At 47.9% G+C, this 143,286-nt stretch overlaps 5 protein-coding genes across 15 annotated transcripts in view; 2 read left to right on the top strand and 3 right to left on the bottom strand.

Moving 5' to 3' along the window:
- Positions 1-24,093, bottom strand: part of LOC144940611 (tumor protein D53 homolog) — a 26,597-nt gene extending 2,504 nt beyond the window's left edge. Inside the window, exons 1-9 of one of the 6 annotated variants that reach the window (XM_078866860.1) lie at positions 23,860-24,093; positions 21,370-21,542; positions 16,670-16,812; positions 14,769-14,870; positions 12,125-12,169; positions 11,099-11,122; positions 5,240-5,278; positions 3,632-3,692; positions 1-2,701 (exon numbers count right to left, since the gene is read on the bottom strand). The exon at positions 1-2,701 is cut by the window's left edge and continues 2,504 nt beyond it. In XM_078866860.1, the coding sequence (XP_078722986.1) occupies positions 2,525-2,701; positions 3,632-3,692; positions 5,240-5,278; positions 11,099-11,122; positions 12,125-12,169; positions 14,769-14,870; positions 16,670-16,812; positions 21,370-21,542; positions 23,860-23,878 (783 nt within the window). In that variant the 5' untranslated portion in view covers positions 23,879-24,093 and the 3' untranslated portion in view covers positions 1-2,524. The remainder of the gene's footprint in view (positions 2,702-3,631; positions 3,693-5,239; positions 5,279-11,098; positions 11,123-12,124; positions 12,170-14,768; positions 14,871-16,669; positions 16,813-21,369; positions 21,543-23,859) is intronic. The other 5 variants (XM_078866861.1, XM_078866862.1, XM_078866865.1 and 2 more) reach the window with 5 other exon arrangements.
- A 6,145-nt stretch (positions 24,094-30,238) lies between these two features.
- LOC144940610 (zinc finger and BTB domain-containing protein 8A-like) lies at positions 30,239-48,322 on the top strand. The gene is made up of 9 exons (XM_078866859.1): positions 30,239-30,470; positions 32,952-33,222; positions 35,304-35,564; positions 37,226-37,481; positions 39,611-39,727; positions 41,294-41,647; positions 42,089-42,249; positions 42,337-42,438; positions 46,150-48,322. Exons 2-9 carry the CDS (start codon positions 33,106-33,108, stop codon positions 46,642-46,644), a joined length of 1,863 nt encoding a protein of 620 aa, XP_078722985.1. The 5' UTR covers positions 30,239-30,470; positions 32,952-33,105; the 3' UTR covers positions 46,645-48,322.
- Positions 48,323-62,798: 14,476 nt separating this feature from the next.
- On the top strand, positions 62,799-71,110 carry LOC144940609 (fatty acid-binding protein, heart-like). The gene is made up of 4 exons (XM_078866858.1): positions 62,799-62,884; positions 66,656-66,828; positions 69,503-69,607; positions 70,426-71,110. The coding sequence occupies exons 1-4, from the start codon at positions 62,812-62,814 to the stop codon at positions 70,477-70,479; spliced, it is 405 nt and encodes a 134-aa protein (XP_078722984.1). The 5' UTR covers positions 62,799-62,811; the 3' UTR covers positions 70,480-71,110.
- Positions 71,111-71,124: 14 nt separating this feature from the next.
- Positions 71,125-94,718, bottom strand: LOC144940608 (endoplasmic reticulum-Golgi intermediate compartment protein 3-like). The gene is made up of 13 exons (XM_078866857.1): positions 94,488-94,718; positions 92,042-92,112; positions 89,803-89,890; positions 87,955-88,074; positions 85,607-85,709; positions 84,801-84,966; positions 83,486-83,543; positions 82,218-82,249; positions 81,059-81,155; positions 74,683-74,747; positions 74,081-74,217; positions 73,777-73,832; positions 71,125-72,451 (listed from the first exon to the last, which is right to left on the bottom strand). Exons 1-13 carry the CDS (start codon positions 94,567-94,569, stop codon positions 72,372-72,374), a joined length of 1,155 nt encoding a protein of 384 aa, XP_078722983.1. The 5' UTR covers positions 94,570-94,718; the 3' UTR covers positions 71,125-72,371.
- A 3,975-nt stretch (positions 94,719-98,693) lies between these two features.
- Positions 98,694-141,259, bottom strand: LOC144940607 (serine/threonine-protein kinase Sgk1-like). 6 transcript variants are annotated; one of them, XM_078866853.1, is made up of 14 exons: positions 141,226-141,259; positions 132,943-133,018; positions 128,030-128,117; positions 125,391-125,437; positions 122,103-122,160; positions 121,081-121,164; positions 116,411-116,542; positions 113,837-113,949; positions 112,421-112,457; positions 110,365-110,451; positions 108,862-108,957; positions 105,943-106,098; positions 104,878-104,967; positions 98,694-103,172 (listed from the first exon to the last, which is right to left on the bottom strand). In XM_078866853.1, exons 3-14 carry the CDS (start codon positions 128,090-128,092, stop codon positions 103,002-103,004), a joined length of 1,134 nt encoding a protein of 377 aa, XP_078722979.1. In that variant the 5' UTR covers positions 128,093-128,117; positions 132,943-133,018; positions 141,226-141,259; the 3' UTR covers positions 98,694-103,001. The 6 variants fall into 6 exon arrangements, with proteins under 6 accessions (XP_078722979.1, XP_078722977.1, XP_078722976.1 ...); XM_078866851.1 differs by lacking the exon at positions 141,226-141,259 and adding an exon at positions 137,173-137,330; XM_078866850.1 differs by lacking the exon at positions 141,226-141,259 and adding an exon at positions 133,522-133,687.
- Positions 141,260-143,286: the final 2,027 nt, after the last annotated feature.

Here is a 143,286-nt window from a genome sequence, read left to right as displayed (position 1 = left end):
AGAGGAGCAAATTGGATGAGAGAACATTAGATGACGTTATTGATACGCTGAAGTATTGAGTAGGCTTGGGCAGGGCACATCGTGGCTGGCAGGATAAGTGGGCAGTCAAGGGAATGGAACGTGTCCGTGAAGACATCCACCAGTGAGATGGGATCACCAAATGATCCACTGGAAATGCATTTATCTTCTTTCGTGTCAAATTTGGATGGTAAATAACTAAAAGAACCAGAAGTAGGACCGATATCTAAGAGACAGAGCCTATGCCTATACACAACTAGTAGTTCACTCGCGTTGATTCAAGCAAGCAAGCCTGACTTTCTGATGAGACCCTATAAATTGAACCAATGCTGCTTAAATGTATGCATTCTAAGAAGGCCACGAGGCTGATTCGAGATATGAAACACCTTTTATGTTGACGTGGAGGGACATATATGGGAAGGAGGAATTTTGCCTGATAATCTTTTTTGTTAGAAATGTTCACCTTGTTGGTTAGGGAGTTAAAAATGTCGTTTTAGTTAGTTTAGGTTAGCTTAGTTAGGTACCTTTGAACGCATTTAGGGAACCAATTTTGACCGATGGGAAACATAAGTTTTCGATGTGGCATATATAAAGTCCTGGGGTTCTTTGACCATACCTCACCACAATGGTCAGTGGGGGTCAGTGAGGACGGGGAGCATCTACTTGGGAGCAAAGACGAAGAGTGCAACAACGTGGTTTGCTGGACTGCCCTTTGCTACCTACCACACCTGTATGCATGCATGTGAATGGTGGTCACCCATCCAAGCACTATTCCAGGCTCCATTCCGCTTTGCTTCCGAGCTCCAATGACATCGGGAACATTCCGGTTGACTTGACTGGAGAGCCCAGGAACAAGAAGATGCGAGATGACGTTGGGAAGGGAATAAAGAGAAATGTTGTAACCTGCAGTGTCGCGAGCGGGTGAGTGGCTGGTTAGGTTTATGTTTTTTGCTATGATTTCTATATATATATTCTATGATTTCAATATTCCACGAAACAAGGTGGTGAGATGTTAACCTCACCTGGTCTACAGGAGGCCGTGGGTTCGATCCCGACCCTGACCCCTGTATGTCTGTGTTTGCATGTTCTCCCTGAGGTCGCGTGGATTTCTCTCTGGGTCCTCCGTTTTTCCCTCCACATTTAGAATCAACGTGCGTTTAGAGTATTAGGCTACTATAGATTTTCATGCGATAAGCCACTTGGTTGAACTATCATTTGTGGCCAGGTTGCTGCTGAAAAAGAGCTACATAGCTCAGTGGGCCATACCTGGTAAAATAAATGATTGTTTTGCTCTGATGTCTATTAGTTTAATTGGTGTACTTTATTTTTATGTTTTTGCCTTTGTCAATTTGGCGACCCAGGTAAGTCACTCTTGCAAATGAGACTTTTCTCTTTATGGTCTAAACCTGGTTGAATAAAATAAACTTGACATTTGAATATCAGGGCAATTGCAGAGCTTGAATGATGTGGGCACATGTGGAAAGGACAGAGAGATAAGGGTGAGGTACAAGGCACTGGAATGGTGGGTAAACACAGTTGCTGAGCGCAGACCCAAATGCCCAAAACATCATGCGGAAAGAAATAAAGAGCACTATCAAGAGTTGTAATAGATACCAGTTAAGACTTTCTTGAATTGAGCACGGTTATTATTAAAGCTTGGAAAAAGAAAACGGGAAGGAATTCCAATGTGAAACCTCACGAGGGATGAAGCAGAAAGAGAAGTGTGGTGGATGGGTGGGCTGGTTTGGGTGGGTTTGGGTTGGTGTGGGTGGGGTTGGGTGGGTGGCCTGGTTTGGGTGGGTTGGTTGGTGTGGGTGGGTTGGTGTGGGTGGGTTTGGGTGGGTTGGTGGGTTGGTGTGGGTTGGTTGGTGTGGGTGGGTTGGTGTGGGTGGGTTGGTTTGGGTGGGTTGGTTGGTGTGGGTTTGTTGGTTGGTTGGTTTGGGTGGGTGGATAAGTGGGTGGGTTGGTTGGTTGCTTAGTTTGGGTGAGTTGTATGTCTGTATCTTGAACTTCTTTTGCACCGTTCATAGCCAACTGTGCTAATTGGAGGTGTGGGGGAAGGTTTGGGTGGGTTTGTTTGGGTGGGTGGTTAGTTAGTTGGTTTGGTTCGGTAGTTGGGTTGGTGGGTGTGTTATTATATGCTGATGAGTTTTTATGGGTGGGTAATTTTTGATGGGTGGGTTGGTTTGGGCAGGTAAATTGGGTGGGTAACAGAGTGGATGGGTGGGTGAGACACTGGATGAGTGAGAGGGTGAATCAGTGGCAGGTTAGGTTTGCGAGTGGGTGTGGTGTTGTGATCTACAGTGCGGTGGTTAAACCCTGTGTGGATGAAATAAAAGTCTTGTAGACAGAGTTTTCAACATGGTAGGAGGAATCAAAGAGTGAAGTTCACAGGATAGTGGTTTATGGATGGCGTTGGTTAACATTGGCATGCGAATACCTACACTGTGCTGGCAGTGGTTGTGTGTTCTACGCAGCAGTGAGAAAAGCTAGCCCAGATGGCCAGTTACAGTGGCACATTCTCCACTGTTCTATCAGTGGCACCAGGTCCCCCGGTTCCTCCTGGCACCACGGGGATCTTCACACCCTCCTCCTCCGCTTCCTCCGCCTCTTGAATTACATCACTGGCCCCAAGGCCCTCTGAGATGCTGCCACTGCGGCTTGTACTGCGGCTCACCCGAGCCTGTGTGTACAGGATGCGAGAGAGGAGACACGTTGAACATGAAACGTAATCAAGATCAAGATGTCATTGTAGCCAATGCCATTGCTACTACTATGGGCAAAATTACCAGAGTGAGAATCTGGACGATAAATTTGGCTTCTATCATTGTGTATAACGTATCAACCATTCCTTAGACAAATAAGATATTAATATAAACGGCAGATACCTTCCAGAACTACAAATACACAATACCCAGCCACAACACCGAAGACAGCCAACAACAGTACGGTTCCAGCCAGTCAGAGCCAATAAACCTCCATACTCCAAGTGTAGTACATTTTAGATTTTTAGATGTTATTCATTTCGGAAGGGCCCAATGACCTGAATACTAAGTCAAGCAGAAGACAAACTACAGCCTTGACAAACACCTTTGCGAACACACCCTTTTTAACATCTCACATTCTACTCAGACCAAATGGCTCACAGGACACGAGATACATGGGCAATAAACAATGTACAAGACAGACATTTGACATATGTTTGTCTGTTTACATATTAGTGCTATAATCCCAGGAACGTGGAGGAGCATGTACTCACACCAAAGACAAAGATCCCCCATATATAGCCTTGACAGACTGTTGGAGCAAGTGCTGTTAGCTAGAACCTATGAAGGCCGGCACGGCACACGAGTGGGTGGGTGGCCAACACCACGCCCCAGTGGCGATGTTTACGGGACACAACACTGGTACTCATTTGAGGCCGAGTCGACCTAGGGGAGGCCCAGGACGGGTGCAGATAATCGTCACTGGTCGTGACGGTGAGCGGGAATCGAACTCGGGCTGCCGGGTTCATAGCGCAGCGTGCTAACCGCTACACTCCCACGAACCGCTCCCCATAGATTACCAGTCATCGAATATCACCCTCTTGCACACACACCTTCCACAGACTCACCTTGATTGTTGACACCGTACTCTCCACCTTCTCCTCCAGTGACTTGAATGTTGGAGAGTTCCTAACAGAACACAGAGGAATTCAGTCAACACCCTGCGATATTGTCCCAGCCAGGTGGCTCAGTGGAAGGTCACAAGTTCAAATCCTGATTGGCAGGGCTGACTCTCTACCATGGCCTGACTGCCATTATTTCACCAGTGGTAATGTTTACACACTGCTAGAAATACTTATTTCAGGCTGAGTTGATCTCGGGGAGGTCCAGGACCGGTTAAGATGTCCGTCACTGATGTTGGCCGTGAATGGGAATCGAACTCTGGATGCCGGGTTTATAGTGTAGTGCCCTCACCACTACACTACCGTTCGCCACACACACATACAGTAAAACCTTGGATTGCGAGTAACTTGGTCTGCGAGTGTTTTTCAAGACGAGCAAAATGTTTTAATAAATATTAATTTGATAAACGAGCGATGTCTCGCAATACGAGTAGTACGTACAGTATACGCTTTGTCTGCCGAGCGTCACGTGATCACAACTGATCCGATGGTTATTCTCTCTCTCTCGCTGTGGGATTGTGGGTAATCGTCTCCCATGCTCAGTCTCAGTCGGCGTGCCTCATTCGTATAGTCAACATCCGTGCGAGCGTATACTGTTTACTATAGTGTTGTGACCACGTGTGTGTGCGTAAAGCATTTTCTTGATTTTGTGTCCAAGTGTAGTGACTGTTCTTTAGTAACTGTACTGCAAGTGAAAGTCGTCCTACACAATAACCCTCCTCTCCTCTCTCTCCTCTTCCTCACACCAGCCACGATTAAATGTAATTAATTTATTTGATTACTTAATATTACATTTAAATAATAAAAATATAAAAAGGTATTTTGTATTAATAATTTGTATATGAATACAGTATTTTTGAGTTGTGGAACGAATCATCTGAGTGTCCATTATTTATTATGGGGAAATTTGCTTTGATATACGAGTGCTTTGGATTACGAACACGTTTCCGGAACGAATTATGCTCGCAATCCAAGGTTTTACTGTATACATATGTAGGGTACTGCACATGGATCAGTGGAGATCGGTGGAAACAGGTGCAGGGAACTGTACGAGGGAAGGTTCGAGAAGGGAAATAGAGGATGGCAGAGTCTGCTGGAAGCATCTACCACCAGGGGAAAGTGCTGCAATTTACCAGGGTGTGGCCGAGCGGGTATATAAGGGGGAGTGAGGCCCGCAATCGGGGCGCTGGCTCATGGACAGAAGGACGACTGCATGTGGACGACATTGGGGCCGACTGTTGGAGATCAACATCGTGGAAACCATCGGGCCAACTGTTCAAGATCTACATGGTGGAAACCATCAAGAAGGACTCTTCGAGATTAACCCAGTGGAAACCCCTGGGGCTGCAGATAGTCATAGCCTTGTGAAACATGTTACTCGTACTCTCACCTTGTAAATACGTTATCGTGAAATCAATCATCAAGAAAATGGAACAATGGGAGGGAGCTTTACACATATATACACACATGCACCTTCATATACGCCTTCAAAATTATTAGGATGCAAGTACCAGGGCATGCGAGGGGGCATAGGGCCATGCGTGCGTGCTTTACCTGATAGCTGGCATGCTTATGGATGGCCGGATTGTGTAACTTAGCCACAGATAAGCATTGGGGGAGGAAGAGATAAACAGAATAAGTGTTGCAGGATGGGGAGTGGGGTGCAAAGCTAAGGAAGCAGAGATAATGAACATTATGGTGAAAATAATCGTTAACCTAAGTGTGGAGAAAATAAATAACAAAATAAATTATCAGACAATATGCCTCAGTTCCTGTATGCCAGGGGTGGGGAACGTCCAGCCCGCGGGCCATATGAGGCCCGCAAAATCATTTGGTCTGACCCTGCCAAGGCAACCGCACGACTCGAAATTCAATAAATCTAGGCGCTTTTTTCACAACGACATAAATTAAATTTTGTATGGCCCGCGAATGATGTTATAGATATCCAAATGGCCCTTGGCAGAAAAAAGGTTCCCCATCCCTGCTCTATGATAATGTTAACCCGACTACCAAAATTAATGGGTGCTGCATGTGAATGGAAGAGCAGCCGATATCATCGATGCTCTACCTGCGCGCAACCAGGGAAACTGGGCTGAGTTGGTTTGTCAACTTGAAAAACGTTTAGGCCCAGGAGATATTGAAAATACAGCTGAGGCGCATTGGCGTTTCGTCAGTGTGATAAGGCGATGGTCAACTACTTAGTGGGGCAGGGAGCGAGCTTATGTTTGTGCACCACGTGTTGGTGGCAGGAGGATGTCGTCTGCCGACGATGGGACATGCTGGTGATAGCAAGCGTGCGAGAACATTTCTTGTGAGCATATAGTAATTGATAATTGGTTTTCCCCCTTTTTTCTGGCAACAAAACAGGTGTTAAGAATTTTTTTTATTGTTTAATATTGATATTATTTTATTATTTCCCTTCTACGTGACTTTACCGAAAGAACCAAGAATAGGTGTTAAGATGTTAACACAACAAACTGAAACCTTTTACAAGGAATCATGTCTGCGTTAACCACAATGCTTGTGGTCGGAATGCAAACAAAAAACACTGATAATATATGCATTGTCCTTGAAATTGATTGGTCCACACCAAGACAGCTTTCTTTTGAGCCTCGTCTCAAACGGTGTTAGACCAGAGGACGCTAAAAGGCGGAAAATATTTGGTTTCACACTTTCTGGCAATAAAACAGGTGTTAAGATGTTAAAACACCAAACAAAAACCTTTTGCAAGGAATCATGTTGCATTAACCACAGATACTTGTGGTGAACATACAAACAAAAACATGCTCTGGTAATATATAATCATTGTCTTTGAACCTGATTGGTCCACACCAGAAACAGCTTCCTTAGAGCCAGCAAGAGAGTGCTTGAGTGTTGCTCATTTAAGCCGAGACGGCCTCCACCACCACGCCAGCCAAGGTGGCTGCCCTGACCTCCATCGTCATCTCCCAGATAGGAGGCCTATGAACCGAGATCAGGGACAGACTCTGGAAGGTAAACTGAACTACTGTTATTTGACTAAGTAAGGCCTACTGAGCTATGTAGCTCTTTTTCAGAAGCGACCTGGCCACAAATGATAGCTCAACAAAGTGGCTTATCATGTGGAAATGTATAGGGAACCAAATACTCGAAGGGCATGTTTCAAAACGTGGAGGGAAAAACTGGAGGGTCAGAAAAAAAAACCTACTGCGACCATGGGGAGAACATTTCAACTCCAAATATACAGCAGCAGGCGTCAGGGTCAGAATCGAACCCACGACCTCCTGCACACCAGGCGAGGGAGTTAACACTTCGCCACCGCAGCGCAATGCAAGATGAGCTATGGGAGGTCCATCACGATGTGGGTGTGTATTCATGTGTTTGTGTGTGTGTTTCATTTGGGGGAGCGGTAGTGTAGCGGTTAGCGCGCTGCGCTATGAACCTGGCGACCCGGGTTCGATTCCCGCTCACGGCCAACACCGGTGACGATTATCTGAACCGGTCCCGGGCCTCCCCTAGGTCGATTCAGCCTCAAATGACTACCTGGTGCGATGTGTAAACACCATCACTAGGGAGACAAAGGCGGCCAGACGTGGTGTTGGCTACCCACACCCTCGTGTACTGTGCTGGCCTTTATATGTGCTCGCTAACAGCACTTGCCCCTACAGTCTGTTAAGGCTATACGGGGGATCTTTATCTTTGTGTTTCATGTGTGGCATACTGCACACTATAGTAGTGTATAGTAGTTTGAGTAGTGTAGTGTACAGTAGTGTATAGTAAATATTGTAGTGTGATGTTATATAGTGTAGTATTTAGTGTAGTGTGTGATGAATAGTAGAAATTTTGCTGCAGCTCCTTGCGATAAAAATTCCCCTCCCTTTATTACTGCTAATCCTACTCCCTCCCTTTATCACTGCTAATCCTACATTATACACTAGCATCATATGACTTTGAGACCCCCCCCCCACCACCTACACATTCCACAGGGAGTGACTAATCCCATATCTGAATTTTCTATCAATATGATTAATTCCGCTGTTGATATGTAAACTCCTTTGTCAAGGCGCTCTCCTCCTCTAACCCAGCTTAAATATATGCTGCCAAGCTTGGCGGTGTTCATTTGGATGCTGTCTTTCCGACAGCTCTGTTTCTTCACCTGAGGACGGCTGCTTGTGTTGTGGATGAAACGTCGTGAGAATGTTTATTTTATTATGTTTTATTTTCATTCTTTTATTATTTCCCTTCTACGTGACTTTATCAAAAGAACCAAGAAGATGAATAGCAGAACATGCGAGTGTGAGGTGTCGTGTAGCGTGAGGGTGAATGTGGTGAGGTTGACCTGTGAGTAGGTGGTGAGTGTGAGCAGGGGATGTGTGTGCTCCGTCAGGTTTCATCAGTGCTCACTAACAGCACTTACCACAAAAGTCTGTTAAGGCTTTGTAGCAAGCTGAGTGTGTACGAATGGCAAGTAACCCCTCCACCTGGCACTAATCTTACCAAATACCGGTTAAGCAGCATTATCTTTACATGCGTAATGCTGTGCAGAAGCTACCTGGCCTATCACTCCATATTAAAGGAACATCTACGCCAGTTTGATATATTCAGGCTGGCCTGTCTATGATCTAGCCTTGGTTTAACCAGAGACTGGATTGTGTGAGGAGCTCCCAGATCCTTGAAATATCTGGACATTTCCATCAGTGAGCTCTTTTGGCTGGGTCATATAGCCCACATGCCTAGCCACCACATGCCAAATAAACTTTTCTTTGTCTGGATAGAGGGGCAAAATGAGCGAGGCAGGGGTTAGAGAAGAGATGGACTGATATGGTACAAAAAGATGTGGAGCTGATTGGACTTCCAGATGACTAGTACTAGCGGTGTCAAGATCGGCCTCTTTTGGGAGCAACTCGTGAAGGACGCTCCTGGTCAATTGGAGGCAGCCACCCTCCAAGCAGAACGAAGCACAGAGCAGTGACCCTCACAACAACGAGCGAAGTGCCGGGGGAGCACAGGTGTTGCATCTTCCAGTTTCCCCAGTCAGTCAATCAATGACACCTGGGCCTGTCCCATGACCTCCTGTTAGCAAGCTTTCGACAATTCACTAGGCCTCAAAGTGCACCTAGTTCTGTACAAGCTCTGTGGTAATGTTACTGTCACGTATTGGCGAACGACGGTTGTTATTGATATTAGAGTTGGTCGGTGTTGGTGCGTGTGTATGTTTCGTGTCTGTGTCAGAATTTTTGGGGTGAGTGTGCGTGCGCAGGTGTGTTAATTGGTATTCAAATCGGTGGGGTGCGGTGCGTGTGTACCTCTTTATCGTGCGTGTGCATTAGAGGTACGGAGCTGTAGCATATAGCGCCACACCGTGGTCACGTTGTGTAACTAACACAACTGTCAACGAATACGCGGTGGGGTTAAAGGAAACAACAACTCAACCGGCTTTCGAGTGAGAAGGCGAGTGTTTCAACTCGAGGGAGGTCAAGCAGATACCACGAGATGCTGTGGCACCAATAACGAACCCCATGGGGGCTTCGAATGCACGTTGAAATTATTTCGGAGCGTGCGTAGCCAACAAAGTAAACACAAAAAGCAGTTCTAAAGAAATTAGTTTGTCATCTAGATGATTTAAAAGTACATAGCTCCCTGTGGCTTCCTAATATTGGAAGAGCTTTCCAGACGGCCACAGAAGCGCGTCTGAAACCGCGCGATGCGGTGATCCATCTTTGTTCGATGGCTAGCCAAAAGCCGCTGCTGCGAGGATGACCGGAGTTCGCGTGATTGCTTATGCCCCTTTACAAGATCAGCAAGGCATTATGGTTCACTTGTGGCAGGCCCTTTGTAAAGTGGAAACCGGACAGGTTTTGACCTTCATTTTCTCATAATCAAGAGCAGAGAAATATGGGAAGGAGGCATATTGTCCGCTTATTAATTTTTATAGGGTGAAAAGGTGATGGAGAGAGATAGAGGGGGGTTGGATAAATGGAAATAAGCATAACATGAATGAGACATTCATCTCAAATGTGCAATTCATAACTTGAAAGCCTCGAGGCAAAAACATTTCCAGTTGTATTTGCGATAAACTGGTGGCATTATTTACAAGACTAAACATGCATACTGTAAAATTAATTACCTCAAGAGAATGAAAGTCATACACATGTGCATTGTGCATATAACGATTAGAGATACAGTAAACCCTCTCCATCCACGAGAGTTACGTTCTTGAAAACGCTTGCAAATGTAGAATGCGCAAATGCAAAAAGCTTTGTTCCAATGGGAAAACATGGGGTTACGTTCCTGGTACGAGTGAACATCAGGGGGGAAATGGTAAAGGTTATATAACAACCACTTTTTTTTATTTTCTTGCTGTGGTTTTCACACCTGATGATGATTGCTTGTGTTGCAATCGAAACGTCGTGAGAATTTAATTGTTTTATGTTTAATATTTCCCCTCTACGTGACTTTACCGAAAGAACCAAGAATAACAATCACTACAATACATAAATAATCCATTATTAAGAACAATGTGTATTTTAATTACCTTTGATGATGATGATTGTCGATTTGACGACGATGGAGGTGGTGGTGACGGTGAGGATTTCAGGAGCAAGACTCCTCGGAAGGTGTCGATGTTTAATAATATTCAGCTGTTATAATTTTACCACTGTGGGGAGTGCTAGCCACAACACTTTCCCCGATTACATTCGCGTTTGTTTTAATGTACCTGACAGTCGACTCGTGTATACCAGTCGACTGCAACTACATTACGTATAAAGTAAAAAGCAAAATAGCGAGTTCACAGCAGGATTACCGCGAGACTGAGGACTAAGCGGGCAGCCGATGGGGGCATGATTAATCTATGCGTGCACTTCCACAGTATCGGTAGTCTGTCGGCATTTCGAATAGGGAATCGGTATACATTTAGTAACTTGCGGAATATGCCAAACTCGTGAATCCAAAACCCACGCATAGCGAGGGTTTACTGTATATATTATACACGAGCAGTATATGTAGACACATGTAAGCAGTGGCATGGTGCAAGGCATCCTGTAAAACAAGTAAAAGTTTAAGGTGAAGTCCGGAAATTGCTTGTTGAGTCATGCCACTGTTGACGGAAGAGCATCCCACTGGAGGGGACTCTAGAACAGTGGTTCTTAATCTTCACTGCAGCCTGCACCCCTGTGGTTCTCAGAAAGGGCATCTCGCACCCCAGGGGATTCGTGAATCACTGCTCTAGAGGGTGCAAGGCCTACTCTTCCACGCTGACCAGACATCTTTGACTGAGAATGGAGGGCAAAAAATGTGCGACGCAGAGACTTCGGCCGGCCATCGTGCCGTTTTTACGTTCATGCATGTCAATCGGCGCATTCATTACCAACATTCCAATGCAAACTACGAGACTGGGGGTTCATGCAGGACACAGTCCCAATCAGGTCTTACCTGAAGGGCATGGCCCGAAAGATGCTGGTGGCATGTACGGAGGGCAAAACGACGTCAAAAAGTGGAGCAACGCACATGACAACACAGTGAGGGATAGTGCCGATGCAAGACCAGCAATCGGTGGGGATTTTTTAGTTGACATGGCTTCTGATCACAGACCCAAAAGCCCACAAAATATGTATCAAACGTAGGTAAAAGATAAAATAAAATAAATGAAAACAACTAAATTAAATCACGACGTTTCGGGCGCAACACAAGCGTCCTTCTTCAGGTGGGGACAACGTAGCGGAAGCACAACCGCTTAAGTGCGTCTCAGAGGTGGCTGTGACGAGGAGTTATATAATCGCGGGAGATGGAGGGAGGGGGGGCCATGGTGAGTGTGTGGGCGGGCTGTGGACTGTTCACAGTATGAGCTCCATGTGTTGCCTCCCAGCGCCCCCCCCCCCCGTGCTTCACAACGCTGCCTCCTAGTCCACAGCCTGCCCACACACTCACCATGGCCCCTCCCTCCATCCCTCGCAACTATATAATTACTCGTCACAGCCATCTGAGACACACTTAAGCGGTTGTGCTTTCGCTACGATGCCCCACCTGAAGAAGGACGCTTGTGTTGCGCCCGAAACGTCGTGATTTAATTTAGTTGTTACCTACGTGACTTTACCGAAAAAACCAAACAGTATGAATCCTTGCAGTCACGAAAGCTTCACATCTAGAATGTATCAAACGGCCAGTGATAAAAAGCACTGTGATAGTTGTAAGAAGAGTTAACGGAATTGAGCGAGGTTATAAGAGCTTGAGAAACAAGATAATGGGACAGAATTCCCAATTGGAGCAGTTAAGAGGTAAAGACAAAAGTGTTGTGACTTCTGTATGGCGAGCGAGTGAGTGGGTGAATGAGCGAGTGAATGGGTGGATGAGTGGGTGAAGGAGTGTCTGAGTGTCAGCCCAGATAACATCATGAGGCAAGGTGGGGATGACCCTACTGGGGCTGCAGTGCCTCAAATATTGCAAGAATTATTCACCCACTTTGAGTGGCTGGCTGGGGTGCCATCTGTTGAGGAGTTCCAGAGCCTAAGACCAGGAAAAGCGACAAGAAGAGATGATCTCCCAAGCAAACTGTTGAGAGGCGTTTGTGTACAGACTGCCCTATAGAACATCATTACAACAGTCTGGACGACTGGACAGGTTCCACAGGATTGGAAGGATGCCCTGGTGGTCCCCCTCTTTAAGAAAAGGGACTGCACAGATTGTAACAATGACAGGGAAAGGCCCTGGCAAGGATTATTCAACATCGTCTTGCCAGGCATACTGAGGAGAGGTTTGCAGAGCCCAAATGTGGTTTCAAGCTAGGGAGGTCCTGCACGGATGCCATATTCTCTGTCCGCCAGCTACAGTAGAGATGTAGGGAATACCAACAGAACCTATATCTCTGCTTTATTCACCTGATCAAGGCCTATGATAATATCAATAGGCCTGGCTCTGTGTTGTTGTTCGTGTTTTCGGATTCCCTGACTCTGCTCAGAATCATTATGGACCTTCATGATGGTGGGCAGGCCCGGGTAATGCTACATGGCTGGGAGTCAGAGTCATTTCCTGTTCACCTTGGAGTACGACAGGGATATCCTCTAGCACCTACATTATTTAACACATTTCTGGACCACGTAGTTTGAGAAGCTTTCCATGGCTGTACTAGAGGAATGTCCATCTGCTACAAATACAATGGGAGGCTGATTGATGACCAGGTGCGGTCGAGGGATGGCTCCCTCTTGGTCACCCATGTTATGTATGCTGATGATCTGGTGATTACTGCTCACTCAGAGGAGTTGGATACGCTGCTGCTGAATGTGGAACTTGTTACAAAGAGGTCGGGCCTTATCATTAGCCTTACTAAAACTAAGCATTTGCCTAAGTATATTGTGCCATCAAACACTCCACCCCCTAAACTTCCCATTGGTGATGGGGCAGTTGTGGAGAGGAGAGGCATTTGTAGATGGGCAGTATGCTTATGATAACAGAAGTCTCACTCGAAATCAGTCGGGTAGCATTATCTTTTCATTGGCCACGTAACGCTGCGTGGTAGCAAACAGGTCTGTCACTCCACATAAAGCTTCGGGCCTTCTCGGCCACAGTCATGCCGTCCCTTCTCTATGCTTGCCAAACATGGAACGTCTATGCCGGTTAGAAGCATTCAGGCTGGCCTACCTATGATACACCATGAGTGTAACTAGGCTGGATTGTGTGAAAAGTTCACAAATCCTTGAAAGATCTGGACACAGTCCCATCAGGCAAGGCTGCGTTAGCTGGTGCATGTAGCCCGCATGCCCAGCGACCTATGTCCAACCAACTTTTGTTTGGCTGGATAAACGGGGCTAAATGGGCACGGCACGGGCTAAAAAAGAGATGGACTGATGTGGTACAGGAGGATATGGAGCTGAGTGGGCTTGCTGATGACCGATACAAGCGGTGCCAAGATCGGCCTCTGTGGAGGAGGCATGTGAAGGAAGCTACTGGGCAATTGGAGGTAGTCATCCTCGATGCTCACAGGTGGTGCATCTGCCAGTCATCTCACTCAGTCAACCCATGGCACCTGGGTCTGTCCTATGACCTCCTGCCAGCGAGCCTTCATAATTTTGCGTGGCCTCAAAGTGCATATAGCCTGGCACAAGTCCAATGGTGATGTCACTGCCACTTCGTTGGGAATGGCGGTTGTTGTTGTGACATACGGTATTGTGGTTGAACACGATATGAATGACATGAAAGAGTTGGGTTGGTAGACCAAGACCTCTCAGCATGGGCGGAGGAATTAACAAGTGAAATTCAGGGAAATAGTAACCATGATAGGAGTGATAGAAGAGTGATATGGAGGTGACTGACCACCGGCGAGCAAGAAGCCAGAGTGAATCAGAATCCTTATTTAGACTGGAGCAATCCGATGAGCCATGAGGCTCGTTTTCACAGATGTCCAATTGGGGCAGGTGAGCAAGTTCCAACAGAAAATCAGTGAGTGCTGGATCATCAATCACCCCGCTAGTGGCCCAAAGTTTTCTTGTGTGGACTAATGCTAGTGGAAAAAAAACATGACTCTTCCAGAAGGCAGTGTTGGCTGATGGGATGTATAAAAACAAACCACTTAAAATGTTGTATAGGGACAGATATGTAAAATAGAAACATATTTTCTGCTTATTTATTTTGTTGCTTCCAATTCTCCACAATGATGACCGGAAACATGTTGTGATACTGGTAGGAACCTCCTGGTTACACCAGCACACAGGGGATTACTCTGGTAGGAACCTCCTGGTTACACCAGCCCACAGGGGATTATTCTGGTAGGAACCTCCTGGTTACACCAGCCCACAGGGGATTATTCTGGTAGGAACCTCCTGGTTACACCAGCACACAGGGGATTACTCTGGTAGGAACCTCCTGGTTACACCAGCCCACAGGGGATTCTGGGTGGGGAGGGGCTGGTCACCCCGTGGTGCCCTTAAACGTTTAACCTACTCACGCCGGCTTGTGCCCGCCCTCACAGTCGGCCATATTTGCGGAATATACCACGCCGCCGTTGACCCTGGCCATTGGCCGAGCAACCCAACGTTCCTACCAGCTCCCTCCGCAGGAAAGTGTTCCTCTCTGAGGAATTGGGGGGTGAGTGTCCGGCGAGCCGACTCACTTGACGTCACCAAGCCTGCGTGTGAGTGCCGAGCCCACAGTGGAAATGGCCGACGTGGTTTTCTGTCCGGCTGTGCTGAGTGTCTCCGATGTGCGCTTATACCTATGTCAACAAAAGGTGTAGGGCAACACAAAATGGGCAAACATAAGACAACACAAAAAAATATACTTAGCTAGCACAAGAGGCAAAGCTACGTGTTTGCTACGTGCGAGTGTACATGTGTGTATGAGCGTATGTGTATGTATGTGTTTGGGTGTATATGTGTATGCAAGTTACCCGCGCTTCGATACGTAGGCTTTAGCGACCAATATTATTCATAACAAAGGTTTTTTGGGTCAGATCGCGTAAGTATAAATGTGTCTTTAACCCGCCATCACCCGACACAGCCAACCAATAAGGTTTGTCAGGGAAACAAAACATGCCAATTAGTTACTACATCAGCCAATCACTTACAACTACTATTATGAAATGACTTGCAGTTTTAGTTATTTAATAATATATATTATTATTATTATTTGTTATAAGTTAATGATATCCCTCCTCTCTTTTTTTCAAGTAACAGTGTTAATATGTGTGTGAGTTTATCTAAATGGACGGATTTCACACGATTGGAAGGATGCCCTGGTGGTCCCCATTTTTATGAAGGACCACACTGAATGCAACAACTATCCGGGCATTCCCCTCCTAAGTGTGCCGGGAAAGGTCCTGGCAAGGGTTATTCTACATAGCCTTGCCAGACATGCTGAGGAGAGGCCTGCGGGGCCCCAATGTGGCTTTAGACCGAAGTGGTCCTACATTGACGCTATTTTATCTGTCAGTCTGCTACAGCAGAAACGTACAGAATGTCAACAGGACCTACATCTCTGCTTTATTGACCTGGTCAAGGCCTATAATACCATCAATAGGCCAGGGCTCTGGGTTATTCTTCATGCTTTCAGAGTCCCAGACCCTCTGTTCACAACCATTAAGGACCTTCATGATGGCGGGCAGGCCTGGGTAAAGTCAGGTGGCGGGGTGTCGGAGCCATTTTCTATTCACCTTGGGGTGGGACAGGGATGTCCTCTGGCACCGACACTATTTAACATCTTCTTTGGACACTTAGTTTGAGATGTACCAGTGGCATTTTCATCTGGTATATATACAATAGGAGGCTGATTTATGCCAGAGTGCGGTCAAGGGATGGCTCCCAATTGGTCAACCATTTTATGTATGTGGATAATCTGGTGATTGCTGCCAACTCTGAGGAGTTGAACCTGGAGCATGCTACTAAGAGATGAGACTTTACAATCAGCCTCACAAAAACAAAGCACCTGCCTGGGTATTTTATGCCGTAAAATACTCCTCTCCCTCAACTTGCTATGAGTGTTGGGTCTGATGTGGACAGAGTTGAGAAGTTTCCATACTTGAGCAATGTGCTTATGACCAGCTCCAGTTCTACAGCAGAGGTCTCACTCCAAATTAGTTGAGTGGCATTATATTTTCATCAGCTGCATAACACTGTGTGAAAACCACCTGATCTATGCTCCAGGTTTTCTCAACCAAAGGCATGGGCTAGAGAAGAGATGGAGTGATGTTACAGAAGAATGTGGAGCTGATTGCACGGCACAATAACCACGGTGACATCACTTAGTAGTGAACGGCGGTTGTTGTTGTTTTATTTGTATGTATATGTGTGTATGTATGTTTGTATACGTGTCATCATGACTGCTATGTATATGTGTGAGTAAATGTGTATGTATGTGTACGCATTATTACAGAATGTGTTTGCTATATACGTGTCAAATGACATCAAGGGATTAATTATGCAGCCAAAATATTTTGTTATATCAATACAATTGATCAAATAAATATTTTCACCGCCAGCCGGCACAGACAGCGGTGCATGAGCACACAAAGCTTACGCGGTGGAGGCTTGGACGTCCTGCATGAGGCCAGACACTGTCTGCCAGGACAGCGGTGTCATGCCCAACGATCGTTTGATGCTCCATACGCGCTGCTCTTTAGCCAATAGCACTTGGCGCAGAGTAGCCACCTCCTCTTCCACCTGCCCATGTAAAAAGGAGCACACGGGTTATCATATATGGTAAAATCTCGGTTGGCCAGAATTTGCACCGGACCACAATTTGCACTTAACTGACCAGGCTGTCTAATTATAACACATTTTATAGAATGTATTTTAATTTTTTTTACAAACAGTTGCTGAGGACAGGTCAAGAGGCCAAACACGTCAAGCGCCGAGCAACAAAGAGCACTATCCAAGTTGTAACAGGTAAGATACTCTTTGATTCTTTCGGTAAAGTCACGTCGGTAGAAAAAATATATTTATCACGACGTTTCGATCGCAACACAAGCGGTCGTCCTCAGGCGGGAAAAATAATCCAGCAGTTGAACTGCTGAACCAGGAAGAACACTGAGAGAGCTGTTACAACAAGAGGTTATATATGTGGCGAAGGGCAAGCAGGCGGGGTCTGAGCTGGAAAATAATTCCATCCCCGCACACAAGCACGTCAGTTGTGTTAATGGGGGAGATTAGGGGGAGAGATTAGCATGAAATGAGCTTTCATCGCTGCATAAGAGTATCGTCCCAGCATATGCGCACAACAGCAGTATTAATGGGAAATTAGCACTATGTTGATGGGAGAGATCAGCAAGTTAATGTCATGTCTATGTGTAACACAAGCTGCGGCGCTGCCAACTGCGCTGTGAGAGGCAAGCGCATCAACGCAAGAGAACCACCGCAACGGTGGTCGCGCCAGTGAGACACACAGCCCATCACACAGCCAAAACCATCGATACATCGAGGCTAAGGGAGTAGAGGTGGCCATGTTAGTGAGACTCCAGCCCCTTAATGCAGAGGCTCCCAACAGGGCAATGCAACTCAGAGAGTTGGAGATAACAGCCAGGTAAGAGTTTAACACATTTCTTCAATCGAGCAAGGTTCTAAAAACTTGGGGAAAAAGGGATGGGAGGGAATTCCAAAGTGGAGCAGATCAAGATAAGTGGCAGAAAGAGAAGTGTTTTTTTATCCGCAGTGTGGTGAATTTAGTTAGACGAGCCAGTGGGTGGGTCATTGAGTTCTGTTTAGGTCTGCAATATGGTGGTTGAACACAGGATGGATGAGACAAAGTCGAGTAGGCCAAGCCCTCTACATGGGTGGAGGAATCAACAAGTAAAGTTCACTGGAACAGCACTTTCTAAAAATGCAACCCCCACGGATATTCAAAGGTCTCCTTTATAGCTCTTTGTCAGAAGCGACCTGGCCACAAATGATAGCTCAAAGAATTGGCTTACCATGTGGACGTTTATCATAGCAAAATACTCTAAAAGCATGTTTCTAAATGTGCAGGGAAGAACCGGATGACCCGGAGAAAGAACCACGCAACCACAGGGAGAACATGCAAACTCCAATAAACAAAATATAATAATGAAGAGAAATCAGAGAAAATGTAAAAAAAAACAATGCACATATATAAATCGATATTAAATACATTTCCTGAAATGGCAGTTGGCTTGGTGTTTTAAAAACCATTCATAATAAAGTTACATAAAGTTAAGTTACAGACACACGAAAAAATGTTGGGGTGTTTATTGCACAAGTAAATAAACAGACAATGACATTATGGCAAATAATGTAATTACTGAAGAAAACACACTGTGGGAGACAAAACAGACCGTTGTGAAACGCTAAATGATGAAGATATCAGATTGATTACCATCAACTACTGTACGTAGTCTTTAATTCATAATGAAGCTTTTTGGGTAGAATCACATAATTATAAATGTGCCACGAACTCACCTACACCCAAAACAGCCAATAAGTAAGGTTTTTCACGTGAACAAAACGTGCCAATTAAATCTTGACTTAAAGCTTTCGTAACTGCAGGAATTCATATTCTTTGGGTCTTTTGGTAAAGTAACGTAGAACGAAAAAAAAAAGAACAATAAAATAATAAAAACAAAAATGAAAATAAAATGGATAAAAAAGAATACAAATATCACGACGTTTCCATCGCAACACAAGCAATCGCCATCAGGAGAAAAAAAGAGGGGGAAAGCTGCTAAGGCAGGCTGTTTTTAAAGGTTTGAAATGGGTGTAGCCCAAGAGTCAAGAACAAAGTGGGCGGGGCTAGTGATGTTAAAGCGAGAGATTAGCATGTCAATGTAAGGTCGGAGAGCTACCTCCACCACGAGGGTGCAGAGGTGGCCATTGTATTGTGAGAGATTAGCATGTCAATGAAAGGTAGGAGAGCTACCTCCACCACGAGGGTGCAGAGGTGGCCATTGTATTGTGAGAGATTAGCATGTCAATGTAAGGTCGGAGAGCTACCTCCACCACGAGGGTGCAGAGGTGGCCATTGTATTGTGAGAGATTAGCATGTCAATGTAAGGTCGGAGAGCTACCTCCACCACGAGGGTGCAGAGGTGGCCATTGTATTGTGAGAGATTAGCATGTCAATGTAAGGTCAGAGAGCTACCTCCACCACGAGGGTGCAGAGGTGGCCATTGCATTGTGAGAGATTAGCATGTCAATGTAAGGTCGCAGAGCTACCTCCACCACGAGGGTGCAGAGGTGGCCATTGTATTGTGAGAGATTAGCATGTCAATGTAAGGTCGGAGAGCTACCTCCACCACGAGGGTGCAGAGGTGGCCATTGCATTGTGAGAGATTAGCATGTCAATGAAAGGTCGTAGAGCCACCGCCACATCGACGACACGAGCGACGGCAGCTGTGCAGACATGATTCCTTGTAAAAGGTTTCAGTTTGGTGTTTTAACATCTTAACACCTGTTTTGTTGCCAGAAAAAAGGGGAAAACCTATTCTCAAAATAAAAATAGTTTTAGTTTTTACAATCAGCTTCATCAGGCGAATGGCAGAATTGTGAAGAAGTCTTATTTTTTCCCAGTCTTAAATAGAATAAGATGATTTCATCACTGTGCGCCTACAAGTATGAAGCACGCAGGGAGGTTAATTTTGCCCTTAATCATGGACCCAAAGCGTGCGGCGAGTGGTGAAGGTAAGAGTGGCGTTGTGTCTGTGGCCCGGAGAAAGAAGGGGAGGGGAGGCTCCTTCTAACCAACCCTTTCTCCATCACCTCATTGTTATCATCATCGTTAATATTAAAGGTATGTAAAGTCAATTTCATGTTTATTTATGCTTTATTATGTTGTTGTGTAATGTACTGTCTTTTAGTCGGTGTTTAGTTAATACACAGGCAAGTTAGTTATGCTATGACTAGCCGTGGCTGTGGTTCCCCTATTTCCCATAGGCCCTGTACTAAACCAACCATGGATTTGCCTACCATGGCATTTTTCAGAAACTTAACCTCTGCGGTTGGCAAGGGATTAATGTATGCGTGTTTTGTGTCATTATCTTGGTGTTGTGTACATGGCCCATGGTTTGGTGTGTTTTTATATAGAGTAAAGGTGTTGTGTGCAGGGCACGTGCTGTGTGTCGTTTGTAAGATACTAAATGGTTTGTGGTGTTATATTACAGCTACGTCTATCTTGGTCAAGACTAATGAGATAATCTGTTGTAATTGAGACAAATAATATATGTTTAACCCTTTTCATAGCTATAGCCTTAGTACTGCTTGGAAGCGTATTATTACGTAAGAACAGAATCAATCATGAAAGTACTTTTTTTTAAATAGACGTAGCTGTAATAGAACACCACAAACCAGTTATTATCTTGCAAACAATACACAGCTCGTGCCCTACACACCACACCCTTACTTTATAAAACAAACCAGACCATGAGCCATGTACACAAGACTACACTGAAATAAAAAAGCAAACAAAATGCGCTGTGTGTTGTTTGTAAGATACTAAATGGTTAGGGTGTTAAACAACACAAAACCACACCAACACGCACACTGGTTCCTGCACGCAACACAAACCCCGTGAATTCCACGCCTATTTATGTCATATTATTTGGGTCTTTCGGTAAAGTCACGTAGATAGGTTCAAAGAAAATAACAAAAAACTACGACGTTTCGATCGCAACACAAGCGGATATCTTCAGGAAAAGGGGGTTTAGCTTCCAAAGGCAAACAATTTATAAGGGTTTGAAATGGGCGTAGCCCAAATGTCAGCAGCCAATGGTAATGCAAGTGGTGGGCAGTCAAACCGACGGTGGTTGGTTTTCCACCAATCAATGGGCTGCCAGGTGAAAATTAGATTAGCATGTTAATGGCAGATCACAGAGCTGCAACTGAGGGGAAGTCGGTGCACAAAGTGGCTGTGTTGGTGTGAAGCTTGTGAAACGGGCGTAAAGCACAACTAACATCGGAATGTGGTAGGATGTGAACTTCATAGCCAGTTATGATTTAAACTGGTTGATAACGTCCTTCCAATGATTGCTCAGTTTGTACCCATCTTCTCGGTTGAAATTGTATCTGTATCTATATCTTTGTTGATAGCTAGTGAGTTTGCAAAGTACTTTCGTCTTAGAGAAATCAATTTCGTGTGAGCCCACCGCATTAAAACAACAATTTAGGTAATAATATTGATTAACATGCACCGTATAATTTAATATTAAGATAATCCATTCTAAATTATATTAACACCCCTGAGTGTGGGAGGCAGGCGACGACTTCGCTTACCTTGGCCAGCTCCAGCGTGAGCAGCTCTCGCTCCTCTTCGGTGAGCGTCGTGGTCGTCGCCACCTCGCCACCAGAGAGAGCATCGCCTCTGCCCTCATCACAGACCTGCGGCCCCCTCTCACCCTCCTTTCCTTCCGGAGAAACAAATTTATTCGGCGAGCCGAGACTCACATCTATGGAAAGGTCACATACACACACGCACGAACACACAGTCACATATCTGTGAGCACATTTATACACGTGCATGCCCAAGACTGGTCAGATGGTTCAATCAAAAGATGAACTACCAAACAAATTCTACTTTGGAGTTAATTCAGCCCAACTGGACAATTTTATTAATTTATTTTCAGTAACATGGAACCTTTCTTTCCAGTATCAAAGTATAAGAACAAGTTTTACTCTTTCTGGCAATAATACAGGTGTTAAGCTGTTCAAACAAAAGAAACCTTTTGCAAGGAATGATGTCTGCATTAACCACACATACCAGTGGTGAACATGCAAACAAAAACATGCTCTGATAATTATATATGCAAGGTCTTTGAAACTGATTGGTCTACATCAGAGACAAGAGCCTTCTTTAGGGCCTTGTATCAACCAGTGTTAGACCAGAGACCGTCAAAATGCGAAACCAAAAAGGCCCTTTGCCCTACGGATGTCAAGTTTCACGTTAACTTGTTTAATCAGTAAAATAAACTTACGATTAACCTGGGTCACCAAAATGACAAAAGTGGAAAACTTAAATTTGGAGCACAACATTGGATCAGAGCGAAGATAACCAATCAGTTCAAAAACAACCGCATGACGGAATAAATTGAAAACATTATAACACGACGCATAAATAAACGTCGAAATAAATTGGCTGCAACGAAAGTCGGCTTGGGAAATGTGGACTTACAAAACGAGTTCATAGGCTGATGTTACTCAATTGTGTCTCTTGTTTTTACATCTCATTACTGCTTATGGCGTCATTGTCATGATAATAAGAAGTCATCTTCTTGGTTCTTTCGGTAAAGTCACGTAGAAGGGAAATACTAAAATAATAAAAATAAAACATAATAAAATAATTCTCACGACGTTTCGGCCACAACGCAAGCAGCCGTCCTCAGGTGAAGACCAGGTCTGTCGGGGAGACAGCGTCTATTTTATTATTTCCCTTCTACGTGACTTTACCGAAAGAACCAAGAAGATGAATCCCTGCAGTCACGAAAGCTTTAAATCGAAATAAGAAGTCATTCGGAATTCTCGCAAGCTGCACATCAACCCGACCGATGTGAACGGACATCACAGAACTCCTCCATGGAAAAAAACTAATTACCTCATAGCCGCAATAGGGGGCACCAAAGATGGCATTTAATCAAACTTGCCATACCGTACTCTATACGTATTGCTTTCTTACGTGGAGCCATCGGCGACCGGATTGTTGGGACTATATAAAGATAACAATCATTTGTTTGTTTATATACGGCGGGATATGAGGAATTATATCACAAAACGCTGCACAATCCGTAAAATAAATGGGAATGCGCATTCTCGTGAGACGTGTTCAACCAAATCACGATTCAGTTACTGCCCTGCGCCTGGCCGCCCTCACTCCAGCGGACGACGCAGCGCAGAACATTATCACCACGGCACCCCAATCACCATACATCACCATCACCGCACATCACCATCATCATCACCACCACCATCATCATCATCACCACCACCACCACCATCATCATCATCACCACCACCACCACCACCATCATCATCATCATCACCACCACCATCATCATCATCATCACCACCACCATCATCATCATCACCACCACCACCACCATCATCATCACCATCATCACCACCACCATCATCATCACCACCACCACCATCATCATCATCACCACCACCATCGTCATCACCACCATCATCACCACCATCCCCGCACACCATCACCACACACCATCATCACCGCACATCACCACCATCATCACCGCACATCACCACCATCATCACCACCATCATCACCACCATCATCATCATCATCACCACCACCATCATCACCACCACCACCATCATCACCACCATCATCATCACCCCCACCATCATCACCCCCACCATCATCACCCCCACCATCATCACCACGCCACGTCCCACCACCACCCCGCCTTGGTCTCTCACCGCACCTCGCGTCACATCTTCACCACGCCGCGCTCGCCACCACCGATGTCTCTCTACAGAAGCAGTCGTAGTCGTGCCTCGTGTTACAATTTCACCTGTCAGGTGGTCACAGCCAGAATACTGCACAGGCAGCAGACGACCTGCTGCCTGTGACCACCTGGACGTGAGATTGTAGTTGCTGCTCTGCATCGACATCAGCAACCGGAAAAAATAAGAATCCCTTTTTTGCCAGTATCAAAGTATGGCAATGACACAGTTTGCGTGAGCATCTTAACACCTTTTTTATTGGCGGTATAAAGGTAAAACCCGATTCTTTATGTTTATATGAGGTACCTTGTTCGGCGGCTTCCATACCGGCAACTCTTCTCCGTCGCAGGTTAATCACCGCCTGTTTATATTGACTAACGATGTGTGTATATTCGTGCTGTTAAACTTTTAAGACAATTATCTCCACTCCGATCACCCAACGCAGCTGCTACGAGTACAGTAGCGTACAGTGCAGATGCAACGCGATGTACACATCCGCATAGCCGGCGATATGACGTCACCGCGCGCCATCCCACGACATACGTCATCGCGCACAAACCAGGCGACGTGACGTCATCACAAACACCTCGTGACGTCATTACGCACGCGCTTCAACAACGAAGTTGTCTTTTGATCTTATCCCATGGTCCGCGCGCTGTCTTGCACTCGGTGGTGGTCGCAGGTTCGATTTCCCGGCGCGGCAGCTGAGCCAATGGTGCAAGTTCCCTGCTGGACGTCTGCGAGAAAGAGCTTCACAGCTCATCGGATTCCTCCGGTTTAAATAAAGATTCTGATTGTAAATCTCACCCGCTGCCTCTGCGCCTGCCCCCCCTGTAACAACATTAGAAATGTGTCCACCGCAGGTAAGCCGATTGGCAGGAAGCGTGGCAATGGCCCAATTCCAACACGTATGGTCGGTGTGGAGGAGACCAAATAGCCTCTAGCGCTCCATCTAGCGGGAGGTCTTTGCAGTCCTTTAAAATACGAAGTTCTTTCCGGTGCATTACTGTACTTTGTTATTAAATCCTTTATATTAAGTTCACTTCCTTGCGCGCTTACGACCGTGCACATCTTTCGGTCGTTTTTTAACCCACTTCCCGTGATTCAATCGAGCTGACATTTTGCACACAGACTCGTTGTGCGTGACAATTTATTTTCGTGAAAAAAAATCCAAATTTTTCAACATTTTAGGAATTTTTTTTATATTTAATTACCAATTGCTTAATGGTGGCAGGCAATCATCTGACCCATAGGTGGCAGCCATCTCAAGCCAGAGGACGAGAGGACTCTAGCCGCCCGTTTCAAAGACCAATGTGGGCTGGGTTGTGGCCCATTGAACACGTACTGTAATTTATTGTCTTGCTCTTTGTACGAAACTGAAAACACAGCAAGGTCCTCCTGTCATGGAATGTAATGTAAACCAATCGAAAGCAAAAAACAATAAACGTGTGCCTATTTTAAAATCCTTTATATTAAGTTCACTTGCTTGCTTGCGCGCTTACGACCGTGCAAATCTTTCGGTCGTTTTTTAACCCACTTCCCGTAATCCAATCGAGCTGAAATTTTGCATACAGACTCGTTGTGCGTGACAATTTATTTTCGTGAATTTTTTTTTCCAAAATTTTACACTTTTTAGGATTTTTTTTTATATTTAATTACCAATTGCTTAATGGTGGCAGGCAATCATCTGACCCATAGGTGGCAGCTATCTCAAGCCAGAGGACGAGAGGACTTTAGCCGCCACGCATATAAAGGATTTATAGTGAAAAACTTTGTTTTTACGGGTTATTTTTTTTCCTCTAAAGCCCAAGCAGCGTTGCAGGTGCACCACGTGACGCCAAAGACCCTAAGGCCACGGGAAGAGGGAGTGTTGGGTGGGATCAATAATCATTAATAGTTATCTATTTAATAATTATTTTGTATGCAGGCTTTCCATGTACGGCAAGTTTTAGACAACCGCGGGATGGGTTCTGTTCTTGCAAATCTGCGCCATAGAATTCGCGAATGTTGAAGACGGTGTTGAGAGTATTTAGCTGATATAAATTTCCACATGATAAGCCACTTCATTGGGCCATCATTTGTGGCCAGGTCACTTATGCCAAAGAGATGTATTAGCTCAGTGGGCCTTACCTGGTAAAATAAAAAAATATCCATAAGAGTGTTTTTTGGGTTAGATCTCGTAAGTATAAATGTGTCGTTAAACCCCCCACCACCCGATACGGCCAATTAATTCAGGGTTGTCACGTAAACACAACTTGCCCAATTAGTTACTAGTTCAGCACATCGGTGTGTTGGAAAGTAAACCCACAACATTTACAATTCGAGTACGACATTTCGCTGCTGATTACAACCAGCTTCATCAGGCGATTATCCGGAATAAAAAAATGATGTTTTTTTCTATATGGAAAAAGGGGGGTTAAGTTCCCGTATCCGACTGAATAAGGGAGAAAATGAAAATGTTTCAGAACAATGCTGTACTGGTCACATAATTACAATCCATATACTTAAGTAAACTACAATAATACAAATATAATAGCGCAATCCAACTGAATAAAATAGATAAAATAAAACATAAACACATTTTCCCGTAAATTTGGAAGTTGAATTTACCTTGGATGATGGGAGTGCGATGGTGATGGTGTCGTTGGAGAGAAAGCCTATCCAACAACTCTAAAGTTTCCTCCGCTCACTTTGCACAAACGTTAACGGCACTTGAACAGTAATAGGCTTCAGCATGTGGATCGTGGGACAACTGATATAATGGCTTTGGTAATCACATGGACCACTGGGCTATGTAGTTCTTGTTCAGAAGCGATCTGGCTGCAAATCATAGCTCAGCAAAGTGGCTTATCACGTGGAAATTTATAGCAGCCGAATAATGTTGATTCTAAATGTGGAGGAAAAACTGGAAAACCCGGAGAAAAATACACACGGCCAAGGGGAGAGAGAAATGCAAACTCCAAATATACAGCAGGCGTCAGGGTCAGGATCGAACCCACCCGCTACTGTATACCAGGCGAGGTAGTCAACATCTTGCCACCGTGTCACCCTGTACTAGTATCCCTCGAGCATGATGCGATGTTGCCCAATTGCGAATGGTCGAAGAAAAAAGGCATGAAACTGGGAAAAAAGTATAAAATCTCGAAAAAGTCGAAAAATGTAGGTTTTTACTGTAAACAAATTTCACACAAGATATAGCTGATGACTGATATATAGTTAAAATAAAAAAACAATTGGATTCCTCTACAGAAACAAACGCTATATTCCACCTCCATTCCGTATGAATATAGTTAATGCCACCACCCTGTCCATATTGCATTATTGTGACGCCATCTACCGCCTAGCTTCTAAATATATCTTAAAATATATTTTTCCAAGACACAGGAATCCCTGCTATACAAAAGGGATGCGTTCCTGGGAAATTACTCTAACTTCCAATAGACATGTCGACATTTATGGAAAAAATTGAAGTGTGACTAGATTTCAGGAAGTGTACAAAAATGCACATGATAATCAGTTTATGTGTATTATAATTTATAATACACACTATTAATTAGTTCTAACTTACCAGAGATGGCTGAAGAACTTTGATAATCGAGGCTTATTGGGGTAAGCAGTAGTGGAGTTATGCAGACGAAGGGGCAGGATCTCCTGCCTCTTCATATGATGATGAAGCTGGAGCCACAGGAGCGTTCACCAGAGGAAGCTACTTCTCTTCTGGGCTCTTCTACAGACCTTCTGGTTCAATGGCGGACCATTTAAAAATCTGTTCAAAGACAGCTGGACAGCATTGTCTTCTGCTGGTACATCTCTTGTTAGCAGTGAATGCCACTGGTCAATGTCCTGTTAACTCGACAGCTGCGTCCTCTGGGTCATCCTCTCTGAAATTGTCTATTTGTGCTTCCCAATGAATTAAACCCTCAGATAATCTTTTTAAAGTTAATATTCGTGGTGGTGGTGAGATTGGTTCATCGGCCTCTTCCTCAAATCGTTGTTCCAGCTACATCAGATCCTTATTTGACAGGTCCTCATCACGTCTGACTCCTCCACATTGTCGAGGCCAGTCAGCTTCTTTTAGCCACTCCCACAATGTCACGTTGAATTTCTGGCACTGTCTCCTCGAATGCCTTGAAGTTGGTGACACAATTGAGCAGTATTTATCGCCACACACAATATTTGACACGTGTTTCCTGCTACGACTCCCCTAATGCTGCCAATGGCCGACAGGACATTGTAGCCACGCTTAAAGTCCCTTGCTGACCTTTTTCACCACACGTCATTTCCCTTATGAGCTGGGAGAAGGTGCGGTATAGAAAATAAGCCTTTAATATGGCGAGAACACCTTGATCCGTAGGTTGCAGCGATGACGTCGTGTTGGGTGGCAGAATAATCGCCTGAACATGTTCGGATAAGTCGTCAAGGTTGAATGACCTGGGACAGGGGTCGACAACCTGCGGCTCCGGAGCCGCATGCGGCTCCACAAAGACTGCTTCGTGCCGTTATTTTATTAAGGACCAGAGTCTCGTATTCACATTAATTCGACAAAAATGTAACTTCTTGTTATTTTGGTTGCCACGCCTTGACCTGGGGCATTGTCCAGGAGAAGCAATGCCGTGTGTGCCCATTTGGTTCGTCACAATATTCCTTAACAGTTGGGCAGAAATGCGAATTAAACCATTCTTGATAACACTTACCTTGTTTTGTTCGATCGCCAAATAACATGGAGATGTTCTTTAATATATATAAAAAAAACTATAATACTATAAAATAAATATTTTACCAGGTAAGGCCCTCTGAGCTATAGAGCTATCTTTCAGAAGCTGCCTCGCCACAAACCATAGCTCAACGAAGTAGCTGAACATGTGGAAATGTATAGCAGCCAAATACTCTCAATGCAAGTTTCTAAATGTGGAGGGAAAACCCCGAGGGCCCGGAGAAAAATCCACGCGACCACAGGGAGAACATAAAACTCCAAATATACAGCAGGCGTACCGGTCTGGAACGAACCTTGGTGTCTCCAAGTGGTAATCGAAAAAAGGGTTAAGCTTTAAATCAGAAGTTTTTCCACCCAGCAGAAGAGTGAAATGATCTTTGGCTGCTTATAAACCTGGAGCAGTCATCTCTTCTGCCCAAATAAAGTTCTTGCTGGCATCCGCTTCCAGTACAGCAAACATTCTAGAGATTTCCCTTCATTAACTTGAATAGTTCTCACTGAGATCGGCGGTCGGCCAAGCATTCTGGCAATTTCGACTACCTATTCACCTGTTTCAAGAAACTTTTAAACTTCTGATTTGACCTCTAGATTAATACCGCAGGCGGAGTATGGAGGGGCATGGGGGGCGATGCCCCGCCCAAAATTGACACCTTTATTAATTTACTTTCAGGAGTTTACGATTAAGATTAAAAAAAAATAATTAATTGTACGCACCCTCGATTCCTAATGTGAGGGACAAAGTGAACCCCTGCCCCCCTCCCCCAAATATAGAAGTCAAACTCCGTCTACAATTAATACTTCGCATTTTCTTTCTCTTGCCAGTTGCACGACAATAATTCACTGTGCGTTTGGAACTCATCTTTCTCAACCTGTTCGTCCTTTCTTTTTTTTGTAAACCATCACCTTCCGCAATTAAATGTTTATTCCTACCGCACACGGGCGAGACCATCACACGGCAGGGGGATTTAATTGCAGAATGGTGTGGTCCGTTTTGGGGGGGGGGTTTACCGCGCGCCTTCCAAAATCTTGATGCAGAAGATTCGTCCTGGTTACAGCCACAAATGTCACTTGCAACTTTGATTCTTGCGTATCGATAGTTAAATTGCAGTGTGCCATTTTTTTTGGGACTGTGTGCTGTCTATCTGTGTGGTCTGGGACTGCTTTTGTTGCTGTGTTGCCTTACCCAAACTTGCATTTAGTGTTTAAAAAAATCGGACTTATATACTGCACTTTATTTGCATGTATTTTTATTTCGTGACTTTCTTACCTTTTTCTCTATTTTGCACTGCGCTCGTTTTTTTTGTTTAATATTGTTTGTTGTTGCAACTTTCTTACCCGGCCCTCTTCGACATATAATGAAAAAGAGCTTCATTGCTCTTCTTGGTTCTTTCGGTAAAGTCACGTAGAAGGGAAGTAATAAATAATAAAGATAAAACATAATAAAATAATTCTCACGACGTTTCGGCCACAACGCGAGCAGCCGTCCTCAGGTGAAGACCAGGTCTGTCGGGGAGACAGCGTCTGAATGATTCAGTTTTATTTTTTTATGTTTTATGTTTTATTTTTTATTATTTTATTACTTCCCTTCTACGTGACTTTACCGAAATAACCAAGAAGATGAATCCCTGCAGTCACGAAAGCTTTAAATCGAAAAGCTTAATTGCTCATCGGATTCCCTCCAGTATCAATACACATTCTGATGGGCGATGACGTACGCGCCCACCTGGCGTCCCCTCCCCCACCCCCCCGGACGTCCTACGCGATGACGTCACCAACACCTTGCGACCCCCCCGCCCCCCGCCCCATCCATACGGCCGTCTCACAGGGTCCTCGTACGCGACGACGTCACCGCGTCGCAAAAGTTAAACCGCCGGAGTGTCCGTTTCCGACGTGATGACGTCACGCGCGTCCAACGCCCACCCACCCACCGGGACCGCCCTCCCGCCGCCCAACTTCCGGTCGGAGCCGGAAGTGAGCAGAGTCCGTGTTGGAAGTGGCGCGGGGGGAGCGCGGCGCGAAGGTGACGAGAGGGAGACGCGCGCCTCGGACTCCCCGCGCGCTCCCAGAGCCCCCCGCGGCCTCTCGGCGACTGCTCGTCGACTCCCCTCTTCAACGACGACTCCCTTCGCCTGCCGACCTCATCAGCCCTCATTTGCCACGGGCCCCCCACCCACCCCCCCCCAGCGCCGAGGGGGAACACGCGGTGAGTGAAGCCACCGATGGCGGTCTCAGTGTTGGGGGTGCAGCGGCGGCTTCGCGAGGCGAGCGAGGGGCGCGTGTGAGGGAGAAGCGAGAGGAGAGGGGGGGGGTGCGAGTGAGACTCAGGCGGCTTTGGGGGGGGGGCAGTCGGGCGAGGGCCCGCGTGGCCCCGTAATGGCCGCGGGTAGTGGCGGCTAGGGGTGGTGGGTAGGGGGGGGGTGCGGTGGGGGTGGTGGTGGGGGGGGGACCCTCCCCCGCATTCCTGGCGCTGACGTGGCCGAGGGCGCGACTCCCCCCCCTCCCAGCAGCAGCAGCCCCCTCCTCCCTCCCCGGGCGAGTGAGAGCACCGCCCCCCCCCAGTGAGGGGGGTGAGAGGAGGAGGAGGTGGGTTGGGGGGTGAGCGCCCCCCTCCCTCCCCCCGACTTCTCGGCATCGCCCCCCCCCTCCTCCTCCGTGGGCGAGGGAGCCGACTCGACTCCTCCTCGCATATGGGGGTCGCCTCCCCCCTACCCGCTACCACCACCACCACGCCACTGGGACGGCCCCTAAAGACTTGAGTAGTGTGAGAGTTGAAGCCGTGTGTGGTGTGATGCGAAGTGAGTTTGTGTGTTGAGTGGGATGAGGCCTGTGTGTGTGTGAACCTGCTTGTGGTATACTTTGTGTGAGACTGAGTGAAGCATAAGTTGTTGTGAGCCACTTGTACACAAAAGATTAGCCCCGTAGCCTTTAACTCGACCGTCGGGGACAAGTGCTGTTAGCGAGCACCTATGAAGGCCAGCACGGTACACGAAGGGGTCTGTGGCTCGCATCACGCCCGGCCGCCTTTGTCTCCATAGTGGCCAAGTTTAAACGCCGGGTACTCATTTGAAGCTGAGTAGACCTAGGGGAGGCCCAGTTCAGATAATCGTCACTGGTGTAGACCGTGAGTGGGAATCGAACTCTGATTGCCCACGGTAACCCCACTCACCCATTCACCATGAAGACCTTTTACTATCTCACATAGAGAGGGGCCTTGCGGATACACATCTTTGTCGGCTTTCGTGGCCAATATTATTCTGGCGAGGCTGGTTGTAATTGGAGGCGAAACGTTGTACTCGAATTGTAAATGTTCTTTGGTTTACTCTCCAACACACCGGTGTGCTGAACTGACGAATTGGCGTGTTTTTGTTTATGTGACTAAATTGGCTGTGTCGGGTGGTGGCGCGTTTAACGACAGACACATTTTTATTTACGCGATCTAACCCCCACAAAAACCCATCTACTAACGAAATATATTGCAGTTTACCAACGTTGGCTCAAGTAGTCCTGGCCCTGGTGATGAGACGTTGAATGTCAAGCCCATCCAGAATCTGTACTCACCGATTCCGTTGGGGGAAAATCAAACCGACGAAGAGAAAAACAAGTTTTTTTTCAACGGTTTTATTAACAACTTTTGTTTAATTCACCCTCGAGAAGTACTTCAATGATGCGGTGCCTGCTCGCACATCAAACGCTTACTTGAAATAATTGTTTATTTTATAGTGAATCTTCTACTCGTTGACACGGAGCAGGCGCGCCTGAGACACGCGGCTCCTGCTTCTTGTGCGAGGCGATTCCACATTTGAGGGACCGCGGCGTTTTTGACCTGCACAAAAATATATAATTAATGCGTCCATACTAAAATTGCAATTGCTTGAAAGGAGCCAATTGATGAATTGATGCCGATTTTGATACAGGCATGCATTGTCACAGGATCTGAGTACGTGTGCAACATTTTTAATTGATTGGTCAACAGGAAGTAGACTAAATTTTGATTACAAGATTTGACCAAGACAAACAGGAGTCGAGTTAAATAAAACCGTTGAAAATAACTCCTAAAAGGCTGCGTGGCTAATGGGATGTGACAAAAAATGTTTTATGTAGAGGGACGGATATGGGAAGAGAGTGTGATGAAGTTAATTAATCGTGTTACTTATTAGCCAACATGCACCATCAATCAATTAATTTGCCTCTCAACTCACAACCTACCCACGCTGCCCATGTGCCCATCATTCTATCGCTACTTACCATGGTTACTGTTCTGTGAACTTCACTCATTGATTCCTCACACTCACCGACTCACACTCTCACCCATTCAGCCACTCACATCCCCACTCAAACGCCACACTGCAGGTCACAACACTTTTCGTTCTTCCCTCACACTTCTTCACGTTGGAATTCCCTCAATGTGTTTTATTTTACCAAACTCTTAGAATAATTTTGCTCAATTCAGTAAACGTGGTAACTTACCTATTGCAAGTTAGGTAGTGATGTTGGTTGCTTTCCACTTGATATTTTGGACCTTTGGGCCTGTGCTCAGCAACTTTGTAAAAAGAAAGCATGCCACAGACCTGGAATCAATTCTAATTGTGCACTATACAGTAAATTACCTGATTGCTTTTTGAAGAATTATTTGTGGTTATGCTGTGTTTATACTGTGTCAATGTTGTTTCCAAAATGTCTGCAGTCCTCCAGTTGGTGGTGGAGGGTGTGCAAGATGATCTGCAACAGGAGGTGATGAGATTCTGGGACACCGCAAGATACTGGAGCATCACAGGACACACCTGTACATTACAGCAGGTGTCGGGGTGTTGTGGAAGTTGCTCGTGTGTGGGATTGAAATGGCTGAGGAGCCCGAATTGTGCTATCTGCGAGCGCTAGCCAGCGAGCTGAACCTGCAACGCAAGAACGGCACGCACTGCGATTGCCATGTCGTTGTACAAGGCAGTACCTTCAAGGTGAGTCCTTGCTTGCCACACTCACGACACCGCGCTCTCCAAACTCACCTTGTTGATGCACTTTTCTCAACAGTACAATACAGGAATCTCCCACTTATACGTAAGGGAAGCGTTCATGGGATATGCTACTTGACTCGAAATTACTTGAAGCGATTTCTAATACGCTATAGATATTATGTAAAATCTGGGGTTGCATTCCGAGCTGGCGTATCTGGAGAGAGAAAAAAATGCGTGACTACATTTCTTGAAGTATACAAAAAAATAGTAATAAGTTAATAACGTACATTTTAACAAATAATAAATATGCATAATTTGATCAAACCTACCAGAGATGGTTGAAGAGCTACGCCGATTTTGATCTTCAATCCAGACACTTAAAAGTCGTGACACACTTTCTAGAATTCCACAACTGCTATACGAGTTAGTTTAGTGGCAGTTAAAGGTGCCACATTTTGAGCACATTCTAGACTTCTTCCTGTATTAGCTCCCAATAATTCTCACCGAGGTCGTGGGTAGTCCTAGTATTCTGGCAATATCGACTGCCCTTTTCACCTGCTCCAAAATGCTTTAAAACTTCTAATTTAACCTCTCAATTAATACTTCTGCTTCTTCTTTGGCTGCTTCTCCTTTGCCTTTTCTTGCCAGTGGCACGATCACCATTGACTGCACATTTTGGAAACCATCTTACACAGCCCTTTGTACTTTTTTTAAAACCTTACACGATATTTCTACCTAAACCTCACGCTATATTTCTACCTAATGTACGCAACGACCACGCAAAATGGCAGGCTGGGAAACGGAGGCAGAGCACGTGGCGGAGGGATTTTCGTCAGTCCACACTACGCGCACGTGCGGTTACATCGCAAGAGAGTCCGTGTTTACCATGTGCGCTGCTAAAGTAAAAAAAATTGTGCAAATATTTTTGTTGCACACATTTGTTTTAAACAAAGCATATGCGAAACATTACACTTATAAGGACATGTGTTCCCTGATTGATCAGCAATGTATATGCAAAACAACACATACTGCGGCTACTTATAGCGGGGGTTGCCTGTACTTGATTGGGGTTGCAAAAACTTGGTCACATTCACCAATACCACAGTTCCTCAATGATAATTATGCAAGGCTGGTTATTCCACAGTTCCTCCCATCGCATTTAACAATGATATTCTTATCCATAGTAACACCATCTAATTGGCACAACAATCTTTTCTCACCTGTCAATTAATTACAATTACTAATCTCTCTAAGGACACATCAAAGCTTGGTTTTCCATTCTTTGCCAAAGTCGCCTGTAATTCCAAACAATTATCACTGTTGCCTTACAAAGCACAAATTTTTCCAAAGCTGGAATCCTGTTGTCATATCTGGGATGGAGCACCCAGTTTCTACTTCCCTGCATGTGGCCTGCACAGTGGCGAGGTGTTAACTACCTTGCCTGGTATACAGGAGATCGTGGGTTCGATCCCGACACCTGTATATTTGGAGTGCGCGTGTTCTCCCCGTGGTCGCGTGGATCTTTTTCGGGGTCCTCCGGTTTTTCCCTTCAAATTTAGAAACATTTTTCGGGTAATTTGGCTGCTATAAATTCCCACGTGATAAGCCACTTCGTTGAGCTTTCATTTGTGGCCACGTCACTTCTGAAAAGAGCTATATAGCTTAGTGGGCCTTGCGTGGTAAAATGCAGAATAGTTAAAATAATTTCATGTTAAGCAGTCGGATCGATTGATGACTCACTGATCCACTGCAGTCACTGGTGTCCCTTGCTCACCCGCCGTTATTTGCTTCCTTATGACTCTTTTATTGCTACTGCAATGATTGCTGTTCCCGTGAACACTTATTTGTCCATTCCTCCACCCATGTTGAGGACTCTTGTCTAACACACTGACCGCTTAATCTCGTCCAAGAATGATACGGAGGTAACTCAACATCACAGAATTACACTCCATGGACCCCTACCCATCTCCCTCTAAACCCTGCAACCCTGCGAGTACTGTTTGTTGCTGTTAGGCTTGAAGTAAAGCAAAATAAAACAGAAACATATCCCAGATGACATCTCTGTCTCTGTCCCGGTTTGACAGGCCCACCGCAACGTGCTGTTTGCGGCGAGTCCGCACGTCCGTGCGCTCCTGCGGGGCCAGGCAGAGCGCCCTGGCCAGGTCGTGGTCATCCACCTGGACATCGTGACGGCTGCTGGGTTCGCTGCCATCCTTGACTACATGTACTCGGGGCGTGTCATACTCTCCTCGCGCAACATGATCGAGGTGATGTCGGCCGCCAGCTACCTGCAGATGACCGAGCTAGTGCGTCTGTGCGACCACTACATCCGCACCTCCTTCAAGGTACGCGCGCACCGGTCTACACAGACGCGTAGGTACACAGGTACGCAAGCATGCGCGTGCATTTTCATGCACGGGTATGCACATGCGTATGTAGTCGTGGGCGTACTCAATTATACCCACATACAAATAGTCATTCACGCATACACTGGTATACCACGCTCCACCGTATAGCCTCCACCACACTAGCCAACCTCTTCTCGAGCTAGAGTTTAACCCCCTCTATCCTGCAAAAGAGAAACTCGGTGGGCATGCAGTTGCTGGGCATGCGAGCGACATGACCCAGCCAACGCAACCTTGCCCACTGGAGGACCTCACTGATGGGAATGTATCCAGATCTTTTAAGGATTTGTGAGCTGCTCACACAATCCAGACTGGTTAAACTCAGGATGGATCATAGGCCATCCAGCCTGATAGTTTCAAACTGGCGCAGATGATTTATTAGAGCTTCCACGTTTTCACAAGCAAAGAGAAGGCATAAGGGCATGATTATTGCTGAAGAAGACCCCAGAGTTTCGTGTAGGGCGATAGACCAGGTAGCCTCCACGCAGCGATATGCAGACAATGCCGCTTGGCTGATTCAGAGTGAGATCTTTGCTGCCAAACCGGAGTTTGTCATGAGCACACTACCCAGGTACATAAACTTCTCTACTCTTTCGACAACTGCCCCATCACTCATGGGGAGTTGAGGGGTGGAGTATTGGAGGATCCAAAATACCCAGGCAGGTGCTTAGTTTTGGTGGGGCTGATGGTAAAGCTCCACCTCTTAGTAGTACACTCCAGGTTCAGCAGTAGAACCTCCTACTCTTAGAGTGAGCAGCAACCATCTGATCATCAGAGTACATGTATGTATGTTGTACTTCTTTCACACCGTACGTAGCCAACCGTGCTAATCGGAGGTGCGAGGTAAGGACAACAAACTAAATAGAAAAAGCAGTTCATAACATGGTTGAACCAGCAGGGAGCTCAACAACAACAACAGCCATTCGCCACTAAGTGGCGGTGACATCACCACGACGCTTGTGCCAGGCCATGTGGACCTTGAGGCCATAAACACACACACGTACACACACAGCTAGCTTGCAGTTCACCAACATTGTGTCGATAAACCCGACTGCTGATGAGACGTTGAATATGAAAACGCATGTAAATACTGATCCAGAGTTTGCAAGTGTTAATCGAATGCTGCTGAATAATGGGAAGCAGGCATGTGTCTGCTTATTAATGTTTGACTACTCTTATTCAAATTGTACTAATGCTTATTCATGTTTTACTTATCACCCAAAATCCACCACCACCCAACATACTAATCACCCAACATTTACCACCATCAAGACATAAGCCTCATCGCTCCCAACACGCACGCACTGTCCATCTGGCAGTCTCTTTACCATTACAACTCCATATTTTTCTATCACTCTACAACTGTACCATGGTTACTTTACCTGTGAACTGTGCTCGTTGATTCAGCCACCAATGTTGAGGAATCTGTTTATCTGACTGACTGTTTTGTCTCATCCATGTTGTTTTTAACCACCAAACTGCAGAACTAACCCAGTCGCACACTCGCCCACTCGCCCACCGACATGCAGCTACCCACTCACTCACCCCAATGTATTTTGTCTCATTGTTCTCTGCCGCTCTTTATTGTTTTCGTCTCTCAGGACGGCAGTGTGCCGACGGAGCAGTCCCTTGGACTGTCGGTCGTTGCCCCGGTCTTGCCAAATGCCGAGCTGCCCGAGGGGGTCAGTGCCGATGGCGGGGCTGGCGCCGAGGGCGACGCTGAAGCCGTGGGGCCCGAGCCGGTGCCCGTCCCGCCCGTGCGCAAGGGCAGGGGGCGGCCACGCAAGTCACGGCACAGCGTGCGCGTCACCAAGCATACGCCCGCCCACTCCTCCGACAACGATGAGAGCGAGCACGGTACGGGGGGAACCTGGGGGAGGGAGGGAGGAGACGGCATGGACATCGCCAAATATGCCCGCCGACTCCTCTGACGAAGATGTGCTCAATCCACGCGCTCCCTCTCTGTCTCTTCTCGCCCCGCTTCACTGGAAAAACTTCCCCTCCACATTAAGCAGTTGCCTTCGCTCACTAGTTTCCGCTCCTCACTCAAAACTCACTTATTTTCCTGAGCTCACCCAACGACCCCTTAATCTACTGTTCCTTCATATTTTTATTATCTCATTATATGGCTATCACTCATTCCCCATTCATTGAATCCATTTATCATGTATTGTCATCAATTTACGCATCACAGATTCGCCCATTGCTAGCCCATTTATTTTATTGACCGTTTCTCCACCATTACGTTCACACATTGTACCATTTTGACTTCTCTGTAAAGTGCCGCCGTGGTTAAGGCACTCTATTAATTACGTCAAGATATGATGATGAGAGCGAGGAGAGGGAGGGCGTGACTAGATGACTCAGCTTGTGAGTTCGTGGATTGCTTCGGTGCCATCACATTTCACTTGTCTTGATGGCCACTCAGCCAGGTGACCATGTGGCTCTGTTGCTTATTTCCACTCCACGGTTGCCCCTGTGGAACTGTCTGTTTCCCCATCCACTTTTGTGGAAGGTGAGCAAATCAGCAATTTTGCACTGTGGTTCACAGTATGGGTTTAGTTGGGTCGCCAATGAGGTCTCTGTTAGTCACTTGTGCGTCCCTCCATTCTGTTTGCCATCAGTGTGAAGGTTGTTGGCTATACCCGGCATCTTGAGTAGCTAACCTGACAGGGTTGTGGGATATCAAGCGAGTATGGGGGGGACGGGGGTTGACTTGGCCCTTTCATGATTTGCGTCCTTGCTGCTGCTGCTTGGTGAATGTGGGGTGGTGTAGTGCCCGTCAGCACTGGGAGCTGCGATTTTGGCGCAGATTTCAGTACTCCGGCGACGGTATGCATTATACCGTGCTCAGTTTCACGTCCAAGATTTTGTACGTGCACTGTAATATTCAGCTGCGGAGTATACGAGGGAGAGCGTCGCCACCGTCTGTAGGACTCTGGAGGGGTTCTTCCCCAGCATGTACCACTGCACTTGTGGAGGATGCTCGTGCCATGGTGGCGAGATGGTAACTACCTCGCCTGATATGCAGGAGGTCGTGGGATCAATCCCAACCCTGACGCCTGTACATTTGAGTTTGCATGTTTTCCCCGTGGTCGTGTGGATTTTTCCCAGATTTTTTCCCCTCCACGTTTATAATCAAAATTCGTTTATCGTATTTGGCTGTTGGTAGCCATTTCCACGTGATTAGTCACTTGGTTGTTCTATCATCTGTGACCAGTCGCTTCTGAAAAAGAGCTGCATAGCTCAGTAGGCTTTACCTGGTAAAATAAAGAATAGTTTTAGTTTAATACACCACTCTCCAACCTGGTGGTTGTAGTCAGCGGGAATAAAAGGCTGCATGTGGGCTTGAGTGAGTGCTCATGAATGAATGGACAAGTGTCCAAGGAGAGGTGATTGCACTAGTATGTAAACAGACTGACATTATGGCAAGTAATGTAAAAAATAAAGAAACGCATACTGTGAGAGACAAAAACAGATTGGTGTGAAACGCCAAAATGATGAAGATATCAGATTGATTGCCATCAACTGCGGTATGTAGTCTTGAGTTAATAATCAAGTGTTTTGGATTAGATCGCATACATGTAAATGTGTCTATAATGTGTCATAAAGCCACCTCCACCCTGCACACAGCCAATGAACAAAACGACATGCCAATTAGTTACAACTTCAGAACACCGCCAGTGTGTCGGAGAGCAAACCCACAACATTTACAATTTGATCTTGATTTGAAGCTTTCGTGACTGCAGGAATCCATACTCTTTGGTTCTTTCGGTAAAGTCACGAGTCTGTCCTTCCAAGAACATCTCAAGAAGGATGAGCGCCCAGATTAACTAATACTATTTTTATTCTGTGGGTCTTTCGGTGAAGCCACATGGATAGAAAAATAATAAAATATCGGGTGTGGATTTGGCTACACAATCCCCTTTGTCTTGTGTTCGGGGGATCTTTGTTTTGTGTGACCACCCGTGTATGTGTCTCCTCAGCAGTGGCATACGATCCCAACCGCGTGAAGATGGAACCTCAGGATAGGGACGGGCTGCTGGACAGCGAACAGGACAGGATCATCGACGCATCTGGCAACACGATCGATTTCTACCCTGGTAAGGAGCGAGGGCGTGATGTCATATCTAATGATTAAGGATAATATTATGCAGTGGATCATTGATTATCTGGCAGCTTCTGGGGGAAGGGGGTGCTAAATTTTCAAAACGCTGGATAATCAAATCATTATTTCAAATAGATTATTTTTTGCACATTCTTGCATAACATTGTTTTTATATGTTGTGTATATGTTGTTTTAGTGTTTAAAATGTGTCTCCGATATGAAATTGTCATAAATAAAACATACAAAATAGGCAGAATATCCTCCTGTAAAAAGTTATTGAATTTACTCTAGTGTACTTATTACTCCAATCTCGAAGACTCAGCATGAGGTAATGTACGTACGACGCTCTTGTTTCAACAACCATGTGTTTAGCGATCGCCGGATTGATGCTAACGCCGAATATGCGTTTTTTGCCGCATCACACCGTTTATTTTTTGATTTTATTACTGTCGTTATTAGTCGTGAAAATTGTATTTCCTTGCAGCCTTTTCGTTGTTTAAAGTTATTGTATGTAGTGTATAATGCACTGTATATAATATTTGACACTGAAATCAAGCGTAGCTACTTTTTTGTCACACACGTGGTGCCGATCGCCGGACTGGTAAAGCCTTTAAAGCGGTTTTGCTGTCAGATCGGCCCAGGACTGCCGAATCATGTTTGAAGCCGGATAATCCTACACCGGATAATTGATGGTCAACTGTGCTTCAATATAGCCTAATTCATGAAAACGGCATCTAAAAACGCTGAAGAGTTTAAGATAGATACGCAAGCGGGAAGGCACCCAAAAGCGGGCACCGACAGTTGTCCAAGCTCTGTTAGCACTGCTTTTGAGGTGTTTGGCCGACTCCCTTGAGTATTTACACATGTGGGAAGAAACAGGAATTCCCAGAGGAAAACCCATGCTTGCAAGGGGAGTGACAATCGTCGAACAGAGGCAAAATTATCGCTTTATGTGCTGCCATACCCTGGACAGCTCGGTGTAGCGACCTTAATGCCCACAGCTAGAGTTTTATGAATCTGTGTGATCCATTCACCCTAACAGAGAGGGTGTCCTTGCCTCTAAAAATCTGGTAGCTCATGGGGATTGTTTATGGAAGCCTGACTGCTGATGTCAAAACCAGTCGAGAGATTTGCTTGCTTTAAACTAATTCTGTTGAATGTATGCATTCCCAGAAGGTCGTGTGGCCAATGGGATGTGTAAAATAATACATTTATCTTTTATGTGGAGAGATGGATATGGGAAGCTGTTTTGTGTTACTGTGAAGGATCGTAAAGCTGAAAACTGAGCATCTTGAAAATAAATTGCTGGCAATTGTGTACAGGTGTCTGCGACCATTGCTAGAAATGTAATGGAAAAAAATGTGGTAATCAACTTGTTGGTTGGGAATATAACATGGCAGGCGCACGGTGTCGTTGATGATTAGGCAGGCTGATGGAGGTCCTGTTGCCGACACGGGCATTAGAGTGGTCTCCACGAGTGCGGCGACCAAGGGGAAGAGAAGCCCTCAATCTTTGGGAGGTGACTCCTAACCTCCCGACCTCCGGTGCGTTTCCGCTTTAGGGGCTGAGTTTGGTAGCCCCATTGGCGGCTATGACGATGGACCTTCCTCGGGCTACCACGACTCGGGGGCCGGTTACGGGGGCTGCACGCCGGGCTACGACGACGCGGCACCGGGCTACGGCGACGCCGCGCAGGACTACGGCGAGGAAGCCGCCCCGGACTACGACGACCCCACGGTGGACTACGACGGCTCGGCGCCGGACTACGACGACGGAGCGGCACCCCCAGACTACGACGACGGAGCCCCCCCGCTCCACGGCTACGGCGACGTGGACGGCATGGACGTCTCCGGCATGGCGGTGCCGCTCGACGGAGGAGTCGGAGACGAGGAGGAGGAGGACGGGGGAGAGGACGGTGAGGAGGGAGACGGCGCCGGGGCCCACGCCGGACACGCCGGTGGCAGCCCCGGCTGCTTCACCTACACCATCCTGACGGAGAACCTAACCGCCGCCGGAGAGGGGGGCGGCACCGGCAGGATGTTCGGTACGGGGTGGGGGTAGGGCTGCCGGCACAGCCATAGTCTCGCCAGACAATATGTGGGTCAGATTTTTGCTTTTGTTTTGGCCGGCAACAAAGCAGCATTGTCAAAGTGGTACCAGGTTTCTTGGATTGAGCCATAGCTATGACTAGAACTTAGGAAAATAGGTGATGGGAGGGAAGTCTAAATGCCCAAAATGCCAAGTGACTGGCAACAAACAGCACTTTCTAAGATGTAAGAGGTGAGGATGCCATTGCAGCTTGAAACAGAGACGGTTTGGAGGGGATTTGAAATGCTCTCCTCTCCGTCCCCGGCAGGCAAGCGGCGGCTGCTGCAATGCAACTACTGCAACTTCGCCGCAATGCGCAAGTACAAGCTCGTGCGGCACATCCGCACGCACACCGGGGAGCGTCCCTTCGGCTGCGACGCTTGCGGCAAGCGCTTCATCCGCAGGGAGCATCTCCAGCGGCACACGCAGGTACACGCAAGGCGCGGGCTCACGCACACACGCACGCATAGGTGCACGCACGCGCGCACAGATACGCTTACACATACGCATATGCAGGTACACGCAGGTACACGCACGCACACCGGCGAGCGGCCCTTCGGTTGCGAGGCTTGCGGGAAACGGTTCATCCGCAGAGAGCACCTGCAGCGGCATACGCAGGTACACGCAGTGCACGGGCACACACACGCACACACGCGCGCTCACAGGTACATTACACACAAGCATGCTGGTATACGCAGGCACATGCAAGCACGGGTGCACGTGCAGGTACATAAGCACGTGGGCATGGGTACACACACAGACAAGTATGCACGATCATTCACACGCACACAGGTACACACGTGCAAGCAGGCACACACCTGCGAGGTCATTTACACATGCAGGTTCACACGCACACTCGCAGGCATGCATGATCATTCATACGCACACAGGTGCATTGCAAGGGTTCACGTCCAGGTACAAGATTATTCTAGTTTTTTTCGCAATCAGTTTTTTTTTACGTAGTGTTGTGCTTCACTGTACTCACCATTGAGGTGTGTTCACACTGTCCAAAACACAAGCTACAGTAAAACCTTGGATTGCGAGTAACTTGGTCTGCGAGTGTTTTGATAAACGAGCGAGCTCTTGCAATACAAGTAGTACGTCTATACGCTTTGTCTGCCGGGCGTCACGTGATCACAACTGATATACGACGAGTGCTTTGATATACGAGTGCTTTGGATTACAAACACGTTTCCGGAACGAATTATGCTCGCAATCCAAGGTTTTACTGTATATAGAGACAGCTACACGTGGAGCTAGCAAGAGAGACGGGGCTAGATGGAGCTAGAGAGAGACGGGGCTATGTGGAGCTAGAGAGAGAGACGGGCTACATGGAGCTAGAGAGAGAGACGGGGCTACATGGAGCTAGAGAGAGACGGGCTACGTGGAGCTAGAGAGAGACGGGGCTACATGGAGCTAGAGAGAGAGACGGGCTACATGGAGCTAGAGAGAGAGACGGGGCTACGTGGAGCTAGAGAGAGAGACGGGCTACATGGAGCTAGAGAGAGAGACGGGGCTACATGGAGCTAGAGAGAGACGGGCTACATGGAGCTAGAGAGAGACGGGGCTAAATGGAGCTAGAGAGAGACGGGGCTACGTGGAGCTAGAGAGAGATGGGCTACATGGAGCTAGAGAGAGACGGAGCTACGTGGAGCTAGAGAGAGACGGGCTACATGGAGCTAGAGAGAGACGGGCTACGTGGAGCTAGAGAGAGACGGAGCTACGTGGAGCTAGAGAGAGACGGGCTACATGGAGCTAGAGAGAGACGGGCTACATGGAGCTAGAGAGAGACGGGCTACATGGAGCTAGAGAGAGACGGGCTACATGGAGCTAGAGAGAGACGGGGCTACATGGAGCTAGAGAGAGACGGGGCTACATGGAGCTAGAGAGAGAGACGGGGCTACGTGGAGCTAGAGAGAGACGGGGCTACGTGGAGCTAGAGAGAGAGACGGGCTACATGGAGCGAGAGAGAGACGGGGCTACGTGGAGCGAGAGAGAGACGGGGCTACATGGAGCTAGAGAGAGACGGGGCTACGTGGAGCTAGAGAGAGAGACGGGGCTACGTGGAGCTAGAGAGAGAGACGGGCTACATGGAGCGAGAGAGAGACGGGGCTACGTGGAGCGAGAGAGAGACGGGGCTACATGGAGCTAGAGAGAGAGAGACGGGGCTACGTGGAGCTAGAGAGAGACGGGCTAAATGGAGCTAGAGAGAGACGGGCTACATGGAGCTAGAGAGAGACGGGTTACATGGAGCTAGAGAGAGAGACGGGGCTACATGGAGCTAGAGAGAGACGGGGCTACATGGAGCTAGAGAGAGAGACGGGCTACATGGAGCTAGAGAGAGACGGGGCTACGTGGAGCGAGAGAGAGACGGGGCTACATGGAGCTAGAGAGAGAGACGGGGCTACGTGGAGCTAGAGAGAGACGGGCTACATGGAGCTAGAGAGAGACGGGCTACATGGAGCTAGAGAGAGACGGGCTACGTGGAGCTAGAGAGAGAGACGGGGCTACATGGAGCTAGAGAGAGACGGGGCTACATGGAGCTAGAGAGAGACGGGGCTACGTGAAGCTAGAGAGAGACGGGGCTACGTGGAGCTAGAGAGAGACGGGCTACATGGAGCTAGAGAGAGACGGGGCTACGTGGAGCTAGAGAGAGACGGGCTACTTGGAGCTAGAGAGAGACGGGGCTACGTGGAGCTAGAGAGAGACGGGGCTACGTGGAGCTAGAGAGAGACGGGGCTACATGGAGCTAGAGAGAGACGGGGCTACGTGGAGCTAGAGAGAGACGGGGCTACATGGAGCTAGAGAGAGAGACGGGCTACATGGAGCTAGAGAGAGAGACGGGCTACGTGGAGCTAGAGAGAGACGGGGCTACGTGGAGCTAGAGAGAGACGGGGCTACATGGAGCTAGCGAGAGAGATGGGGCTACATGGAGCTAGAGAGAGAGAGACGGGGCTACGTAGAGCTAGAGAGAGAGAGACGGGGTTACATGGAGCCAGATGGAGCTACAGAACACACTGCCATCTCTTGTGCTGTAGGTGGCGCTGGAGGATGTGCATTTTTTTCGGCTACGTTTTAAGTGGCAAAATCTAAATTAATTTCGTCACATTTAAACTTTCGCACTGAGTAAATAACGCCGTGAGTAATTTTCTCAAAAAATCCCTCATTGCGGGAAAAAAAATTACATTTTATAAAATGTCAAAGCCGGAACGTGTCGGCACAGATACACGGATAACAACATCAAGAGTAATGATACATAACAATTGTCAAATAAATAAGGCGACAATATATAGAAACATATAATTACTTATTTTGTCCACATACCATAAGTGTAAGATTTCCAAAGCATTGGTTTAACACAAGTAAAACTGATAAATATTGGTCTTAGTTTAATACAAAGCTATGAATTCAAATGGTTGACACTATTTTTGAATTGATAAGCACAATGCCACGTGCAATGCTGTGTATTTGACGTGAACACATTGCATGCCGTTGACTAAGCTACGATAGTTATTTATTCAAACTCGGTGAATTCAAAACTTAAAAAAAAACCCCACCAGGATTGTCTCCTTTGCAACAGCGAGCCGAGTCACCAAAAGTAACAAAAGGCACAACATGAATACACAAAGTACAGCAAGGAAGCAACACAACGAAATTGAGTAAAGCAACGAAAGTTGGCTCAGACCAATTACGTCTGAATGACATTTATAAACCAGTGATAGTCAAATGCAGTTCTATGAAGATCAGCATGGGTTTAGGGTGATTATTGCTCAGGTATTGGTGCTGCTATTTAACGAGCTTTGTGCTATTTCATTATTTATCGTGTGTGTTCGAGAGCGAGATTCGTGGAGTTGGATTTTGCGTAATTTGATCGCCGCCGGCTGGATTATTAGCTTCCCCAGGGGGCGCGATGTGAACGATGAATCCATTGCCTACCTCAGCGTTGTCTAGTATCGCTCTGCTATTGCTCTAGATTTGCACTAGTATTGCACTGATATTGCTCTAGTTTTGCACTGGGATTCCTCTAGTATTGAATTGGTATTGCTCTAGTATTGAACTGGTATTGCACTGGAATAGGGCCGCTATGTAAAGAAACAAGAATTTACGTCAAATACAATTGGCAGTAAAGTTACCACACAGAAAACACACACAACTGACAATTCAACCTCGCACACGCGAACACATGTCACACACATCACACATGTTACACACGTCACACACAGACGTCACGCACACACAACGTCGCACGCACGCAAACGAACAGGGAGAGCATTGTGGCCGTGTGACCATGTGTGACCATGTGACCCTCGTTGCCGGCGGGGGCGGCAGGTTCACCAGAAGGAGCGCCGGTTCGTGTGCCGCCGCTGCCGCCGCCTCTTCGTCTTCGCCAACTCGGTGGGCATCGAGTTTGGCACGCGGCGGTACGGCGTGTGCGAGGAGTGCTCCGTGCTTGGCCTGCGCGACCCCCCCCTGAAGAAGGAGGGGGGCGGGCGGGGGGGCGGCCGTGGCAGGGGGGGAGGGCGTGGAAGCAGGGGGGGCAGCCGCCTCGGCGGGGGGGGCAGCTCTGCGGCGGAGAAGCGGGCGGCGATGGCGGCGGCGGTGGAGGCGGTGGTTTCAGGGAGAGGAGGAGGAAGAGGGGGGGGAGCCGGAGAAGAAGGGGAAGGAGATGGAGACGGAGACATGGCGGCTGTGCCGGACGGAGGAGCCAGCCTGGAACGCGTTGTTTTCAAAATGGAACCAGATGCAGGTTCGGAGGAGGACTGGAGCCAGAGGGGGGGGGGCGACCCCCCGCTCAGTTGCGACAAACCGGCAGGGGCCTTCTGATAGCAGCCTCTTCCCCCCCCTCCCTCCCTCATTCCCACCCCCTGCCACCTCCCCGAATGTGCCCGCCCCCCACCCCACCTCTTCATTCCTTTCTCAATTATTTTGAATTATTCTCCTTTCTTTTTCGGAGCCGTGTGGGAGGACACGTGGATTTGAGAGAGCTGGTCACACCCAGAGTCGCACGGATTTGGTGACACCAGCATAATCGGCCGGATCCTGCCGCCTCACTGCAGCGTCAACGGAAAACCCGTCGGCTCGTGTGGTCAACCCTGACACATTCCAGGAGCACACGATGAGAAGCCACCTTTGCCTCCTCCCACTCAACCCTCTAGACACCGCCGCCACCTCCCGCAATTAGGCGCCGATTGTGCGTGGCGACGCAACGTGCTTGTTCGCTGGGGACTCTGGCTGCCACCTGCAGGAATTGGCATCTGTGTTCAGGCAGCAGCAATTTGATTCGTTTATTGGGTATTGTGTTGAACTTTATAGCATTGTACTGCTGAGTTTTGATAGACTTCGGCTGACTGAATAGTATGCCCAGGATTTAGTCGACAGTGGAAAAGGTGACAACCCCGGTCGGGATGAAATCCTTGTTTCATGTGTTGTACGCGCAGAGAAGGGTTTACCGGTCGTAAGTTTTTATACGAAAATTTTTTGTCCACATTTTTTTTGTTGTGCTGATAATTTTAATTAAAAAATAATCTGTGCTAGGAAAGAGTGGGGTCACCCAGTTATTCTGGCATGCAGCAGAACGAACTGGTGTTTGGTTGCTCAGGGGAAAAACTTTATCAATTTTACCAATGTCTCATCCAATACTTGACAGCAAAACATCCCCAGGAGCTCGCTGGTTTTGAGGCAACACTTTCACGACCATTATTTTGCTTATGCTGATATCGTACAGACCCAGGATTTACGAGCCTACGCCTACCACCAGGGTCATGCCTGTAGTCTCGTCGAATAAATTAGCCTTGTTAATTAACTGTGGCATGAAACCACGTTCCAGGAGGCTATGAAGGTATTTTGGCAGTGAAAAGAAATGCGTCACCAAAAATCTTACCGCCCATTCATTCCTTGTGTGTCTAGGGTTTGAGTTCCTGGTGAAGTGATTTCATTTGTACGCAATGGATGGTGGAGGCTGACGGACACCTTTTTTAAGAGATTGTACTGGACAGGCACACCTCGCTTTGCGCTCAAGATGCGTTGTTACCGGAGAAGTGAGCGCTAAACGAATTAACGCTAAAGGCGGGGGTGGAGGGGGGGGATCATTCTAACCATTGTACATATGGGGATGCGTTCCGGACAGAATTTTTTCTTTCGTACGAGCAACATCATGGGGAGCTTAATTGGGGTATCGGTAATAGCGCTGATAGTAACGCGGATGGGAAACATTATTTCATACATAAAAGAATATAATTTATTATATCAGTAAGTATTATGTACTGTACTCACGAGTGCATTCTACTGTACTCCCTACAAGGCAGCGGTGGGAGTTGAGGACCTCTGTGATTGGAGTGATAGCCTCAAGTCTAAATTCCTGTGGTGAGGTTTCGTTTAGGTAGAGCCCCGATGGACTCTGCTCTCGCGGATTCTCACCTGGCGATCTGAAAAAAATAAAATCTAAATCGAAAAAAAAATATCTTTTTTTTCTTCAAAATTTCGTTCTGGCTACGAATTATGATCATCCAATCGTGGGGGGGGGGAGGTGGGGTCTGGTCGGTTCAGAGGCATGCATCGCTCTTATTGGCTGAGCAAACATTGGGGGGCGGGGGCGGGTCGTTTTTTGAGCCAATGCTGCTAGACGTGGGTTGTCACTCGCAAGGGGCTGCTTTTAGATTATTTTATTTCACTTTATCTTTGCTTTCTCCAGGACAGAGGGTTCTGTCATCACGAATCGACGTTCTCACGAGGTGGTGCTAAGCGAGGTCTGCCTGTGTTACAACTAATGACCTGAACATTTTTAGCTGTTAACACTGCCCCCTTTAAACTGAATTTTACGTACGATAAGTGACAAGGTCTTCAAACTCCTACTCAAGTAAGCATTGAGGCTTGGTTAACCTCAGCCAGTGGTGGAAATTTCAAGCTCCTTTGGAAGAATCTCTGCATAGGACTACCAAAGATAACAAAGTGTGAGGAAATGCCCTTGAACTTGAGGAGTAATTGTCGCAATGTTGGAATATTACCAAATGTCCTTCTCACTGATGCACCAGATTCAATGCAGGATCATTTGTCTATTTAAATAGTGGTGAATGTAGTTCCCTCTAGTGGCTGGCGGAGACGATCTATCACATGTGAATGTTTAGATTGAGAAAAAAAAACCCCATTGATTTCAAAATCATTTCGAATCAATGCATAATCCAAAAAATGACAGTGGTATTCTCACACATGGTTGTCAGAAGCGGTATATATCTCAAGCAAGCCCGTCCTCAATTCTCTTGACATTGAGAAATTCTATCACAAGGTCACCCCGCAACATTGCTAATTGGCTGGTGGTGTAATGCACTTTTCATACATTCAGTTTTTTACGTTCCGTCTGCAACGATTGAACACATTTTCTGAGTCGGTAGAAAAAGATGACATTGCATGCAGGCAATTGACACTTGTGATGTGTGGCCACGTGTTTGAATCGGTACTGAACGTCTCCTTCTTTCAAAATGTTACTTCCTATCCATTGCCTAAAACCCAAGCAGGCTCCTGGAACTGAAGGTGATTTGACCTCGGGTTGCAGCATCATTATTCTCGTAAAATAACTTGGTTACCAGTTTTCTGCACATGTAGAGATGGGCAGCAACAAAGCATAACAATTATTTCCTTTTTAACTGACAATTGAAGGGAGCTGCCATGAAAATGGTTGGCACACTGGACTTGCAATCCATAGGTCTCTGGTTCACCTCCTGGTGCGGCAGTTCAAACATTCGGTAAGTTTCTTAACCCTCCCTGTGTCACCGCCTCCCCCTTCGTCTCTGTACACCTGCCAGTATAAATGGGCACATCAGTCAATCGGCAGATCGCGTGCGGGCTGAACGGAGCGTGGGCACACTCACAATCACCATCTGGAGCTCCCTCTAGTTGGAAGCCCTTCCACACCAGCAGCAGTGGGCGTGAGCCGGCGAGAAATTTCCGGGCTGCACCATTTGAATTTGAGAAAGGCCGGGGGCAAATGTAGAGCGTGAGCGTACGCGGTGACTTTGGTCGCCTTGCCCGTTCGTACGTTCGTGCCCGCTGATTGGTGCACTTCTAAAATTCCACTGGGATCGAATCAACTTTTTTTTTAATCGTTAATTGCCGGGGTTTTTTTCTCTCTCAAACTCGATAATACTTATCGCAAACTCTTAAGAAAGTAAGTGGGCTTAGGCAGGACACTTCACCGCTAGCAGGGACAATGGCTGGATAATGAAGGAAATTCATTTGTGAGTGCGTCCGACCAAGGAGATGGAGCGATTAAATCAGATCATCGTGACCAGATGGTGGCATCTTGGGGAGACCACCAAGCAGTGGATTGATCACGGCTGATGATAATGCCAATATACAAATGCTTGTAGCAATAATTATTGATATCTCCAGTTGGATGAAAGGCTTGTAAATTGCTGCGGTAGTGTTAGAAAATGTTAAAGGGTACCACATTTGTGAAAGTTTTGTTTTTGTCAAATGTTTTTCTTTTTTTTTTAATGATTGCTGAGCACAGACCCCGAGCCCCAAAACGTGCAGCGGCCAGTAACAGACAGACGAGAGTTAACGCGTTTCTTGAATTGAGCAAAAGGTTATTTCTTTGAATTGAGAAAATAAAGGCAGGGAATTCCTATGTTGATCAGTCCTGAGTGAGGAAGTAGAAAAGTGGGTGTGACTTTAATGCGGTGAGTTTTGAGTGAGTGAGCTGGTGAATGGATGTGTGGGTGAGTGGGCTGGTGAATGAGTGTCGTCACCTGCAGTACGGTAGTTGAACACTGTGGATGAGACGAAAGTCTGGTGGGAGTTCGCAGTAAGCATAACAAACATGGGATCGGTAGAAGCAGAAGAGTGATACGGAGGCGACTGGACCATCATCGATTGAGCGAGTGATTGGAGTGAGTTCTGGATCCTCGGTCAACCCCCCCCTCCCCCGACTGCTTTGCCTTGAAGTATGTTGAGGCACAATTCAGTTTTCTACATTGTAAGCGATGATCACATTTTCTTACATTTATTTTCCCGTCGATTGTTTTGATGTTGCATATGCAGTGCAGTTACCAGCCAAGGGTGGAAGAAGGATAATGCGAAACCGTTTGGGCTTATTATTTAGATAGTTGGTGAATGGCTTTTCTTTAAATACCATTAAAATACATTCTAATATTTCGAACTTCTTAACAATCAATATTTTTGGCGTTACCGCAAATTATAGCCAATGACCAACATAGATCCTACAGATGAAGAAGCGGACGATACCTCCTTCACGTCGTCCCCTCCTAACAACTAATAAAAGTATTGCACACCACGTTGGCTACATCTCGGTAGCATTGGTTCAACAAAAGCAAACTGGATCGCTTTCGACTTTTCAGTGTAGCCTGGATGAAGATCTCAACACGGAGCATGTAATCCACGACTCGTGCGTGATCATTCTGAATGAACTATTCATCTCGAGTCCAGTTAATATCAGCAGGCCACTGCCATGTTTTGTCGGTCATTAATGCTGTGTCCAGAGCCAATCAACTCGTTTGGTCCCTGGGTGCATTGTTCAGTATGCACCTCTATCCATAATGCTATAGTCAAGTCAAAATTCACAGTAAGTTCCTGCCTAAATGAGCATTGAGGCAGTGCTCATCTTCAGTCAGTGTGGACAAATTCCACATTCCTATGGGATATGCGAGTGTGGCCATGGGACAACTGCTAATATTCCTTACAAAGCGACACTTTATTTGTGATGATTGCCGAGTGAACCACCTCGATAACATCTTGCTGCATACACGGGATTGTTATTACTCAGGCTGCTTGTACATCCTCGGTTCTTCCACTGCTGCATGAAGGTCTCCCCATGCCATGTCAATTACAGGTGGTTGACTGGTCTTGATTCGCAAAACCATTCAAAATGGGTCTGTGTGAAGTGGAACATGTAAGGGTGGCTACTGATGTTAGCCGTGTCCAGGATTCGAACCTACGTCACCGATATTTGTAAAACGGACTGATTAACTCTCGTGAAATGTGTGGCATTTGATGTAATAGAGCTCTTTTGACATGAACAGAGCTGTTGGAATTGGAGCGCTGTCATTCACAAAGCACTGTTGCAATTAATTTGTGCTGTTGATATTAATCGAGCTCTGTTGCATTGCATGCCATGGTGCATGGATACACCACCATCAGTTTTACAGCTTGGCGTTGCTTATTTCACAGTAACATGTTGGGAACAAAATTCGGCGATAATGAGGCAAGCTTGAATACTCAATGTCCAGTTAACATTGTGTGTGCAGCCTTGCAGTACACAGTGGACTGGAGTGATTCACCAGCACTGATTCTCGACCTCAATGCCCAAATCATTGATTTCCTACTCAATGGACATTGAGGTGGTGCTCATGTCCCCATTTACAGCCCAAACCATTGGTGGAAATTCCACGTTCCCATGGCAGGTGCGAGTCAACATAAAACAACTACCGGTGACAACCCACAACGTGGTAATCAATGTGTCGACTTTGAAGAGGGAGGTGACCACCCTCACCCAGGATTTGAACCGGCGACCTGATTTTGAGAAACTCTTCTGTTGTTCACTCAACCACCTGGTTCCGAAAGATTTCCTCAAATCAACTTGAGACTGGGCCCCTCAATAAGTGAGGCCCCCGCCCTGCCAGCCATCCCCAACGACGCTCTCTTGAGCGTTTGAGCTCACAGTGTACAGGATAATCTATTTAAACTTTAGTTTGTTACCCAAGTCTTTTATTGTAGTCTGACAGATAACAGCTGTTAGGGGAGTGTTTTTTTTAAACGAATGAATGAAACTCTGAGATGTTTATTTTTTATTTTGAGGTTTTGGTTTTCGTTGGGCGTGTGGGTTTTGATGGCGTCGTGTGAGTTTTTTGTACCAGAGTCACCGTTTTGCCGCGAATCATTCTCAAATGAATGCAATGTTTCGGGGGAATTATGTCGAATGGTAAAAATTGTAAAAAAACAAATCTTAATTTCGCAGGAGCATGAAAGATTAATTGGCCGACTCGTTTATTATTTCTCTTTCTTTGTGATTGAATTCAAAATATGAATTAAAACCACCGATGAATTAATGTGCGGCTGCACAGCCTCAATTCCTCTCCCCTCATTACACCCACACCACCCCACTAATTATACATTAATATACTAATTAAAACATGGACAGCAATAATCAACTACCTCTTCGGACATACCTCGTTTCTTTAGAACTGATTTTTGTGTTTAGTTGTCCTTCCCCAGCACCTCCGATTAGCCATATATTGTGCGAAAGAAGTTCAACATGTAACAATAAAAACCGGCTTCATTGTGGAGAATCGTTAATGGCGAATGCACAAACGCAGTAATAACCAGGGCGGCCTCCATGATTCTAGCCTCTCCAACACGTGTCCAATGCCCTATTGCCGAACCCCGCCACCACGCCATGTCCACCAGCCAGCCACAAGTGCAAAAGAACCCTGGCAATCGATTGCCCCCCCCCCCAACCCCCGTATTAAACGGGTGGGGTGGAAACGATTTGAAGAACCAGAGTCGTGAGGCAGAGGAATGTGGGAGGCAGTGTTGGGTTCTGTGTCTAGAGGGGGACAACCAATGCCTCCGGATTCAATCAAATGGGTTCGCATTGCGACACGTGTCAATAGCGTGAGCGGAAATTGGCAATTGGGTGAAGCGACAGCTTCTCATAATAACGCACGGTAATTATATCTCGGTTGCGACGAGCGTGCAGTGAGAATTAAATTAACAGCTTTTTTCAATCCACTACTAAATGAAAGCTATGCAACTTTAGCCAATTTTGGTTAAAACGACAGCTTAGTTTGTAGATTTGTTATTGTAAAATGCCCTAAGTTTTGTTTGACATTCAACATACTAAGCCCAAAGACAATGGACGAATTCACTTTTTTTACACGAAGGCTGAAATTTTGACCATTTAGGCAAAAATTATATCGGTGAGTAACAGCGGCTCTGAGATCCACTACAAAGCTATGGCCAACAAATTATCCAGATACAACCCTGTAAAGCCCATTAATGTTTATAAGAGAAGATACTTCATGTAATGAGATTCCGTGTTTTTTACAAAACATTTTTTTCTCCATTCCTGCCACAATGCACTGCGTACATAAATAACACTGCTATATTAAATCATACACAGAAACTGGCCATGATTCTTGAGTCTTGAAACATGGTAACAGGTTGCCCATTAAAATTCCATCGGCTTTCTTCAAAATTTTCAAAATAAACTCAGTCAAGTTAACAAGTATCCTGTTTTTGCATTCTTAAAACACATTCCTGCGCAGGGAGCTGGTAGGAACGTTGGGTTGCTCGGTCAATGGTCAGGGTCAACGGCGGCGTGGTGTATTCCGCAAATATACCCGACTGGGCGGGCACAAGCCGGCGTGAGTAGGTTAAACGTTGAGTTTTATAAGGGCACCCCGGGGTGACCAGCCCCTCCCCACCCAGCCCCACCCTCCCCTCCCCACCCAGCCCCTCCCCTCTCCACCCAGCCCCACCCCTCCCATTTTTGGATGCACGACGGACGGACGCGCTAATCGTGCAGCGCGGTGAGGTTGTGGATGAATACCGTGGAGTGAAGCATAAGCCCCGCATTACCCTCCACCAGAAGGCCACCTTCACCGAGCCCGACATTCACCAGGATTAAGGTGCTGTAAATTTAATTTTTTGTAGCGTTACGCAATTGTTTGCTTTCTATGCTTAGAACTTTTTCTCCGCGTGCTCCTATTGCTAGTTTTTATTTTATTTTAAGTTCATTTCATAAGTTATTTACTGTACCTCACAATTACATTTCGGTTGCTTGTGGTCTCAGCATACAGCAAACGGAGAAGTCTCGGCCTAGCGCCCTAGCCTAGTGCACGGTCAACGAACATTCGGAAGTGACTGCTTTCTGTTCACAATTCATATAAAAATGTTTCGTGGTATTTATAAACAATTGGACACAGTATATGCTCCATTAGTTTAATAATTGGGAGTGTTCGGGTAGATATTCGATTAAATGAAAGAATTACGGGTAGTGCGGAGCGTATGTACAGCGATACGGAACAGGTAGCGATAGAAAACGGATGGCAGCGCCATGCAGGACAGAGAAAACGGTAGGGGAGGCACACCTTTTTACGGCTATGGGATTTTATATTGATTTGGGGGGAATATTCTTCAGTTTCCGACATGGAAAATTCGGGCTATGGATTGTTCTCGGGAACCGAACCCTTCCGTAACCTGGGGACTGCCTGTACAAGTGTAACCTGGGGACTGCCTCTGCCTGTAAAAGTGTAACCTGGGGACTGCCTGTACAAGTGTAACCTGGGGACTGCCTGTACAAGTGTAACCTGGGGACTGCCTGTACAAGTGTAATGACAACTAGACACACTTCTCTTGAGATGGAACTTTATTGAAGACACGATCACTTGACATCAGGCGGAGACCCCCACCGCAACAGCCCCGAGTCTCCCACGCATCTCCCCCTTTTATACCTACACGAGGCCACGCCCCCCTTCTCGATCATTCTCGCTGACTCTGAACGCTCGCTCCACCGGCAGACTCCACCCTCCTCTTCCGTCACCTGACCACGCTCCCTTCTAAAACTTTCCCGTAGCCACCAGTCCCTTCGCACTCACAACTGACTCCCCCGTCATTACCTCCCGTGGCCACCAGTCCCTTCGCACTCACAACTGATACCTCTGCCATTACCTCCCGTGGCCACAAGTCCCTTCACACTCACAACTGACTCCCCTGTCATTACCTCCCGTGGCCACCAGTCCCTTCGCACTCACAACTGATACCTCTGCCATTACCTCCCGTGGCCACCAGTCCCTTCACACTCACAACTGACTCCCCTGTCATTATCTCCCGTAGCCACCAGTCCCTTCCCACTCACAACTGATACCCGTAATTACCTCCAGTGGCCACTAGTGTATTCGCACTGCAGGCTGACTCCTCTGTCATTACCTGCCGTGGCCACTAGTCCACTCACACCGAATGCTGGCTCTATTGTCGTTACACGTGTTATTTTGTTGTTGTATGTGAACACATTGTGGGAGAAGCGCAAAGGAGATCCAACATCTCGCTGATGTGCACGATGTGCGCGTGTTTTTAATTGTTGCCAAAGTAATTGATGGGTTCAAAGACTCTGTGACAAGCCCCCTTAAGACCTAAGGTTTATCTTATGGTCGCTGAAGGGGTCATTTTGAAGATCTGAATCAAGACTCGTTGACAAGAGTATTCTCAATTCCATCCTGCAGCACCTCGTTAGAGATGAGCTCAGAATTCCTCTGACCCTTGACGAAGCCCTTAAACAGATGAAGAACAAGAAGGCTGATGGAATTGCAGCGCCACCTTCTCATTAAATACAATTAAACATTACATTATCATTAAATAAACCTAAATTCTTTCGGTAAAGTCACGTAGGTATAAAATAAAATAAATTAAATCACGACGTTTCGATTGCAACACAAGCAAGAAACTAAATCCAAACAACAGTTCTAAAAAAATTATATTTGTCAATCGAGATGATTTAAAAGTTCATAGCTCCAGTGGCTTCCTAATATCAGAAGAGCGTTCCAGACGGCCGCAAAAGCGCATCGTACTCTACTGTGCACGTGGGGCTCGGGGTCCAATCCCTGATCACTGTTGCCTTCACCTCAAATAAAAACGCGCAACGGCTACCCGTAGCTATTACAGCTATGAGATTTAAGACAAGATAGTTTCCTAGGTTCCCAAACGCTGCAGAGTGCGCAAGTATACGTGTGATTGATCACAAGTAAGCTCGCACCGGCTACACATCATGTGGGCATTTTTAGCAGCCACATCATCTAGACGCGTGATTTTGATTTTAAACGTTGGGAGGGAAAACCCAGAGGACCCAGAGAAAAAAATGAACGCGACCACAGGGAGAACATGCAAACTCCAAATATACAGATGTCAGGATCGCACCCACGATCTCCTGTATACCAGGCAAGGTAGTTAACATCTCGCCACTGTGTAGGCCACATGCAGGCAAGTAGGAACTGGGTGCTCCACAAGAGTATTCCAGCTTTGGACAAATTTGTGCTTTGTATGGCAACCGTAATAATTGTTTGGAATTACAGGCGACTTTGGCGAAGAACGGAAAACCAGGCTTAGATGTGTCCTTTGAGAGATTAGCAATCGTAATTGACAGGTGAGAAAATATTGTTGTGCCAATCTTGATTTGAAGCTTTCGTGACTGCAGGAATCCATACTCTTCGGTTCTTTCAGTAAAGTCACGTAGGTAGAAATAAAGTAAAATAAATCACGACGTTTCGATCGCAACACAAGCAATCCTCATCAGGTGGAACAACCACAGCAAGTAGGCGAGAGAGCTGCCGTGGCAAGAGGTTATATAGGTAAGAAAGGGGAGCGAGGGGGGGGAGGGTGTGGGGTAGGGGAAGGGGGCTGCGTGAGCGCTCGGGGGAGAAGATGTGAGGCTGGGGGGGGGGGGAGTAGGCGGGGCTAGAAGTGGGAAGCTGGGGACACGGGGGGGGGGGAAGTAAGAAAGTGGGCACACACGAAATAAAATTTTCCAAGACGAAAGTACTCTGCAAATCCACTGGCTATCATCAGAGATTTGTTCATGAAGCCATCGAGATATATAAACACAGACGTAACGTCAACCGAGAAGATGGATACAAATTGAGCAATCATTGGAAGGACGTTATTAACCAGGTAAAGCCTTGACTGGTTGTGGTTGTTTCCATCATACCTGCCGGGCACTAGTCCCCAGCAGCAGACACAGTGTGTCACAGACCGAATCAACAAACTCGGGCCGCCCATCCCTCTCGGAAACAATGTGCCCGAAATGCGAGGCCATCACTCCCGGGTAGGCCCTCGTCAGCCAAATGCGGACGCAACAGGTAAGATACTGATGGAAGACAATCGTCCTCAACTGCGAGGGATTGCACAAGAAGAACTGCGGATGGCTATCGATTAAAGATAAAACAAATCCGAGCTCCGTAAACAGCACGAATCCTCCGTCTCTCGGCGCACCGCGTGCTACGGGTCATGTGACCGCCAACCGTTTCCGGAGGAAATGGGCGAGGCCTAATGTACCGCCCATCCGCCCTGAGCCAATCGCGGCTCGCGCTTTATGCACCGTTTGATATGCGTAGGAGCCGCCCATAAATGACGTCACGCGATTTTGGACGATTTTTGACTCCCCCCCCTCGTCACACGACGTCACAAAAAGTCAGACCCCCCCCCCTCAAATATGACGTCACATAGCTCTGCCCCACCTCCCCAAAAAAACATTCTTCAAATCGCTTTAAACTATTGTCATTGTAGTGCGTATTTAATGTGGCGATGCACTCTGATTTTGTAGGAGAAAACATGTATTAAAAAGTCTATTTAATTAAGTAGAACGTGTTGTCTATATTCATTTAAAGTTGCGCATTTTGATGTGACGTCACATTTCTCACCCCCCCCCCTCCGCGTCACACATCGTCACAAATGTCTAACCCCCCCCTAGGTGCGTGACGTCATTTATGGACGGCCCCTTATGTAAGTGTCCGTTCTAGATCACGACGTTTCGATCGCAACACAAGCGGCCGTCATGAGGTGAGACCATCACAAACTGCGGAAGCCGTTTCCCTGCTGTGATTGCCTCACCTGACCACCTTCAGCTGTGTCTCTGCTGTGATTGCCTCACCTGATGACCTTCAGCTGTTTCTCTGCTGTGATTGCCTCACCTGATGACCTTCAGCTGTGTCTCTGCTGTGATTGCCTCACCTGATGACCTTCAGCTGTTCCCTGCTGTGATTGCCTCACCTGATGACCTTCAGCTGTTTCCCTGCTGTGATTGCCTCGCCTGATGACCGTCAGCTGTTTCCTGCTGTGATTGCCTCACCTGACGACCTTCAGCTGTTTCCTGCTGTGATTGCCTCACCTGACCACCTTCAGCTGTTTCCCTGCTGTGATTGCCTCACCTGATGACCTTCAGCTGTTTCCCTGCTGTGATTGCCTCACCTGATGACCTTCAGCTGTTTCCCTCTTGTGATTGTCTCACCTGATGACCTTCAGCTGTTTCCCTGCTGTGATTGCCTCGCCTGATGACCTTCAGCTGTTTCCTGCTGTGATTGCCTCACCTGACGACCTTCAGCTGTTTCTCTGCTGTGATTGCCTCACCTGACCACCTTCAGCTGTTTCCCTGCTGTGATTGCCTCGCCTGATGACCTTCAGCTGTTTCCTGCTGTGATTGCCTCACCTGACGACCTTCAGCTGTTTCTCTGCTGTGATTGCCTCACCTGACCACCTTCAGCTGTTTCCCTGCTGTGATTGCCTCACCTGATGACCTTCAGCTGTTTCCTGCTGTGATTGCCTCACCTGATGACCTTCAGCTGTTTCCTGCTGTGAATGCCTCACCTGATGACCTTCAGCTGTGTCCCTGCTGTGATTGCCTCACCTGATGACCTTCAGCTGTTTCCCTGCTGTGATTGTCTCACCTGATGCCCTTCAGCTGTTTCCTGCTGTGATTGCCTCACCTGATGACCTTCAGCTGTTTCCCTGCTGTGATTGCCTCACCTGATGACCTTCAGCTGTTTCCCTGTTGTGATTGCCTCACCTGACGACCTTCAGCTGTTTCTCTGCTGTGATTGCCTCACCTGACCACCTTCAGCTGTTTCCCTGCTGTGATTGCCTCACCTGATGACCTTCAGCTGTTTCCCTGCTGTGATTGCCTCACCTGATGACCTTCAGCTGTTTCCCTGTTGTGATTGCCTCACCTGATGACCTTCAGCTGTTTCCCTGCTGTGATTGCCTCACCTGATGACCTTCAGCTGTTTCCCTGTTGTGATTGCCTCACCTGATGACCTTCAACTGTTTCCCTGCTGTGATTGTCTCACCTGATGACCTTCAGCTGTTTCCCTGCTGTGATTGCCTCACCCGACGACGGCCGCTTGTGTTGCGATCGAAACGTCGTGATCTGTTATTTTCTACCCACGTGACTTTACCGAAAAAACCAAAGAGTGTGGATTCCTGCAGTCACGAAAGCTTCAAATCGAGATTGCCCGTTCTAATTTGTCCCGAGATCCACAAACAAAACCCCTTTCACTACCCATCTTTGGATCGCGATAACCGTTTTGACCAAAGCTCCTACAATATCCTTCCTCGATTGAAGAAATGTGTTGACACTCCCGTCTATTACAACCTTGCTCATGGCTGCTGCAGCTTCTTACTATTCAAACTCCTTCCCTTTATTACTGCTAACCCTTCTCCCTCCCTTTGTTGCTGCTAATCCTACATAATGCACGGGCATAATATGACTTTGAGACCCCCCCCCCACCTCGTACGCATTCCACAAGTAGTGACTAATCCCATATCTGCATTTTTCATAAATATGCTAAATTCATCTGTTGATATGCAAATTCCTTTGTCAAGGCGCCCTTCCTCCTCTAATCCAGATTAAATATACGCTGCCAAGCTTGGTGGTGCTCCTTCAGACGCTGTCTTTCCGACAGACCTGTTCTTCACCTGAGGACGGCTGCTTGCGTTGTGGCCGAAACGTCGTGAGAATTGTATTTTATTATGTTTTATTTTTATTATTTTATTATTTCCCTTCTACGTGACTTTACCGAAAGAACCAAGCAGATGAATCCCTGCAGTCACGAAAGCTTTAAATGGAAATTTACAAACGTACCTCTCATGCCAGTATGAGACACAAATGACGCTTTCCTGCACAATGAGTGAGTGGACTGTGTGGCACAGACGAAAATGGCCGTCGTGTTATTCGACATTCCGAATTAAAACCCAGTTCACGTCTGGCCCTGTGACCTCTTGCCTCCATCTGCCTTCGATTATACTCGATGAATATGAAGCTATGTCATCACTGCCAACACCAACTCCCACCCACAACTCCCATCACCCACACCACCCACCTCTCAACTCTGACCCATATCCAACAGAAGGGGTCGTTGCCTCTAAACTGTTTGCCAGCATTGGTTGAAGCAAGCCCGACCCATTGAATGTCGAAGTTGGTCCGAATTTTTCTTGTGTTGGAACACATTCTGCTATTATGCACGAGGTCGTGTGGCCGATGGATATGTAAAAAATAAACATTTATTTACGTGGAGTTTCAGTCATGAGGGGCCGTCCATAAATGACGTAACGCGATTTTGGACGATTTTTTACCCCCCCCCCCCTCGTCACACGGCGTCACAAAAAGTCAGAACCCCCCCTCAAATATGACGTCACAAAGCTCTGCCCCCCCAAAAAATATAAAACATGCTTCGAATCGCTTTAAACTATTGTCATTGTAGTGCGTATTTAATGTGGCGCTGCACTCTGATGTTGTAGGAGAAAACATGTATTAAGAAGTCTATTTAATTAAGTAGAACGTGTTGTCTATATTTATTTAAAGTTGCGCATTTTGATGTGACGTCACATTTCTCAACCTCCCCCCCCCCCCCTCGTCACACATCGTCACAAATGTCTGACCCCCCCCCCAGGTGCGTGACGTCATTTATGGACGGCCCCTGAGAAGGTGAATGACCTGTAACTTACAATGCGGATCAGAACTCTGGAAGCTAATCAGCTCTTCCCTTGCAGTGATCCACTCTGGAATTGCCTTTCAAGGTCATGATAATAACCTTGCTCAATTCCAGAGACGCGTTCATTCGTGTCTATTACAACCTTAATTGTGCTGTTTGTTACTGGCTGCTGAGCGCATTGAGATTTTCGGCCTGTGCTCCAGTAAGTGTGTCAACAAAGTGGTTGGAGGCAATGGTTCGTGTTAGCTGGTGCATCTACCGGTCATCTCAGTCAGCCAACCCATGGCACCTGCTGGGTCTGACCCGAGACCTCCTGCACCTAGCCTGGCACAGTAGGGGGGTACCGCTGGTGGTGCATCTACCGGTCATCTCAGTCAGCCAACCCATGGCACCTGCTGGGTCTGACCCGAGACCTCCTGCACCTAGCCTGGCATAGTCGGGGGGTACAGCTGGTGCTGCATCTACCGGTCATCTCAGTCAGCCAACCCATGGCACCTGCTGGGTCTGACCCGAGACCTCCTGCACCTAGCCTGGCACAGTAGGGGGGTACAGCTGGTGCTGCATCTACCGGTCATCTCAGTCAGCCAACCCATGGCACCTGCTGGGTCTGACCCGAGACCACCTGCACCTAGCCTGGCACAGTAGGGGGGTACCGCTGGTGGTGCATCTACCGGTCATCTCAGTCAGCCAACCCATGGCACCTGCTGGGTCTGACCCGAGACCTCCTGCACCTAGCCTGGCACAGTAGGGGGGTACAGCTGGTGCTGCATCTACCGGTCATCTCAGTCAGCCAACCCATGGCACCTGCTGGGTCTGACCCGAGACCTCCTGCACCTAGCCTGGCACAGTAGGGGGGTACAGCTGGTGCTGCATCTACCGGTCATCTCAGTCAGCCGACCCATGGCACCTGCTGGGTCTGACCCGAGACCTCCTGCACCTAGCCTGGCACAGTAGGGGGGTACAGCTGGTGCTGCATCTACCGGTCATCTCAGTCAGCCGACCCATGGCACCTGCTGGGTCTGACCCGAGACCTGCTCCTGTCAGCAGCGACCCGTCGACACTTCACTTGGCAGCCTCAAAGTGCACCTGGCCTGGCACAAGTGCCGTGGCGAATTGCCGGGTGATTGGTATTGGTTTGTTGTGGGCGTTTGGTGGTGGTGTTGGTGTTTGGTGAGAATTGAGTGTTGACTGTGAGGCGTGTTATTGTGGTGAGGATGATGATGGCTGGTGGTGGTGTGTGTCTGTGGTATGTGCCCTTCGTGTTTTTGAGTTTTTGAGTGACGCACTGGAATACATTGATGCCTGTGGGTGGTGTCCATAGTGCTGGCATTTTCACCATGTGTTGGCCAATAAGGGGGGTTGTGGTATCATATATGGGAGGGAGGGAGGGCACAACACACGAATATAAATCGCAGAATCATGCCGCAGACCTTGCAGTGTCATCACTCTGCTCGTCTTCTTCCCTCATATCTCCTCGGTCATCTCCGTTGCTCGTGAGACGATGGCTGAGCAATTCTTCGGGACGTGGGATCTCGACGAAAGCCGAAACTTCGACGAATACATGAAGGCAATCGGTAAGAGCTGTCGTCGTGGGGTTCTGGGCTTGATTATTTTTTTTTATAAATAAAAAACCGTCTCTGAAGCGTTCGGTTATCCATGTCGGTCCGTGGCCCGAGCAGTTGCAAGGCACGCGCCTATCAGTGCCGGATTATCCTCGTAGCAAAAGTAGCTACATGTGTAGTAGCTACATATGTAGTAGTAGCACAAGTAGCTACTCACGTGTAGTAGCTACACATGTGGTAGCTACGGGCCCCGCACTTTAAAGGGCCCCGCGCTAAATGCTTTCAAGATATCAATTCCGGTTCAGTGATTCTGCACTTGCTCTATTACTATAGTACTATACCACCTTCAACTTTTATGAACGACTGGCTGTTTATGGTTAGCGATTTGTCGTATTATCCGGCTGTATAGCAAATAAAAAAATACAATTACTTTACTGTGCATGTAAAAAAATTCGTGTTTTAATATTTTTATTTATTTAGGGCCCCTTTATAACAGATGCTACAGGCCCCGCACTAGCTTAATCCGGCACTGAAGCCTATCACAGGTGTAATGTGTTGTTATCATTATTATTATTATTCTAGCATGCGGCAAGTGGGTGTCAAATACGCGTCCCGGTTCACGTTTGTGAGCCACGCGAGAGCTTGGGGAGCAGTGGCGACTGATTCTGAGAGTGGGCCGAGAATGCAGAGGCATGGGTCGCGCTCCATCGAGCGGAGTGGAAATGGCCCCTCTGTTAGGGACGTCCGGTTCATGCGACGATCTCCCGCTTCGATGATTGTGGAACGTGGGTGACTGCTGGTCGGCTTTGGCTTCTGGATAACGGCCCCAGGAATTGAATTGTTGCAGAGAGCGCATGGATATTTGGACAAGAAAAAACTCGAGACCTGACCTGGTTTTTTCCAGGTTTCAGCAGGGGCAACGATTTTTTTTGTTCCATCGGGCAACTGTTTAGGATGCAATCAGTCAGAGTTTCAAGCCCGGCTGGACTGTGGACGCGATGCGTGTGAACAGCGTGCACTCCGTCAATATTACATGACGTTAATACTGGTAGGAACCACCTGGTTACACCAGCCCACAGGGGATTATTGTGTCCGTTCGTCGTGCATCCAAAAATGGGAGGGTTGGGGCTGGGTGGAGAGGGGAGGGTGGGGAGGGGCTGGGTGGCGAGGGGGTGGGGAGGGGCTGGGTGGGGAGGGTGGGGCTGGGTGGAGGGTGGGAGGGGTAGGGCTGGGTGGGGAGGGGCTGGTCACCCCGTGGTGCCCTTATAAAACTCAAGGTTTAACCTACTCACGCCGGCTTGTGCCCGCCCTCACAGTCGGCCATATTTGCGGAATACACCACGCCGCCGTTGACCCTGGCCATTGACCGAGCAACCCAACGTTCCTACCAGCTCCCTCCGCAGGAATGTGTTAGCCACGAGACATGCCCCGTTGCGTTGCTCACCCTCACCTCGCCTGTTCTGATTACTTCCCATCAACCCAGTATCCTGAAACCAGGCAACCGTGAGAGCGTTGTTTCTGTTTCACTTCGGCTCATCCAGTCTTCGGCATGGGGTTCCGAGAGCACAACAGCGGTGATGTTTTATTGCGGTGAACACTTTTTGCGGGCACGTCACACCACGCACTTGAGAGTTCATCCACGTGATGTCGGTACTCCTCGTGTGCTGGGTTCCACTATTCTTTCACCCCTTTACGGGACCTTTTTTATCGACGGGATTTACACACCTACTTGAAATCGAATATGACAAGAGGCCGAAGTGATGGTCTTAGTCGTGCGGATGAGACGACACTCAACAGGTGACCCGTGTGAAGGCTGCGATACCGTCGGCCACTCGCTGCAATCGATGATGCGACTTAACACACATTCCTGGCATGGAGCAAGGTTATGATAGACGCTTGGGAAGAGCGAAAACAAGAGGAACATCCCAAGGTGAATCAGTGTGGTGGTTGAGTGGATGGGCGGGTGAGCGTGAATGAATGGGTGAGTTGGTGGTTAGGTGACTTAGGTGTGTCTGTGTGTGTTGCTGTAATCGTGCAGAATGGTGGTTGAACAAGATAGAGGTGAGTGTTGGATCACCAAGCAGCCTGAGTATCCATGGAATAAAGTGTGCTCATTTCAACGATCTAGGAGGAATAATAATGAAGTGACCGATTGGGATGTCAAAATACAAGATTTGTATTTATTCGGAGGAACAGATATTTATGTTTGTATTAATGTCCAACTTCTTTAGGATCATACGTACCCAACCGTGCTAACCGGGAAGGGCAGCAAACGATGGAGACGAATTGTTTGATTGTTTATCCTACTTGTATTCTCCCCGACGACGCTCACGATTATATTTGGACTACATATCGCAGCGCATGTGCTGGTACGTGGTGAAACATGTGTGTAATGATGAGCACACGACACTCTGAAGCCGACTCCCTGCCACGGACTGTCACCCACAAATTTGTAATTTGGCCACAATGGGACCCTGTCGACTGCACAATGGCCTGTACTCATGCGAATGTCGTCAGGGAGGATCGTGTAATGCGTACCTGGTGGTGAAGTAGATGATGACAATCGTTGCGGTTACTACACCCATCATTGATAACTATTATCCCGGGGCAAGCCGCTGCATTAGGATGGCGTCAGTTTTCAGTTTCTGTTTTCATTTCAGTTTAATTTATTAGGTATCGCCCTGTGAGCCATTCGGCTCGTGAATCAGGTGCAACCGCAACAAACAAAAACATGAACAAGAAAACATCTTAAAGTGACTATGTGACTGAGTGCAAACAGAAAATCCAAGAAACAGCAAAATATTGCATAAGAACCACCGTACACCAACGCTGTGTGCAAAATTCCCAGTGGGATGCAAGTCAAACACCAACAACAACAACCACAATACAACGTAGATTAAGGCCATCAGTCTAACTCCGTACTACAACAAACAAACGTGGCCATCGAACGCGCGCTACCCTGAGACGCCGCTTCACCGCAGCCCTGCAACTGCTCGCTCGTGCAACCTGCTGGCAGAAGGGCCTCGTACACTCGCGCGAACCCCTTTGGGGGTGTTTGGTCTTCTTTTCCACGTGGAACAGACGGTGTTAAAAAAGGGGCCGTCCATAAATGACGTCACGCACCTGGGGGGTGGGGTCAGACATTTGTGACGATAGGGGGGGGGGGTTTGAGAAATGTGACGTCCCATCAAAATGCGCAACTTTAAATAAATATAGACATCACGTTCTACTTAATTAAATATACTTTTTAATAAATGTTTTCTCCTACAACATCAGAGTGCAGCGGCACATTAAATACGCACTATAATGACAATAGTTTAAAGCGATTTGAAGCATGTTTTATTTTTTGGGAGGGGGGGGGCAGAGCTTTGTGACGTCATACTCCACCACACGTGATCTGGTGAATCCATTTGTAGTGATGGGTGAACAGACGCGGTGTAGGGGGGCGGGAGGGGATTTGAGAAACTTGCTCCGTTGTTTTAATTGCCGCGGCGAGAGATACAAAGTTTAGTTTCCAATTTCGACATTTTCAATCTATAAATTGAAAACTCATTTCTTTCGAGCTGCTTGTTGTTGTGTCTAGTTTGGTGTTCTTCCCCACACCTCTGATTAGCGTGGTTGGCTACATACGGTGCTAAAGAAGTTTAACATACATACAATCAAACCCTTTGAACTCCGTGAATTGCAAGTTCCGTGTGCTAAACACCACGGCAGCCTCCACCTTACTCGCGCGTGGCTTCTCTCGCGATTTGCCCGCTTAACCCCACACCCGTTTGCGTGCAGGTGTGGGGTTTGCTACCCGCCACGTGGCCGGGATGAGCAAACCCACGACCATCATCAGCGGCAGCGGTGACCGCGTCTGCTTGAAGACTCTGAGCACCTTCAAGAACACGGAGGTGGAGATCCGCCTTGGGGAGCCGTTCGAGGAGACCACGGCTGATGACAGGAGGGTGCAGGTGGGTTCTGTGTGCTGCACATGGGCCCACGACACGTTGCCAGTGCTGATGATATTGTAGTGTCAGAATATCGTCGACGACTGCCGCCATTCGCCACTGAAGTGGCGGAGACGTCACCACGGCGCCTGTGCCAGGCTAGGTGCACTTTGAGGCCACGTGAAGTGTCGAACGCCCGCTGACAGGTCACGGGACAGACCCAGGTGCAATGGGTAGACTGAGATGGCGGGCAGATGTGCCAACTTGAAGTATTTTTCATAATCAACGTTTTTGGGTTTAGATCGCGTTATTTATAAATGTGTCGTAACCCTCCACCACCCGACACGACCAATCAGTAAAAAAGTGTCACGTTGACAAAAGACAAATTAGTTCACTGCTTTAGCCCACCGGTGTGTTGAAGCGCGAAACCACAAAATTTACAATTTGAGTACGACGTTTCGCTGGTAATTGCATCCAGCATCATCAGGCAATTCGCCAGAATGGCGAAAATTCGCCAGAATGGCGAATTGCCCGATGATGCTGGATGCAATTACCAGCGAAACGTCGTACTCAAATTGTAAATCTTGTGGTTTCGCGCTTCAACACACCGGTGGGCTAAAGCAGTGAACTAATTTGTCTTTTGTCAACGTGACACTTTTTTACTGATTGGCCGTGTCGGGTGGTGGAGGGTTACGACACATTTATAAATAACGCGATCTAAACCCAAAAACGTTGATTATGAATAATATTGGTCGCGAAAGCCTACGTGTTAAATTGATGTATTTTAACCGCCTGGCACTCCACTCGTTGTGAGCGTCGCTCCAGTGCCCTCCGTTGTCGTTGGAGCGCGACTGCCTCCAACTTCCCAGTAGCAGCGTCCTTCACGAGCCTTCCTCATGCACTCTCACACCCTCCCCACATTGCTCTGCCTGCAACGCTGACCAGAGGTCGCAAACGGGTTTTGATTCCTTACCCGTACCCGGCCGCACCAGGGTCGCAAATGGGTACACGTACCCGGCCGGTACCCGTTCCCTACACATACCCTACCCGAAATGAGTGACAAACGGTTACTCACCAGTGACTCACGGCCTACCTGTACCCGTACCCGGCCGGGTACCGGGTAGGGTACGGGTATCGGGTACCCGATTGCGACCTCTGACGCTGACCTCAGTCCCACGGTTCGCTTCGACAGCGAAGGCGGCTCGACTGTGGGCAATTTCCAATCATTGGCCATCTCAAATATGAGCCAGCCAACGATGTTCGGCAAGGCACCAAAGGGAGCAGGATTGGGGAACGTTTGAAGGATGAAAATTATGGCCACTGAAAAAGGAGAGGGCTTTTATGAATGTGAGGAGTTGCTTTGAATAAATGAACAATTTCTTCTCTTCACTCATTGCGTCGTCCCCAGGGATGGAAATGGAATGACATCACTAGGGGGACGATCGCCTCAGTGGCGAGTACAGCGTGGGGAATTCTTTTTTTATTGAGAAGCCACCGGAAGCTATGCACTTTTAAGTCATCGAGATTGAAATTAATGTCTTTAAGAACTGCTTTTTGTGTTTAGTTTGTTGTCCTTCCACCGCAACTCCGATTAGCACGGTTAGCGACATACGGTGCGAAAGAAGTTCAACACGTAACACGCATTAGGCTTGAAATCCTGAAATCACCACTTGAATGCCATCTATCCGGTCCTGCAGTCCAAATGGGGCACGTCTGTCAAATTCACCATGCTCCTCCGGCCTCTGTTCACATAGCAGCGGAGATGGGGGCACCCACCGTAATCATTTATTGAAACAATTTCAACCCGGAAAATGAATCCCTTGGGATGGACATGTCTCGTTCGCAACAGTGTCCAGGGTGTCAGTTCACACACACAGCGAACATGTAATGACGCCTAATGGCACGTATACAACAGACACGTATACAACAGTTAAAACACAAAGCGAACGTATAAATGACACGTACACAACACACATGCTCTTTTGTAATGTTGATGACCCAAGTGACTCTCACAAATGAGAATATCCTGGTCCATTTGAGTGCTGGTGGCACCGTGGTTTGCGCGCCGAGCTCCAACCCTGGCGACTCGCGTTTGAATTTAAATTCTCGTTCACGGTTAAAGTCAGTGGCCAATTTTTATTTTTATTTATTTTTATCAGGTAAGGCCCACTGAGGTACACAGCTCTCTTTCAGAAGCGACCTGACCGCAAATGATAGCTCAACGAAGTGGCTTATCACGTGAAAATGTAAAGCAGCCAAATACTATCCTCGAAATGCACGTTGATTTTTAATTCTAGATTTGAAGTTTTCGTGACTGCAAGGATCCATACTTTTTGGGGTTTTTCGGTAAAGTCACGTAGGGAAAAACTGGAGGACCCAGAGAAAAATCCATACGACCACAGGAAGAATATGCAAACTCGAAATATTACAGGCGTCAGGGTCGGGATCGAACCCACGCCCTCCTGCATAGCATCGGTGTGCCGGAGGTAAGCGTGTGAAGAGAAAGAAGCCAGACAGGGGGGTCGGGGAGGGGTTCGCCCAACTCACGGTGTGGCTGGGGAACGCAAAAACTTGGATTCCTCGCGGAGCCTCCAGACACGCAGAGCGGTCGCGCCTGCCCACCATCACGCACCGCTCCCGTGCCAGGCACTCGAGGCCCGTGGGGGATATTTGCGTGTGTGCTGCGTGCCTCCCCCAGAGTGTGGTCACCGTGGAGGAGGGGAAACTCGTGCAGGTGCAGAAGTGGGATGGCAAGGAGACGCGCCTTGTGAGAGAGGTCTCAGGGCCTGACAAGCTTATCCTGGTACCATATTCACATCCACAAACTTACACACAGACACACGCACATAAACCCACAGATACACACCCACAAACCCACACACATATCCACCCACAAACCCACATACAGACACACGCACACCCACATACCCACCCACAAACCCACAGACACACACCCACATACCCACCCACAAACCCACAGACACACACCCACCCACAAACCCACCCACACACAGACACACGCACATACCCACCCACAAACCCAGACACACGCACAAACCCACCCACAAACCCACACAAACCTACCCACACCCATCTCCCCACAAATCTACCTACCTGCCTACTCATGCACATTCCTGAGATACATACTTACATTTATGAATGTGTGATGGAGTTAAACTCAGGTTATAGTCGAAAATAATGCATACTTATTAACATCCCAATATAGGTTTAGACTTAAAACTTTCGTTACTGCAGGAATTCATATTCTTGGTTCTTTCGGTAAAGTCACGTAGATAGAAAACAAAAATCAAAAGCAAGAAGACCGCTTGTGTTGCGATCGAAACGTCGTGGGTTTTTTGCTTTTAATTTAGATTTTTGTTTTCTATGTGACTTTACTGAAAGAACCAAGAATATCCCAATATAGGACCCCAGAACTTGGGCGATTGTTGGCACCCCTTTTGGTTGCCTTCCCGCTTGTCTGGCGTCCCGGAACCCTGAGAAAAATAAAATAAAACCTGCGCGCATGACAAAATTTGCGGTTTTTCGGAATGCACTTTTCATAAATAACACTACGTAACATACGTTTTTTTAAATATTGAGGTGTTGTATTTCTCGTTACAGACATGCACCATGGGCAACGTGGTGGCTACGCGCACCTACCACAGGGCAGCATAGCTGCTGCAGCAGCCCATCACCAACAAGACACCTGCCCGACCTATCCAAATAGCTGTAGCCTGCTTCACGCAAACATTCAAATATAGGAGCAGAGTTTTGGGCGACCGATGTAAACGGAGTGTTACCCCCCCCCCCCCTCGCTCTCTCTCACGCGAGAGTTTGCTCCGGGTGCTCTTGATTGGGACACCGTTAACATGTTACATAACAAAATAATCACGTGTCATTCCGGAAAATATTAAATAAGGGTACAATATGCTTCTTACACGTCCCTCCAGATAAAACAAAATTGTAACCAAACAGGGTTCTTGCCTGTAAGCTTTTTATGGATATGAGGAGGCGAATTGCGAGTTTAGTAATTGTGACTAGTTAGCAAAGCACTCGTACGCAGCCAAGCGCAAACTTGAGGAATCCTGCTGAGTAGCATGAACAGAAATCAAGATCGAGACAACGCCCTGAAGCTGTCAAAGCCGCAGCACCTCGCGATCCTCCGCCAGATCCCAAGGACTTTACACCAACAAGGCAACTTCAGTCGAGTGGAAACACACGAGATGGCTTTCATGCGATACCAATAGCTGCACTAAACTAACAGACACACTAGCCAGGTTGCTGCAACAACAACCGCCATTCGCTACGACGTGGCGGTGACGTCACCACGACGCTTGTGCCACGCCACACACACACGTCTGGTAATGCGAATTGCTGGGTGAACGGAAGGAGCGGTTTTCGAGAGATTTACGAAACTTTTCCCGTTGTTTCAACTGTCAGGCCAGGAGATGGAGTCGAACCATCGACCTCTGGGTGGCAGGTCCCAGTGTGCCGCTAACCGTTACCTACGGCGGCTACCGTCGTTGCTCAGTTAAAAAGGTAAAAATGTCAAAAGCTCGTTGCTGGACATGTCTAACGCATGTGGCAAATCGGTAACCCCTTTTTTATTCGTGCAGGTTCCATGCAGAAATGCTAAAACAACAAACACATTTTTTACAACCCTAAACAATTGCCGTTCCTTTAAAAAAAAAAAGGTTTTGTGATTTAATTCAAACCGATCGGAGTGATGTTTGCAAATACAAATGCGAAAATAAGCGATTTCAACAGCGTCTGCAAATGCAACTTTATTCCCCGGCGCTGCAGCCCAAAAGCAAATGCAGAACTCATCGAATGAAAATGTTGCACGCGACATTGCAGGAAAATTGCACTGAATGCATTTTTAAAATTCCAACCACCCCAAAAAATGTTACTGAACAAAATGGCCATAATTTAACACAAAATATACCCAACTTATTTCTGCTCTGCACACAATCATTACCCATATTCATTGTGGTATGAAATATAACATCTTGCTTACAATAAATTATGTTGGTGTATAAAGACCTGCCAGTCTATAATCATCGTGTCTGCTTATTTATTGTTACTTATGATCTCCACAACGGCGCTAATGGTCATTTGCGGCATTGTGTATTTATACAATGTTGTGCCGAACGAGGACCCATATCAGAGGGTCGTTTGCCGAAACACATCTGGTAGTTCACCAGCATTGGTGCAGGCAAAGCCTGACCTGCTGATGTGGACGCAGAGTGTCAACACCCGCCCAGAGTTTGCTTTTTGCGTGGAGCCAATGCTACCGAAATAATGCACTGCCAAAAAGGCCACGTGGCTAATGGAATGTGTACATTTTATACTTGTTTTATGTGGAGACGCGGGTTTATACGTGGAGGAGGAGGTGTACTGACTGCTTATTGACATTCACCAAATGCACTGTTCTGGCCGTAAGTGCAACCTTTCCACAGGAAAAAAATAAATTCAAATAAAAAAGGGACGTTTAGAAAAGGCAGGCCTGCTTGTTGGACTTAGCTGCTCAGATTGTTGACGAGGCAAAGCCCTCGGTGTGCGCTAATTCAGGAAGCCTTGCCAAGCTCCATCTTCTGTTGGATGGCACGTGTTGAGTGGTAGATGAAGCTGTCGATCAACCCAGCCACTGGGTAGGAAGATGGGAGGGGAAGAGACACGGAGGTCAGAAACGAGATGTTCATGTGCGAGCCACTGGAGTGTAAGAAATGCTGGGCACGCATAGCACATCATGGCGGAGGTGTCTTAGGAAACGTAAACTGAAAATTACAGACAGACACCTTAACTCTGGATTTGAAATTTTCGTGACTGCAAGGATTCATACTCTTTGTTTTTTTCGGTAAAGTCACGTCGGTAAAAAATTTAAATAAGTTAAATCACGACGTTTCGAAGACGGAGGCTTGCATTGCCTCCGAAATGTTGTGATTGAATTTATTTTAATTTTTTACCAACGTGACTTTACCGAAAAAAACAAAGAGTAAGACACCTTAACGTAGAAGTGCCGTGGTGCCACGGTTATTGCGCTCGACTCGTGATGCAGACGTTGATGGTAAAATGCCGTCTCCCGGCACAGCAGTTGAAACAATGGGGTAAAGTGTGGGGTAGGCCTTCGAGTAGTAGACTAAACACCCGGCAGCGTTTGCTCGAATTGGGAGGCCCTTGTCCAAGCAGTTGTCCGAGCGAGTAACTACAGGGCTGCACCTTTGGGTTTTCCAAAACATTCGTTTGAATGTTGTGATGATATTTTAACAGAACAATGTGCAACTTGCTTTGTTGGTGTGCAGACCACGAACTCACTCCAGGTCAGTTGCTCTCTGGCAGTCACTTTCATATCACTCTGCATTGCTATGGTGACCGTTCATGTGAAATTCACTCATTGATTCCGCCACTTACGTTGAGGACTCAGTCGACTGTTTCATCTCATCCGTACTTTGTTCACCCACCGTAATATGCAGGTTGCAACAGCATACTCCCTCACCCACCTACTCACTCACTCCCTCACCAACCTACTCACTCCCTCCCTCAACCAATCAACCAACCACCCACCCACTCCCTCATTCACCCACTCACTCCCTCAATCCTTCCGTCACCGACCCACTGACTCGCTCATTTTCTTACCCACCAAACCCGCCACACCGCAGGTCACCTCACTTCTCTTCTTTCTGCCTCTTCCCTCGCACCGCTCCCCTTTGGCATTCAATCGGCCACCATCTGGTTCCCCTAATCTCTCACAATAGCCTTGCTCAATCCGAGACCTGCATCGGCTCGTCACCCTGCTGCAACTTTGATAGGACGATTTGTTTTGTTTCTGGCCGCGTGACACTTTGCACCTGTTCGCAGCAACTAAGTAACGAAAAATTACGTAAAAAAAAATCTTTGTTTTGAGTGGGGCTATTGTGAGTGTTTGAGGGGGGGGGGGCTATTGTGAGGGTTTGAAGGGGGAGTGAGCAGCACCTGTAAAAACGCCCCCCACGATGGCACAGACGCCAGTCAGGAAGTGCAGAAACGACCTACAACGGCACATAACAGTTCATCAGACAATTCACCTCCTTCCCACATCGGGGAATGTCCACATGTACGCGTGCATCATCACGTGCCGTCACGTCTCCATAAGTGCCAACTGACACCTCTGTGCACCATTGCAAGTTAGACGACGTTCCATCTCAGGGGATTCATTTTTCAGGCGAAATGTTTTTTGTTTAAAATCACTTCTGACGACGGTGATGGCAGCGATGTTGATGTCGCCCCGGCTCCTTACCGGTGCTTCTCGGTGAGCCGAACCATCATGGGCGAGAGCTCATATTGGACGAACACGCCGGGCAGCCCCGACTCCACCGATCCACTGCCAATGGCCTTCACATGCTGCGTCACCGAGAACTGATTCGTCCGCACCACCTACAGTGCCACACACATCACCACAGCATCACCCATCACCACCTACCGTGCCACACAAATCACCATAGCATCCACCCATCACCACCTAGTGCTCCAGAGATTACTAACAGCATCACCCCATGAAGACAATCAGGCATTGTTAATTAGAAATAAGGCGAGTTTTAAAACCAAATGTTCATTATGAGATGGTCAAAGTTATTTTCTGCTCAAATGAGCATTTCATAACCGTGCAGAACCAGTGGTGGATGTTACATATTCCTCTGGCAGGGGCAAGTTTACCCATAGGACGACCACTCTTGATCTTCCCCACGTAAGGGAGGGATGTTAGGTTGAAATTATGCGCTCCCAAAAAGGCCGTGTGGCCGATGAGAAGTGAAAAAAATACATACATGTCGGGTGAGATGGAAGCGATGTGTATGGTTTGCGAATGTATTTTGAATATCCAGGATACGTGGCATGACTCACCTCCCCATTCACTCGCACATACACAGTTGGAACAATCTTCACGAAATACTGAAACATCATGGAGCCTGCAGAGCGCACAAACACACAATAGTTTGTCGAGGCATGTGCCGAGTTAGTTCATAATAACATTGGCACAGTGCACAATGGGGATGGGTGATGTGGCCAGGACCATGCAAAGATGCCTTTAACGTCTCCCCAATGTTCATATATACACATGGCACAATATACTCATTTAGGGTTAAGTCAACCTAGGAGATGCAAATTACTGGTTCAGACGCCCCTTACTGTTGGGAGTCAGCCACGGCTGGGATGTAATCTCATAGCACAGTGTGCTAACCACTCTGCACCAGCGCTCCCATACAAAGCAAAGATCCCCCGTATAGCCTTAACAGACTGTAGGGGCAAGTGCTGTTAGCAAGCACCTATGAAGGCCGGAACGGCACACGAGGGGGTGGGTGGCCAGCACCACGCCCGACCGCCTTTGTCTTCCCAGTGGCGATGTTTACACACCGCACCAGGTACTCATTTCAGGCCGAGTCGACCTAGGGGAGGCCCAGGACCGGTTCAGATAATCGTCACTGGAGTTGGCCGTGAGCAGGAATCGAACCCGGGTCGCCAGGTTCATAGCGCAGCGCGCTAACCGCTACACCACCGCTCCCATACACACATTTGTATACATACATACAACAGCCCACCACATTGCCACGATGCTTGCAACAGGTTAAACCCATTGAGGCTATCACACGATGTGTGGAAGGCTCACTGACAGGAGATCCCAGAACAGACCCCCAGGTGTTATGGGGTTAACGAAGTTGACTTTGCTAACTTTCTGCGTTCCGTTGTGAGCATCGCTGCTCTGCCATGCGTTGCTGTTGGAGAGTCCGACGCGTCACAAAGACATGCAGAGCATATTGAAGTGCGTCTATAAAGCTGAACTGATAATGCAAAGTAACAGAGCAGTGTACATATTGAAGAATGCTTTGAATCAATAGGTACTCCCTCGTATGACATGGTTCAGAAACAGCATGGTCATGGACGAAACACGGAAAACTAAAACTGAAAAGTGTGCAAAGCATCGAGAGACATGCTTGGAACTACACCGAGAGAGGGGCACACGTGGACCAAACAACGCACGCAGGTGAATCACATCGTACAAAATATTTGTCAAGGTCAGTGGGCTCGGGCAAGACAAGTCACGGCGAGACGGAATGATGGCAGCTGGTCTAGAATAATGACGGGAGTGCAAGGCCGAGGATCGGAACGCGTCCGTGCAGAAGTCCGCCGAGGACATTTAGCGATGACATCAGGTCATATAGATGTTTACACAGTTGCGGAGCACAGACCTAAAGGCCAAAAACTAGGGAGACAAATTCAGCCGAGCATGGTGCTGGCCACCCAAACCCTCATGTGCCGTTCTGGCCTTCATAGGTGCTACTCGCTAACAGCACTTGCCCCCTACGGTCTGTTAAGGTCAGAGGGAAGTCCTTGTGTGTGTCCTTGTGTGTTTGTGTTTGTCAAAGCGCGCGCGTGTGTCTTTGTGCGTGAGTAATGGTAGACTTATAGGTGGTCTCAACCTCCCCACGATTAATGTGGCGTAAATGCCGTATGGAGTCTTAGCTCATTTAATTTCTAGAACTGTGTACGCTTTTTTGTACTCAGACCCCTGGCCCCAAAGCAGCTCATATAAACATAAACAGAGAATGCACCTCCTTTGCATATCCCCGCACATTATATATATAAAAAAGTATTTTTTCCACTTCCCATCGGTCAGGGCCTTTTCTTCTTCTTCTTTAGTGCTGCCTAACGGCGTGTGCGACTTCACGATGATATTGGTCCCGGTCTAGCACGGCGTGTAGAGTTTGTGCTGTTGTTAATTGTAGCCATGTTTTGATGTTACTGAGCCATGTCGTTTTTGGCCGTCCTGGTCGTTTTTTCCCTTCGATTTTTCCTTCCAGGATTTGCTTTAATAGCTGGTATTTGTGGTCGTTTCGGGCAATGTGGCCTAGGTAGTAACACTTCCTGCTAATGATGGTCTTCAGCAGTTGCCTGTCAGTGCCCATATCTTGCAGAACTTGTGTATTGGTGGTTTTGGCTGTCCATGGGATTTTCAGCATTCTTCGATACAGCCACATCTCGAAAGCTTCGAGCCTTTTTGTTGCTGTTATTGTCAGTGTCCACGTCTCTACTCCGTACAGCAAAATTGACCAGATGTAGCATTTCAGTGTGCGCAGTTTCAGTGATGTACTCAAGTTGCGGTCTGCAAGGAGTGTTTTCCATTTAATAAATGCTTGCCTTGCTTGTTCAATTCTGCTCTTGATTTCGACTTCATGGTTCAACTGATCGTCAATGATTACACCAAGGTATTTAAATCGGTGTACTTGTTCCAATTTTTCGCTGCCAAGCTTGATTGTTATTTCGCTTGTAGTTCGGCTGACCGTCATAACCTTTGTTTTTCTTTTTATTAATTCGTAAGCCCCATATTTGACTCTCTGTGGCAACCTCGTCCAAGATTTGTTGTAGGTCTTGTTCCGAATCGGCCAGCAGTGCAGTGTCGTCGGCATACCTGATGTTGTTGATGTATTGTCCATTGACTTTAATACCAATGTTTTTATCTGCTAGTGTTCGATCAAAAATCTGCTCCGAGTAGATGTTGAAAAGACTGGGTGAAAGTGGGCAGCCTTGTCGTACACCTTTTTGGATTGGTGTTTGGTCTGTCAATTCGTTGTCATATCGGAGTTGGGCTGTTTGCTTCCAATAAAGAGCAATGATGAAGTTGATGTCGTTTTTATCTAGTCCCAGTTGTTTTAATAGAGCTGCTAGTCGGTCGTGGTCGACTGAGTCAAAGGCTTTCTCGTAATCTATGAAGCAGATGTACACTTCTTTCTGATGTTCGTAGCATCGCTGTAGTAGTATCTGTAGACAGAAGATTGCTTCTCTTGTGCCTAGTCCTTTGCAGAAGCCAAACTGTGTGTTCTTCAATGCATTTTCGCATGTGGAGCGTATGCGCTGTTGGATCACCTTCAGGAAGACTTTCAGCACGTGGCTCATCAAGCTTATCAGTCTGTAGTCCTCGCATTTCCGGCTTGTTGCTTTCTTTGGTATGGCCACAAAGATGGATTGTAGCCAGTCGGATGGAATTTTATTGCCATTGTATATTTGATTGTACCAATTAGTCAGTTGTCGTATGTTGTTACTGTCTAATAGTTTGAGCAATTCTACATGGATTGTGTCGGGCCCGCACGCTTTGCTGGACTTAGCTGTTTTGATTGCATGTTCTACTTCTGATGTTAAAATGTGTAGAGCGTCTTTCAACATCTGTTGGTCTTTTTCTGCAGGTGTTCTCATGGCGCCATAGAGCTTGTGTATATAGTTTGTCCAGGTGTCCATTTTTTCTTGTTTATTTAGGATTGGTTGGTTGTTGTCCGCATACAAGGTAGCTGTTGGGGCTGGTCTGTAGATGTTACCAGCTTCTTTGAGCTTCTTGTGCAGAGTAAAATTGTCATGTTTTTTAATTAGTTCTTCAATCTCGGCGCATTGTTCTTCCAGCCACTTTTCTTTTGCCTGTCGGATTGCTTCTCTGATCTTCTGTTGCATTTGTTTGTACTTCTCCAAGTTGTTGTTTTTGTACATTCTTCGTTGGCTCATTAGATCGAGAATACAATGTGTCATCCATCGTTGTTTCTTTTTCGGTGGCTGATGTCCCAGCATGACTTCTGTTGTTTCTGTGATGCATTGTTTGAACGAGCGCCAGTACTCCTGAACATCTGCTGTTTATGTTGTTATTGAGCGGATGCTATCGTTGAGATGTTGCTGTACTTGTCTTTTATCGGCGCTGTTCTTCAGTTTCTCCAGGTCTGCTCGTCTCGTCTTTGTACATTGTATTGATCGCAATTTGAGTCTTATTGTAGCTGTTACTGGGTTATGATCTGACGATATATCGGCTCCAGGGTAGGTTTTTGCTGTAATCACACTGGACTTAAACCTGATGTTAATTAGGATATAATCGATTTGGTTCCTGACGATGTTGTTGTCGGAGTCTTGCGGCGAGGTCCACGTGTACAGTCGTCGAGGTGGTAATTGGAACCACGTGTTAGCAATACTGAAACGTTCTTCTTGGCAGAATTGAACCAGTCTGTCGCCTCGTTCATTCCTTGTTCCTAGTCCGTGTTCTCCGACAATGTTCTGCATTCGACCGTGGCCAACCTTGGCGTTGAAATCGCCGAGGATTATAGTGATGTCTTGCTTCTTCAGCGGCTTCAGCGTGTTGGTTAGTTGCTCATAGAACGATTCGATTTCATGATCTTGTTTATCTGCTGTTGGAGCATAAACCTGTAGAATGTTCACGTTGACTTTGTTGCCTGCTAATTGTAGTAGTGCTATTCGTTCTGATACTGGGGTTAAGTTGTTGACTTTATTCGCTAATTTCTTGTGTACTATAAAGGCGACACCGTATGTTTGTTTGGTGTTTTCTTCTCCTCCGGAGCAGAAGATGTGGTGTTCGCTCGATATAAACTTTTTTGTTCCAGGCCATTTAGTTTCGCTTAGACCGATTATGTTGATTTTAAGTCGATCCATTTCTTGTATGACATTGGCTAGTTTTCCTGCTTGAAGTAAACTTTTAACGTTCCAAGTTGCTACTTTGAAAGGGTTCTTTGACACAAGCTCGGAGATTCTTAGCACCCCTGTCCTATTTAAAGGACGCCGATACTCAGGGCCTTTGTTGATTTTGCTTGTCATCATTGAAGTTTTCAAGGGAGAAATAATCCAAGTAGTTTCCCGTTGCTTTCTTGGATCACCATTTATTTGAAAAGGTCATGTGGGGACCTTTCGAAACGGGTTTTGTCTGACGTCTCCACTGAAGTCTTCCCGCCTTGGGTGACCCTTCTGAGAGCACTAGGCTCTCGACGGTATAGCGATCAGCTTCTCAGACGTACACAAACTCTCTCGCCGCGTTAAGGCACCGTTTCTCGAGAGAACAGGGCCTTTTAGAAGTGCATAATGTCAGCACCTTTGGTCCAATATAAGCACACTTGTGACCTGTGTTGACACCCATTGTCTCATCAGGAGAGCCGGGCTTCCTTAAACCAATGCTGGTGAATGCCAGACTTTTATAGGCAAGGGCGTTCCGTACGAGAAATGGGCATTTGAGCACAGGTTTGTTCCGAGAAGGATACTGGGGATTTCGTGGCAAGGTAGGATAAGCAACTTGGAGGTTCGAGAAGAGAACGTTGCAGCCAGGTGTTTTCGATACATTGAGGCAAGGCCGCTGTGCTTGGTTGGGACAAGCGTGCATGATGGAGGAGGATAAAGTAGGCAAACTGGGAGGTTGGGAAGAAAGTCTATGTATGTGTAGGGGTGTTACGGGAGGGAAACGGACAAGCACACAGGGGTGTCCACATCCACGTCCGCAAACGGTTACCACCCTGGGGGGCTGTGGGGGGGATGCTGGGATCCCACACAGCCCCACCCCTCGGTGGCAAGTTGGTATAAAAGGCGGGGAGCGAGAGAGCTCGAGGAGTAGTGTTGGGGAGCTAAGGAGCGAAGAGCCAGTGAAGACTGAAGACCGGCAGATAGGCCCTGGAACTCCTCTGACTCGCCATCCTTCTCCGGACCGAGCAGAGCAAGCCAGTGGGGCGGCCCCAGAGCCTCAGAGCCGATGTTCTTCTAAGAGCCGGCTCTGTCTGGCTGGGTGTCGTGACCTGTGCCTTGACCAGGGCCAGGTCAGATAGCCTCCCCTAGCACACTTAGCGGAGGAGCAGAACAGTTGGGCAGATAGCCGAGGGGTGTATCCCAGTCCAGTACGGGTGAAGGGGCCGTTACCCCTTCGAGTGTTGTATACGTTGCCCTGTGCCGGGTGTAAAGTTATAATAAATAGTGTGCCTCGACTACACCGTCTTTGTTGCTTGTGAACCCACTACATATGTGGGTGAGTGCTATAAATATGAATAGACAGGATGGGAGTAGTGCCGACTGTGGAGACAGGCACCGGAGTGATCTCTACGAGTCCGACAAGCAAAGGGAAGAGAAGACCTAAAACCATTTTGTGGGATACTGTTAGAGGCAGATATTGCGTGTCGTGCGTTTACTGTGCAATAGCTGCGAAATCTGACCGAGCATAGAACCGTTGGTAGAAAGGTGCGGTAGTAGAAATAGCTTTCGCTATGACATCTTGAACTTGCCACTGGAACCTGACCATCCCACTACTCGCCGCCAGCATGAACCATTACTCGAGTGTCTAGATCTCAAGAGGTAGGCAGCAGAGAGCGGGTACACACCAACACCACGCTGATCGATAAGCTATGTTCATGTAGGCCTGGCTCCAACCCAAACCTTATTCCTCCCGTTACAAGTCAACTACCTTCCATGTGTAACCCACCTTCCACCGCAGCCGCGTTCGTCCCATCAAGGGGGTTGATTATGCCCGGATACTCTTGGCCGAAGGACAGATGCTTGATGTGATGCGTCAGGTTGAACTGCATGGGAGAAGCGGTGACGACGGGAGTTAAGTTACAAACAGTGAAAAGCTGTGATTGAGCAACGCGGTTAACACACAGCGGCATTGCGTTCACGGCTCGCTGCAGAGGTTTGTGGTTTGAAGCTGGTATGCCGCCACGATTAATAGTACGGCTTCACCATTCTTGCCCGATGAAGCTGATTGTAATTATCAGCGAAACGTCGGACTACTCAAATTTTAAAATGCTGTTGATTTTCTCTTCAGCACACCGGTGGGCTAAAGAAGTCAATTAATTTGTCCTTTGAAAACGTGACACATTTTTTACTGTTTGGCCCGTGTCGGGTGGTGGAGGGTTACGACACATTTATAAATAACGCGATCTGACCCAAAAACTTATATTATGAATAATATTGGTCGCGAAAGCCTACGTGTTAAATTGAGTACGGTGTACGTCAGGGTTGTTTGTAAACGGTAACCGGTAAACAGGCAAGAACTCTCAAGAGTTACCAGTGCTCAAAGTCAAATGTGGGATCACCATTTCCAGTGGAATTGTTCACAATAAAGGCACCGATTGGTGACACGTGAACGTACAAACGGCACAGCGGCTCACGTCACGGCACGGTACGTTCAACCTTGCTTCTCGGTTGGAAAGTAAACGTTGCAACCCTCCCAGCGCTTGCTTGCTCACACAACTGCTGGAAGCAGGGCCTGCACAAGAGAGAGTTCTAGAATGTAATTGGCCTGTGCTTCCTTGTAGGACCATGGAAAGCCCGATAATTTCTCAGTTGAATAGGTAAAAATATCGTTTATTGGCAGACATTTTTTGTAAATGCGTGTCAATCTACTGAGGTTTGTTTTATTTCATTTTACGCGGTTACCGTTGATGCAAAAACACCAACATTAACCACTCTAGTGTCTAGAATTCAAGAGGTTGGCAGCAGAGAGTGGGGACACACTACCACCATGCTGGTCAAGAGGTAATGTTCATGCAGGCCTGGCTCCAACCCTGCTCTCTTACTTGATTCAAGGTAAGTTTGGACATTAATGGGAAAACGCCAACCCAAACCTCGCCACAACTTACCTTCTCAGAGCCAAACGTCTGCAGGTCATGGACTGAAAGAAGGGGAACACAAGGGCATCATTACCATTAAAGCAACTGACACAGAGACTTTAATACTGGTAGGAACCTCCTGGTTACACCAGCCCACAGGGGATTATTGTGTCCATCCGTCCGTCCGTCGTGCAGGGAGGGGCTGGGAGGGGAGGGATGGGCTGGGTGGGGAGGGGAGGGTGGGGAGGGGCTGGGTGGGGAGGCTGGGTAGGGGAGGGTGGGGAGGGGCTGGGTGGGGAGGGTGGGGAGGGGCTGGGTGGGGAGGGTGGGGCTGGGTGGGGAGTGGGAGGGGTAGGGCTGGGTGGGGAGGGGCTGGTCACCGCGTGGTGCCCTTATAAAAATCAACGTTTAACCTACTCACGCCGGCTTGTGCCCGCCCTCTCAGTCGGGCATATTTGCGGAATACACCACGCCGCCGTTGACCCTGGCCATTGACCGAGCAACCCAACGTTCCTACCAGCTCCCTCCCCAGGAATGTGTTTAGGTTTGTAATGGCAATGCATCACAACTTACAATGCAACTCGAATGAAAGACGCAACATAAGCACGCAAGAAATAAAATAGATAAGCAAACAATTTTCCTCCTTCCCCTATCTCTCTCGACATAAAACAAAAATGTTTACACATTCCAGAAGCAATGTGGCCCTTCTGGAAGTGCACAATTTCAGCAGCATTGGTTCAACACAAGCAAACTCGGGCCCCGTTTTGACTTTCAGTGTCTCGCCAGCAGAGCCAGGCTTTCTTGAACCCATGCTGGTGAACTGCTGATGGGTAAACAAAGAAGGCTAAAACATTCTGTTTCCTGAGTTTGTTACACGAGAGTGAGACACTGTGAAACAAGATAAAAAGAGGTTTGTCAAAGTGAAAAAAGTGATTTCCTGCACAGCTCACAAGGTGACGATGCTCATCTCCCATTTACAGCCCATCACAGTTGTGAAAATTCCATATTCCTATGGCGGGGGGGGGGGCGAGTCTCTACATATGACTTCACCACCAATGTTGTACTTAGTTTATTAACTGAGGAGGCATGATAAGCTGTGCCTAACCGCCCCAACAAGTATATGTACTGGAAACCTTCCAATTGCGATCCAATTTCTCTGCCGTTGAGCCACCTGGCCGGATTTAAATACTAATGAGAAATGTAATTCATTTGCATATTTAAATTACGTGTAAGATACAGAGTGGATGGATGCAGCGATGGTGACGGGTAGGTGGGGGTGGTGGGGGGGGGTGTCTCACCATGTACGTGAGCCTGCTGGAAACTCTTTCCCGGAGCAAAGTGGAAGTTCCCGGCAACCTGTGGATAAGATGTTGCGCAGTTGTTAACATCACTTGCCGTGGACCGAAGGTTCTACGTAAACTTTCCATTGCAGTGGAGGCCTAAGAAGCCACGCAAAAAAATTAAGGACTTAATCCAATTTTGACTCAGAGGTAGAGCGAGTGGCTGGAGGGCCTCGGCTGAGCAGATTGACCGTTTGAGCTGTGTTCAATCACCACAATGCAGGTCACCACAACACAACAACGGCCATTCACCACCACTTCTTCTTCTTTCGTATGGCTGATTTAGATGAATAGCAACATCTACAATATCACATTGATGTGCTCAAGCCAGATAACTGTGGCAGGAGCAGCAGAGTGTATCATTGTCATATCTCCTTTGTATTTGTGGACCAGGCACTGTGTCGTTATATGATGCATGGTCTGTTCTGGATGACCAGTCGCACATTGAACAGTTTTGAATTTTCCATCTGTGCCTACATCTGCCATAGTTTACGCAGATGCAGTTTAGGGTGGACCATGAGCTTTGTGGAAGATCAAAACCAGGGATCGTCTGCGTTGGGTCTTTCACAAAGTGTTAGTTTGTGAGTTGGGCATCAACAAGCCGAGTGTGACTAAGTGGTGGTGACATCACCAAGGCGCTTATGCCACGCTAGGTGCACTTTGGGGCCACATGAAGCGTCAAAGGCTCACTAGCCGGTGATGGGTACAGACCCAGGGGCCATGAGTTGGCTGACCACTGTGCCAATTTGCTGAGCTTTAGCCGCCTGGCGCTCCGCTCCTTGTTGTTGTTGGAGGGCGACTGCCTCCAACTGCCCAGTAGCATCCTTCACAAGCCTCCTTCTTAGCCAAAGCTGCACTCGTTTAGCCCCCTCTATCCGGCCAAACAAAAGCTGCTAAAGCTGCTTGGGCATACGGTGGCTGGGCATGCAGGCTGCGTGATTCAGCCAATGCACCCTTGCCTGCTCACTGATGGGAATGTGTCCAGATCATTCAAGGATTTGTGAGCTCTTCACACAATACAGCCTCGTTAAACCCAGGAATATCCATCCGTAGGCAGGCCAGCCTGAATGTTCCAAACCAGCGCAGATGTTCCATTACAGAGGTTCACATTTCGCAAGCCTAAAGGCAAGGCATAACTGTGGTCAAGAAGACCCGAAGCTTCGTGTGGAGTGACAGACCAGGTCACTTCCACGCAGCATCACGTAGCTGATGAAAAGAAAAAGTGCCACTCGACTAATTTTAAGTGAGACATCCGATGCCCTGGGTAGCTGACCTTGTTGACCTCCAGGAAGCCGTAGATGCGGCAGCCCTCCCCAGCCTGCTCCTTCATCTTGTCCGTGAAGCCCTCGCGGCGGCACTGCTCGATGGAGTCCGGGTTCTTGAAGGCCCAGCCCTTGAGTCGGTACGCCTCCCGCACGTCGTCGCACGAGTTGCAGCAGCTGCACACACAGCCGCACACAGCCCACCCCACCCCCATGTGGAGCCCCAGCAACATCAGTCTATGGGGAGGCCCTCGGCCGGGTTGTTGGTAGTGAGCGGGAATCTGGAACTTGGCTCGGTGGGTCTGTAGCAAAGTTGTGCCAGCCACTGTGCCACCACTCCCCCACACGCACATGCAAACGTGTGCGTGTTCCCACAAGAATACGCATAGAAGAGACAAAGCTCACCTGAGGAGCTGCCATGGTCTACCGGTCAGCACAATGCAATCCAGTGGTCGACTGTTCGATTCCATCTCGGTGAGGCGTAGTGCCAAGGTGAGTGCTGATGAGGTGAGCGGTTATAGCGTGCTGCACTATGAACCTGGCAACCCGTGTTCGATTCCCCGCTCACGGTCTACAGTTACGATTATCTGAACCAGTGGTGGGCCTCCCCTAGGTCGACTTAACCTCAAATGAGTACCTGGTGCAATGTGTAAACATCGCCACTCCACTGGGGAGACAAAGGCGGTCGAGCGTGGTGCCGCCCACCCACCCCCCTCCTGTACCGTGCCGGCCTTCATAGGTGCCACTCGCTAACAGTAAATGCCCAACAGGGGGGCGAGTGGTGATGAGGCGAGTGCGGTGAAGGTGGTGCCCTCACAGCATGGCTGGTGTCTCGGCCCCGTAGCAGCTCTCGCACCGATCCGGGTCCAGTTCGCCCGTCTCCACTGGCGGCGGCGCCTCCTCCAGCTTGCCCCCCACCTCTGCAGTATCGACAAACACGATGGAACCGTCGACGATCACGCCAAGCCGTCTCCCCGTTGTTCATGTGCACTGTGCTCGTCGACACTACATACGACTCGTGTGTACGTATTGGAGGAGCGGGGGAAGGACAGCAAACTAAACACCAAAAGCAGTTTAAAAGAATTCGTTTTCAAACTTGATGATTTCAACGTTGCATATCTCCAGTGGCGTCGTGGAGATCAGCACGGTATTCTGGTTCATTGGTGGCAAGCACAATGTGTTTGTAGTGACTCCGGCCTAGTCTCAGTTGCGTCGGGATGATTCTCCGCGACCTTCGATTGCCGGATTTGCGAGCTGCGCGACGGGCTGTAACGGGCTCGCGTTTTGTTAAAAGAAAAGAAAACCTATGCTATTGATTTAAAGCTTTCGTGACTGCAGGGATTCATATTCTTGGTTCTTTCGGTAAAGTCACATAGAAGGGAAATAATAAAATAATAAAAATATAAAACAATAAAAATTCTCACAACGTTTCGACTGCAACACAAGCAATCACCATCAGGTGTGAAATCCAGGATTCGAAACGTCGTGAGAATTTGTATTGTTTTATATTTATATTATTTTATTATTTCCCTTCTACGTGACTTTACCGAAAGAACCACGATTATAAAAAAAAACCTATGCTCTTCAGTCCAAAAATCACAGATCAGGAGAAGCGCTCTCGCTCGGACGCAGCTGCTCCAACGTGGAACCGTCTCCCAGACAGACACACACACCCTACAATGTGCCGCCAGCCTCAACTGATTTACACTTTCAATAAAAAAAATCTCACTCCCACAACATTTAGAGCTGTTACAGCTCGAGTGCATTGTACATGAACCAGCGGTGTACACCGCTTAATTATGTATTTATTTGACTGGGTGTGATTCACTGAATGCATTCCAATAAAGTTATCGATTAAAAGTGTTAGTACGTGTTATTACCTATTTGCTATATCGACACCCTGGACACCCTTTGCCAATGAGATGTTTAATCTCTAGAAATCTTCCAAATGAAACACGATTAAAAATGTTGACCAAACCACATCACGATATAATCACCATTTGATTACAACAGTTTCCATTGGTGTCGTGTGCGGTCAGGAAGTGAACTCATGGCGCGCTAGGGGTCAAAGCAGTGTGGTAAACATGACATATTTCAAAAACATTTTTTTGACAAGATGAGAACTTATGAGACCAGGATGAGTCTGATTGGCAAGTGACTACTGGCCACCCTGACACATTAAATCAGAGGGTAATTGGTTGAATCGCTACCACGGTTACCTGCAGATTAGGGAGGGCAGTCCAAAACGCGGGACTCTTGCCCTGTACAGAAGACTCCTCTGCGGTGGTGATGGAGGCTCACTGCCTGGGTGGTGGGAGTAGCTCACCGTGTCTCTCTGCACAGTGAGGGGCTGTCTGGGTGGTGAGATGGCTCACTGCGTCTCTCTGCACTGTGAGGGGCTGTCTGGGTGGTGAGGGTGGCTCACTGTGTCTCTCTGCACAGTGAGGGGCTGTCTGGGTGGTGAGGGTGTCTCACCGTGTCTCTCTGCACTGAGGGGCTGTCTGGGTGGTGGGGTGACTCATCGTGTCTCTCTGCACAGTGAGGGGCTGTCTGGGTAGTGAGGGTGACTCACCGTGTCTCTCTGCACAGTGAGGGGCTGTCTGGGTGGTGAGGGTGTCTCACCGTGTCTCTCTGCACTGAGGGGCTGTCTGGGTGGTGGGGTGACTCATCGTGTCTCTCTGCACTGTGAGGGGCTGTCTGGGTGGTGGGGGTGACTCACCGTGTCTATCTGCACAGTGAGGGGCTGTCTGGGTGGTGGGGGTGACTCACCCTATCTCTCTGCACTGTGAGGGGCTGTCTGGGTGGTGAGGGTGGCTTACCGTGTCGTTCTGCACTGTGAGGGGCTGTCTGGGTGGTGAGGGTGGCTCACTGCGTCTCTCTGCACAGTGAGGGGCTGTCTGGGTGGTGAGGTGGCTCACTGCGTCTCTCTGCACAGTGAGGGGCTGTCTGGGTGGTGAGGTGGCTCACTGCGTCTCTCTGCACAGTGAGGGGTTGTCTGGGTGGTGAGGTGGCTCACTGCGTCTCTCTGCACTGTGAGGGGCTGTCTGGGTGGTGAGGTGGCTCACTGCGTCTCTCTGCACAGTGAGGGGCTGTCTAGGTGGTGGGGGTGACTCACCGTGTCTCTCTGAACTGTGAGGGGCTGTCTAGGTGGTGGGGGTAGCTCACCGTGTTTCTCTGCACCTTGAGCGACAGGCTGGCCATCTGGGCTCAGCCGCTGCTTGTACACATTGTGCGAGACGTCAATCTGCTGCTCCCCGGACACATCCATCGAGTCGATGCTCAAGACTGCGAATGTCACAAACACAAATGGAACGTTTCCTTGTCAAATGACAATATCAGCCGTCTCATGGTCTCTGCCTGGCAGGCTGGCGTGTGGCCGTGTTGATAATATGTGGGCGCTACGGTGGCGAGATGTTAACTACTTAACCTGGTATACAGGAAGTCGTGGATTCGATCCCAACTCTGACGCCTGTGTTTATTGAGTTTGCATGTTCTCCCTGTGGTCATGTGGATTTTTCTCCAGGTACTCCGGTTTTTCCATACACAATTCGAAACACGTGTTCAGAGCATTTTGCAGCTACGTACATTTGTGGCCAGGTCACTTCTGAAACAGAGCTATATAGCTCAGTAGGCCTTACCTTCTAAAATAAACAAGTTTAGTTTAAAGTTTAGTTTAATGTTACGATATAGTGAGACAGGGCAGGTTGATACGCAAATGTGTCGCTTTGAATAATGCAGGGAACTGTGAGGAGGTCAAGAGGTGTCTTGCTTTGCTAAGGCAGGTTTTTTTTTATGGGCTATGAACACCGCTACTGAAGAGAATAGAGGTGAGTGTGAGCATAAAGAAAAGCGCATTTTAGGTTGAAGTACAGTTTTTGTTACTGTATAGATCAGAGCTGGACCATCAGCAGCTTGAAAAAGAGATGTTGGCATTTGAGCGCAGGTGTCCCGAGACAGACGCTGGGGGACTTTGCGACGAGCCAGGATGAGGAGCCACGCACAAGTCCGGAAGAGAGCGTGGCACGATGAGTGCTGGAGATGTGATGGGGGGAGGGCCGATGGCCGAGGCAGGCATTGGAGTAGCCTCCATGAGCCTAGCAACCAACGGAGATGATGATTATGATGATCGTATGGCCAATGAAGAGCAACTACTGAGATGGAGTTGTAATTGAGTCATTCAATCGCTCTTGCTGAGAGTTGGTGAATTGCAGATACACTGCCTTAAAATGTATATCTGAGGCAGCGTCAAGTTGTATGGTACATGGTTTGGTGCTCGTTGCCGCAGTCACGCAAAGGAGAATATTTTACTTTCCAATTGTACATTAGGCATCGGTACCATGGGGAAGATAAGACCTAAAGCCAGATGGTGGGATACTGTCACAGCATATCTTGTGCGTGGCATGTCTACTGTGCAGCATCTGCTATAACTGCTGAAGAGAAGCGTTGGTAGCAAAGTGTAGTGTGGCATTAAGGGCTTTGGCCAAATGACTGATGGATAAATGATGGCTTTGGTGGTGAATGGCTTGGTGACGAGGAGCATACGTTTTACAGGATGTTAATCTATGAAGTACCTAATCTCCAGAACTCACGGAGGCTAGGAGACGTTAACTACCCCGCCTGGTATACAGGAGGTCGTGGGCTCGATCCCGACCCCAACGCCTGCTGCTGTATATTTTCAGTTTCTACGTTCTCCCCGTGTGGTTGTGTGGATTTTTCTCCGGGTCCCCTGGAGTTTCCCTCCATATTTAGAAACATGCGTTTAGAGTATTTGGCTGCTATAAATTTCTACACGATAGTGCAATTGGTTGTTCTGTCATCTGTGGCCAAGTCGCTTCTGAAATAGAGCTGTATAAGCTCAATGGACTTTACCTGCTAAAATAAAATATAGTTTAGTTTTAGTTCAAAACGCCACTCTCCAACCTGGTGGATGCAGTCAGTGGGAGTGAAAGACTGCGTGTGGCCTTGAGTGAGCACGCATGCGTGAATGGACAAAGTAGCCGAGGAGATGCGTACAGGCACAGGCCATGTGTGGAAACGTGACGTCCATATTAATTCGGAGCTTCTCCCCACGCGTCGTGTCCACGAACAACTCCGGATAAACCTGCAGGCAGCCGCAAGGCAGTGGACAAGCACAACACAAGTCAATAGGAGGCCCGAACACGGAGCGTAAACCCCGGGTAGCTGAACGAACAGGGAGAGCCCTGGGTCAGCTAGCGGAAAAGTCTGGCGGAGCTGGGATTTCAATTAACATCTCTTAACAAAAAAAACACAACAGCAACCCTGTGAACTGTACAATATAAGCGTGGCTAAGTAATATATTGTGTGTAGTGTGTTATGGTATGCTGTATACTGTCGTGATGTACGTCGATTAAAGGATATGCCGCTCTCCCCCCATCCCCTTGTACGAGACCACTCCTCCCCTATTCCCCAAAACCCTCCCCTATCACTCCACCCGGACATCCCCCACCACCCCTCCCCCACTACAGGAATCCCCTGCTATAAGTTACCGCAGTATGCGACGTTTGGGAAAAACGTTGTTGATTAATTCTGGAATATATTTCCTTACATGTGTGTTTTGCAAAAGCGTTCTTTAAAAAAATAGCATTTTTTTGCAGGAACACACGCTATGAAATCAGACTTTTTTTCAATATAATACCGTACTGAACAAGTATAGTGCGTAACACCGAAAATCCCTCCACCCAGTGGAGGGATTTACCTCCTCATGGAGGACAGAAGTTGGACTCGACAGTGTGGAGGAGTCGAACATAGTAGAGTTGCTCGAGTCCAATAGTGAGGGAGCTGTCAAATGAGGACCTAATGCAGCTGGAACAACAACGATTTGAGGAAGAGACCGATGAAACAATCCCACCCCTACCCATGAATATTAACTTAAAAAAAAAATCAAGAGGTTTTTATTCATTGGGAAGCAGCAATGGACATCCTCAGAGAGGATGACCCAAACAGAGGATGCAGCTCCAGAGTTAACAGGACATTAAACAGTGGCCATCACGACTACAGGGAGCTGTACCAGCAGAGGAATAAAAATGCTGGCCAGCTGTCTTTGAACAGGTTTTAAATGCTCTGCGTTCCTGTGGCTCCAGCTTCATCGTCGGATGAGGAGGCAGGTGATCCTGCCCCTTCGTCTGCTTAACTCAACCGCTGTTCACTCAAAGAGGTCTTGGACAGCAAAGTTCTTCAAGCGACTCTGATAAGTTGTAACTAATTATTTGTATTTATTATTCGTTAAAATTTATTTAAACTTATAATGATATGCATTTTTTTTACACTTTAAGATAGTCACACAATTTTTTTTCTAGAAATGTCAGCTAGGAACGCAACCCCTGATTTTAACATTGTGTCTATGGGAAATTAGAGTTGGCTTTAAGTAATTTAGAGTTATGTACAATTTCCCAGGAACGCATCCATTGTGCATTACAGGAAATTCCTGTACTAATGTATTACTTTAAATGCATTTGATACCACTTTAATGCGATGTTTTCCACACTATATACAATTTAACAGGTTCTAGTGTGTTGTATCATATATTTTATTTTCGTATTCAATTAACTTTATTATATATATACACTATATTCTTACATTTAAAAGGTATTCTAGAATGTTTTTTAATTCGCCTAAAACCTTGTCCCGGCTCAGTGTGAATTTCAACTCCCCAGAATTTTCTGTATATTAGGCCTGTGTACTGGGTGGGCTATCCCTGCTTGATGTTACAGTACTATACTATAGTACTATACTGCCTGTTATACATTCAGGATGCACAGATTGTAACAGCTAGTTGTAGTCATGGTAAAAGTGTCTTCATACGAAACTGGTGACTGAAAACCCTTCGTGCTAGGATAAATTGGTTCAAAGTAGAAACATGATTTCCTGCTCAAATGAGCTGCATTAAGGTGATCATATTCTGTTTACAGCCCTGAGCCATTTGTGGACGTTTGGCAGGGACACATATATTCATAACACAACCACTGTTCTTGATTTAATATCCCCCAAACAAACTGGGACTCATTTTATTGACTCAATCCACAACCAGGATTTGAACTCAAACTTTTCATTGCAAGCCGCTCACCCTACCATTCAGTTGGATTTGCTAGTTTACTTTATGCAAGGAAAATACTGTAGTCATACTGAAACCACAGCATAGTGGAACATGCGTGAAAGGAGCTGTGAGGGATCTAAGAACGCGAAGAGTCAAGGAGATATGATGACACCTGGGCAGTTGTCCTGCACGTCTCACCTCCTTGCTCATGTAGAACTGAAGCTCCGACACGAACAGCAGCAGGATGATGACGGCACTCACCAACGTTACTGCCAACACAGAGACAAAGATTCCCTGTGTAGCCGGCACAGGCTGTTGCCGCAAGTGCTGTTAGCTAGCACCTATAGAGGCTAACGCAGCACACGAGGAGGCGGTGTGGCCAGTAAAATTGCCTAGCCACCTTCCTCTCCCAAGTCATGATGTTTACACACTGTACAAGGTATTCCTTCAGATATTCATCACTGATGTTGGCCGTGGACGGGAATCAAACTCGGGTGGCCGAGCTCATTGTGCAAACCACAGCGCCACCGCTCCCCACTGCCATGAAAATCACAATATCGGTACGCATCAGGCAGGGCCAATTAACTCATTGATCCCTGCAGCTGCTGAAAAACCCTATGAGAAACCTGAAATAGCAGGATTCCCCTTTATCTCATGTTAACAATATATCAAACTATCCAACAGTGAACCATCCTATTTAATATACAAGAATTGTTAATGTTTTAAGGTCAATCATGTAACAAAAAAATAAACAGAACATGCCTCCTTCCAAATTTGACAATCCACACAAAAAAGACGATTCACCCATTCCATCGGCCTGTGGGAGTAGTGCATCCTTTCAGCAGCATTGACTCAGCACAACCAAACCCTGGAGCCGTTCTGACATTGTCTCGTCAGCAATCTTGCTTAAACCAATGCTGGTGTACAGACAGGGACCCTCTTATTTAGACATGGGTCCCAGTTCAAATCTGAGTTATGTCCAGGTCCCCCTAACTCTAAACTTAATATCATCAGCCATGATCCATCCACCGCTAACTGAATTTGTCTTCAAACCATCGTCATCAATCATGGTCACTCACATGTGTGTTGCTCCATCTAATCAACTCGTATTGTCCAGTGTGGTGAAGTGTGGTCAAAAGCACCCCCACGACTGACACGCAGCGCGTGTGGAGGTCTTCATCGAGTAGTGGATCGAGAAAGGGCCGTCAAAAGTCAGTGACATCCAGCTCACATTGGGCGTTGAGGCTTTATTCATCTGTATTCATCTCCTGTTTAAAGCCCCAACACAATAGTGGCTCTGAGTCGAGTCGATCCACGGATGATGCACGGCCGACTTCCTCCCGCAGTTGGGGCCATCCATTGAGTACGTACGCATGGAGGGGGGTTAACCCAAATGCGTACCCTTGCGTATGGGGGGGGGGTCTACTGACAATGTGCGCATAGGAAACGGGGGTGGGAGGTGAAGCCTCGATAACAATTTGTCTACATTGGCCTTCAAATGAGCCCCAGTTCAGTGTCTCCAGCTGTCACACAAGTCCTGCCGGTAGCGGTGGGACTGTGGGAGAGGTGTCACTCGTGTGCCACCGTGCCCCTGACTGCAGCTATCTCGCAGCTCAGAAAATTAAGTGGCCAAGTTACGCAACTAACATATTTAATGCAGCCGGCGGTGAACTATCTGTTTGCTTAAACACGTTAATATTATTATTTTTAAGCTGGATCGGAGGAGGAGAGAGCCTTGACAAAGAGGTTTAAAAAAATACGCTGCCAAGCTTAGCAGTGTTCATTAGGACAATGTATTTCCGACAGCCCTGTTCCTCACCTGAGGACGGCTGCTTGTGTTGTGGCCGAAACGTCGTGAGAATTGTATCTTATGTTTAATTATTATTATTTTATTATTTCCCTTCTACGTGACTTTACCGAAATAACCAAGCATATGAATCCATGCAGTCACGAAAGCTTTAAATCGAAACGTTAATATTACTCATTCTTGATCGTTTCTGCGTGGATTAAATACCGGCCGTTCTATAGGATTCGGGGGGGGGAGTAAAAAGTCCGCGTGCGTACAGGGAGCGGGGAAGGGGTCAAGTTTTGACATATTTTTTGCTTTCGTACTAAGTGGATGGCCCCTGTCTGAGAAACCTTATATATGTGCTCTCCCCACTGTGCCAACTTGCTGCGTTTTAATCGCCCGGTGCTCTGCTCGTTGTTGTGAGCGTCGCCCCTCTGCTCACCGCTGTTGACACGGTCATGTAAAATACTTTGTTATTTCATTACACTTTTAATTGATACCTAAATTACACTGGCCAGGTGGCTCTGCGTGGCTTCTGTACGGGAATTAGGCGCTGCATCAACGCTCATTGTAACGTCTCAAAGCGAACAGGAAACCACTTTGGCTTGAGATGTCAAATGTTAGTATACGTGTCACGACGTCGTTTGTACGTGTCGGTGGATACCCTGGACACCCTTGCAAACGAGATGGTCCATCTCACGACATCCGCGATGCAGGTGAAAGCATTTAATTCAAAATTAAAAAAAAAAATGAAAAGCACGATGACCCAGGTTCCGGGGCGTCCCTGCGCTGCCGCCCAGGAGGCGCCCTCGCGGGCAGCGCGCTCAGGCGAGCCCGTAGGCTCCGCGGACTCACCCGCGGCCCCGCCGCTCGTCTTCACGCGGAAATCCTCGAGCGGCTTCGCGTACGCGTCCAGGTGGCGCAGCCGCGACAGCATGGCGAGGGTTCCCCCCGAGAGCCGCCCGGCTCTCTCTTGGTCTTTACCTCAGAGCCCGTGCCTCACCACGAATACCTCGCGAGCCCGAGGCGCCTTGAAGACACCACCACCACCGCCACTGCCACACGCGGGAGTGGGGGGGGGAGTGGGGGTGGAGTGTGGGGGGGGGGGAGTCGGGGGGAGTGAGGGGGGTCGGGGGGGGAGTAGGGGGGGAGTCGGGGGGAGTGGGGGGGAGTGGGGGGGGGGTCGGGGGGGGGAGTCGAGAAGAGTGGGGGGGGTGTGAGTCGGGGGGTGAGTCGGGGGGTGGAGTGGGGGGGGGGGAGTCGGGGGGAGTGGGGGGGGGTGTGAGTCGGGGGGTGAGTCGGGGGGTGGAGTGGGGGGGCTTCGCTCTCTGTTGGGGTGCACGGCTCTCTCACCCCCCCACCCACCCCAACTTTCGAATATATTCTAGATTTGAAGCTTTCGTGACTGCAAGGATTCATACTCTTAGTTCTTTCGGTAAAGTCACGTAGGTAAAAAATGAAATTAAAATTAATAAAAAAAAACAATAAAAAAAGAAAAACAATAAAATAGTTTTTCTTTTTTATTAATTTTAATTTCATTTTTTACTTTCGAATATATGTTGTTGTGTTAAGGTAAATAAGTGATACGTAAAGACGCGAGGTTTTTTTGGGGTAAAAAACTAAATGAAAGCAAGAAACTACGGCATTCGAAAGTATAACAAAATAAATATTTTTAAAAAGGTGGCTAATTTAAGTGGCTTTCGTACAAACGAGGATCCCGCATCTAGAAGAAGAAGGTCCTTGCTACGAACCATCTGGAACGTCACCAGCACTAGGTTCTAGAAGAGCGCATTTAAACCCTATAGGGGCCGTCCATAAATGACGTCACGCGATTTTGGATGATTTGTGACCCCCTCCCCTCGTCACACGGCGTCACAAAAAGTCAGACCCCCTCCCCAAATATGACGTCACAAAGCTCTGCCCCCCCCCAAATAAAATAAAACATGCTTCAAATCGCTTTAAACTATTGTCATTGTAGTGCGTATTTAATGTGCCGCTGCACTCTGATGTTGTAGGAGAAAACATTTATTAAAAGGTATATTTAATTAAGTATTGACAATTAGCGGTGTGGGTGATTGAGCGATGAATGAGATGAGTAATAAAAGATTTAATTTGGAAGGAATGAGATAAATTGACATCGAAAACGTTTTGTCTCTCACAGTGTTCCTTATATGCGCTGTTATAATTCTACATCTGGACCTTAACTCGCTAATGTGCTGTGTAAAATCCAATGTTTTGCTGTTCGTCAGAAGACAAAACCTGTGTACGTGAGAGAATTAGTGAGTAAAACACATTCCTGCGGAGGGAGCTGGTAGGAACGTTGGGTTGCTCGGTCAATGGCCAGGGTCAACGGCGGCGTGGTGTATTCCGCAAATATGCCCGACTGTGAGGGCGGGCACAAGCCGACGTGAGTAGGTTACACGTTGAGTTTTATAAGGGCACCACGGGGTGACCAGCCCCTCCCCACCCAGCCCCCACCCCTCCCACCCCCCTCCCAGCCCCACCCTCCCCACCCAGCCCTTCCCCACCCTCCCCACCCAGCAACTCCCCACCTTCCCCACCCAGCCCCTCCCCACCCTCCCCACCCAGCCCCTCCCAACCCTCCCCTCCCCACCCAGCCCCTCCCTCCCCACCAAGCCCCTCCCTGCACGACGGACGGACGGACACAATAATCCCCTGTGGGCTGGTGTAACCAGGAGGTTCCTACCGGTATTAAGGATACGTGACTGAATGAATGAAGGAAAGTGAACGAGGCAGAAATTATCGAATGGGTGAGAATGAATGAGAGGCGTGATTGAGTAAATGAATGAGTGGTACGAGTGACTTCATCAGAGAAATGTGAGTAAATGAGAGATTCACGAGTGAATGAAGGAATGAGTGAATGTGCGAGGTAAGTGAGCACGTGATAGTGAGTTTAGTGCAGTTGTGGCGGTATCGTGTCAAGTGGTGCAATTAAATGGCGTGGTAGTGTCCACAAGTGGTGTCGTGGAGGCTCAGTAGGGGACACAGAATGTGCATCGGCCAGTCATCTCAGCCAGTCAACCCATGGCACCTGGGTCTGTCCCGTGACCTTGGGGCGTTCGACACTTAACGTGGCCTTAAAGTGCACCTAGCCTGGCACAAGCGTCGCGGTGACGTCGCCGCCACTTAGTGGCGATTGATGTTGTTGGTGTTGGTGTACGGAGGACGGGCTGCCCTCTCGTTTATATATAAACATATATTAGGGGTCGCCAACCTTTCAAAAAGAGAGATGTTAACTCCATTGCCCGGTATGCAGGAGGTCATGGTTCGACCCCGACGCTGACGCCTGCTCCTGTATATTTGGAGTTGGGATGCTCTCCCCGTGGTCGCGTGGATTTTTCTCCGGGCCCTGCGGATTTCCCTCCACTTTGAGAAACACGCGTTGAGATGACTTGTCTGCGATACGTTTCCACGTGATCAGCTGCTTCGCTGAGCTATCGTTTGTGGCCTGGTGGCTACTCAAAAAAGAGCTATTCAGCTCAATTGGCCTTACCTGGTGAAATAAAAAAACATGTTTGACGTCACGCACCTGGGGGGGGGGGGGGTCAGACATTTGTGACGATGTGTGACGAGGGGGGAGGGAGGTTGAAATGTGACGTTACATCAAAATGCGCAACTTTAAATAAATATAGACAACACGTTCTACTTAATTAGACTTTTTGATGTTTTCTCCTACAACATCAGAGTGCAGCGCCACATTAAATACGCACTACAATGACAATAGTTTAAAGCGATTTGAAGCATGTTTTATTTTTTTTAGGGGGGGGGGGCAGAGCTTTGTGACGTCATATTTGAGGGGGGGGGGTCTGACTTTTTGTGACACCGTGGGGGGGGGGGGGTCAAAACTCGTCCAAAATCGCGTAACGTCATTTATTGACGGCCCCAAATCTCGCAGGTATACAGCAGATGACAAACAAATTCTGACTTAAACTAAATATGTGATGGATTATACTGCGTCGATTTATTTCCCCCCACCCTTTAGTTCATTCTTTAACAATACAGTTTTGACTGTTGTACATGGTAATCCATTCCCCTGTCGTATTTAATACATTATCTTTACGTTAAATTATGTTTAAGACTTAGTTGTATTGGTTTTTTTAATGGCTTTGGACTGAGCCGCCGGTTGCTAACCCCTATACAGTATATGATAATACAATATACAAAAAACCACCACAGTACATTTCTTAATTATTAAAAGAAATGTACTGCCCTTAATCCAATGATGGATGCGGGCCTTTCCATGCTGTGTTGATCATGGGCGTGGTTGTTTGACTGTGAGGATGCTTCGTGGGTGAAGTCCAATAGGATGCACTATGAGACCTCTATTACCAGTGGCAAAATATAGTAATAGGTTTTTACCCTTTCAACTGGTACAAAAACTGACACATGTATACAATAGGATGGCCACAAATCTTCTGTCTACAATTGGCAGCTACTCCTGTCAGCAGCTCGGCATGGGGAAGGAAACGCCACTTGTGGAAGCGCCAGGAGTGACGCCTCGAGTTGGTGTAAGCGGCTGGATGCTGCTGCTGTTGCTGCCTTTGCTTGATCTCTGCGTTAGCCGTGAACAATTTGTAGACATTCAAAATGTGTACGGCGAGAATGAGTGTAACCAAAGACACAATAACCGCTTTTGACTTCGCTGTATCCAATGGTGTACTTTAATGTTGATATGCCTAAGGTGACCCTGGCCTGAACGTTTTACCTCATTCTCGCGAAAGGATAAATAAATGCCACTGCAACACTCCCATAACTCATTGGCAGCCATTACCATTTGATAGAGCCACTTAATCATCATTGAAAAAATACCCTCTGTGGGATTCTGTCGGAGGGTAGAAAGCAAAGTGTGGTGGTGTCAATGGCTTTGGCCACACGATCATATCTTCGTTTTGAAAAGTAAACCAGCCCAACCCTTGGACTAATGTGTCCCGAGCTGGTCCAGCCCTACGCATGCATACTCCCAGTTGCTACCTCGTGACAATGAGGAAACACACTCGATATGGCCAACACCACAAAAGCCACAACCACGGGTTACTTTTTTAAAATGTTTTTATTTTTTGTCATTGACAGCTCCCGGCACAGTGTGCGCCTCAATATTTTTTGCCACAATTATCAGCAACAAATATGAAATAATTCTTGTTTTTACCCGTAACTATATAAAGGTCATTTGTTATAATTGTTGGCCTTCTAAAATTCCCAAATAACCTCCAGAGCTCGTTAATAATGCCCCTTGCTTCAACGTACCGCTTCTACTCTTACACCTGAATGCCATATCCATACCCACGTTTACAAAAGCCAAACAGGAAATCGAATTCTCATGCAAAGGTTAAAGTGGGCTGATGAATGAGACTGGAATAAGTGATATCATTTCTGTATGAATAAACCAATCAAAATAATTAACAAAATACACATAGTCTAAAACCTACATCATCCTATCATCATTTTTAATCTTTGCAAAGTGTTTTTTTGTTTGTTAGGATATTCACGTGAAATATTGTAAGACATGAAACATCCCCAACTTCAAAATCATGTACACATTCAAAGAGATTCAGCAAAATTTGGCCCCTTGCATTGAATCTTGCAACGGGTCCATGCCACGAGTCTTGAGTGGGTATCTATCGGACCATTTTGCCAGTGTCCAAGATGATGAAAAACAGGATTAGGTATGACCCTTTCTGGCAATAAAAGAGGTGCTAGGATGTTCAAACACCAAATAGATACCTGTTTGCCAGGCGTCAATTCTGCAATAACCACATCCACTTGTGGAAAAACATGCAAACATTCTCTGATAATATACGCAGTCTTTGAAACCGATTGCATTTCGATGCATAATTATCAGAGCATGTTTATTTGCATGTTTTACCACAAGTTTGTGTGGTTAATACAAACCTGATGCCTTGCAAAATGTATATATTTGGTGTTTGCAACATCCTAACACATGTTTCATTGCAAGAAAGGCTAAAACCTAGGGTTCTTTTTCAGAATCTTGAATGGGGTAGTCCACCATCTGCCATTATATTTCTGGCCTAATCATCCTGACACACAGCAGGTGCCCATATCAGACTGAGTCAACTCAGTAAAGACCCGCTGGGTAGAGCCAAATGAAATCATGAAAACGATCATTCAGTAGATACGATAGGCTATGGATTCCTGACTTGGAGCCAGCGAACGCGATGCCTGAGATACAAATAAAAATTATGCTGTGGAAAATTATGTATGAGTTGTGGTCGTTAGCCCGCGCGAAAACTATAACATCAACCCTGACCTCTAGTCCTTACTCTGATCATTACCCTAACCTGTCAAATATATCTCTGACCACGAGCTTGGCTTCAATACTAGTCTTAACCTTAATCATCGTGCTAAAGTTATATTGAATGGACCAACCTCACTAACTATAATTCCAACAGTAGCTACTAGTCCTGACTATAATAACTATAGCCCTTATCCATAGATTTCACCATCTCTGAAGCTACACCTAGGCGTGCACCAATTGCCACTTTTTTATATCCCGTTGAATACTAAATACCTGAATTAGATGTTCGAATGCATCAGGATTCAAACCGAATAGTAAAGTCGAGGCGATGTAATGAGAGTAGAGAGCTGCAGGCACATGCGGTGATATATTAGATACATAAACTTGCGAGAAGTCACGGTGAGAGATGCAGATAAAATAGATAACAGACAAGAGAGTTACATTGGTGAAGAGAGATGGGTAGAGGTGTAAATTGCGAGAAACATCAAATATAGACACGCAATGATTGAATACTGACATAGAGCCAATATATGCGTTCACATGAGGTGCGAAATTAAATATCAGAAGAATTATAAGCGTGAGAAAAAGGGCAGTGATACATTCAGATGATGCCAAGGTGCAGACAAACATAGATAACAGGCACTTGGCTTGAAACATTTTCGAGCATTCAATATTCGGTCAGATCCAAATTTGGGATGGCCATTCGGCACAATGGTAGCTTCTAGCCTTAGCCCTAATTCTACCCCTCACCTGAGCCCTACTTTAACTAAAAAAATAACTATTTTGTATTTCACCAGGTAAGGCCAAATGAGCAACATGTTTTTTTTTCACAAGCGGCCAGGCCACAAATGATATCTCAATGAAGTGGCTTATCACGTGGAAATTTACAGCAGCCAAATACTATAAAAGCATGTTTCTAAATGTGGAGGGAAAAACCGGAGGGTCCGGTTAAAAATCCACGCGACCACGGGGAGACACATGCAAACTCCAAATATGCAGACGTCAGCGTCGGGATCGAAACCACGACCTGAAAATCAGGCGAGGTAGTTAACATCTCGTCACCGTGACGCCCGTAGGTCACACTCGACTCTTGCCAATTGTGAACGGATGTCCATGTTGACGTGACACCAGTAGTCCATGCCAAGAACAGCAAATACAAGGTGCCACGTCATTTTGCCTTTGCATGACGACACCAGCCCCCGTTTACAATGGGTTGTGTCGTCCAGTTCTAACGACTCATGGGTCAGTACCCTCAGCTGGAGAGATGGTTGATCATCTCACCTTGGACTGCTCTGTGAAGCATACAATAGCCAGCAGATTTGACGAGACGCAGAGTTTTCCTATGGAGCGCCGTGATCAGTTTCGGTACATTCCACCATGCGGCTAAACTCTGATCAAAATCCTCCTCCTCCTCTCCCTTACCCTATCCCCCGAGGCCTAAATCGCATGCGCTTCACAACACGTGAGACGGTTGTGAAGCGCACGTAAAGTAATACATGATGGTGATGACGTCTAATCTGGGAAGGGGAGCGCATTCTTGTTCGCAGGAATATTGTTGGGTGCACTTGGGAGAGGTAGTGGTTGGAAAGTGGGTGTGATGTTATACATTTACCGTAAAAGGCACATAGATTATGATTTACAGGCAAACCTCATGGATTCACATACCAACTACTGTGAAATCTGACTTTGCATTTTTTCACTTTACAGTAATGTTACGTATCTGTGTAGATATAAGAAAATATAAAATGCTAAATATAAAATATAGCCATTTATCCCCTTGCATTTGCATATTACACAATATTACATTTTGTAAAAGAATGCACTTTGTTTGTGGTGTGTTAAGACTTCATCAGTCACAGTGCTAACATGTCCATATGTCTGGGTGCATTCAAGTGTAAAACAAACATTCAACCACTTGAAAAAAAAAAGGTCAGCTTCCTAATATTTGCAAAGGCCCCAGGCATTAGTGCAAATCGATGAGGTTTGCTTGTAAATACAAATCAATATGTATTAGAACTTTCTCCAGTGTTGCAATAAAACATTGGTTTAGTGATCGGCAGGGGTGTTGATGTCATGGCCTGCAAGTCTCCTACCTGACGGTGGCCTGTAACACGGTGCCAAGCTGAATGCAGCCGAACAGAGCTGAACAAAGTTGGCCAGACCCAGGGCCAACTCTGCTTACCACTCGTGGCCGTGCGAATGCATTGCCGGTCACCATTCTTCCGGCTTGAAACTCGTCACGGAAATGACACGGTCTTATTCGACCTCTCGCTTTGTTCTTTAGAACACGTTTAAACGCATTGTCCCTCGGAGACAGCAATATTTGATTCACCACTACCCGCACCTCGGGTTACATGGGGTGGGGATCTATGGCTCCAATCATAACCGAGCCATCCTGGCCAGCGTCAGAACGCTCACTCTTCCGCGCAGACCTCTCTCCCGTTCACGCTTCACGAGACAAATGACCGTGCGATTGGGAGTGAATCACGTTCAAGAAGATTGTTAAGGTGTACATAAGTCAATTACTGATATATCTTAGCTACTAGAAGTAAACACTAAAAAGCAGGCTCATAATGCCATGTCATCACTGTCGATTGGGTGTTGTTCATCTACTACATTTGAAATCACGATGTGAATCAATCAAAATAGAACGTTTTTGTTCATTATTCACCCTCATCTGGTAGCTAGAGAGAGGCATTGGCAGATGTGTCAAAGGGAGGCTATGTTGGCCGATGCGCTCGCGAAAGAAGTGGGGTGATGGTATAGCAAGGTGTGATCTGACAGCAGGTGGGCGAGGGGTCATGGCAGGAGACAAACGTGGATCATTGTTCATTACAGCTGGGTGTCAATTACAGCAGTACCGCTTGCTATCAAGAGGCACTGTCTATCATGGGCGGCTGCAGCCCATTATAGCAAAGCGTCCTCTGCTAGCGAGGTGCTGCATACTGAAGGAACGCATTGTCCGTTACAGGAGAGTATTTTGGAAGCTTCGCCCTGTTATAGCGAGACATCACCGTTGGGTGGGGAAAGCGCCCTTCGCTAAATAGTATCGAAGCTTCGTCACACGGAGGCAGCTGCCATCGTTAGTTCGTTCGTCAGAGGAAGGTGTCATCAGCCGACGGGGCGTATGAGAAGCCCAGGAAGGCGTCCCCAGCGGCCACGACGCTGCTGCTGACGATGGCTGGGTCGGGCGACCGTCCCACGGAGTTGGGCACCGGTTCCCGCACAAACTCCGGGTCGAAGTGGCGCAGATCCGATGGGCCCGCCTGAACCACGTGGGCAGCACAAATGCGCGCACCGTCACGTTACGAGTTGAAAATAATGAAAACAATCTCTAAGAAGTTAAACGAAACAGCGCGATCACAAAAGAACCACAGAGGAGAGGCCGTTTGTTGTTTTGCTCCAGGTGGATAAGCAGACAGAGTCGTGAACCCGAAGGCCTGGCGGCTATGGCTGGGCGTCAAGACGCGCAAAGATATTCACCAGCTGCGACCCTCCGTCCATCGTCATCTCTTGCATCTTTACACACGAGACCAACATGCTCACTTCCAATTCCCTCCTCCTTGGCATTTATTGGGAAGATGACACCAGTATTTATACATATAACGCACATTCCAAAACTCTACCGCGCAAGTTGCCAAGTATGACATAAATAACTTAGAGGAATGCCGATGTGGCAGTTTAGCAACTAGTACTTGAATGCGTCTGTGCAGATTTAAGAGTGTTTTATCACCTCTCGTCTGCATGGGTTCTTTCTGGGTACTACCGTTTCTTCCCAGAGGCCAAACATCTCAATGGAGGACCATCATGAAAAGTCTTAAGACACAACGATATTTGCCTGGATGAATAAAGAGATTTATAGATATTATTACACTAGTATAAATTATGATATTGGGCATCACGGTGGCAATATGTTAATTACCTCGCCGGGAAAACAGGAGGACGTAGGTTCGATCCCGACCCAAACCGCCTGTATATTTGGACTCTCTCTCCCCGTAATCACGTGGATTTTTCTCCGGGATTTCCGATTTTTCCATCCACATTTAGAAACATGCGTTCAGAGTATTTGGCTGCGAAAACATTTGCACGTGATAAGCCACTTCGGTGAGTTATCATTTGTAATAGCCAGCTCGCTTCTGAGAAAGAGCTATACAGCTCAGTCGGTCTTACCTGGTAATATAATAATAGTTGAGTTTTATAGTTTGTATTATTTAACACCAATGCGCTCCATAAGGTGACCGATAGGAGACATGGAGGTTGCAAACAGCAGGAGACTGAGGGCCGAACCATGACGGACTGCGCACGAGAGCTTTGGTTTCTGCGGATGAAGACTCCCCCCCCCCCACCATACTCTGACCGAGAAACTGCTGAGAGGTCAGATTGTTGTAATGGAGCTGGGACACTTGTCTCGGGGTCAGATTCCAGAAAGCCAATGAGGGGAAAAAAAGTACTCGCCATTACCTCGTGACACCTTCCGAGGTGTTCATCGCGAAAGCAGTGCACGCTAACGCCGAGTTTAATACGATGCTGCAGAGTTACAGTGACAAAAAAAACATTCTAAGGCTGTCGCTGTCACCAAGCTGCGGAGGAGCTGTAAATACTCTTGGTTTTTTCGGTAAAGTCACGTAGGTAAAAAATTTAATGAAAAAACAACTAAATAATTTTGCTGTGACGGTTCCACCTGAAGACGGAAGCTTGTGTTGCCTCCGAAACGTCGTGATTTAATTTAGTTGTTTTTTAATTAAATTTTTACCGAGAAAACCAAGAGTATGAATCCTTGCAGTCACAAAAACTTCAAATCTAGAGCTGTAAATATTCTGTGGACCACGGTGGGCACAGTTGGGGAGGGGGCAGCGACAGCTTCCACACGCATGGAGTTGTTCTCTTATTCAGCCCGAGACCTGGTCCGGCTCGATAAAAAAAAACGGCTAGCCTGACGTTTTTCTCGCTCGCTTGTGCTGGGACACATACCACGTCCGGATTGTAGGGGGGCGTGATGCGCCTGGCGTAGAGGTCGTCCCAGTTGATGGAGGAGAAAAACGCGTGGTTCTTGATCTCCAGCTGCATCGACAAAGAAAACGAGAGAGAGAGAGAATGGGCATTGAAGGCAAGCCGCAGCAGCAGCAACGTCAGAGCCAGCAAACGGCGGGATAGTCGGTAAGAATACCCAGGTGATTAGGCGGTGGTGGTGGTGATGATGTGGAAGAGGTATTGAGGATCTAATGAGAAGAGGTGTTGGTGCAGCGGTAGATGTCATGAATGGAGGTGGTGGTGGTGAAGTGGAAGTAAGGATGTGGTAGAAAGATGGTAATGGCGAGAGGAGGATGTTGTGATAATGTATTGGCGAGGTGTAGATGGTGAGGCGTAGATGTTGAGGTGTAGATGCTGCTGAGGTGTAGATGGTGAGGTGTAGATGGTGAGGTGTAGATGGTGAGGTGTAGATGGTGAGGTGTAGATGGTGAGGTGTAGATGGTGAGGTGTTGGTGCTGGTGAGGTGTAGGTGGTGGTGAGGTGTAGGAGCTGGTGAGGTGTAGCTGGTGAGGTGTAGCTGGTGAGGTGTGGGTGGTGGTGAGGTGTAGATGGTGGTGAGGTGTAGGAGCTGGTGAGGTGTAGATGGTGAGGTGTAGATGGTGAGGTGTAGGTGCTGGTGAGGTGTAGATGCTGGTGAGGTGTAGATGGTGAGGTGTAGATGGTGAGGTGTAGATGCTGGTGAGGTGTAGATGGTGGTGAGGCGTAGATGGTGAGGTGTAGATGGTGAGGTGTAGGTGGTGAGGTGTAGATGGTGAGGTGTAGGTGGTGAGGTGTAGATGGTGAGGTGTAGGTGGTGAGGTGTAGGTGGTGAGGTGTAGATGGTGAGGTGTAGGAGCTGGTGAGGTGTAGGTGGTGGTGAGGTGTAGCTGGTGAGTTGTAGGTGGTGAGGTGTAGATGGTGAGGTGTAGGTGCTGGTGAAGTGTAGATGCTGGTGAGGTGTAGCTGGTGAGGTGTAGATGGTGGTGAGGCGTAGGCGCTGGCGAGGAGCTGGTGAGCAGGACGTACAAAGTCTGCGACGGCGCCCAGGCGCAGGTGCTTCTCCTTGTGCAGGAGACGGTCCAGGACGTCGCGGGCGGGCGCTGCCAGACCCGGTCGGAAGCGCACCGGCCGGTGCAGGATGCTGTCGTACATCTCCGCAGTGTTGCGGCTATAGAATGGGGGCTACGGGGAGGGGGGGGGGGGCACGGCAGGGATGGAGGGGACGTTAGACGAAGGGTCTGGGACTTGGAGAGAAGCAGCGGAGGGATGCGAGCGGCCGAAAGTAGGCGGAGGAGTTATGCACGCGGAGAAAAGGGTGGTACAAGGGAGGTCCCCGCTATATACAGATAGTCCCCGACTTACGATATTTCGATCTTACGATGGTGAGAGCGATACGACAAAATTGTAAAATATTTTAAATTTCGCGCGGCAGGCAAACGCAGCAGCGTACGAGGTACGATACTGCACTTTATCATCGCCATCCTCCTCTTCCGATAACTAAATTAATGTAGCCATCAACAACCTAACATCGTTCAAGTACGCAGACGACGGACAGAATCTTGGTGAGTACAAGACAATATGATACGTTAAGATACGTTCAATGCATGTATGATACGTAGCTTTAGCGGTTATGGTAAAATATTTTTTTAAATGCCGTTTAAGATTGTTTGACAAGTCTCAATGCTGTTTGAAGGTTCTTGAACTCAGAATTGGTTATAAATGCGTGTGTTTGTGTACAGTACGTCTTGTACAATATAGCATGTACAGTACCTGCTTTTCTGTACATGTACAGCATGTATTGCGATTGCTAGGTATGAAACACAACATTTCCCCAAGTTGCGGTCCCTATCCCTACCTTATTCCATTGCTTCTAATGGGAGAAACTTCCCCACTTTGCGTTGCAAAGGCAATGTTTACGCATTGTACGGTCCCTATCCCCACCTATTAACATGTATCCCTATGGGGGAAAAGTCCCCGTTATACGTCATTTTTGGAAACGTCGCAACTTTCCGGTGCCTAACCCCGACGTGTATCGGGACCCCCCCCCCCCCCCCCGTGTATGACAGAGAGGAGAAGAGAATAATGAGCAGTGGTGAGAGACAGAGAGAGAGTGCACCAGGCAAGGAATAAGGAGCTTGGTGTTAAACAGAAGGAACTCTTTGGCGAGTCTTCTCGTGACTCAGGGGGACTATGATGGCTGGCTCTAGTCTGTGCTAAACTCTGCACTCCCATCCGCGGTGGAGCCGGGTTCTCCTGTCTCAAGGGTTGTATGGCTTCAGCCTCGTCACCAGTGGTGCACACAAAGATGTAAAAAAAATGGTGTAATGTTTGAATAAAGTGAACAACACGTTTTTATTGACATGGTGTGGCCGCTTGATATTATATTTGATTACGTAAACAGATAACATTCAATTACTCCCAGTGGCTTTAAACTTAATGACTTTTAAATATCACGGCCACTGATTCAAAAGCACAACATGTCTGAAAATGTGAAGATGATAAATATGCAATTCAGATATGACAAAAAGCATTGCGTTGAGCACTTGCAGTGATTGTACAGGAAATGCAAACCTTGCTCTGAGGGACTCATTGCGCGGATAAAATGTGATACCAGAATGATTTCTGTGCTTAATTAGACCTCTTTTGCCAGTACCAAAATATAATAATAGGGGTTTTCCCCTTTTTTCTGGCAACAAAACTGAAACCTTTTAACAAGGATTCATGTCTGCATTCACCTCAATACTTGCAGTCAAAATGCAAACAAAAACACACTATGATCATATATGCATTGTCCTTGAAACTGATTGGTCCAAACCAAGGGATGGCTTTCTTTTGAGCCTCGACCCGATTTCTGTGCTGTAATCATCAGCCTCATTATCATTCATTTTCAGCACTGCCATCGCTACGTGCTAAAATGCCTCTCTGAGGCCAGCACGAAGTTTGTAGTGACGCCTGTGCATTGTGAGGACTCGACTCGCGTGCACGGGACGTAGTTGATACACCGGTGATTGCTGGGTTAGGCCAGGCGGTGATCTCACCGAATCTGAGTGATAAACCCTCCACCGCCCGGTTTTGATTGTGTCAGCTCTCCCTCGACAATCAAGCCTATTCATGAGATGCGCAGTGTTTTGCTTGAGCAAGCGTAAAGCATCTTTAGGAGGAGATCCAGGAAGTCAGAGCCACCATGTCACCTGACTCGGCTTCCCCAATAGGTTTCATGACCCCCACAGGAATAACCAATGACAATTAAACCCGATATTAAGCATCATAATTTATCGGGGCCAATGATGGACATTGTATGCATTACATAATTGTCGATAAAACAAAACTAGACTAAAAAGATTTTTATTCTACCAGGTAAGGCCCATCGAGCTCTTTTTCAGAAGCGACCTGGCCACAAATCATTCATAGCAGCCAAATACTCTAAACACGTGATGTTCATTCTAAATGTGGAGGGAAAAACTGGAGGACCCGGATGAAAAATCCACGCGGCCAAGGAGAGAACACGCAAACTCCAAATAAACAGGCATCGTCAGGGTCGGGATCCAACCCACGACCTCCGGCATACCAGGCGAGGGAGTTAACATCTCGGCACCGTGGTGCCCCTAAACAAACTGGTTGAGTTTCGATTTAAAGCTTTCGTGACTGCAGGGATTCATCTTCTTGGTTCTTTCGGTAAAGTCACGTAGAAGGGAAATAATAAAATAATAAAAATAAAACATAATAAAATACAATTCTCACGACAGCGTCTTTCCGACAGGCCTGTTCTTCACCTGAGGACGGCTGCTTGCGTTGTGGCCGAAACGTCGTGAGAATTGTATTTTATTATGTTTTATTTGTATTATTTTATTACTTCCCTTCTACGTGACTTTACCGAAAGAACCAAGAAGACGAACTGGTTGAGGTTGCGAGGGTGCGGAGGGCAACGGTGCGGGTAGTTCTCACCAGGCCATGGATCATCTCGTACAGCACCGAGCCCAGGCACCACCAGTCCACCGTGCGGTCGTACGGCAGCTTCTGGAGGACCTCCGGGGCGAGGTACTGCAACCATCACCAGGCCCAGAAATAAATCACACGCTGCGCCAGAAAATGCCACTGCCGATGTGCAGTGTCCGAGGGATGCATTCGGATTTTAAGGAACAATTTCCGATATTTTTGGATGATTTATTCAGTATACTTGTGTAACATGTCTGCGTGCTAACAACGGTGGACCTCACCCGATGCCAGGTGACGGAAAAATGGTCTTCGGGTCAAATCGACACGATATTTATTTTATGGATCGTGCAAAACTTCATATCTGGGCCAGATTTTTCCAACTTTTCATATTCATCTGAAAATCAGGAGCACATCCCTAATGGTGTCGTACATGGTGTGTGGCGTATGGTTTTATCTGGCATGTAAAGAAAGCTAAGACATCCATACAATTGCCTTTTAACTATCCAAAGAATGAGAATTGGAACAGGTGACAAGGCCTTTGTGGTTACAGCACTAAAGTTTTGTTTCCTCCCTGAACATCGTATATCTTCCTTCAAAATTTGTTTTTCCTGAAGCAGAAGATTGGTGCTGGATACAGCCACATTTACAAATGTGATTTTGAACTTTGATCCTTACCAGTGCAGTATCGATGGGTCAATGTCAATGTGCCGTTTTATTAAGGGACGACTACTGCTGTGGTGTGTTGTTATCTTGCCGTGGTCTGGGACTGTTGTTGTTGTTTTGCTGCCTTGCCCAAGCTTGCATATATTGTTGAGAAATCGGCAGGAATTGATAAACCTTTTCGATTTGTACTCATAGATTTTATTTTTATTTGTTTACTTTTAGTGACTTTCTTACATCTCCTACACTTTGCACTCCTGTTGGTTTTAGTATCGTTGTAACTTTCCGACCCGCCCCTGCTGGACATCTGATTCTGGTACGGCACAGCGTGTGATGCTCAGTGTGTTGTGTGCGTGGGGAGCAGTGGTGCAGTGGTTCATGAACTGCGCTACGAATCCGGCGATCCGAGTGCAATTCCCGCTCACGGCCAACAACACAAGTGACGATTACAATGTGTAACAATTTTTGTATTTTGTTCCTGGGTAGTAAGTGTTATTTCGTAATTGCTTATGCCTCAAAAGTACAGAAAATGGCTATTATTCCCCACAAATTTTGCTTTTGTGACCAGGACAGTGATATTTCGAATTTTACCTATTTTCAATGAGAAAACGGGCGAATTTGTGTCTTTTCGTTCACATAAAGTCAGAAAAAAAGTAAATATGAATCAAAATTAACATGTATTTATGCTAAAGTAATACACATTTATATTTGTGCTTTACCCCACATTATTTATTAAAACGCGATTTTTTTATTTTACACAACGCGTTGTTCTTCATGAAGGCAATGTTCTAGGAGAAACAACGGAGACTGTACAGAGTGGGGGGGGGGGGGGGGTGAGGCCCTGCCATTCACCTCCGGGGTGCCACAGAAGGTGGAGGTGGTGTCCTTGGGCTCGATGCCCTCTTTGCACAGCCCAAAGTCCGTGAGCACGATGTGGCCCTGAGCAGCACAGGGAGACAGCACGGAGCCATGAGCCTGAAGCTCAACCGTAGGCACGCATCATCCCGGCCAGCAGACACGCGGCGCTGTGGTACCAGAGGTACAGTCAATTATCATTGATCCGGCGGCTTTGGGGACGTCCATAAATGACGTCACGCGATTTTGAACGATTTTTTTACCCCCCCCTCCCCTCGTCACACGGCGTCACAAAGTCAGACCCCCCCCCTGAAATATGACGTCACAAAGCTCTGCCACCCCCCCCCCCCCGAAAAATAAAACATGCTTCAAATTGCTTTAAACTATTGTCATTGTAGTGCGTATTTAATGTGGCGCTGCACTCTGATGTTGTAGGAGAAAACATTTATGAAAAAGTCTATTTAATTAAGTAGAACGTGTTGTCTATATTTATTTAAAGTTGCGCATTTTCATGTGACGTCACATTTCTCACCCCCCCCCCCCATCGTCACAAATTTCTGACCCCCACCCCCCAGGTACGTGACGTCATTTATGGACGGCCCCTTTGGGGGTAAAGGGAGCGCGAGATTTAAAAAAATGCCAGGTAATCACTACTTATTATTTAAAATAGCTTATCTTTGCAAATTCTTGAATACCATTATGTCTTTAGTTGTTGTGTATACGTTATTTTAGTGTTTTAAACGTGTTTACAACGTGAAATAAATAAACGTAACATTTTTTACGAGAACAAATATCCTCCTGTAAAAAGTTACTGTAATAATCACTGTACTGTACTTGCCACTCAAATCTTGAAGACCGGATTGATGATAGGGTGTGCATACATAATTGGACCCTGAAATCAAGCACAACTACTTTTTTGACATGCACGTAGTGCCGATCACAGGATTGGTACAACCTTTGGAGCGGTTTTTGGCAGTATTCGCCTGATTGGCCCGGGACCGCCGGATAATGTTGGAAGCCGGATAATCTCGCGCCGGATAATAATAATTGATGATCGACTGTATGTATAACTTCTTTCACACCACCGTACGTAGTCAACCAGCCGCTGCTAATCGGAGGTGCGGGGGAAGGACGTAAAACTAGACACCAAAAAGCCGTTGATAAATAAATACATTTTCAATTTAGACGCAACGGCCCAGCCCCGGCAAAGTCTCGGCGAATGGTGGCGCCCTCACCGCGCAATGGAAACACTCAATGAGGAAACTGGGGGTGTGTTTGCTAAATAGAAATTGCCCTTGGTCAGCTTCCACCGCACGTCACTATTACTTCGCATTCTAGGTTCTGTTTTGGGTTTTTCGGTAATTTGTTAGCCGCGCTTACGAGTCACGCTTAAGGACATCTGCTGACATTTGTTGTCAAGCAGCTGTCATCCCTCCATCGCACGCAGTCGCCTTTGTGGCCCGGGTTCCCATTGAAAGCGAGGCTCTTAAGCCTCAATGAGTTATCGGCTTGTTGAGTAGCGGATATGTCTGTAACGTGTTTGCTGTCCTGCCTCGCACCACTGTGAGACACTGGGTAGTGCTTATCCACATACACGAACAATTTTTACGATTAAAATTTTAACAGGTAAGGCCCACGACTGAGCTGTTTAGCTTTTTTCAGAAGCGTCTGGCCACAAATATTAGCCCAATGAAGTGGCTTTTCACGTGGATATTTATATCAGGGAAAACCGGAGGACCTGGAGAAAAATCCATGCACCCACGGAAAATATGCAAACACCAAATATACATGGAACAACCTCCTGTGTACCAGGTGAGGTAGTTAACATCTCACCACCATGGCGCTCCACAGCTCAAAGTGGAAATTGCACATTCCTTTGGCAGGCTCTGTCCCATCCTTAACAAATCCTGGGAGGGATGGGATAGCAATGACGATGATCCAATGTGTCCGAGTGAAGTTTAATTGGTCCTGAAGCGATTTGTCCATTTAATAGATCATTCTCAACACTTGCTCATCTTCTCTTATAATAAAATAAAAAAAACTGAAAACATACCTTTGAGTCGAGGAGGATGTTCTCTGGCTTCAGGTCTCTGCGGAAGTCAAGGGTGTCAGATGCGATTTATTTAATATAAAAACATGAAACGGTCAAAACAAAGGTGCACATTCATCAAGGCTTCAGCATTTATTTTGTCACTTGCTAGAAAGAGTTTTCTCTTTCTATGTTTGGGTTTGCATGTTGTATTGTTACGTGTGTGTGTGTGTGTGGTTAATCTGAGAGTAGTTGCACGCTGTATAAGTCAATGTTGCCAGGAGTTCTCTCATCAGCTTTGCGTGGTGTTACTGTGATCTCTGTGTCTGTGTGCAGTTCGTTTTCGCGTCTCCATCACCTCCATGCCAGCGGCAGGCCTCCGAACAGCGCACAATTCATGTTTCAGCAGTCCAGGTGTGGGTCATTCGTACGTAAATCATAGCGGAATAATCTACATCTCTTTGTCAGTCCACTGCTATGCCGGTCATGGGCAATGTTGGTCCGTACTTCACCACCCTGGTCAGTACGGAGTAGGGAGGGGCGACTACTGTGTGTTGTTGTCTTGGTGTGTTCTGCGACTGTTGTTGGTGTTGTTGTTTTGCTACCTTGCCCTAGATTCCATTTAGTATTGAAAAATTGGAAGGAGTGTATGTACTCATGCAATGTGTACTTTTTACGTTGTAAATAGAAGTTTAATTACGTATTTATGTTTAGTGACTTGCTTGCCTTAACTCTACTTTGCACTATTAGCGTGTTTTTGTATTGTTTGTTGTAATTTTCGAACCCTGCTCCCCGACTGGACATCTGTGAAAAAGAGCTTCATAGCTCATCGGATTTTTCCGGGATACATCAAGATGACCATTCTGAGGCTGCAGTCCATCCTCTTTGTCGGGGAGCGGATTCCTCCGTGTCTCAGCCGGCACCGTGCAATGGGCGCAAGTAGGCGAGGCTGGAGGCCGGACCGCAGACAGAGCGGCCCCAAAGCCTGACGGCGCTTTCTTGACACCCTGGAGGCACGGCCACGGCCAGGCTTCCTGCGAACGGTGGCCTGGGCGAATACTCTTAACTTAGCGAGTAATCCTCTGGTAGTAACCCCGTCACTTGTCAACATGCCTTGATTTGCTCGTCTCACTCTGGCCCATTATTGGCACACATACTAATTGAGGCTGATGCTGGTGAAATGTTTGGCAGCATCGGTTCAGAAATCACTCGCGACCGATGTTAGACGCGGCCCAGAATCAAACTCAGAGGGTTGTCTGCTTAGTAGCGTGGTGTGCCGACCACCACCGTGACGCCGCTCCCCCACCCCGCACCATTAGCTACTGCCCCTCGTAGAAGACGCCACTGCAGGTGTCGCACTCGCCCGCTGCAATGTAACCACCCTGCAAGTCACGCTGGACGTCCACGGCGCAGCAGCAGCAGCGTGCACGCGGCAAGCACCTGTAGACGATGTTGAGGGAGTGCAAGTGGCCGATGGCGCTGGCGATCTCCGCTGCGTAGAAGCGAGCCCGCTGCTCCGAGAAGCATCTCTCCCTCTGCAGGTGCAGGAACAGCTGGTTGCCGCAGACACGAGCAGGTTCACACACACGCACACACAGTTATATAGTCATGCAGGTACACAAGCACAAAGGTCACCCATAATGTCTATAACAGACTGTTGGGGCAAGTGCTGTCTGAAGGCCGGGATGGCACACGAGGAGGTGGGTGGCAAGCACGACGCCTGGCCGCCTTTGTCTCCCCAGTGGTGATGCTTACACACTGCACCGGGTACTCATTTGAGGCTAAGTCGACCTAGGAGATGCCCAGGACCGGTTCAGATAATCGTCACTAATGTTGGCCGTGAGCGCAGTGCGCTAACCGCTGCACCACTGCTCACCTAGGCCCACACAAGCAGACATGTGGACGCACGCACAGTCATAGAGACATTCAGGAACACACAGTCCACAGACAAAGATCCCCCTATAGCCTTAACAGACTGGTGGGGCAAGTGCTGTTAGTGAGCACCTATTAAAGCTGAAATGGCACATGAGGGGACTTGCATGGCCTGCACCATGCCTGGCTGCTTTTATTTCCCCAGTGCTCCTTGTTTTCCCACCACACTAGCTACTGATATCAAGCTAAGTGGGGGAGCACGAGGTATCATTCGGCAATGATGTGAGCCTTGGCCGGGAATCAAACTCGGGCCACGGGGATTGTTATCGCAGTGCGCTAACCAGTGTGCCACCACTCCCACAGGGGCCCAGGCATGCACGTGCAGATGTCCACGCACAAACGGGCCCATGCTGTTTGTTTCTTGCAGTGATTCTGTTTGGATTTTGTTACCATTTGTGTTCCGACTGTGCCACGTAAAATTCGTTTCCTGAGGCAGAGGAACGTTGCAGAATTCCCATCGTCAGCAGGCTCATGGCACGCAATGACTCCGACGATGGCAACAACTGCGAATCTATTTCTAAAGCCACTTCCAATGGCATCTCTTTCTGTCAAAGAATGTTGGCCTTGCAAGAATGTGTGCCACATCACTTCAAAAGGTATGTCAACTTTACCCAGCGGAGGTGAACTAGATTCATTCATAAATCACCTTCCTTTCCATTTGGCCACGTAAAAATGAACATGTTTTAGTCTATTGACCTGTTGCTCTTAGCCTGGTCAATGTTAATCGGAAGAATGTGTGTTGGCGGGCAAATTCCTGGAGGCGGATTAAACAAATGTTGCCGGCGTTTGTATTGCTATTGGCAAATGTACTACCCAGGGATGCTCCACTACAGTGCATGGTAAACTAGTTTGGGAAAAGTGAGAAAGTTAATTTAGCCGATTGGATGTTTTGCAGCCTGATAAGAAGGTTTAAACCATCCAACTCCTCCCTGCAACGTGCAAACTGGTTCGGTCAAGGTGCCTGGAATGGAGCCCAGAGCCCAGGATCTTGAGTTGTGCCAGCCCCCCTGCTACACCACTGTTGTAATGTTTTTTTTACTATTTTTTGTTTTAACAAAACAATTCACATACCTGTCAACCCATATGATTTGCCCCGTATTCTCGTACAGGGAAATTGAGTTTTCAGGTCCATACGGCGTACAGCCGTTTCAATACGAGCAAAAAATGTTGTCTATTTGTTTGTGTTTCCCTCGTGATGGGACTTTGTAGGATGAACTTTGAGATTTATAAGGGGCACGGGGTGACCAATAAGGTCTGAATTAGTCAGTAATAAGGTAGGGGCGCTGATAAGGGGTTGACAGGTGTGGATTCAGGTACATAACAGAGGATATGAAAGGAGGTTGACACCAGCACATTCACGGATTAACAGTGCAATGGAAACCTGTCCAAGCCGCATGTTTCAATAAACTCTACAACCCTGGTGTCTCCCTGAGCCCTGGTACCCCGGTTGTGATCTCCACCCGCCTGGGTGAGCAGCGTGCGGTGGGCAGCCGTCACGTCACAGCACGGGCGCACGCTCCGTTCGGTCACCAATTACCCGGCTCTCAGGGTTATTACGTTATCATTTGTGCATGAGAACCTCGCTCTCATACACAATGCGAGTGAGCAGCGCCACCCCATCTACTCGGCGTTTGGACCAGAAGTCACTTGAAGAAGGGATGCCAAGGGTGGCTCTGTGAAATCCACTTCAGTGGGCCGCTCTCTCGCACGGAGGGCCGCACTGCTGTGCGTGACGCAACACCGATTGCACTTACCGGAACACAACTGGGGATAGAGACAACAACGATTGCTTGTATACAAAGGGCACGAACGCGAGGGCGAGCGTGTGTCTTGCAGCTGTGCGAGTGAGTGAGGGCTCCAGGTGGGCACACGTGTGGGAGCGAGCTTGTGCTTCGTGTGCGCAATTGACGGCACTCAAATGCGCGCGCGCGTGCGTGTAATGCGACACTGCACACAAGTGGTTCATTCCCGCAGGTAGGCGGCGGCGTTGTGCGCTAACGTGAGTGTGTGAGCGTCAGCATCTGTGCGCGTGACGCGTGAGCGAGCCAGCGGGTGGGTGGACGCGCGAGCGCACACACATACCTCTCCACCGTTGACGTAGTCGAGGATGAAGTAGAGCTTGTCGGCCGTCTGAAAGGAGAAATGTAGCCCCACCAGGAAGGGATGCTTCACGTTCTTCAGCAGCACGTTGCGCTCCGCCATGATGTGCTTTTGCTGCGAAGGCACGAGGCGTCGAGGAGACCGTCAGCGGCGACCTCGCGGTGGTTGGGCACGGGGTCGTGGGTTGTGAACGACACCGACTGTGCGTGTGTGTGTGCGAGTGTGTGTGTGTGCGAGTGTGTGTGTGTGTGCGAGTGTGTGTGTGTGCGAGTGTGTGTGTGCGTGCGAGTGTGTGTGTGTGCGAGTGTGTGTGTGTGTGCGAGTGTGTGTGTGTGTGTGTGGTCCGGCAAAACAACCTCCTACCTCCTCGCGGTGCCGGACGGGCAACACTGTCGTGGGCAGTGCTGTGGGGGGAGGTCCAATGCCCATTGGCCTCTCCCCTCATGGCGTCTGTGACCACCACAGTGGCTAAACGGGGGCTCTGGACGGGTGCGAGGGGCTGGTAACCCCTCCACCTTCAATTAACCACCACTAAACTACGAATTAAACATAAACCTGTAACTAATAAGCTTGTGCCGGAGGCCCCGGGGGGTCAGGCTTTTATGACGTCTCCTGGTCAAACCCCATTTGGCGGAGCCAGGAGATTGAATTTTCACCCTCGGGGCTCCTCCAGAAACAACGAAAAACCATTGCGGATGGCCACGTGGAATGTTCGAACGCTCACTGCGGAGGAGAGGCTGCCACTCCTCTGTCGGGAGCTGGACCGGTACCGCCTGGATCTCTGTGGCATTCAGGAGGTCCGGTGGACCGGTTCTGGATCCTGCCACCATGAGGGGTGGACAGTCCTCTACTCGGGGCAGGAGACTGCCAAACAACAGGGTGTGGCTCTTCTTCTGAACAAAAGAATGAAGGGGGCGTGGGAGCGTGGCGGTGAGGTGTGGGAAGCTGTAAGCCCCAGGATACTTTGGGCTCGCCTTCCCATCAATCAGAGGCGAGGAGTGGTGGTCGTGGTTACTTATGCCCCCACCGAAGACGAACATTCGTGGAGGGATGCAGGCAAAGCCGATGAGTCAGACGCTTTCTATGACCTCCTGTCACAGGTGCTGGCTAAAGTGGCCACTCGGGACAGAGTCATCTTGTTGGGTGACTTCAATGCCCGAGTTGGTCATGATGCTGGCACCTGGTCTGGAGTGATTGGAAGGCATGGGCCAGATCAGCTCAATAATAACGGTAGGAGGCTGCTAGATTTTTGTGCAGCCCATGGGCTTGTAATTACCAACACGCTCTTCCGGCATCGGCGCATCCACACAACATCATGGATACATGCCGGGTCCAAGCAAGAACATCTGCTGGACTACATAGTGACGGACCAGCGGATGCGAGCCCATGTCCTTGACACCAGGACCTACCGTGGAGCTGATCTGCCCTCTGACCATCGACTAGTCATCTGTAAGATGCGCCTGCCATTCTTCCACTCCGGTGGTGGGTGTACACCCAGGATCCCATTCCAACCAAAAGTGGCCTGGTCTCAGTTAGCTGATGAAAGTTGCAAGCGAGAATTTCATCATCGCTTGCAGCTGGGGTTGGCATCGTCCCCCACTCCACCTGATGTCGAGGGTAAATGGGCGAGGTTTAAGACTGTGACTCATGCAGCTGCAATGGCTGCTTTGGGTACGCGGTCCAGACCTCCCCAGAAACCCTGGCTGACAGAGGAGGTGTTCAGGTTAATTGAGAAAAAGCGACAGGCCCACTCTCATCGCCTACAGCATCCCACGTCAGAGAATGAGGAGGTTTACCGCAGCCTTCGCTCGGAGGTTCGGAGAGCCGTAAGGCACTGTAAGGATGGGTGGTGGTCGCGGGTTGCTGAGGAGATGGAGTCTGCCTCAGTGGCCCGCGATCACAAATCACTATTTAACTCCATCAAAAAAGTAACCTGCAGCGCCACACCTATTACCATCATTAGAGGAAAAAACGGTGATCCAATCTCCGACCCCCAGGAACAGGTTTGCAGATTTGCTGAGCATTTCTGTGAGGTCCTGGGGGAGGGAAAATCTCTCAGCCAGGAAAACATCATGGCACAAAGTGGGGATAACCCTGCTGAGGCTGCGGTGCCTCAAATATTGGAGGAGGTCACCCCCTGTGAATGGCTGGCTGAGGTACCAGCTGTTGAGGAAGTACTGAGGGCGATCCGGAGTCTGAGACCAGGGAAGGCACCGGGCAGAGATGATCTCCCAAGCGAAATGCTGAGGGAGGGTGGCGTTTGTGCACAGACTGCCCTATATGACATCATAACAACAGTCTGGACCACTGGACGGGTTCCGCAGGACTGGAAGGATGCCCTGGTGGTCCCCCTCTTTAAGAAGGGGGACCGTACCGACTGTAACAACTACAGGGGCATCTCACTCCTCAGTGTGCCGGGTAAGGTCCTGGCAAGGATTATTCAACATCGCCTTGCTAGGCACGCTGAGGAGAGGCTTGCGGAGCCCCAATGCGGTTTCAGGAAAGGGCGGTCCTGCACAGATGCCATATTTTCTGTCCGTCTGCTACAGCAGAGGTGTAGGGAATTCCAAAAAGACCTACATCTCTGCTTTATTGACCTGGTCAAGGCCTATGATACCATCAGTAGGACTGGGCTCTGGGTTGTTCTTCGTGCTTTCGGAGTCCCTGACCCTCTGCTCACGATCATTAAGGACCTTCATGATGGTGAGCGGGCCCGGGTAAAACTACGTGGCCGGGAGTCGGAGCCTTTCCCTGTACACCTTGGGGTGCGACAGGGATGTCCTCTGGCTCCCACATTATTTAACATCTATTTCGACTGCGTAGTTCGTGAAGCCTTCAATAGCTGTACCGGGGGAATTTCCATTTGGTACAGATATAATGGGAGGCTGATCGACGCCCGGGTGCGATCAAGGGACGGCTCCCTATTGGTCAACCACGTTATGTATGCCGATGATTTGGTAATAGCTGCTCATTCAGAATAGGAGTTGGAGACGCTGCTGCTGAGACTGGAGCGTGCCACTAAGAGGTGGGGCCTTACCATCAGCCCCACCAAAACTAAGCACCTGCCTGGGTATTTTGTACCATCGGACACTCCACCCCCACAACTCCCAATTGGTGATGGGGCAGTTGTGGAGAGAGTGGAGAGTTTCCCATACCTGGGCAGTGTGCTTATGACCGGCTCCAGTTTATCAGCAGAGGTCTCACTCCGAATCAGTCGAGCGGCAATATCTTTTCATCAGTTGCGTAACGCTGTGTGGAAGCTACCTGGTCTGTCGCTCCGCACGAAGCTTCAGGTCTTCTCGGCCACGGTCATTCCCTCCCTTCTCTACGCTTGCGAAACGTGGACCCCCCTAGTGGAGCATCTTCGCCGGTTGGAAACATTTAGGCTGGCCTGCCTACGATCCATCCTGGGTTTAACCAGGCTGGATTGTGTGAGGAGCTCACAAGTCCTTGAAAGATCTGGGCAAAGTCCCATCAGTGAGCTCCTCCGGCAGGCAAGGCTGCATTGGCTGGGTCATGTAGCCCGCATGCCCAGCCACCGCATGCCTAAACAGCTTTTGTTCGGCCGGATCGAGGGGGCTAAACGGGCGCGGCACGGGCTAGAGAAGAGATGGAGTGATGTGGTACAGGAGGACGTGGAGCTGAGTGGACTTGCCGATAACTGGTACCAGCGGTGTCAAGATCGGCCTCTGTGGAGGAGGCTCGTGAAGGACGCTACTGGGCAGTTGGAGGCAGTCGCCCTCCAACAACAACGGAGGGCGGAGGAGCGACGCTCACAACAACGAGCGGAGCGCCGGGTGGCTAAAGCACAGCAAGTTGGTACAGTAGGGGGCACAGGTGGTGCATCAGCCAGTCATCTCGGTCATCTCGGTCAGTCGACCCGTGGCACCTGGGTCTGCCCCGTGACCTCCTGCCAGCGGGCGTTCGACACGTCACGTGGCCTCAAGGTGCACATGGCCTGGCACAAGCGTCGTGGTGACGTCACCGCCACTTAGTGGCGAATGGCGGTTGTTGTTGTTGTTGTTGTTGGGTGTGTGTGTGTGCGTGTGTGCGTGTGTGTGCGTGTGCGCGTGTGTGTGTGCGTGTGCGCGTGTGTGCGTGTGCGTGTGTGTGAGTGCGTGTGTGTGTGTGTGCGCGTGTGTGTGTGCGTGTGGGCGTGTGCGTGTGTGCGTGCGCGTGTGTGTGTGTGGGTGCGTGCGTGTGTGTGGGTGTGTGTGTGCGTGTGTGTGAGTGCGTGTGTGCGTGTGTGTGTGTGTGCGTGTGCGCGTGTGTGTGTGTGTGCGCGTGTGTGTGTGTGCGTGTGTGTATGTGTGGGTGTGTGTTTGTGCGTGTGTGTGAGTGCGTGTGTGCGTGTGTGTGCGTGTGCGCGTGTGTGTGTGTGCGTGTGTGTATGTGCGCTCACGGCCAACACCAGTGACGATTATCTGAACCGGTCCCGGGCCTCCCGTAGGTCTACTCAGCCTCCAATGAGTACCTGGTGCGGTGTGTAAACATTGCCACTGGGGAGACAAAGGCGGCCGGGCGTGGTGCTGGCCACCCACCCCGTCGTGTACCGTTGCGGCCTTCACAGGTGCTCACTAACAGCACTTGCCCCTACAGTCTGTTAAGGCTATATGGGGTATCTTTGTATGTGCGCGTGCGCGTGCTCTCACCTCTCTGCGCTTGAGGATGGCCGACTTCTGCAGGACTTTAACCGCGTAAAATTTCCCATCGGTTTTGTGTTTTGCGAGCAGCACCTGAATGACAACGCAACCGCGTGAGGCAAAAGTGAAACCATCTTGATTTGAAGCTTTCGTGACTGCACGAATCCGTACTCTTTGCTTCTTTCGGTAAAGTCACGTGGGTAAGAAAATTAACAGTCACGACGTTTCGATCGCAACACAAGCAACCGTCATCAGGTGAGACGAACGCAGCAGTTCCTCATTCTGTCCTCGTGCTGTGTTCGTCTCAGCTGATGAGGGTTGCTTGAGAAAGAAGTGACATACACGGCGCACGACGTGGCAACACGACAACTCAACGAGAGAGAAACGACGGCCGGACACGGCGCAAGACTGACGTGAATACGGCGGCGAATTGCCCCGAGTCAAAGAAGCCTTTTTCCTAGGTGAGGCGATAATTCTCTATTGGATGGACACTGATTAGCAGCTCGTTTAACTTCACTCCTGACTCCATGAGTCTGAGACGGCTCGCGTGGGAGTTGAATGCATCCCCACATATCTGGCAACAAAATTGACACCTTTTTTACGAGGAGTCATGTTTGCATAGACCACAATACCTGCAGTCATAATACAAACAAAAGACATAACTCTGATAATGTGCACTGTCCTTGAAGTTGATTGGTCCACACCCGAGACAGCTTTCCTTAGAGCCTAGTCTCACATGGGTTGGACCAGATGACGCCAAAAGGCGCACAACTCAAAGACAATGCACCATCAGAGTATGAGAGCTCGGGGTAAGCATTTACACCATTGGAACCTCATTTGCCAGTCAAAAATATGATAATTGTTTTTTTACCCTTTTATCTGGTGTCAATTTTGTTGCCAGATGAAAGGGTAAAAAAAACAATGATCATATTTTTTCTTCTGGCAAATGAGGTTCCAATGGTGCATCCCCACACTTTTCGAGTCCCTGTTGCGATGCTTGACAGCGGCGACGCGCAAAACGTGGCACTCACCTTGCCAAAGCTGCCTTTCCCAATCACTTTCAAGAAATCAAAGTCCGTGGTTTTGGCTCTGCAAGGTGAACAAATCAAGGGGCATCAGCATCTTTGTCAGAAGGCACGCCAATAAAACTGGCCGCTGTGTTCAACAAGGCTGTTGCCTCCGTGTTTTCTCGTCGTATGTAAGTGTGTGGAACGTATTTCGCACCATACAAAGCCAAGCGTGCTAATCGCAGGTGCGGGGGAAGGATAACTGAACACAAAAATAAGTTAAGAAGAAATGGGTCTCTGTGTGAATCTGTGGGTCTCTATGTGAGTCTACGAATCTCTGTGTGAGTCTATGTATGTTGAACTTCGTTTGCACCGTACGTAGCCAAACGTGCTAATCGGAGGTGTCGGGGAAAGACCACAAATTAAATACAAAATCAGTTTAACAATAAACGAGTTTTCAATCTAAATGTCAACGTGCATAGCTCTAGAAGCCTTTAGTGTTCAGCGTGGTGAGTGTTTGTGTGAGTGTGGTGAGTGTTTGTGTGAGTGTGGCGAGTGTTTGTGTGAGTATGGTGAGTGTTTGTGTGAGTGTGGCGAGTGTTTGTGTGAGTGTCGTGAGTGTTTGTGTGAGAGTGGTGAGTGTTTGTGTGAGTGTGGTGAGTGTTTGTGTGAGTGTGGTGAGTGTTTGTGTGTGTGTGGTGAGTGTTTGTGTGATTGTGGTGAGTCTTTGTGTGAGTGTGGTGAGTGTTTATGTGAGTGTGGTGAGTGTTTGTGTGAGTGTGGTGAGTGTTTGTGTGAGTGTGGCGAGTGTTTGTGTGAGTGTGGCGAGTGTTTGTGTGAGTGTGGTGAGTGTTTGTGTGAGTGTGGCGAGTGTTTGTGTGAGTGTGGCGAGTGTTTGTGTGAGTGTGGCGAGTGTTTGTGTGAGTGTGGCGAGTGTTTGTGTGAGTGTGGCGAGTGTTTGTGTGAGTGTGGCGAGTGTTTGTGTGAGTGTGGCGAGTGTTTGTGTGAGTGTGGCGAGTGTTTGTGTGAGTGTGGTGAGTGTTTGTGTGAGTGTGGTGAGTGTTTATGTGAGAGTGGTGAGTGTTTGTGTGAGTGTGGTCAGTGTTTGTGTGAGTGTGGTCAGTGTTTGTGTGAGTGTGGTGAGTGTTTGTGTGGCGAGTGTTTGTGTGAGTGTGGTGAGTGTTTGTGTGAGTGTGGTCAGTGTTTGTGTGAGTGTGGTGAGTGTTTGTGTGAGTGTGGCGAGTGTTTGTGTGAGTGTGGCGAGTGTTTGTGTGAGTGTGGTCAGTGTTTGTGTGAGTGTTGTGAGTGTATGTGTGAGTGTGGCGAGTGTTTGTGCGAGTGTGGGGAGTGTTTGTGCGAGTGTGGTGAGTGTTTGTGTCAGTGTGGTGAGTGTTTGTGTGAGTGTGGTGAGTGTTTGTGTGAGTGTGGTGAGTGTTTGTGTCAGTGTGGCGAGTGTTTGTGTGAGTGTGGCGAGTGTTTGTGTGAGTGTGGCGAGTGTTTGTGTGAGTGTGGTGAGTGTTTGTGTGAGAGTGGTGAGTGTTTGTGTGAGTGTCGTGAGTGTTTGTGTGAGTGTGGCGAGTGTTTGTGTGAGTGTGGTGAGTGTTTGTGTGAGTGTGGTGAGTGTTTGTGTGAGTGTGGTGAGTGTCTGTGTGAGTGTGGTGAGTGTTTGTGTGAGTGTGGTGAGTGTTTGTGTGAGTGTGGTGAGTGTTTGTGTGAGTGTGGTGAGTGTTTGTGTGAGTGTGGTTAGTGTTTGTGTGAGTGTGGTGAGTGTTTGTGTGAGTGTGGTGAGTGTTAGTGTGAGTGTGGTGAGTGTTTGTGTGGTGAGTGTTTGTGTGAGTGTGGTGAGTGTTTGTGTGAGTGTGGTGAGTGTTTGTGTGAGTGTGGTGAGTGTTTGTGTGAGTGTGGTGAGTGTTTGTGTGAGTGTGGTGAGTGTTTGTGTGGTGAGTGTTTGTGTGAGTGTGGTGAGTGTTTGTGCGAGTGTGGTGAGTGTTTGTGTGAGTGTGGTGAGTGTTTGTGTGAGTGTGGTGAGTGTTTGTGTGAGTGTGGTGAGTGTTTGTGTGAGTGTGGTGAGTGTTTGTGTGAGTGTGGTGAGTGTTTGTGTGAGTGTGGTGAGTGTTTGTGTGAGTGTGGTGAGTGTTTGTGTCAGTATGGTGAGTGCTTGTGTGAGTGTGGTGAGTGTTTGTGTGAGTGTGGTGAGTGTTTGTGTGAGTGTGGTGAGTGTTTGTGTGAGTGTGGTGAGTGTTTGTGTGAGTGTGGTGAGTGTTTGTGTGAGTGTGGTGAGTGTTTGTGTGAGTGTGGTGAGTGTTTGTGTGGTGAGTGTTTGTGTGAGTGTGGTGAGTGTTTGTGCGAGTGTGGTGAGTGTTTGTGTGATTGTGGTGAGTGTTTGTGTGAGTGTGGTGAGTGTTTGTGTGAGTGTGGTGAGTGTTTGTGTGAGTGTGGCGAGTGTTTGTGTGAGTGTGGCGAGTGTTTGTGTGAGTGTGGCGAGTGTTTGTGTGAGTGTGGTGAGTGTTTGTGTGAGTGTCGTGAGTGTTTGTGTGAGTGTGGCGAGTGTTTGTGTGAGTGTGGTGAGTGTTTGTGTGAGTGTGGTGAGTGTTTGTGTGAGTGTGGTGAGTGTTTGTGTGAGTGTGGTGAGTGTTTGTGTGAGTGTGGTGAGTGTTTGTGTGAGTGTGGTGAGTGTTTGTGTGGTGAGTGTTTGTGTCAGTGTGGTGAGTGTCTGTGTGAGTGTGGTGAGTGTTTGTGTGAGTGTGGTGAGTGTTTGTGTGAGTGTGGTGAGTGTTTGTGTGAGTGTGGTGAGTGTTTGTGTGAGTGTGTTTAGTGTTTGTGTGAGTGTGGTGAATGTTTGTGTGAGTGTGGTGAGTGTTTGTGTGAGTGTGGTGAGTGTTTGTGTGAGTGTGGTGAGTGTTTGTATGAGTGTGGTGAGTGTTTGTGTGAGTGTGGTGAGTGTTTGTGTGAGTGTGGTGAGTGTTTGTGTGAGTGTGGTGAGTGTTTGTGTGAGTGTGGTGAGTGTTTGTGTGAGTGTGGTGAGTGTTTGTGTGAGTGTGGTGAGTGTTTGTGTGGTGAGTGTTTGTGTGAGTGTGGTGAATGTTTGTGTGAGCGTGGTGAGTGTTTGTGTGAGCGTGTTGAGTGTTTGTGTGAGTGTGGTGAGTGTTTGTGTGAGTGTGGTCAGTGTTTGTGTGAGTGTGGTGAGTGTTTGTGTCAGCGGGGTGAATGTTCCACTGGATTGAGTGTTTTCATGCTGGCCAGTTGGTGTCCACGTTTATTGGGTTCGTGTTGAGTTCACATTATATTTTTGTCCAACTGGTAAACACTCACTGTGGGTTTGCAGACGGACCGAGGTTGATCGTGTCAGAGTCATTATTCTGCAAAAAAAAGAAAAAAAGTCATTCAGGTTTTTTTCCCCCCACGCACACCTGGCACACTTTGTGGGAGGGAAATATCCAGACACGTACGGGCAGTGCTGAGCAGTGCATGTTTACAAGTTTAGAGGTCATCTAAATGGGCTGTCACCGAAACCTGTTCACTGTGACCCTGGCTCCTAACACTCTGTAGAGACAAAGTTCGTTTTCCTGAATTTAGATTTCAGTTCTTGAGTGAGAGCGTACCGTTATCCCATCGGTTGTGTTTAAATGCCGCGTATGAACACCTCTATCTCCACAGGCTACTTGACAATAAACGATAGCGATGGATGTAAAACCTCCGATTTAAAATGCTCCGTATGAAACTCTTCTCACACAGAGGGGGATGGCCCGATTCGCGTACGCTTCTTGTTCTGACTCCCAGAAATATTGTTCAATTTCTACAGCAGCCGTTCCTACAAATTCTTATGCAACATGTTGGTGCCATACCTCTGTGTGCACTCTAATGTCACCGTGAACTACCAAAGGTTCACTTGAAAGGGCGATAAGGAGGACAGGTGTTGTGGGTTCCCTAACTGCGATGACTGGCGGACGCACCCCACTTGTGTGAACCTTCTGCGTTTTAGCCGCCTGGCGCGCCTTTCATTGTGAGCGTCGCTCCTCCACCTCCCGTTGTTGCTGGAGGGCGACTGCCTCCAACTGCCCAGTAGCATCTTTCACGAGCCTCCTCCACAGAGGCCGATCCTGACACCGCTGGTACCGGTTATCGGCATGTCCACTAAGCTCCACGTCCTCCTGCACTACACCAGCCCACCTCTTCCCTAGCCCGTGTTTAACCGCCTCTTGTCCAGAAAAACAGAAACTGTTCGGGCATCCGATGGCTGGGCATGTGGGCTACGCGACCCAGCCAATGCAGACAATGCAGCCAATGCAGCCAATGCAGCCAATGCAGCCTAATGCCAGAATTCCACAAAAGTGTGATCTACGTAGGGCACCACGTCTCAGAAGGATGGGACTTAAAACAAAAACATTCGGTCGACCACCTCTTTCAAATCATCCCATTGGCCCAACCGTCCAGCCTCGCCTGCAGTGACAAGTGTAGTGAAGTGTCATCCAGCAGGGTTCACGCAGAGGGTGGAAAATCGACGAGGAATTAATTTAACTTCATCAGCATCACGAGAGTACAGTGCACATGCTGGGTGGAGGCGTTAGGGTTAGTTAAGCACGTGCTTTAAAGGCACTAAAATGTTGATAAAAGCTTTCTCCGAGAATCAACAATTTAATGTCCTTGAGTGGGTGGGAGGGAGGACGGAAACGAGCTGAAGCCGTACGCTCGTGCTGCGACTCTTAAAATATCGAACGTGCCCTTGGCCAAACTAGACAAAGAAAACAACGCAGGACACTGCCCCGCATGAGGCCTGTTCGATTGTCTATTATGCTCCAGTCGCCGTGAATGAGAATGAAAACGTGCATGACTTACAGACACCACTAATCACCGTATGTGTGTGGAGGAAACTCACGTGCCCACAGAAAATCAACGCCAACAGGAATAAAGCACCAAACTCCAGGGGTAGCTTATTAAATAAAAAAGTAAATCTTACTTTGTACTATCTCCTAAAGACGTCCGGTATGGGTCTCTAAACTACACTATTTTTTTTATTTTAAACAAAAACTAAACTCTTTTTTATTTTACAAGGTAAGGCCCACTGAGCTTTTTTTAGAAGTGATCCGGCCACAAATGACAGTTCAACGAAGTGGCATTTGATGTGGAAATAGCAGCCACATACTCTAAACGCATGTTTCTAAATGTAGAGGGAAAAACCAGAGGACCTGAAGAAATATCCACGTGACCATGGGGAGAGACACATGCAAACTCCAAATATAAAGGCATCATCAGGATCAAGATCGAACCGACAACCTTCTGCATACCAGGAGAGAGAGTTAACATCTCACCACCGCGGCGCATACATCATAACACTGGTCAACAAAAAAAACATTTTTTTCTGGCCTGGCCTTTTGCAGCTGTTTTAGACTAATTTCAGGGTGCTGGTTCCAAATCTGATCTCAGATTTGCTCTATCACATCTCATTTTTATGCTATCGGCATTCCCCATTTTCATTGATTTTACCCGAAATTAACTCTGTCACTTATGATTACAAGTTGTTGCGAGTCAGTGACTGCTTTAGTGTTAAAATATGGTGCTGTATTTTTTGGATAGTGTGTTTATAATATCAGCTTATGTAGATATCCACATTTATTTAATATTTTTCTTCTGCAGTTTTTATTGAAAATGCAATATTTTACATCTCAAAAACCTGATGTGATAGACAAAAACTGATGCCAGATTTGGAATCAGCACCCCAAAATTACCGTAAAACCGTTGGAATACCTTATGCCAGAAAAAGTGTGTTGACCAGTGTTATCATCGCCCTCGCCCCTGCGTCATCCACGAATATCCATCTTTCGCACCTGACGTCGCCTAGTAACCAACCACACGCGAAGCAGCCAGCGCCGTCCCCCCTTCCCAGGTGGGACGGCAGCGTGCAGTGGCTTGCAGCCTGCACGCAAGCGCACGTGAGCACGATGGACACTCACCAGATTGTGGTTTGAGTTGGTCTGCGCAGCCGGCTGGGAGCGCTTCTTGCCGCGGTGGTCCATTTGTAAGAAGGCTTGCACGTCGGGGCTGTGCACAAAGGAAAAGATCCCCCCCCCGTGTAGCCTTAACAGACTGTTGGGGCAAGTGCTGTTAGCAAGTAGTAGCACCTATGAAGGCCGGCATGGCACACGAGGGGGTGGGTGGCCAGCACCACGCCCGGCCGCCTTTGTCTCCCAAGCGGTGTTGTTTATACACTGCCACCAGCACCGGTTCAAATAATCGTCACTGGTGTTGGCCGTGAGCGGGAATGGAACTCGGGTCGCCAGGTTCGTACCGCACACACGCTCACTTGCACACAGGCAAAGACAAAGACATTCCGCACAGCCAGATAGACTGATGGAGCAAATGCTGTTAGTGAGCACCATTGATGTTAGCCGTGACCAGGAATCAAACTCAGGTAGCTGGGTTTGTCGCACAATACACTAACCACCACCACTACCACCACCACTACGTGCTCAGCAACAACAACCGCCATTTGCCACCATTATGTGGTGGCGACGTCACAACGGCTCTTGTGCCAGGCTATGTGCACTTTAAAGGTCACGTGAAGTGTTGGAACACCCGCTGGCACATACACACATGGGTACACATGGGTACACACGGACACACGTGCACACAAAGTATCGGTTAAAATGTAGAAGAAAGCATTATCAGCCATTGCTTATATACTTTTTTAAAATCACATGTTTTGATCTCTAACAAAAGTTTCTCTGTGTTTAAATGAACATAACTGGGAGACAAGCTAAGGGACGGCGAGTGTGAGAATCACCAACGGGTTCAAAGATACGCAACAAACGAAAATACATCGCGAATATTCACCAGCGTCGCTGCGGAGAACACGAATTAACAAAATAACGAGGCAGGCAACGTCCTTCCCTCCTCCGCAATGAAGTTGAGCAAACTCAACGCGAACCAGCCGCAGACATTCGGCGCGAGGCTGGCCACGGATCTCGCCCTGGCTGCTGCTGGGCCCTCTCCGCGTGGAGTAGTGAGGGCACGGCGCGGAGTTGTGACCGGCGTGGGCCACCCACGGGTGGTGGGAGGGCAGCCGCCACCAACACCGGGGTGGGTGGGTGGGCAGGCACGGGAGGTGCATGTGGGGGGGGGGTTAAGAGCGTGGGCTGACTCAGCGAGGGCAGAGGGCCATGCCGGGCAGGGTCGGCGGGTTCATGGCGGTTCCCGTGAACTGCGCAGGCAATATGGCGAAGCAAGTCCTGATCGTTTACACGCTCGTCGGCCCGTGTTTGTGTGTTGCTGTTGTGTGGGGAGTGGTGGCTTAGCGGTTAGCGCACTGCGCTATCAACCCGGCAGCCTGAGTTCCATTACCGCTCATAACCAACATCAGTGACGATTATCTGAACCGGTCCTGGGCCTCCCCGAGGTCGACAAAGTCTCAAATGAGTACCTGGTGCGTTGTGTCAACATCGCCACTTGGGAGACAAAGGCGGCCGGGAGTGGTGCTGGCCACCCACCCCCCTTGTGAGCCGTGCCGGGCTTCAGAGGTGATCGCTAACAGCACTTGCCCCAACAGTCTGTTTAGGCTATAGAGGGGATCTTTATCTTTGTGTGGGCATTTCCTCGCTTGTGTTGTGTGGGAAGAGTTTGCACATTGTGCTTCGAACCCGGCCTACTCGATTCAAATCCCAACCAGGACAAATATTGTGACGAGTCCTATATGAACTGGTTTGTCTCTACACAAAACCAGTTGTGTCTGAAATTCTCAAACTAGTTTAGGCCTATCTAAGTCAACTGGGACCATAATGGGCAACACGTGGGGCATTGATTGTCATGCTCATCATAATCATTAGTCGGTTTGAAACAAACGCCCCAGTACCAATATTTTAACCACGCAGGTCTCAGCAGAATCTTTCTAGCTCGATTGTCCCCCCAGCATTGAACCATGGGACGGTGGCTGGGGAATTTGATAGCTCAGTAACACCCCCGGCTTACGTCGGGGATGCGTTTCTGAAAGTTGCGACGACAGATATTGAAACAACGTCAATCAAAGCGATTGCCAGGGTAGTAGTCGTGGTTGGTGGTGGAGGCGAAGGATTATGAGAGAGGACCGCTGATGCTGTCCTGTGAGTGACGTGAGCGTGGGGTTGAGGCGACGCAAACCGGCTAGCGGTGTTCACAACAAAGCGACGACGTATCTGCGAAACAGTGTAAAAGGGGGAGGCGTAAGCCGCGATGTTACTGCTTTGTATGAGTCAGTGAGTGAGTGAGCCAAGGAGCTCTGTTTCAATGGCGGCTGAGCCAAAGCAGACGATACGGCAGCCAGTTAAATGGGAAGGGATGGTTTACAGGAGCCGTGTAGAACGCAGTCATGGACACTTTATAAACATGATCATTATTAAATAACAAAATAATAAACAACAAGAACTATGTACAATGTGAAATCTAGGAAGCCAATCCGCAACAACCACATGACGTATGGCAGCAGTGAGAGGAACTCCCACAAGGTGTCTTAAAATGGCATACCGGCGAGGTTTTACAAATTGGCGCTTTACTCTATGAAACATCTCCTTTACCAGTGGCAAAATATAGTAATAGGTTTTTACCCTTTCAGCTGGTACAAAACTGACACCTTTATACAAGGCATCATGTTTGCAATAACCACAACACAAGCAGTCAAAATGCAAACAAAAAGAAACAACTCTGATAATGATATGCTCTGTCCTTTATCAGAGTTGTTTCTTTTTGTTTGCATTTTGACTGCTTGTGTTGTGGTTATTGCAAACATGATGCCTTGTATAAAGGTGTCAGTTTTTGTACCAGTTGAAAGGGTAAAAACCTATTACTATAAATTGGCGCTTCTTAACTTGAATTTAGAGTCATTCCAAAAATGACATTTTCAAGTTCCGGCCGCAATCACATTGCCTGGCGGCATTCACGAGTGCGCCTCCAGTAGAAGTCGTGGAGCAATGGCCACAATACAGGTAAAGACGGTCGGGTTTGGAGATGAGTGACGAAATTAAATCCGTGCCAGGGCCCATGGCTAATTTGTAGCTCTATAAATTGCGGGAACGGGTGACAAAACGATCAGAGACCCAGTCTTGAACTTCTGGAGATTGCTAGAGGAGCCACCCAGTTCGAGATGCGTATGCCTGTGTGTGCATGTGCGCGCGCGCGTGTGTGCGTGCATGTGTGCACGCGCGTGTGTGTATACGTACATGTGTGTATAATTACATACGCACACATGAAAACAGGAGCAGAGCAAACCTCTGCCCCCCTCGGCCGTGTCTGGGGTGAGCGTGGAATGTTATTACAAACCGACGCTAATTAACGCCATAACCACGGCCAGTCCGAGCCCGAGCCGGTCTAGACCCATCTCGCGGGACAATGGGGCCCCATTGTGAGGAGCGCCCCGTGTTTGTGGCGCTCTCGGTGGGTGTCGGGTGGCCCGAGCCTGGGTGCTTCCATGCCTGAGATCGCCACCACTGCCGGCAACGGCCCAACTGGGCGGCACACAAGGGGCGCACAAAGACAAAGATCCCCCCTCTCCCGTATAGCCTTAACAGACTGTTGGGGCAAGTGCTGTTAGCGAGCACCTATGAAGGCCGGCACGGCACACGAGAGGGGGGTGGGCGGCCAACACCACGCCCGGCCATCTTTGTCTCCCCAGTGACGATGTTTTACACACCACGCCGGATACCCATTTGAGGCTGAGTCGACCTAGAAGAGGCCCAGGACCGGTTCAGATAATCGTCACTTGTACCGGCGGTGAGCGGGAATCGAACTCGGGCTGCCGGGTTCATAGCGCAGCGTGCTAAACGCTACACTACTGGCTTGGACACATGCTCACACGCTTTCCGGTCCAAAAACAAGGGAGATTGACAATTTTTTTTTGCGTTTTGGATCTTTTGTTCACCGATTCTATCCGAATTCTGCAATTGTTCGTCATGACGTTGGGGTATAACTCAATGGGTTCCGGATCTCACTTCATTTTGGCCTCTTTTACCCATCACCAAGTCGGGGCTTTGCTACGGTCGCATCCATATCTCCTGAAACATATAAAGCAACTACATTTCCTCTCGTGCGTGTTTATTTAGGTAGGGCATCATCAGCCTCGTGTGGAACGTACCGATTGGAGGCGTTCGCCTCAATTAGTAGTTGTGGCCAATAATGGGAAAGCGTTAGACGAGCGAATCGACGTGGTGCTTAATAAATGACGGGGTTATTACCGGAGGATTACTCACCAAGTTCAAGACTTGCCCAGGCCACCGTTTACATGAAGCCTGGCCGTGCCCATGCCTCCAGGTGCAAGAAAAGGCCCTCGTGTTTTGGGGCCGCTGTATCTATCTGAGGTCCAGCCTTGCCTACTTGGGCGTATTCCACGGTGCCTGCTGAGGCACGGAGGAATCCGGTCCCCAACAAAGAGGCCGAACCGCAACCTCAGCGTTGGAATCATAATCTTGATTTATCCTGGATAAATCTGAAGAGCTGTGAAGCTCTTTATTCCACAGATGTCCAGTAGGAGTTGGGTCAGAAAGTTACAACAACAACAACAACAAACAATACAAAGACACGATAGGAGTGTAAAGTATAGGAAAGGAAAGAAAATCACTCAAAATAAATACGTAAAATAGATCAAGTATGTAAGTAAACCTTTCATAAGTTCACCCAAGCTTGGGCAAGACAACACACAGTCAGTCCCCCAATACAATTGCATGTTAACACTGAACTATCGTTGCAAGGCTGTATGTAACCTGCCGGATACGCCACCAGACTTTCCACAAAAGCGGCAATTATTTTGCCAAAACGGGGTGGTTCGTCGGCTTAAACGCGCCGCACAAACGGGTCCCGAGGGGGTGTCGGTGTGATGGGAGCAGGTGGGGTGCCGCGTACTCACTGTTGACAGACGTGCGGGTCCGACACTACCCTCTGGATGAAGCTGTTGAGTCCGTTCCTCCTCTGCTTAATGAAAACTGGAACGAGACAAATACGCGCCCAGCGTCACACGGCACCACCGTCGCCGCCTTCAACGGCGGTCATAAACTCGTATCACAACTGCTGCGTGCGAGTGAGCCTGTGATTTTACAGGTAAAGTTACTGCTGCGTCGGGGGTAGAGCCTTAACTAACCGAAGAGAGCCCCCAAAACACCCGGCGATTCAGAGCGAGCTTCATCACAATCCGCGTCCCCTCCCACTGTCACCATGACCAGCCCCCCCCCCGCCCGCCCGCCCCCCACCCCGCTCTCCAGACCAGCTCCCCTCCCTCGAACTTATCGGGAGTCCACCGAACAATGTTTCGCAAAGTCAAGTTCAGCAAAAAAACTTGTTGACAGTAACACACAGATGAACCTCAATATTTGCTGCTGCTGCTGTCTGTGGAGCGCGACACTCGCTACACCTGTTACCCATCCCCTGCCCCCCCCACCCCCCACGTGTCGCCCAGGTGTGTGTGCGTGACAGGAGCGCGGGACGTTACCAGGACCCAGCTGAAACCGGCCGCACACACGAGGGGGGGGAGGTGGGGGGGAACGCGTGGCAGGGAGTTCCCGTGACCCGCGAGAGACGAGGCCTGAACTGCGGTCGGAACCGGAAAACCAGCTGAGCTCTGCCATCGCCAGTCACGGTGGAAACTGGGAGCTGGGGACCTCAGCACAGGCGAGGAATTTACGCAGCCCAGGATCGTTCAACCGAAGACGATGCTGGGGGCGGTTGGGGGGCGAAGCCTTCTTGAGAGCAGCCCCCAAACCATCTGGCACGCCGTCACCGGACGTCCGAAACGTGCCGAGCGTCCCGTGATTACGCGATCCGCGCAAGACGCGTCGACTGAACCTCGCCTTCCCATACAATCTAAGCATTGAAGTGGGCCCCTGTTTCTGTACTGAAAATGTATTTAATTTGACGACTTGTTTTTCTTATGCTACTCGTTGTGCACGGTTGTGATTTTACTCCGCTCGGTCGGTGCTGGCCGCTGAGGTCGTGACGCGTTTCTTTTCTCGTTCCTGTTGCTCCGTGTGCCCCCCCTCCCCGCGCACCGATGTGCTACTTTATTGAGGGGCGATATTGGTACGTAAAATGAAGGTTCATTTGATTGAACCCTGCCTCAAGCTCAACACTCCGCAAGAGCAGCACGCTACATCGCAAAGGCCTCAAGGGCAAATTGTGATCTTTGTTGAAACGTCTAGAATGAAACAACACACGATGCAATGCTTTTCGAGCAGGGCTACGAGGGGGCCTCCATTCAGCAGTAGATAATGGCTACTGCTGACCATGATGACGATATACTCAAGATGCTGTGCAACAAAATGATTATAGCATACGTTGACTGGGGCTCTGTATTATAAACAGAATACTATTGCCAACATCTGGCTAACGAGCAGCATTTGATTAACGAGTCTGACTTTGCTGATGACACCCAGAAGGTCAAAACCGGGCCAGAGTTTGTTTGTTTAAACAAATGCTGCCGGATAATAACGTTGGCCTGAGAAGCCCAGAGGCTGATGGGCAAAAACATTTGGCGTTTTTCCCCGCACCGCCGATTAGCGCAGTTGGCTACGTACGACACGAACGGAGTTCAACGTTCTTCGTGGAGCGATAAACAAAGGGCTTGCAGTGGTCACACTCACGCACTCACAGCAAGGAGGGCCCACGTTCGATTCCTGACTCGGGCGATTTCTGCGTGGAGTTTGTTCTCCCCCTGTTCTGCGTCGGCTCCCTCCGGGTTCTCTGGCTTGTCCTCCCACAACTCAGACTACGCAATGTTATTGGTGTTGACCAAACACCCCAACGCAGGACCCTCCTGAAAACAATCATCTTTGTGCTTATTGCAGCTATCCTCAGTATGCATTATGTTGAACTCCTTTCACACCCGACGCAGCCAGCTGATCGGAGGTGTGGGTAAATAAGTAGTTCGTTATTATATTTATGAGAGAGAAGAGTGAAATGAGGATCAAGTTCATTGGACCAGGGGCAGAGAGCCACCGGCAGAGAAGGGAGCGTCCGTGGCTTGTCTAAGCGGTGGGTGCACCCCCGAGAGCACAAGTCGGTCGAAGGTATCAGAGGCCCTGAAGTGAGCGGAGCACAAGATGTGGGCGAGGAGAGCAGAGCAAGACGAGATGGCAGAGGCAGGAAGGGGAAACCCTTTACAAGATCTTGGGGTTGTTGTTTTTGTTGTTGTATCCATTAACACGGAAGCAGTAGGCAGCATTAATCTATCTGAGTAACGTGTGTTTAGAAAAATACAATCATGGACAAGTTATGAATAGTTTTTTTAGTTTTTGTTTGTTGCGGTTGCACCCGATTCAAGAGCCTAATGACTCACAGGGCTATACCAAATAGATGAAACTGAAATGAATGAACGGTGTGGCTCGCCCACAGTTGCTTGACTGTTTTAAGAAGAAAAGAACAACCCACAGGAAGCTTCTGGTATCTGCCAATGCAACGGAAGATTGTGGGTGACGCTTGTAGTGGGGGGGGGAAGCAAATGCGATTATCCGTTCAAAAGAGACGACGAGAGTGATTTGCTTCAATGAAATGGGAGTGATGTCAACATGGTTCATTTAAATATTTTATTTATTGCAAGTTTCCCACAACTGTATGATGTCCACCATCCACTGAAGGTAATCCTGGCAGCAACACGGGGCCTTTCGTCACGCCTCCCTGCTATTGGGTTAGAAATGATCAAATTGATGGGTAAATCGTCGTGGAAACTAGGTAATGGGAAAGATAATGGGTAGCCTTGCCTTACATATAATAGAGAATGAACACGAGAGAATGATCGCAGGAGATGCACGTTAGTGACACATTTATATACCATCTAACCCAACAAAAACCTTTGCTATGAAATGCTATCCAGCAGGAGAAGAAGCCTGACCCAGTGTTCAAAGCCAATGGGTCACGACGAATAGCAATGCACGTACACCTCTTGAACCTATACATTGCGTTACATATTTTACTCAACTAAGGTATTTTTGCAACGTAACAAATTCCGTCATGCAATTATTTACCTTCACGTCACTGCTGAGCAAATTGCGATGACCCGGGCGATAATGATTAAGGTTCTATCGCTTATTATAGATTCTTAAGCACGGCCAATCGTTCATCTCAGGAAGGGGTCAAAAGAAAAAAAGCTAATTAATTGAACATCCTGCTGTCTTACCGCGCAGTCTGTGCTTTTGTTTTGCACGATACGTCCTGATTCATCCCGTCAATCATCGGGGGAAGAAACATCGAAAACTCCTTCAGTCAGCAGAAACGGAGAACAAACGTGGAAAAGAATACAGATCGAATTCTGCAGCCACTTCCACATGCCGTGGAAGCCATTCCTTATTGCTGTGCAAATGCAAAAAATACATCTTACTTCTTCTTGTTTCTTTCGGTAAAGTCACATAGAAGGGAAATAATAAAATAATAAAATAATAATAAAAAAAAATTTCTTGTGAGAAATAATAATATTAATAAAATAAAATTATTGCGAGAATTACATTTTATGATGTTTTATTTTTATTATTTTATTATTTCCCTTCTACGTGACTTTACCGAAAGAACCAAGAAGATGAATCCCTGCAGTCACGAAAGCTTTAAATCGAAACATCTTACTTGTCATCCATACGCCAATTGACAAAAATCACTCCCCCCCCCCCCCCCCCGAGCTAATACAGAGCCTGAATTAAGCAAAACATCGTAATTGCCGTGGCACACGTGTTGCGAAGCCCTAGACAAACGAACGAGAATTTATTTTTTATTTTGAACTCCTGCTGAACCGAATGTGTGGAACTTCGATTCGAATGTCGGATTGGCGGCGCTCGTTCGGCACCTCTCCTGGTGACACCATCAGCCTTCTGAGCCACCAATCCAATCGGTTCCTCATTACCTTTTTCGTCAACGTACGCCAAAAGAAAATAAAAAAAATACTTAAATGTAAATAGGTTTGTTGAACTCGGGCTACAAACAAATTGTCCGCCAACTGAGTAAATAGGTCCAACAGCAAGTCACGAGCACGGTGAGATATTTGCCTTACGTAACTGCGCCGGTCGCCCTTGCTCAGCTGCACTGACTGAAAGTACAAAACACTCAGTAGCAAACGTGAACCCCGGTCACCCTCCTCCCCCCACCCGCCCCGGAGACTTACCGAGAGCAGTGGCCGTGCACGAGATCGACTCGCTGTGCCCAAGGAGCACGAGACGTTCTCAGCGAGCTGTCCGGTGGAACAGAGACGCGGCGAAGTTTTGTCGACACCCGTGGAGATTAAAACAGAAGAAGAAGCTGCGAACTGCTCCGCTCCGAGCGGCAAAGTAGAGCAGAGTGGAATGTGCAGATTTCTAAGAGCTCTGTTATCAGGATCATGCAATAATGGCATGGCGCAATGCGATTAAAAACAGCACCCTCCCCTCCCCTCCCCAGCCACCCGACACAGCACAACACCACGGCCAACGCCAACCCCCCCGGCTCAATCCGCCAATGGCCCTGGCGCTCCCCAAACAGGCCAACGCACGGTGCGTTAATCATTAGCTGTTCCCAAACGAGGCTCGCATTAAATAGTGCCGCCCCCCCCCCATGGGTCACCACGCGTAGCGGGCTGCGTGCGACGTGCCCTGCAGCGGGGGGCCCTCACGGGGAGCAGCTGACCCCGAGCATTTCCTACAAACACTGCTGGAGGGTTTCCAGCCCAATAATGTTGACTCCTCTGCCTATCTGCATACAATGCCAGGTTACCTGTGCTCCTGTGTCTGTCCGTAGACAGCCCCCCCCCCCCCTGAGTGGCACTGTGAACAAATACATTTGCTGCACGCGAATTGGCGTTGGAGCTTCTCCGGGGAGCATTGTGCGATACGTACCGTGCGCTATTTAGGTACTGGAGAAAAATAAGTTATATTTAAAAATGCTTTTTTTAAAACACGCTTTAATAAAATGTACCGTACGAGTAATGGCAGAACTCCACGACTCCAGGAAGTGGCCACAAAGCTTGCCGTAACATAAGGGGTCGTGGTGATTTACAGCCAACGTCAGTTGAGCGTGGACAATTAGACCCAAGACGAAACATAACATATAAAAAAGAATGTTTAAAATATATATTTTTGATAGAATATAGTATTGTCATCAGTATGACATAAGTATACAGTACCAAGTTTGCAGTCGATACCACATTGGGAAGTGGGTTAAAATTGAGTTACAAGATTTTAGGATATGACAACAACAACAACAGAGTGAGTTAATAGAAAAGCGTGTAAAAAAGCATTTTTATTTATTTTATTATGATAGAATATAGTCTTGTCATCAGTATGACATAAGTATACCAAGTTTGCAGTCAATACCACATTGGGAAGTGGGTTAAATTTTAGTTACAAGATTTGAGGATACGACAACAACAACAACAGAGTTAAATAAAAGCGTGTAAAAACACTTGTCGCCCTGTGATGCGGCGGGTCTCTTGTGTGGGTGGCTGCATGTTGTGATAACAGCCAGGCCCAGGACCGCGAGAAAGTCGCTCACGAAAATCGTTCGGCCTAATCGCCCTCAACTGCTTTGTCCCACACCTGAGCGAGCAGTTGAGGAGGTGTCTAAGCCAATCTCCACCCCCCCGCCCCCAACATCAGGATCATCATGGCCAGTCGCTATTTAAAAATGAGAGCGATGGTGAAATACCTCACGACAAAATCGCTGCTTGAAGGTTGGAGCCTGTCTCCGATGTGAGCAACTGGTTGTGCAACTGATCACTCATCAGGTGCGGACCTACCTTGAGGAAAAAATCTAAGTCTTGGTTTTAATCTATGAAGCATGAGGTCTTCTGTATCGACTAGTGGGCTTCCAATGGGCTCATGAAAAGCAGCGTTTTGACTCCGTTAACACTTTGAAAGCCTCACCACCACCACCATCATCACCATCAATTGGGATTGCACACAGCAATTCGCTTATCGTGGTGTCACGTGCTCCAAGACGTCAAGGTGCTCTATCAAAAACAAATCGTTGTCATTGCAACCATCGGTTGTTGGTAGAACTTCCAATGTAGGGCTCTCATCCCCGCGTGAAACAGCATCTTGGCCTCTCAGTCACTGCACTAATGACGAACATCGCCACGACCACACTCACTCCAGCACACCTCACGAGTGCCACCGCAGGTACCAAACGTGACCCTGATAAATCGATGAAAGATGAACGCGATGATAAAAAAATATCTCTGCTCCCCCTCTCGTCAATAACTAACAACTCTCTGTCCCTCTCTCTCTAACAACTCCCCTCATCGTTTTTACAGTTGTCCACTGTGAGATGTGGGCACAATTTCAGTCTCCGCAGGCTCAAATTACACATCCGACGATGCTCTGTCTCTTATCAGCAGAATTCTCATCCCACTGCACTCATTGCGCCGAGGCTCCAGAAATGGCAGAAGCAACGCTACTCTGGTGGAGGCTGATGCTGATCATGGGCCGTGATCGAACAATGTAAATAACGACTCCTTCCCACGTTTGTCTCTCTACAAGAAAACAAACTATCTTTTGACACAAGCCATTAGCTGCAAGGCCTTCTGGGAGTCCATGTTTGCAGCAGCATTAGTTCAACACAAACACATTCTGGACCAGTATCGACATTCAGTATCTCATTATGGTCTTCAGAGGAGGACCCTAGTACCCTCCCAGCCTCGGCTCTTGCGCTGGACGCTGGGGAGGTTGGGTCTTCTCAAGCGCTGCCCCCCAAGGATCTGGAATGCCTTGCCGGCGGTGATCCGGCATGCTACAGGGCCTCGGTGTGTTGAGGAGGGAGTGCAAGACTCACGATTTTCTTGTGGCTCTTACTTAAAACATTATACTGGTAGGAACACCAGCCCACAGGGGATTATTGTGTCTGTCGTGCATGGAAGGGCTGGGTGGGGAGGGAGGGGCTGGGTGGGGAGAGGAGGGTGGGGAGGGGCTGGGTGGGGAGGGTGGGGAGGGGCTGGGTGGGAGGGGTGGGGCTGGGTGGGGAGGGGCTGGGTGGGGAGGGGCTGGGTGGGGAGGGGCTGGGTGGGGAGGGGCTGGGTGGGGAGGGGCTGGGTGGGGAGGGGCTGGTCACCGCGTGGTGCCCTTATAAAACTCAATGTTTAAACTACTCACGCCGGCTTGTGCCCGCCCTCACAGTCGGGCATATTTGCGGAATACACCACGCCGCCATTGACCCTGGCCATTGACCGAGCAACCCAACGTTCCTACCAGCTTCCTCCGCAGGAATGTGTTTTTATTGTAGTTGCATTTTATTTTAGTGTACAAATATTTTCAAATACTCCCTTCAGTGGAGGTGATATTACATTTAAAATAAATATGGTTTACGGAGGATAACAACAAGAAAATCAATCACAGTTCTTTCCCATATTTATCTCCCCACATAAAAAAAAGTTAATTTTATACAAGCCATCAGCCACAATAAAACTACCGCTCCGTCGTTTAGATGCGACAATCGTCATATTGCGTGTGTTTACGTGTGTCCTTCGGACTAATGAGGAATGCGATCCTACGACGGTCGAATTCGGTGAGTTCAGTGTTGGCACGACTCAGCCCTCGTTGTCATCTGGATGCCTTAATTAGCAAAGCTGCGCTGGCAACGATAATTCTTGCTCAAACAATGAAATCGATGGAGTCTCAAGACTTGTTCTTGAGAGTTCTGCTTTGGCGAAGGCTGGATGACTCCTTTCTTAACGATTTTTTGCCGTACGTGGGAAGAAACACAAGGGGAGAACACTCAACTTATACAGTTTGGAACCTATTTGCTGTACTGCACTGTCTTCTACACACACCTTGCTGCCTCTGCAGGTTTGGTGTCTCGTGCATGATTAGAAAGATCTTGGTGGAAAATCCCTCCACCAATCCATCCTCAGAGTTGTTGAATAACAGGTGGCGAGATGTTGACCACCTCGCCTGGTATACAGGAGATCGTGGGTTCGATCCGACTCTGACGCCTGTATATTTAAAGTTTGCCCCCCTCCACATTTAGAAACATGCGTTTAGAGTATTTGGCTGCTTACATTTTACACGTGATGATAAGCTACTTCGTTGAGTTATCATTTGTGGCGCTTTTGTAAAAGAGCTAAATAGCTCAGTGGGCCTTACCTGGAAAAATCTAAAGTTTAGTGTAGTTAGTATATCGCCACAGCAGACAGTCGAACAAATATCCTAACCACACACACGCACGCGTAAGACAGATGAGGTCTCCTCACCTCCGTCCAGAGTGTTCCCAAAGATGCTTTTCGATGGAAGTTTCACATTCAGCTCTGGAAACTGCTTCTTCAGCTGTGTCGGGAAGAGAGGGAGAAGACAATCAATACTGAAACAAGGCAATGGACAAAGACGAAGCCGTACAGTGCCTGAGTAAACACGTGGCATATTGAACAGCGCCAAAGACTGAAGTTCACCGTTATCCACATTGGCACGATTATACCGGTCTGCAGGTAGCAATAATATAAACATCGGGCATCTTGGCGGGCTTCTTTGAGATGTCAGCATCGAAACGAAGTGCTGACACTGGTACTGACAACACCGTGTAGTTTTGTGTTCATCTGTCCAGCGAGTCGCATTGCTCTTCGTTGGCCACAAATTGTTCTCAGCACCCGCAATGTGCATACTCCCGTCGTATTTCAGAAGCTCAGCAGGGCTTCTTGAGCCTTGGGTGAGCCAACTACCAGGCACAGCCGGTGTTCAAAGCTGCGGGGCCCATGCTGTAGGCTGCATAGGTCAGTGCAGCAGCAAAATACACTGCTGCATTGTACTTCTATGTTCCCACGTCCACGCTATCCTTGCTAAATTCACCAACCCAGAGGACTGACCAGTGATGTGAAGTTCACCCTCCGGCGGCTGATTCGCTCCCTTGACCCGGTGCTAATGAGAGTCGCTCATGCACAGTGAGGTGGGCGCGGTGTGGGGAGCACAGGTGGTGCGTCCGCCAGCCATCGCCACCAACGAAATCCATAACACCTGGATCGCTCCCATGACGTCTATCCAACTTCGGAATCGATTGAACACAGAATCGATGCTTTGGATTGATCCACCTGCCTGGTGGCCGCATACTGTATATCATCAACCATGAGCAATCCGCTGATGGATGAAGGCCTAGCAGTGATGGCTTTAATCTAAGTTGTCTTGTGGTTGTTGTTGTTGTTGTTGTTTGACTTGCATCCCACTGGGATTTTTGCACACAGCGTTGGTGTACGGTGCTTTTTCTGGAAGATTTTATTGCTGTTTTTGGATTTTTCTGTTTGCACATAGTCACTTTAAGATGTTTTCTTGTTCATGTTTTTTGTTTGTTGCGGTTGCACCCGATTCAAGAGCCGAATGGCTCACAGGGCTATACCAAATGAATGAAACTGAAACTAGAAAGTGACCGCCAACAACCCTCAATCCGGAAATACAATAATCCACCTGCACATTAAATGATTGAATCGCTCCGTCTCCTCAGTGTACGCCCCCTTCGATGTCTTCCATTCAACGGCTGCAACTCCGTATTCTTTTGTACTTACCATCGTCATCATCCCTTTATGATAGCCAACACATACCCTGCCCCAGGCCTGATTTCATTTAAGCTTGAACAACCTTTATGACCTGCGGCACCACCCACGGCCCTGTCGCTGTCTTCCAATGCCATTCAAAGCAAGACTCTCTGGACACCGCTACCGTGTAGGGCGGCGCGGCGCGTACCACGGTGTGGAGGTGGCTGAACTCCGTGTGCTTGTGGAGGACAGACCAGGAGGAGCCCTCTTGTGTCACCACCACTTTGAACGCCTGCCACCACACGCACACGCAAAGACAAAGATCCCACGTGTAGCCTTAACAGACTGTTGGGGCAATTGCTGTTAGCGAGTAGCACCTATGAAAGCCGGCACGGCACACGAGGGGGTGGGTGGTCAGCACCACGCCCAGCTGCCTTTGTCTCCCCAGCGGCGATGCTTACACACCGCAACAATGACTCATTTGAGGTTGAGTCGACCTAGGGAAGGTCCAGGACCAGTTCAGATAATCGTTTTTGGTATTGACCGTGAGTGGGAATCGAACGCAGGTCGCTGGGTTCGTAGCACAGCGCTAACCATTACACTACCGCTCCCCACACACACACGCACCACACACGCACCACACACACGTGCAGTTTCTACAGCTCTCGCCCGTAAGCGTTGTCCACATCGCGACGGGTCAGGCCAACACCATCCCACCCCATCCACCCTATGTCTCTCCAGTTCTGCGGACCTGTCACTCATTTTATGTTGATCTCACGACAAAAGGGAGATGCA

Source organism: Lampetra fluviatilis, chromosome 23 (genome assembly GCF_964198595.1).
Source record: "Lampetra fluviatilis chromosome 23, kcLamFluv1.1, whole genome shotgun sequence".
Taxonomy (NCBI): domain Eukaryota; kingdom Metazoa; phylum Chordata; class Hyperoartia; order Petromyzontiformes; family Petromyzontidae; genus Lampetra; species Lampetra fluviatilis.
Note: the sequence above shows the minus strand (reverse complement) of the source record. Positions and strands in the feature narration are given on the sequence as shown.

Excerpts from the sequence above, each read along its gene's own strand:
- LOC144940608 (XM_078866857.1), bottom strand. The coding sequence starts at position 94,569 with ATGCTGTCGCGGCTGCGCCACCTGGACGCGTACGCGAAGCCGCTCGAG. Across the intron at positions 88,075-89,802 it reads TCCACACATGGCCTGTGCCT|TCTTGAGCATCGACTCGATG; the intron begins GTACGCATCTCC and ends TGACATTCGCAG. Across the intron at positions 81,156-82,217 it reads AGACGTTTGGCTCTGAGAAG|TTCAACCTGACGCATCACAT; the intron begins GTAAGTTGTGGC and ends TCTCCCATGCAG.
- LOC144940610 (XM_078866859.1), top strand. The coding sequence starts at position 33,106 with ATGGCTGAGGAGCCCGAATTGTGCTATCTGCGAGCGCTAGCCAGCGAG. Across the intron at positions 33,223-35,303 it reads TACAAGGCAGTACCTTCAAG|GCCCACCGCAACGTGCTGTT; the intron begins GTGAGTCCTTGC and ends CCGGTTTGACAG. Across the intron at positions 42,250-42,336 it reads ATCTCCAGCGGCACACGCAG|GTACACGCAGGTACACGCAC; the intron begins GTACACGCAAGG and ends ACGCATATGCAG.
- LOC144940607 (XM_078866850.1), bottom strand. The coding sequence starts at position 133,657 with ATGGCAGAGCTCAGCTGGTTTTCCGGTTCCGACCGCAGTTCAGGCCTC. Across the intron at positions 121,165-122,102 it reads GGAAAGGCAGCTTTGGCAAG|GTGCTGCTCGCAAAACACAA; the intron begins GTGAGTGCCACG and ends GTTGTCATTCAG. Across the intron at positions 108,958-110,364 it reads CCTTCTGTGGCACCCCGGAG|TACCTCGCCCCGGAGGTCCT; the intron begins GTGAATGGCAGG and ends TGATGGTTGCAG.
- LOC144940609 (XM_078866858.1), top strand. The coding sequence starts at position 62,812 with ATGGCTGAGCAATTCTTCGGGACGTGGGATCTCGACGAAAGCCGAAAC. Across the intron at positions 62,885-66,655 it reads CGAATACATGAAGGCAATCG|GTGTGGGGTTTGCTACCCGC; the intron begins GTAAGAGCTGTC and ends GTTTGCGTGCAG. Across the intron at positions 66,829-69,502 it reads CTGATGACAGGAGGGTGCAG|AGTGTGGTCACCGTGGAGGA; the intron begins GTGGGTTCTGTG and ends TGCCTCCCCCAG.